This window comes from Toxorhynchites rutilus, chromosome 2, assembly GCF_029784135.1.
Source record: "Toxorhynchites rutilus septentrionalis strain SRP chromosome 2, ASM2978413v1, whole genome shotgun sequence".
Lineage (NCBI taxonomy): Eukaryota > Metazoa > Arthropoda > Insecta > Diptera > Culicidae > Toxorhynchites > Toxorhynchites rutilus.
The window spans coordinates 20,209,821-20,346,715 of NC_073745.1; the positions used below are offsets into that span (position 1 = coordinate 20,209,821).

General features: G+C 40.1%; 5 protein-coding genes across 5 annotated transcripts in view; 3 read left to right on the forward strand and 2 right to left on the reverse strand.

Annotated features, from left to right (window-relative positions):
- Nucleotides 1-7,076: 7,076 nt before the first annotated feature.
- On the reverse strand, nt 7,077-9,002 carry LOC129767327 (eukaryotic translation initiation factor 3 subunit M). The gene is made up of 4 exons (XM_055768064.1): nt 8,844-9,002; nt 8,442-8,722; nt 7,903-8,384; nt 7,077-7,837 (listed from the first exon to the last, which is right to left on the reverse strand). Exons 1-4 carry the CDS (start codon nt 8,886-8,888, stop codon nt 7,488-7,490), a joined length of 1,158 nt encoding a protein of 385 aa, XP_055624039.1. The 5' UTR covers nt 8,889-9,002; the 3' UTR covers nt 7,077-7,487.
- Nucleotides 9,003-18,552: 9,550 nt separating this feature from the next.
- On the forward strand, nt 18,553-21,176 carry LOC129765485 (cysteine--tRNA ligase, cytoplasmic). The gene is made up of 3 exons (XM_055765852.1): nt 18,553-19,521; nt 19,580-20,515; nt 20,573-21,176. The coding sequence occupies exons 1-3, from the start codon at nt 18,745-18,747 to the stop codon at nt 21,068-21,070; spliced, it is 2,211 nt and encodes a 736-aa protein (XP_055621827.1). The 5' UTR covers nt 18,553-18,744; the 3' UTR covers nt 21,071-21,176.
- A 24,178-nt stretch (nt 21,177-45,354) lies between these two features.
- LOC129767294 (uncharacterized) lies at nt 45,355-111,524 on the forward strand. Its single transcript, XM_055768009.1, has 5 exons — nt 45,355-46,172; nt 93,753-93,941; nt 94,013-94,937; nt 95,012-95,157; nt 109,197-111,524. Exons 1-5 carry the CDS (start codon nt 45,984-45,986, stop codon nt 109,317-109,319), a joined length of 1,572 nt encoding a protein of 523 aa, XP_055623984.1. The 5' UTR covers nt 45,355-45,983; the 3' UTR covers nt 109,320-111,524.
- Nucleotides 111,525-118,635: 7,111 nt separating this feature from the next.
- LOC129768028 (60S ribosomal protein L18a) lies at nt 118,636-119,798 on the reverse strand. The gene is made up of 3 exons (XM_055769389.1): nt 119,663-119,798; nt 118,929-119,285; nt 118,636-118,867 (listed from the first exon to the last, which is right to left on the reverse strand). Exons 1-3 carry the CDS (start codon nt 119,678-119,680, stop codon nt 118,709-118,711), a joined length of 534 nt encoding a protein of 177 aa, XP_055625364.1. The 5' UTR covers nt 119,681-119,798; the 3' UTR covers nt 118,636-118,708.
- A 14,635-nt stretch (nt 119,799-134,433) lies between these two features.
- LOC129767721 (uncharacterized) overlaps nt 134,434-136,895 on the forward strand; it is a 10,536-nt gene continuing 8,074 nt past the window's right edge. Inside the window, exons 1-2 of the mRNA XM_055768878.1 lie at nt 134,434-134,969; nt 135,111-136,895. The exon at nt 135,111-136,895 is cut by the window's right edge and continues 461 nt beyond it. Coding sequence (XP_055624853.1) covers nt 134,624-134,969; nt 135,111-136,895 — 2,131 coding nt within the window. The 5' untranslated portion in view covers nt 134,434-134,623. The remainder of the gene's footprint in view (nt 134,970-135,110) is intronic.

Below are 136,895 nucleotides of genomic sequence, written 5' to 3' on the forward strand. Positions count from 1 at the left end.
AGATGGTATCATCCGTTCATGATTCGGAGGAGCTGGTATGGGCCAATGTTGGCGGAGTATTGATCGAAATGCAGATCGATTCAGGAGTGCAATCAAATATAATAGATGATAAAACTTGGGAAATAATGGTCCGTAATGGAGTACAGACAATTGGTGGAAATCTGCAGTCAGATCGTAAATTTAAAGCATACGCTCAAAAGGATTGTTTGATAGTAACCAATATGTTCGACGCGGAAATTTCCATCAATGATGGCCCGAAACAGTTGAAAACTGTAGCACGCTTCTATGTCGTAAAGGATGGTCCTCAACCTCTTCTGGTGAAGAACACGGCGATGTTTTTGGGGGTTTTGATTGTAGGGCTCCCAAGTAAGCAAGAATCTGTGCAGCAAGTAGATATTTCCAGTAGACCATTTCCCAGCATTCATGGTGTGAAAATACACATTCCGATCGACAAGTCAGTGGAACCTGTAGCGCAAAGATTTCGTCGATTGCCTATTTCAACATTACAACGGGTAGATGAAAAGTTAAAAGAATTACTGACCAAAGACATCATTGAACGTGTATCGGAACCCAGTCAATGGGTTTCGCCGATGGTAGTTGTTGTGAAAGATAATGGGGATATACGGCTGTGCATCGACATGCGAAAAGTAAACAGAGCGATTTTGCATGAAACTCATCCTCTTCCAACTGTTGAAGACGTCCGTTGGAAATTGAATGGTACGCGTTTCTTTTCGAGATTGGACATCAAGGATGCTTTTTACCAGCTTGAGTTAAACGATGAGAGTAAACCCTTGACTACATTTATTACTCACAAAGGTCTATTTAGATACAAAAGACTCGTTTTTGGAATATCGTGTGCTCCGGAGATGTTCCAAAAAGTAATGGAGCAAATCTTATCTGATTGTTCAAATGTTATCAATTTCATCGATGACATAATCGTAGCAGGAAAGACAGAAAAAGATCACGATGAATCGCTTCAGTTGGTTTTAAATAAGCTGCGGTCCTTCGGTGTTCTTTTGAATAAGTCTAAATGCGTTTTTAAACTGACTGAAATTGATTTTCTTGGTCATCATTTCGATGGAAAAGGCATGACTCCGTCACAAGATAAGTTAAAGCTATTAAAAGCTTCAGGACTCCAGTAAATTCGGAGGAGGTGCGTAGCTTCTTGGGTTTGATCAATTATGTTGGAGCATTTATTCCGGACCTGGCCACAAGTTCCTTTCGGCTACGGGAGCTCACAAAGAACAAAGCTGGTTTCAAATGGGGTAACGAAGAACAGGCAGCGTTTGACCACCTTACACAAGCTATAGGAAAAGTAGATAGCTTATCTTATTTCGACCCTAAACTGAAAACGAGAGTAGTTGCAGATGCTTCTCCGGTCGGGTTAGGGGCAGTTCTCTTACAGTTTTACGAAGGAGAGCCGAGAGTGATATCTTACGCTAGTAAAAGCCTTACTGAAACTGAACGTCGATATGCACAAACAGAGAAGGAGGCTCTGGCTCTGGTGTGGGCGGTCGAAAGGTTTCAAATTTATCTAATTGGGGTCCGATTTGAATTGGAGACTGACCATAAGCCTTTAGAAGCAATATTCTCCCCCAATTCATCGCCTTGCCTCCGTATTGAACGTTGGATTCTTAGACTACAGTCATTCAATTATAAGGCAAATCGAACATCGCGGATCCATTGTCTCGCCTTTCGCAGCCATCAGAAGTGGAACCATTTGATCCAGATTCAGAGGTGTACATTCGTAATGTTTTAGAATTAGCTGCCGTCGACTTGAACGAACTTGAAGCTGTATCTTCTAGTGACCCAGAGTTAACTCAGTTGCGGGAGTGTTTAGACCGTGGGCTGTGGAACCACACATCTGAAGGAATAAAACCATATTTTGCTTTTCGGAACGAGCTAGGCAAAGTTGGAGATCTGGTAGTCAGAGGATCACGGCTAGTAATTCCACGAGATCTAAGACAACGTATGTTACAACTAGGACATGAGGGTCATCCAGGTCGTACGAAGATGCAGCAGCGACTGAGATATACATGTTGGTGGCCAGGAATGGACGAGGCTATCGCTCGCACAGTGGACTCGTGCACAGGTTGTCAACTAGTGAGCCTGCCTGATCGCCCAGAACCTATGGGAAGGAGGAAATTACCTGTTACGCCGTGGACGGATGTCGCTATAGACTTTTTAGGTCCGTTACCATCGGGGGATTACTTGTTAGTAATTGTAGACTACTTTAGCCGTTACAAAGAAATAGAAGTTCTTCGTAAGATAACGGCAAGTGAGACATCTGAACGTTTAGAGCGGATTTTTGTTAGATTGGGATATCCACAAACCATCACACTGGACAACGGTCGTCAGTTCATAAGCACCGAGTTTGAAACATACTGTAAGCGCCGAGGCATACATCTTAATAAGACCACACCATACTGGCCACAAGAAAACGGCTTAGTCGAGCGCCAGAATCGGTCACTAGTCAAAAGACTCAAGATCAGTCAGGCTTTGAAACGTGATTGGAGACAGGATATGCTTACGTACTTATTAATGTACTACTCAACACCTCATAGTACTACGGGAAAAACTCCAAGCGAGCTCATGTTTGGGCGAAATATTCGGACGAAAATAACTTCTCTACAAGATGTCTGCACAACTGTACCATCTACCGACTACCGAGATCGTGATCACATTGCGAAGGAAAAAGGGAAAGAAAAAGAAAATGAACGGCGTAAGGCGAAACTTTCAAGCCTTGAAGTTGGGGACAAAGTATACATGAAAAATGTTCTGCATGGAAACAAGTTGACTCCGACATTCAATTCTACTGTTATGACAGTAGAGGCAAAACAGGGAACACGAGTAACGGTTCGAAAACAAGAAACTGGAAGGCTTTACGATAGGAATTCCTGCCATCTGAAAAAAATAATTCATCCAGAAGCAGGCGCTTCAGAGAGAAGTATATCGTTCGAATGTATTATTTCATTATCAAAAATATTTCAATGTTGCTATTTTCAGGCTCTAATCTAACTACTGCGGATCCTACAGTGACAGATACCCCAATGGAATCCACAATGGAATCAGAAACTCCATCAGAGGATAATTCACAACAGCAAGATGGGATAGCTGATGTTATACAGCAGCCGTTATCTACAGATGGTTTCACTACTAGTGGAAGATCCAAACGTACCATAAAAATGCCGAGCCGCTTCAATGAGTGTTTCATGAATTATTAAATATTATAAAAAAAGGGGAGATGTGGTAATCAGTCTATTCTGTATCTGTGAACTATAAATGTAAAGAGTAAATGTGAGAACAGAGAAACATCAGATATACGGGTTATGAAGTAGAGTACACACGTGTTTTATTTCGATCCTAAACCATCACAGCAACCATCTCCATTCGTTCGCGTTCGTTGACGACAATATTTCGCCGACTCGACAAGCAACGAATTAGCGATAACGGCGGTGCTCGGACCCAATCCAAGCTCGCACGGTCCTTGAATCGGACCAGAATACTCGTCGCCGTACAGGGACCGAATGCCCATCGACAACGAAATTTGTAAGACGAACGCCTAGCAGCCATCAACTCAAGCCGAGGAATCGTAGCATGTTGAATAGGTGCAACCTTCGTTTTTGCAGCCACTATTGTGCACTGAATGGTGCCGTTCGGGGCCTTGACGCGGAAATACACAACGGCAGAATAGGCATCCTCACTGGCATCAACGAATGTGTGGACTTCTAGGGTTTCATACATGCTGGAACTTGCGTCTTCAAAATAGCAGCGTCGAATGCGGATCTCCCGCACTTGGCTGAATAACGAGATCCATTTTGTCCAACGGCTGTAGATATGATCGTTGACACGCTCGTCCCACTGTATCCTTTGGCGCCATACTTCCTGCATCAAAATCTTGCCGTGGACCAGAAAAGATACCAAGAGCCCGAGCGGATCAAATATCATGATGCACTTGAGGATCTGTCGTTTTGTTGGTCTCACTCCCGAATCGATGATTGAAGCGATGTCCTTTCGAAATTATGTAGAATATATTAAATCATCTTCCGCAGACTTCCAGAGCATTCCCAACACGCGCTCAGTGTTTCCGTTTCCAGTCAAGTTCAGCTCTTTAACTCCGTCCGTTAATGAGAGCATCGAACAATCGCAGATGTGATAGTTGACGTGTTCTGTTTTAAGAGTGTTATCAATGCTGCCATACACGCACCACCCTAATCGTGTTTTGGTTGCCACCGGTCCACGGTTCCCTTCTCTCGTCTCCTGTGGAACAGCGAGTCCTATATCACGAAGTCCTAACGGCAGACGTGGTGTAGCGTTCTCATAACTTTGGACGGAGATGCCCCCTAAATAGTGAAATTTTCGTTGCAGTTCCCCAAAACGCAGAGTCTGAGTGGGAAGGTTGAAACTTTCAACAGTTCTAACGTTCGTAAGCTGATAGTGTTTCTGCTGATTTATCCCCGACACATCCAGAGAAATTAGCTGCGACTCAGATTCCAGTCGAGACATGTTTGCCGTCCATTTTAGGCACAATGGTGCACTCGGCCCTTCGATATCCAACTGTTCTGCAAGACTGTGTTCAATCAGAGTCGCCGAAGAACCCTCGTCAAGAAAAGCGAACACTTTGATGGACTAAGATGCCCCGTGCAGGATAACAGGAATAATTCGGAACAATATCGATTGCCCACAGTGGTGGTGGGTGTGATTTTCGGGAGACTGATTCATACTCGTTGTTACAGATGAGGAAATGGTAGAACGAGTTGTGTGGAGTAGCGAATGGTGGCGGAGCTCACAACCATTGACACCGCAACGATTGTTGTTCCTACATGTTCTACAACTTTGCTGACGGAATCCACCACAGTCGTCATGAACTCACTGAAAATTTGCAGTGTTGCCACTGGGTGATTTTGCAGATGTTGAGCCCACTGCAATTTTACACCAGCCGGGAGTTTCTTCACCAGCTCTTGCAAGAGGATCGGGTTGGAAAGGTGTGATTGCTGTCCGGCTACGATGAGATGCTGAGTTAGGTTCCTTACCGCCATTCCGAACTCAATCAATGTCTCTAACTTCTCCGGCTTCGGAGATGGAGTTTCACGCACGGTTTTGATTAGCTTGCCAATTATTATCTCAGGACGACCGTAGAGGGTTTGTAGTGTTCGCATTACGTCCGGAACCGATTCTGGTGACAACAGATAATATCTCACCGATTTAAGTGCGGCTCCTTTCAAACACCGCTGAAGTCGAGAAAGATTTTCGGCGTTGTTGAAGCCACAAGCAGATGTTGTGTTTTTGAAGCTGCTCATGAACATCGGCCACTCTTCGGAGTTGCCGGAAAATTCTGGCAAGTCCCTAGGCATTACTTGTCGGGCGACAAGCTGTTCTGACGACGGACCCAGTGGTCTAATCACGGAAGAATTACCAGCAGGAACTTGATACTGTAGGGGGCAGGCGGTGGTGGCGCAAATTGATCTCGCTGCTGCTGTTGATGTGGAGGAACACTCGGTAATGAGGGCGCGAATTGGTCTCGCTGCTGCTCGTTGTTGAGTTGACTTTTCGGCTCTTCGCCCGCAGGATTATTTTCCACTTGTTGTTTGGGCCAGAACTGTTTAGGCTGCTGCCCTCTCTTCCGTTCACCTAAGTTTTTCGGAGGTACTTTAGGAACAGCTCCTTTCGCTACGTCTACAGGACGAGAGGAAATAGGTGTAAACTGATGTTGTAACTGGAGCTGACAAAACTGTAGCTGTTCTTGTAATTCCAGAATTGCTGCAAAGTTGGCTGCTGAATCTCCTGGCAATCTTTCAGCTTTTGTTGCAGCAAACAAAAGGCATCGTTTTTAGTTTCGACTGGTGGAACTCTATTCGCACCTTGGATCCCTCCCTCATTCATGCTATCAACCTTCGGAACTGAACTGTTTTGCTGTACGTTTAGTGGTACCGCTAATGAATCGCGTGGTACATCTGAAGATAGTTGTCCTGCTGCTTGGTCCTTCACCCAGTCAGTAACTTGCTTCCGAGACTCAATTTCATCGACCCGACTTCGAACACTTTTATTCTCGACCTCTTCGAACAGTGAATTCTCCATCAATTGGTACTTCGCATCGACGTATTTCCTCTCCAGCTCTAATTGTTTCCTATCAAGCTCTCGTTTTTCCTCCAGGCGCTCCATGCCCAGATCCAAGCGAGCTTTCCGGGACGCTGACGAGGCGTTGGAAACTGTTTTTGCTGGTGGTGGGATACATTTGAGGCAGTACCACTTCTGTTGCTGCACGGAATCATCCACTCCGACACACGAGTAGTGCCACCAACTCTCACATTTGTCGCAGCCGACAAGGTTATTGGCGGAGTCAGGCCTCTGGCAAGCAGGGCAACTGTAGGTGATGCTATTATCCGTGGTTAGGATGCTCTCACCTTGAACATTCATTGTGAATTTCTTAAAGTTTTGTTCGGGAACGGATGGAATAACGCACGATTCTCGTTAGCGTAGTGCTTTAAACTACAAAACATATTTATTTTAGGAATTTACGTAATCTAAAGATATATATAAAAAAAAGAAATCCTTAAAAATTCAATGCTTTTTGTTTCCTTGTTCCAGAACAAATTAGTTTTAGGTTAAGCAATGGCGAATGTGATTGTGTATGAACACTAGAAAATATAATATTTTTTACGTTAAATTTAGAAATATAATCATTATTTCTATATGATGTACTGCTCACCTCGTATTTTTAATATAAACAAATCAATCAGTGAAAATTTCCAATTAATAGAACCTATCTTCCTCTAGTTTAAGTAATCGTTTTTCTATTGTTTAATTCAACAATTGTGACAGTTCTAAGAACCTGGCACTTCGGTTCTGTTTGGTTGGTATTGGATGTGTAATCGGAAGCGTTGCCAGTAGCAACAGCATCAGCTAGTGGGTGAAAATGGTTCTCTCAACAACGAGCGATAGGAACGAGGTGGAGAGGCACGCAACTTACAAGATGAATCGATTAGGTGAAAGACGACTTGCAACGTGTGACTAACGAGCAACGGTCATGGACCGAAGAGATATTTTCATTCGTTTTATGGATAAAAAGCAAATACTCTTTGTTAGTTTCGTTCATTTTTTAAAATTGTATATATTGTTCAGGGATGTTATATTCAATACAATCTTAGCGGCTAGTTTTAGGATTCTTACGATGTAGATTTATGCGATGAACGAAACTTTACACCCCAGTAGGAACCCTCTTTCTTCCCAGGCTTATTCAGCCTGGGAGAACGGCACCCACCGATCTCCACAACACAAATTCACTTCTAGTTCTTTTGCTTTTTGTTTAGTTAGTTCTATTTGTCACTCGCGCACCTGAAACTCCCGTCTTCTTAACTCACGTGGGAGGAATCGTAATGGTTTGTCTCTTGTTAAATTTACCTTTACTCAGTAATAATAGTCTTTTTCGTCTCGGTTAGTACACTTGTATATGCTATATTTCACTTTCAACGCGATGTAAAGCCACCTTACTGCTTATGGGCCAATTCGACTTGCGCTTCGGCAACGGATTTCATATTTTCCTGAACAGTGGTTAAATTATTTTTCCACGAGTGCAACAAATCACGCAACTGCTGCCACTGAGGTCGGCCAAAGGTTCGGTGCATCGTACTCGAGATATGCACCGTGCGGGCCTTCTGATCCATCCTAGCGCGAACCAGTTTCGTCTTGAGGACTTCAATGATAAAGGGCTCCACTTCGTTCTCCTCAATCTGCAGCTCATCCTGCAGCTGTTGGAAAGTCATCTCCGGGTTACTTTCGGCCAGCTGCATGAACGACAACAGACGCATCTTTTTGATGTTCTGTTCGTGGTTGAGACCTGCGAGTGGACAATAAATTTAATATCTAAACAGTGAAGTGAACATTACAACCGATTGTTATTACCCTGAGACGTGACAAATTCTTTATGATTCTGGTAAAATTGCAGATAGCTGGGAAGCTTCTCGGACACGAACACTGAGAGCAGGTCATGAATTAACTCTCCCTCGAGGAATCGAACAGGCTTCAATGATAGCAAAGGATCCAGCAAGAAAGTATTTGGATCGGCCAATGCTGTTACGATACATTTCATGGCATCCTCCCGAGCGTAGGAAGCATTCTCTGCGGTGTACGTTCCCAGCAGCTCAATCATCACTTTTGATGCCAATTCACTGTTACTATCCTTGAGGACATCATGCAAAAGTCGATACAATTTCTGCATTTGCTCATTCGAAGGAGGACACTGAGCGAATTGAGTTTTCAGCTGGTCCACACCGGAAAATACTTCTTTCACCTGATCCGCCTGTTTGGCCACCTGTACCAGGTGGTAGTAGACGTGGTATCGCAAAGGGGAAGTCGATTCCAGGTTGCTGAACAAGCGCCAAAGCCTAAAATATGAAACGTAGCAATTCACCGTAAAATCATCCAACTAATGATCGACTTACGATTGCAGGCACACTCGGGCCAAGGTTTGCTCCGGAGCTTTGGTCATTTTCTCGCAGAAAGCCAGAATAAGATTTTCGCCACGTTCCAGCGGGATGGACACAATGATAGACACGACACTGTTCAGGACGGCATCGATTTCCTCCACCGTATGCTGGGAATCCTTGAAGCACACATCGCACACCCCGATGATCTTGTGCAGATCATCTTCGATGCCTTTGGAGGACTTTTCCTCACTTATCTCCGCACCAAGTTTTTTGAAAAACTTTCGCAGTTCTTGTGCCTAGAAGTAATAATAAGAACATTAAGAAATAACCTCAAAAGTTGATACAAATCGTAAACAAAATTATTCCGGTGAGCGGTGTTGCATATATATAATACGTTGCGAGAATTTATCCACCAACCTGATCCTCAATCTCGGCATCGATAAAAATGGCTGGACCTTGCATTTTGCAGCAGGTTTCTCGGAATATTCGCTAGCACTATGAACCGAAACACGTCGCGAAAATTGAAAGCAACTAGCTGGAAAAGACCGAATTTGACGTTTCACCAAGGCAGCTGCTTGCTGTCCGAGCGACAGATTGTATCACCAATACATATAAGTGATGTACCAAACGAGATGATAAAGTAGATTGCGAGGGATAGCCCGTATGGAAGTGCACAACAAAAGTTTATGAACATGTTTGCAATACACAGAAATATTTTTTATCGCATGAGTAGTATGATTAGGGAAACTTTGAGTATCCTTCAGGTTGGTTTAGAGTCCCCGTGAACGTGAACATGAACAGGTGGAGGAATAGTATGATCATTTCGCAGTGAAATACACAACTAAAAAAATCGTATAGAACAGGTTCCAAGTCTAAATAATTTTTCAAGAACTTCTTTCAAATAGTTCGGAATGTTCTTATGTTCGATGTTGTATTTGCTTCAGTTGGCAGTGTGTTGTATAAACGACAGCCTTTATAAAAAAAAAGAGTTTTGGGTACAGGACCTCCGGAAGTTCATCATTCTTAGGTCACTTGTATTGTATTGGTGAATATCTCTTCCAAAAGTTCCCCCGGACCGATGGATAGAGTTTTGCAAGGCATTTATAAATTTGGGAATTTCACACTCAAATTCTGCGATGTTGTCGTCAATTCATGGATTAGGATCTTCCCGAAAGAAATCCACATAGTTATGAGTATAGCGGCAAAGCAATCTGCGCTACGCGTTGGTGATGGACCTGGTCCTCTTGCTAGACAATCGGCTCAATTGCTGGAAAGGCGTTTGGACGTCTTAGCAGGTTCCTTTTTCGGTTGAACTGTAGCAACATATTTCTATTAAAATAGTCCTGTAAAAGTAAATGAAATCTTTGCAACACTATTAGCTTTTATTAATTCAACTATTGCAATTACTCCACAGAAACGGGAACCCTTGTTCGAAATAAGTTTGTCGTCTTCATGAAAACCGACCCAGTGCATTTGTAAGAACGTATCAGAGGGGAAACGGTGGAAACTTACGCGAGTATTTTTACTCGCATTCGGACCTCTCCCAGACTCTCTGATCTGACTATTGGCACAGAAAAGCGAAAAAGCTTTACGCCGCTTTTAAAACCGGATCAACCCATATACTCATTATCTACCTTAGGACAAATACATCTAGAGCAGGGCTCTGAATAGTCATAGTCAACTGAGGATAGTCAGCTGACTATCTGACTGACTATATCCGTATTCAGTTAGTAATAACTTTTGGCTTCTTCACGCAGTTTCTTCGCCAAAATGGCTAAACAGTCAGTCGGGTGCTTAGTCGCTATCTCCCTCTACCGACTCGACTATATCATTTCATTCTTCCCAGTCCAATTGTCCTCATTGCATTTTGAAGTGACTTCCCCCAAAACGAATTCGTTATTCTCTTTCTCCCTCCCATGTACGTGTGCATGCATCGATGTTTGAGTTCACGTGGTTTGGCATACGCTACAGGTGAGCTACATTCTTTTGTATTTGTATCGTACACGAAAATTACTCACACGTATAAAACAGCGTGCAGTGTGTGTGTGTGTGTGTGTGTGTGTGTGTGTGCGCTATTTGGCACGCTGTTTACTAATACTAACGCGAGGACCTTTAAAGCATACTTGATAAATGTCTAAGTTCGTTGGTTTGAGTTCACGATGGGTAGACAATAAACCTTCCATTGATGGGGTAACTTCTTTTTTGCATCAGAAATCATGTTTTCGTTTCTCTGTATATGGACGCAAAAAAAAAGATTGCGTACGCGGGTATGAATCAGTGTCAAGGGGAAATGGAAGTGTGGATTGAAGTCAGTTGAATGAAGAGGCAGATTTGTATTCTTTACTCGAGTCAGTTAAAATAACCACTGACTGGACTAGTTCACCAGTCATCCTCGCTAGTCAACGCTAGTCAATTCATTCAAGTCACTTTTTGTGTAGGGTTTTCCCCTGGATACGGAGCTGAACCTATCTTATAATTAATATTAATATCCCTGAGTGTGGCCCTGTAGTGTGGACAGGAAGGACAGTCAGTTAGAGTGGGTGTGACGAAGTGATCGACACAGGAAAGAGTTCCGTGAAATAAATCTATATATATACGTGTAAAACTACTTGAACATAATTGTTTTATTGCTACAAATCTGGCGAAAAGGGGGGTTGTAGGGTTTTCCCCTGGATACGGAGCTGAACCTATCTTATAATTAATATTAATATCCCTGAGTGTGGCCCTGTACTGTGGACAGGAAGGACAGTCAGTTAGAGTGGGTGTGACGAAGTGATCGACACAGGAAAGAGTTTCGTGAAATAAATCTATATATATACGTGTAAAACTACTTGAACATAATTGTTTTATTGCTACATTTTGTTGTGGGTGACTGCCGAAGCAGTTCTAGTCGAAGCGAAGCACTGAGAGTAGAATCGGTCTTCATTTTCCACCTTCGATGATTTCTGGCCCTGATCTAGAGTATGTTTTGCCCTAGAACATTTCATACTGCTGACCACTACAAAATGGGTCAGATACTACAATATTGTGCGAAAACGATCGTGGTCAAAGCAAGGTTAGGAAGGTTTTACTGTGTATTTGGTTAGACTTGAAAGACATAATTTATTATGTGTTGCTTCCGTTGCTTCCCATGTTCCAAAATCAGCAACTAAGAAAAACGCAATCAAAGTTTTCTCGCATATTTGTCTGCCAAAAGCTGTAAGCATTTCAATTTAGCAATACACCGAGTTTTTTTTACACCGAGTAGCTCACACTATACTATTTGTGAATACCAGATTGCCACCAGGAAAAAGGGACCACTCCACGAGTTGTGTTTCCGCACGACCTACCTGGTGAATAGTTGGAAACCGAAAGCGCGTAATGCGATGGCGACTACTACGATGAGCCAGTGGAATGGGTGCTCACAATGAGTGCCTGATTGCAGAGGTGATACTCAACGTTCAGCACAATACCCACTGCTTTGAGTAGTTCAACCCGTTCCACACACTATTGTTTAATGAAATGTGGTGAGATCCCCTCACTGAATCAATCAAGCTTGATTACGGGTTTAAAAATTCATGGTGGGACTGTTATGCCTAGAATATCAATATCAAAGGAATGATCTGCAACACCTTCGCAGAATGTAATTCTCATTGTTATTAGGCATTCGCTAACAAGGTGTACACGTGTTCTGTTAAAGCTTTCTTATTTGTTTGAGAATTAGTTCGTTCTTCCAAACCAGAAATGAGTGCATTAGCCCTGCTGAAAGTGTGACATGAAATTCTTGCACTTGAACCGATTTATTCGATATGGATCTACAAAAATTATATTGTGGGACAGCTATGAACAGAATATCAACATGGGTCAATAGAGCTTGATGTTGTTTTGACGTAGGACTACGTCTTTCATTTCTATACCGGGGTGTAAAACCAAAGTTTCGAGAACGAAAGCGTTACGCCGGAGACCGAGATTTTGAGCGTTAATAGCTCTTAAACAACTGAACGAAATGGTATGATAAACACTTCATTTGAAAGATAAAATGTCTACGCGTCATATACTTGTTACTTTTTCATCCAAAAACTTGTTTCAATAGTCTTAAAATTGCTTTCAAAACAGGCTATTGAAATCACCAATCGGTATATAAGCGAGCGCCGCTCGTAAACCCACTCAGTTATGATTGAACAGCGATTGGAGCATGTTGTCGCTGTTGTTGTGAAGCTTATTTCGTTTATCATGAAAGCGCTGATGAACGGTGTCACCAAGAGCCTGTTTGTGCACCTAAGGCCAAAAGGGAATCCATCAGGAGGAGAGTGATGCCACGGTTCCGCTTGAAACATCGGAGCAGCCGCCACACACACACACACATACACGCGCGGAATTCTCGTTGCTGAAAAATAATCTGCCAGTTCCCCTGGGAATTGAAAAATACATTCATGCGAAATAGTTTATTTTAATGTTTTCTATCCATATAACACTGCAACCAAATACATTTGGTTTTGTTATTTTTCAATCAATCGCAATTAACAGGAAAGCTTCTGAATATTTTTTTCCCCATCAGTGGAAATTTTCGTATCCAATATTGGATGCATAACATGAAAAACGGAAAATGTTTCACATCGCGAAAATCAAGTCATTTTCGAGCGATTATTTGCTTTCTACTCATATAATGCTTCGACCAAATACATTTCGTTTTGGATTTTTTCAATCAAGTGCGATCAACGTAAGACCACGTCTTTCGGCAATTTATTAGAGGTGCAATGAATCTTTAGGAATTCCCGCTCTACGCGCACTGGCAAACAATGTTTACTCAACAATTTCTCAAACTAGAAATGGGTGTTGTGAGAAAGGATTAGCGAACGCGAAAACGACAAACGGGAGAAAGATACGTTTGGAGGTGAAGGAAATTGGCAGAAAACTTCTTCATTCTATCATTCAAATAATGTGATTCATACCACATCGTTTTGCCAGAAAGAGATTATTAATGCTCAAAGGAGGAATCGAGTCCTCCGAGGAAATTACCCAGCGCAAATTAGAGTCGACTATCGATTGCGGCATTCGTACACAAATAATTTTATAATGCAGTTTCACCAAAGTGATTTCTTCGGATATATTCACTACATCATGTCATGTATTTCATATTCTTCATTAAGAAATCCATATCCATGGCACCTATCGGTAACGAATTATTATCGAAACCACGATTTTCGCTAAATGCTCCTTTCAGTTCGGCCTGTAAAAAACTTTTCTAAACTCTAATCCATCAAATTTGGAGCCCTGAAAAGGGCCGTTGATTATATGCTAAGCTAATATAGCACGCTCTCCTCGGATACGATGGGCCAGCTGGATGTCCTTGGGCATGATGTGACGCGTTTTGCATGGATAGCACACAAATTGGTATCTTCGAATAAGCCTCCTGCAGCGTCATAACCGCGGAACTTTGGAAGCGCAAGTCGGTTTTGAAGTCCTGAGCAATTCCACGAACCAAATGCTGCAAAGGTAGCTTGCGGATCAGCAATTCGGTCGATATCTGATAGCGACGAATTTCATGCGAAGTTCCCGGTCGATAGCGATGTGGCTTCTCCACCTATCCTGCTACTGGTGCGCTTATCCGAGCTGACTTCGTGTGCCTTACCACCGAATGACTAACGAGCTGTCTGCGAAAGACTAACGAGCTCGAGTCCTCACGGTGCGAGAGTAGAGTAAGAAATGAACGAAAGCAAAGGAAGCGTCATTTTATAAACCATAAAAGTATAGAATCTAAATCCCACCCTTATTATATTCGTGAGTATACAGTAAGCTTATACAATAAAGAGGGTGGGGTTTACATTCGATTCTTTTATGTTTTATAAAATGACACTTCCCTTGCTTTCGTTCATTTCTTACTATACTCTCGCACCGTGAGGACTCGAGCTCGTTAGTCTTTCGGTGGTAAGGCACATGAAAGCAGCTCGGATAAGCGCACCAGCAGCAGGATAGTTGAAGAAGCCACATCGCTATCGACCGGGAACTTTGCGTGAAATTCGTCGCTATCAGAAGTCGACCGAATTGCTGATCCGCAGCTACCTTTGCAGCATTTGGATCGTGGAATTGCTCAGGACTTCAAAACCGACTTGCGCTTCCAAAGTTCCGCGGTTATGACGCTGCAGGAGTCCTATTCGAAGATACCAATTTGTGTGCTATCCATGCAAAACGCGTCACATCATGCCCAAGGACATCCAGCTGGCCCATCGTATCCGAGGAGAGCGTGCTATATTAGCTTAGCATATAATCAACAGCCCTTTTCAGGGCTCCAAATTTGATGGATTAGAGTTCAGAAAAGTTTTTTTACAGGCCGAACTGAAAGGAGCATTTAGCGAAAATCGTGGTGTCGATGATAATTCGATACCGATAGGTGCCATGGATATGGATTTCATAATGAAAAATATGAAATATATGACATGATGTAGTGAATATATCCCCATATCGAAGAAATCACTTTGATGAAACTGTTTACCGTTTGTCTTTTTTAATTGTTGGGAAAGGGCATTATTTCTGCTGACTAAATTCCAAGAAAAAATCCATTCCTTCTTTAAGCGTGATTCATTCTGCTTCGGATCAACGGAACAGTATGATAATCATTTCATACAAAAGATAAAATGTCCAAGAGTTATATGATTGCTATTTATTGAGTCGAAAAATTGTTTCAATAGCTTAATGATAGCTTCGAAAACATGTTATTGAAATCATTCGTATCCGTATGTAGCGCGCCCACTTGGAAACCCATTAATCTTATTGGAATGTGAGATGGGGAAGCTCATACTCACGTCTATGCATTATGCTATACACTACGACCGAACTATCGGTCGACAAGTCAGTCTGCAGTCGGCGGGGGCTCTTAATTTCGTTTTTGCAGGCCGAACCGAAAAAATTTCAGTCGAGTTAACTCTTTTTTACAGTAATGCTTTTGAATCCGGACACTTTGCATTACATTCAATATCATACCACAGCCATAACATTTTTTTCATGTTGAATTTATGCGATTAATAGTTGCTAATTACTGATAGTTTCTTGATAGTTACTAATCAATCGCATTAATTTCAACATGCAGAAAATGTTGTGGCTGCGGTATGGTATTAAATGTAACGCAAAGTGTCCGGATTCAAATACATTACTGTATACTTACTTCGATGTTATTCGTTTCTCTCTCAGGGTAAGCAACGAAGGGTGGGGTTTAGATTCTATACTTTTATGGTTTATAAAATGACGCTTCCTTTGCTTTCGTTCATTTCTTACTCTACTCTCGCACCGTGACGACTCGTTTGTTTGGGACCAAGCAGATAGCTAGTTAGTCTTTCAGTGGTAAGGCACACGAAAGCAGCTCGGATAAGCGCACCAGCCGCAGGATAGGTGAAGAAGCCACATCGCCACAGTCTTCAGAATCCTTGCTCAGTGTATATTGCTGAATTGGCAGCAATTCATTGGGCGCTGGACAGCGTCGCCTCACGACCTGTTGAACACTATTACATTGTAACGGATAGTCTTAGCTCTGTCGAAGCTATCCGTTCAGTGAGGCCGGAAAAGCACTCGCCGTACTTCCTTGAGAGAATACGAAAAATTTTGAGTGCTTTATCCAGACGCTGTTATGTCATTACCTTTGTGTGGGTCCCTTCTCATTGCTCAATTCCGGGTAATGACTCATTAGCAAAAGTAGGTGCGATTGAAGGCGATATTTATCAGCGTCAAATCGCCTTCAATGAATTTTACTCTTTAGTCCGTAAAAATACCATCGCTAACTGGCAACGCAAATGGAACGAAGATGAATTGGGCCGGTGGCTTCACTCGATTATCCCTAAGGTTAGCCTCAAACCATGGTTCAAAAGTCTGGACTTGAGTCGGGACTTTATTCGCACCTTCTCCCGACTCATGTCCAATCACTGTTCGTTAGACGCGCTACTCTTTCGTTTCAATCTGGCCGGCAGCAATATCTGCGTTTGTGGCCGAGGTTACCACGACATCGAACACGTTGTTTGGTCGTGTGAGGTGTATCTTGTTGCCAGATCGAATTTAGAGAACTCCCTTCGGGCTAGAGGAAGGCAGCCCAATGTGCCGGTGAGAGATGTGTTGGCTCGGTTAGACCTTGATTACATGTCCCAAATATATGTTTTCCTTAAATCTATCGATGTTCGTGTGTGATTATCCTTATATCCTTATACCCTCCATTTCTTCCTTTGTGAGTAATTGGTCCGCTTGCTATAAACAGAAGAATGAAATGTAAATTCACAACTGATGTACGAATAGATTTAAGAATTGAGTGTGTGTGATTATCAACATTGTAATACTTTCCTTATACCCCATCCTTTTCCTGAGAAAATGTCACCCTTTTAATCTCGAGTCCACCACGAGTAATCGGTTTCCCACATTACTAACCATAGATTTAAGAAAATTGTTCATATATATAGTTTTAAAAATATATTTAAGATTTCGGCTCCTTTAAACTTATGTAACTGAGCCTGTAAAAATAAACGAATTTATAAAAAAAAAAAAAAAGAGTTTATTTTAATGTTTTCAAATTATATGGCGAACAAAGCGACCAAATACATTTGATTTCGTAATTTTTCAATCAAGTGTAATCAGCTGGAAAGCTTCTGAAGATTATTCTTTCCCATCAGTAGGATATTTTCGTATCCAATATTGGATGCATAACATGAAAAACGGAAAATATTTCGTATCGCGAACATCATATAATTTTCAATCGATTATTGCTCAGTCGCCGAAATTTTCATACTCAGAGAGTTCATTCTCCTCTAGTTTGCCTTCCAAATTGCCATCGTAAACCACACCTTCTCTCGATTCAATCACGCACGAAAAGCATACTGAAATGATATTCAACATCGTTACTGAACGAGCTGAACGGCGAGGGATCGAGGGATTCATTACCTGGCCTGACCTGACCTGAAATGCAATCAGTTTGTTTTAACTGTGAGGGAGCGCAGAAAAGCCGATGCTGATACTCTCGTGACCAAGAGAGTATCAGCATCGAAATACGGTTCCTCGGGAAGACATAGAAGCAGCCGCCACACCCACACACATACACGCGCGCAACTCTTTTCATTTGCTGGTTATCGAGAGGAAACCTGGAAAGAAATGATCGTTGCTGAAAAATAATCTGCCAGTTCCCCTTGGAATTGAAAATTACATTCAAGCGAGTTTATTTTAATGTTTTCTATCCATATAATACTGCGATCACATACATTTGGTTTTGTGATTTGTCAATCAAGTGCAGTTAGCAGGAAAGCTTCTGAAGATTATTCTTCAGAACAAGGTTTTTTGTATCCAATATTGGATGCATAAAACCTTGAGTCTCCAACGTAACACTCTCGTTTTTTAAGTCACCCAAATATTTATTTATTCATTCATTCAGGATGGATTTAGATTCAACTTCAAACAAATGATCTCTAAATCAACGATAGTCCTACGTCACCCTTGCGGTTATACCATAGATATAACCCACTTCCTGTTTTTTTTAAACTGGAAAACAAACTATATGTTTTTTGTGTTTATCCGTAAGATTATGCATGAAAACGTTTTATGAAGAAAAGTGAAAATGGTCAAAAAGTAACATGGGACAACTATGGGTAGATCGGCAGTACTATCAACAACTGGTTCGTTGAAGCTAGCGATTGACCAGAGACGGCCCAGAATTGGCCAATAGATGAGGTGTTGTGTTTCATCAGGACAATGCAAAGCCACACACGTCTGTAGTGACTCCAAAAATTCCAGAAGCTTAGTTAGGAAATCCGGACCTGACACCAAGCGATTACCACCTTTTTCTCGCATTGTGAACCTTCCTGAGTGATAAAAAATTGGGATCAAAAGAATATTGTGAACATAGATGATGTACTAGTTTTTCGCCAATAAGAACCAAGACTTCTGTGAGAGAGGCATTGAGAAATTGCATTCTAAATAGCAACACATTATACAACAGAACGATGTACAATTGACCCAAATCGGACAAATATCTTGAATAAAGTTTTGAATTTCCCTTAGGAAATAGTAGATTTCTTTTTCCCCTACCTTATATGTTTTTCTTGAATATGTTGTGTGCTCTATATTACCGACGTCTCGCCGGTTTTTAGATTATGCTAGGCACTGTATTGTCATAATTTGTTGCCACAAATCTTTTCCATTCTGACTAATCGCATGCCGCTTTGACTCGTGGCTCGTGATGGAATAAACACCTCAATTTCCAACATTATTTCATGAACAAAAACAAGTTACTCCTAAACTTAGTTTAGCGCATGAATTGAATCAGATTTGTACTAATTTAAGTGAAATTGCATTTACTATCGTGTCATCAGCTATGTCAATGAAACGCGCCCAACCGACGTGGCAAACTCCGGTTCCTTCGGGAGAAGAACCAAAACTCCGACTGTACAACAGTCTCACCCGGCAGAAGGAAATCTTCGTTCCACGAGATGGACGGAACGTAAAATGGTACAGTTGCGGCCCAACGGTATACGATGCCTCCCATATGGGCCATGCCCGGTCATACATTAGTTTCGATATCCTGCGACGAGTGCTGTCCGATTATTTTGGATACAATATTTTGTACGTGATGAACATTACCGATATCGACGATAAAATCATCAAACGAGCGAGACAGAACTATTTATACGAACGCTACGTGGAACGTACAACTTCTCTGGAACAGATGCTGGACGATAGCAAAGAAGTTATGAGTGCCTTCCGGGGAAACCTCACGCGAACGGACGATCCAGACAAGAAGACTATGATGGAGCGGATGCTCGAGAAGCTGACCTACGCTGTGGATAAATTGACGATTGCGGTCAAAAGTGGCCAACCGGAAAAGGTGCAGAAAGCCCAGCAGCAGTTTCTTGTGGATTCCAAGGATCCACTGGCGGATTTGTTGGACAAGAAAGAAGGTGCGACGGTGAATGAAAATTCCATCTTCGAAACACTGCCCCGCTATTGGGAGGATGAATTCCACAACGATATGAATGCGCTGAATGTGCTACCGCCGGATGTTCTGACCAGGGTGAGCGAGTATGTGCCCCAGATTGTGGAGTATATTCAAAAGATTATTGACAATAGTTTGGCGTATGAGGCAAATGGATCGGTAAAGTTGCATGATCGCATTTTTTGAGAATATGAATAAATTACTTATACTATTTTAGGTATATTTCGATGTAGCCGGATTTGATAAACGTGAGAAGCACTATTACGCAAAGCTTGTTCCCGAAGCATATGGTGACGCAAAATCACTGCAGGAAGGTGAGGGGGATTTGAGTACGGGAGAAGATCGTCTCTCGGAGAAACGATCCCCGAATGATTTCGCCTTGTGGAAGAGTAGCAAAGCGGGTGAACCGTGGTGGGATAGTCCCTGGGGTAAGGGTCGCCCCGGGTGGCACATAGAATGTTCCGCGATGGCTTCCGATATCTGTGGAGATTATTTGGACATCCACACGGGTGGGGTGGATCTGAAGTTCCCCCATCATGATAACGAGTTGGCTCAGAGCGAAGCGCACGACGATAGTTCCGAATGGGTAAAGTACTTTTTACACACGGGTCATCTGACGATTGCCGGATGCAAGATGTCCAAGTCGTTGAAGAACTTTGTGACAATCCAACAAGCGCTACAGAAACACACCTCGACTCAGCTGAGGCTAGCCTTCCTCCTGCACTCATGGAAAGACACATTGGATTACTCGGAAAATACCATGGAAATGGCTGTGCAGTATGAACGATTTTTGAATGAATTCTTCCTGAACGTCAAGGATTTGACGCGCCATGTGGTCAGCGGAAAACCACGGGATCAGTTCAACAGCTGGAGCATCGTTGAGAACGATTTACAAAGGAAAATGAATGCTACAAAAGAATCTGTTAATGAAGCACTTTGCGATAACGTTGATACCCGAACGGCACTGGATGCCATTAGAGATTTGGTTTCCCACAGCAATGTATACATCAGGGATCACAAAAATGAATTAAACGCGTTGCTACTCAGAAGAATCGCTAGCTACATAACGGAACTTCTCCATATTTTCGGCGCCATCAATGGTCCACGAGGAGGGATTGGCTTCCCCATCGGAGGGAGTGCGGCAAATGCAGATGTAGGTCCCATCAACAACTGATTTCGCTTTGATTATAACGATACATTTTCTTCACAGCTCGAGGAAACCGTTATGCCGTATTTATCCGCGCTGTCTGAATTCCGCACCGAGATTCGGGAACAAGCTCGCACGATTAAAAGCTTGGAAATTCTCACCCTCTGCGATCAACTTCGGGATGATATTCTCCCGAACTTGGGCGTCCGGCTGGAGGACCGTGAAGGTAACCCATCCGCATTGAAGCTGGTCGACCGCGAAGTGCTGCTGAAGGAACGCGAGGCCAAGCGTGCGGAAGAGGGTCGCAAGGCGGCGGAGAAGGAACGCAAGAAGGCGGAAGCAGCTGCCGCTCAAGCAGCCAAGGATGCCCAGCGGAAAATCAACCCCGTTGACATGTTCCGCAGTGAAGCGGATAAATATTCAGCCTTCGATGAGCGTGGTTTGCCGACGCACGATGCTGAGGGGAAAGAAATCAGCAAGGGACAGCAGAAGAAGCTGCAGAAACTCCAGCAGCAACAGGAAAAACGCTACCTGGATTATGTGGAATCGTTGAAAGCCTGAGATATTTAAAGTTATTACAGTGCATTGATTAAAGCTTTTATGTGAAAGTCATAATAAATTTGACTTATTATTGAGGCAATTCAAATTATTATTTAAACCACAGGTCTTTGTTCGAAAGTTGTATGCTGATCGGTTCCGAAAGCGTTTGAACTTAAAATAGAATAGCTTAAAATAGAATAGAAGGCGGTGTTTTGATTGCAGTTTAGGCCAGACTTCAGTGCCATTCAGTTGAGCTAACTAATTGCGAGGATTTATTCATTTTGGCATGACGTCTTTACAACACACATATTCACAATGTTTCTCCAATTAACTTGGTTCATGGCTATCTCTTTCCAATTCCGCGAGCACCCCGTGGTCACCATGACCTGTTCCACTCGCTGCACTCATCGTCGTCTCGTACCAGCCGGATTCCCGATGAACACCATTTCTGCAGGATAGTTGTCCGACATTCACGCAACATGTCCTCCCTAGCGTATCCTTCCAGCTTTGAACACTTTCTGGACACTGAGTTCACCGGTGAGTTGCATGAGCTCTTATGAGTGTTTCGTACAGAAAACATTCACACGATTATTAAGTCTGTTTGACCTCAAGTGTTTGTGGAGATCATAGTAGATACGACTCCCATTGATAATGCATCTCCGGATCTCGCGGCTAGTATCATTTGAGACTGTACTATTGAGCCAAGGTAAACAAATTGGTCCGCTAACGCATTTAAACGCATTGATTCTTAGTCCAACTTTCTAAGCTTCGCGGTTAAATCTGCTGTAATGTTCAACTTCCGTCTCAAATGTTCTGCCGACAATGTCTACGTCATCAGCGAAACTAATGAATTGACTAGATCTATTGATAATCTCACCACGCAAGTTAAAAGCGGCTTGTCTCATAACATCCTCTAGCGCAATGTTGAACAGCAGGCAAGAGAGACCCCCTGCGGGATTTGAATGAATCAGAGGATCCACCCAATATTCGCACATAGCACATAGCATATTCTACCCATCGTAGCCTTAATCAGTCTTGTATGCTTCCCGGGGAAAACGTTTTAGTTCGCGATTCTCCATAGCTCTTTTCGTTTTATTGAATCATATGCAGCTTTGAAGTCGATGAATAGATGGTGCGTTGGACCCAGGGCTTGGAAATATTGAGCTTGTTAAGTAATATTGAAAATATATTTTTATCAGTATAACACGTTTATTTTGCTTGTCGATGCTGCTGTCATTCACTCGACGTCAAACAAATTTACAACTGTGTTCATACCTGAGACGAGACATGACAATAGGGGGCCGATTCCGGACCACTTTTTCTGTCAAACTCGGACCACTTGCAACTCGACTCCTGATTGGTTGATGAGGAAAACAGTTGACAAAGATAAATATACTAAAATGGGATTTCCAACTTTTTCACAGTGTTGCCAAATATATTCAAAATTGACTAATAGTTGCATTCATATTTCAATTTAGCGAAAATGTCTATTATGGATTCTTTGTATATTTTCGTTTCTGTTGCGTCCTGTGTTCAGTTCCCGAAGAGAGGGAAACATTGTATAGTACTGTTAGTTTTTGAACGATGTCAGAGTTAAATTATAAGGCCTTATTTCCGTATACACTTCACGGTGAAAACGAAATGAAGTGTATCCGCGATGACAACTATACAATGTTGACACCTGGAAACAAAATTAGTTTTTAACAAGGCTTACTAATCTCACCACATCAGATTAGCCGGCCCGAAGGCAGTTTTAAATTTGTCAAAATCTGAATGAAAATTTTTACTTGGCGTTGTTTATTTACTTGAAGCACGTCTTTCTTACCATAACTTAACCCATTTTCTATACACTTTCCGATATTCTCATTAAAATTTATTATAATATAAAATTATCTTCAGATACCATTTTTGTAAGAGATTATTTTACCATATGAAGAAAACAAAGTTTTCCATTCACATTGAACATTAATTCGATACGAAGAAGTTAATTTTCATTCAATTCATGTATTTCAACATATCATACTCCTGTTATCAAATCTACGTTTTCTATTTCTTTTTGCTTTCTCTGCATTTAAATTTGTTTTGGATACCAAAATAACAGGAAAATACTAACTGTTTAAAATATGACACCCGATTTTATAATTAAGATGAAAAATTGTACAGCTCAAATAAAACATGATACAAAGAACACATGTTTCTCTTATGGGAAAATAATCTTCCGAAATTTTATAACATTTGGCAACCTTCACATCTCGCGTGGCTCGGCTCCCTGTTATCTAGCACTTGGTTGACGAAAATGCAGAAAGAAGAGTAAGAAGCCAGTTGTCACGTCTTGTCTTAGGTTCATACATATTCATTCTGTGCTATCTGAGCTTTTCTTAAAGTTCGAGACAAGAGAATTCATTCGCATTTATTCATTGCCATTGAATTGTCAGGAATGTTGTTACTAGAGATGGGCAAACCGTTCACGAACGGTACGAAAGAACTAGTTCGCCGAAAAGAGTGAACGAACGGTCGTTCTTTTTCAAAGAACGGTAGTTCTCCCCACGAACTGATTGCGAGCGAACGGTTCGTGAACGAACTGTTCGAGAACGAAGTGTTTGCGGGCAAATTGTTTTCGAACGAAAGAGTGCAGCTGAACTGATTTGCACTGGACGGAATGGATAAATAGAACGAGAATGCTTGTATGAAAAATAAAACGATATTGTTATTTACGAGCAAAATGCATGTAATCCAAGGTTTATTTTGTTGATGTATACTCAATTTTGGGTTAAAAATTAAATTAGATTTTCGTAGTTTTAAAGGCGATGCTGTATATTTTCAATTTCATGTATTTTCTTCAATTCCGCGAAACATTCATATACTTCCTGATTATCAGAAAAAAAATCTAGGGGAAGCTGGGGCGATTCAAGAATTAGGTAAACATAAAATCTCATAGTGAGGGCAAGTTGAGAAGAAAGTTTTTTCGTTGCTTTCAATCCATTGTTTGCCCTATTGCGTGTACGTGTTATCGTAATTGTTTATTAATTGATTGTTAGTAGAAATAGTTGCTGAATTTTTCCTCTGAATAAAATATGATCTTACATGGAATCTGTGTGCATCTTTTGTTAGTAGAAATAGTTGCTGAATTTTTCCTCTGAATGAAATATGATCTTACATGGAATCTGTGTGTTGTCCATACAGAAAATATGAAAAATTGCACATATTTTGTTCGCATTAAATTATTACTTATACTTTTGTCGTTCGATAAACATATTTTCACATACAGTTTGCGACTTTTAAAGAAGAAGCACCCTATCTTTCCCCACTAAATTTCAAAAATATAAATCCCATACGTACACTATCCAATCCAACGATATATATGAATAGCTGTCTATAGACGTTGGGTTCCAGCTAATATTTTATGTTGTTCTGAATACCGCTGAACGAAAGAGCGAAAGAACTGTTCAAAAAAACTGATTCACTTAGATGAACGGTTTGTGACTGAACCGTTCATCAAAGTGAACTGTTTTGCCCATCTCTAGTTGTTACTGTTTATCTTCAACATCCCGATCAAGACGGGTCTATGGTACTAGGTGAGGCCGTTTCGTCACTAAGTTGGTTAGGGGAGCGGTATATGAAAACAGCACGGAAGAAAGTAGAAGGGGAATTATTTGCTTGTAGCGTGAAAGAGACAGACTGATCACGAGCGAGCTTCGGCAATAGCGTATTGTGTTTTGTTTACAAACAAAACACAGTAGACTTCCAAGATGGCTGAAGAGTTGTTTTAGCAAGTTGGCCCACCTTAGTATATACTTCTAGGCGCCTTGATCCCGATAAGTGTGTGATTTTCTCATTGAGTCAGTTGCTCCGAAAGCGCAACGCAAATCGGTGGCGCAAGCAAAAATGCCAACAAAAGAGCAAGATCTGCACGCACACACACACACACAAGGATTCCATAGGATTGGATGGCGAGGAAGCATTCTGTAAAATCGATCTGAGTAGCGAATGTAAACTTCGTCAGCCAAAGCTGCCATTTTGGATCGCTAATACTATAGCACAATTTGACCCGTTTGTAAAAGAAAGCTCGAAATATTCCTATTGCTCTCGGGTCTTGGACACCACCATTTTATGTTCGTGTGTTCGGAATTTGAGTCAAAAATTATTTGTTCGAAATTTGAGTCAAGATGGTATATTTTACATCGCAATTGGAGTCTTTTGAAGCATTTCTGACAAGTGGAATTGGAATTGCATATTCACTATGTAAAATGAAAGCATTTTAACTGAAACAGAGACCTTGCATGCTTCCACAATTTAATTTCTTGTCACTATTATGAGCATTCTGTACTTCGTTATCTCCCTGAACGAATTTCTCCGTTTCGTCAGTGTCCGAGAACGATACTGATAGTGTATGAACAGGTATATTAATATCAATGAATGAGAAAACTACGGATATTTCCTTTTGCTCACATTCCGTGAACGCAGAGCAGGACGAAAGAGAGAATGAACGAAACTGAATGAATCAACTGTGAGTGGCTTGCCGTGATTGTGAGGTTTGGCGTTGGTTCATTTTCGGTATCCCGAATTCAATGGTATAATGATCGAATGTGGTCGAAAATTCAGCTGAAAAGATTGATGTGAAGCAGATATTTCCAAGCACTGGTTGGAACTCACGACATTTCTGAAGGATCTGCCGCAACGTGAAGATTTAGTCAGTAGTATGAAGTCGACCTGACAACCTTCTACGAATCTGTTCGTAAGTGGCGATAGACGACAAAAGATGATTTGGGAAAATATTCAGGACGATTATTGTACGAAAGTTTTCACAGTTTAGTTTGTCGTCTTTCTTGAAGATGAAGTGCAAATAACCACATATTTCCACTCCATCTGACAATCTGTCGATGCAGAACATTAACCTTTTTTTCGGATCCATCTTCATAAGTTCCGCTCCGATTCCATCTTTCCCAGTTAATTTGTTGTTCTTAAGCTGTTTGATGGCATTTCTAATCTTCATTATGTACCGCACCAACGTAATCGCTCCCATCGTTATCTTGGTCCTCTGCCTGTACGCCATTTAAGTATTCATAGAAGTGACACTTCACGTTCGTTCATCAGGATACTCCAAACCTTATCCCAACACATTTCTGTTCGTGGCACGAAGCCTTTTAGGGATGCATTGAGTTTCCGGTCTCATCAGTTCTAGTTCTTCACACTCCTTATCTTGTTGGCGGCGCTTTTTTCCCGGAAGAGTTGGGTTTGCTGTCTCCGCTTTTGTCTATATCGTCCCACGTTCTGACGGATAGCTTGGCGCAGCATTAGCTCTCGCGCAGCGTTTTTCTCGTGTAACACTTGCTGACACTCATCACCACACTTGTCCTATTATATCATGGACAGACATACAGCTGTACTAGCTTTGTACGTGTACAGCGTTGTACGGGTACCATCGTAGCATGACAGACATATATTGGTTGTACATTGTATCGCATGTCAAACTGACAATCAGAAATCTTACCAATTTTCACCACATAATTCAATGAAAAAGGTTTTTATTTAGCGTCTAGAAATCAAACACAACAAACAAGTTTCCAATCTGATTTATTAACTCAAGAGAAAGTCAATGAAAAGAATGTTTACCAAGTGTTTTGATTCGGCTTGTTCATGCTACCCACCACTAACCGTCTATGGCGCTGCGCACAGTACACAACTGTAGCCATGTACAACGGCGAAACAGGTCGGTACAGATACAGCGATTGTACCGAGTTACTTGCAAGATACTAGCGCTGTACATGGTGACAGACATACAATTTTCGAAGTACAACGCAAGTACAGTTGTATATCTGTCATAAGTACAGGGTTTTCCATTTCGGGCTTCCGAAAGTATACAGCCCTGCGCTGACAACCGTTTGACATAGCTGTCAACCAAAGCGTCATATCGTTAGTTGAATGTCTGCCATTTTACAATATGAATCGTTTTAGCATCGCACAACGTGTTAATTTTGTTAAATTATACTATAAAAATGATGACGGCGCCAGTGGTTGTCTGGTTAGCGTAACAGCCTCACAATCCGATCGGCCTGGGTTCAATCCCAGCTGGCGTCGTTGGGATTTTCTGAGGCGAAAAATCTCTGGTTACGTCTTCCTTCGGAGCGGAAGTAAAAGAAGTTGGCCCGGCTCATGAGTTGTTGAGTCTGATAGGTAGGAACAGGTGGAGTCGCCTCCCTGATGTCGGTGATTGGCACTAAAGTGGCGGAAATAGGCCGACGAAAAATAAGCGAAGATAAAAAAAAAATATAAAAATGATGAAAAACCGGCAAATGTTTTTCGAGCATTACGGACGGATTTTGGTCGTCATGGACGGCCTACAGAGCACACAATCGCTAATGTTGTGCATAGATTCGAACAAATTGGATCCGTAGCGGATATTGTGAAACCTGTGCATCATCGTAATGTGCGTTCGGCCGAAAATATTGCTGCTGTTGCTGCCAGTGTGGAGGATGACCCGAATGTTTCGATTCCACGGCGTGCTCAGCAATTGGGCTTGTCAAACACATCATTGTGGCGAATTTTGCATTTGGACTTGCACCTACATCCATATAAAGTCCAACTGGTACAAAAATTAGAGCGTGGTGACCATGGAATGCGTCGGGCATACGTCGATTGGGTGAACGAACAACAGCAGCAAAATGCTGAATTTTCGCATTAAATTTTTCATCAGCGATGAGGCACATTACGAGCTCGGTGGCTTTGTGAACACCCAAAATTTCCGTACATGGGGCTCAGAAAATCCACACGTGATTGTTGAGAGGCCATTGCATCCGCCAAAAGTCACTGTTTGGTGCGCATTATGGTCTGGTGGTGTCATCGGGCCGTATTTCTTTGAAAATGAGGACAGCAAGACGGTAACTGTGAATGGTGAGCGCTATGGCCGCATGTTAACCGATTTTTTTTGCCACAAATTGAAGATATGGATACGGATGACATGTGGTTTCAGCAGGACGGCGCCACGTGCCACACAACACGACCGAACATGGCCATATTGCGAACGAAATTTGAGGGACGCATAATTTCGCGTTTTGGTGATGACAATTGGCCGTCCAGATGATGCGATTTCAACCCGCTAGACTTTTTTTGTGGGGTTATGCGAAAGACCGTGTCTATGCCAACTCTCCGCAAACTCTTGAACATTTGAAAGACAACATTCGTGAAGTTATGACCGAGACACCGCCCCATATGTGCCGAATAGTCATCGAAAATTACCTGTTCCGGATCAAGGAGTGCGAGGAAGCCCTACGTGGACATTTGAATGATGTTGTATTTCACACATAATGGCATAAACCAAACTTTAATTTGAAATAAAAGTTTCATCGAAATTCGAATTCTAAGTGTGTTTTATTTCAATTTACTTTCGGAATTTAAAGTTGGAAAACCCTGCTAGTATTAACCATCACTAGGTAGTGGTCCGAATTGATGTTAGCGCGTCGATAGGTTCTAACGTCAGTTATGTCCGATGCCGACCGTCTATCAGAACATGGTCGATCTGAGATTCTGTTTGATTTGATGACCTCCAGGTATACTGGTGGAGGAATTTGTTTTGGAAGAAGGTACTGCGTACGGCCATGATCTTAGAGGTGGCAAAATCGATGAGTCTTAGGCCGTTTTCATTTGTTAATTGGTGGGTACGCTGTACATACCAATTATAGGTTTGAACTCCTCCTCTCTACTGATCTGAACATTGAAATCTGCGATGATGATCTTGATGTCATGTTTTGGGCAGCGTTCGTATTCGCGTTCCAGCTGCGCGTAGAATTAGTCCTTGTCATCATGGAGACTTGCAAGGTGAGGGCTGTGCACATCGATTCGCTTAGAGGAGCTGTTTCTAGCAATGCCTATTACTCATCCCATCACACCCTGGATAGTTTCCCTGAACCAATGGAGCAGCAAGTACTATCCTGACTAAAGCCAATGTTCGGTTTCACACGGCTTCAACAGGGAACCTCTCCATCAATTCTGCAACCTACAATATCCACAACTCCGTCGAGCATTTCTTGTGCGTCTGACCATAGTGCGAGGACCTGAGAAACATGTACAGGATCAGCGGGAGTGTACGAGACAATTGTTCCTCCACCTTTCAAGAAATTCTAGACGCCTTCTCACGTCGCAGATTCCTCCCCACTGGCTTGGTTCCATTACCTAAGGCCATCCTTACTATCCAACCAACAACAAGAAATCGAGCAAACCCGGAGGAAAAACAAACGGGAAAAGTATTTCATGTTTTGAAATAATTTTTAATCTGTGTAAAATTAAGTGTAAAGTATTTTGTAAAAACCTTTTGTAATTTTATCTTGCGGCATTATTGAGTTTGTAGAGAGGCGAATCAGTCCAGGAGACTGAAGTCTCTAAAAAAAAGTAGAAGGGTCTGAGCCTAGAGACACGGATGGAAAATTGCCGTAGGACTTTGACGAGATTTTGTAAATGTTCAGAAATCCGTAAATTTAATTCATTCAATACTCCAAATGATGGCTCTAGGAAAACTATTTGTTATATAAACTGAACAGAACTTCAAACAGATTGTAAGAGCTGTAGTGGTAGAAAAAATCCAGAATTATTAATTATTAATACTGTCTATTTTCAAAAGTAAAACGTTGAAAAAAAACAGATACATCTTTCAACATTACCACGAAACACTTGATATTCTCTAGTTCTCTGGTATCGATGTTCTAAAATATACATGAAATCCTTTATTAAAAACCAGAATATGACCAGTTCGATCGCCTTTAGTTTATTTAATTTAGCTGAATATGAGAGGAAGCCATCACCTCACAGTGCATTCTTGAACTTAATTTTACAATAGCCAACTTATCTCGGTGTCTCGTTTTCGTTTTATTCATCCATTTCGTCCAACTGGTTTCCACATGTATTCAGTTTAGCTGCCCGTCATTTGTTCCCAAACAGTTTGCTCGTAATCAGTTCATTCGGAATCAGTTCGTATGGCTAAATGCCGTTTTTTTAAAGAACGACCGTTCTTTCAATCTTTTCGCCGAATTAGTTCGCTTGTCTTTACCATGGAGGCTAACGCCGGAGTTCTACGCAAACATGTTGTTTGTCGCTCTTCCCCCACAGCCCAAGCAGCGAGTAAAATATAAAAAACACATATTTTATTCGTTAAACTGTTAACTTGTATTATCATCTTCAATGTTTTGTTAATGGAGAATAAATTACCGATCTAGGAAGGAAGGAAGGTCTTGAATTATAGAGACTTTAAACTTTTGCAGTTCATTCGTCTCTAGCCTTGAGAAAGGTCCTTTGAAAACTCTACTCTATTCTACTCCAGCGCTACCACCTCCGCCCTCTTGCCTTGAGAAAGGCACTCGATCCCTCGCCGTCCAGCCCGTCCAGCAACGATGTTGTCCAGTTGGTGTCCACACAAAGAATGACCGATCTAGTGGTCTATGATCTCTATATATATACAAATGTTCTGTTCGTTTGTGTACGCGTCAAAAACTCAAAAAGTACGGAACCGATTGAGCTCAAAGTTGGATACAATTTACAACCCACTTCAAGGAGTGTTGTTACGGCATAAAAAATTGGAAAATTGGAAGAAACATGATTTTATATATGACCAGAATACGTTTCTGAAATTGATCTTCTAATGAAAATCGACTTTTCAGTAATGAATATGTATTCTATGTGATGGAAACATCTTTTTTTCCATGTGTTTGACAAAATCATGAACTGTAATTGTGTTTCGAAGTGATTTAAAATTTTTCGATTTCCCTCATCTATCTCTATATATATAAAAAAATTCTGTTCGTTTGTGTGCACGTTACAAACTCGAAAGTGCGGAACCGATTGAGCTCAAACTATGATACAATATACAAAACAACCAAGCACATATAGGATTGTTGTTACAACTTTAAAAAATGAAGAATTCAACTCAATCATGCAATCACAATGTGCCACAGCAAAGCGTGGCAGGGTACAGCTAGTATAACATAAATAGCAATTTGCGTAATATGCATTTGAAATCTTGTAATTTTTCGTCTATAGAAAAAAATAAAGATGTCTATGCTTGCAGCAGCATCGTCGCGTCAAATGCCAATGAATGATTTTTTAATGTTATTCATAGTGTCGCCACCTACAACAGTTTTAAATTACAATTTAAAATTTTCGAATTAGCATGTCAGAAATCAGTTCTAATTTTTGAAAAATACAATGAAATTTTTTGATTACTTTTTAAATGCTTAAACTCGTAGTCCCAGCTCTTATTCAACAATAATAATATATAGACTGTTTTTCTCAGCTAGGAGCGAATGATTTTTACGCAGAAATTTGGTACTGAGAAATATGTTGGCATAAAAATGTAACCAAAATCAAAACAAAAGCCCAAGGAATCATCCGTCTCCGTCAATTATTCTTCTCTACAAATCCTACCGGTCGTTTTCGTTGAACTGCCGCGACGGGTCATTATTTTGACGTTGTATGTGAATGTTTCCATAAGAATTGCATGAAAGAATAATTTACGTAACGTGACGAGTACGTTACATTAATGTGTGGATCGCACTTAATTCGCCTCCCTAAAGCCGGGTTCAGACGGTGCGAGTAAGCATACGAGTCGGTCTAGTCAGTTACTGCAGTGCAGCTACTCACACCGTGTGAACACATCATGCCAGTTATTGTCATGTGTGATCCGGCGTGCGAGCTACTTCAAAGTTTTTTGAATTTACTCGCACTTGCATGCTTCACAACGTCAAAAACAGAATTTAGCGTTCGAATCAGTGATGCCAAATGTAATGAAATGTCTCTATTTTTAAGATATTTGAAAATATGTGAAGATATTTATAGACTTGAAAATTATTGGAAAAACAAATAAAACCCTCATAGTTTCTAAACGAAATAATTGTTATTTCGTTTTGCACGCTGGCGGGGCACGCTTTCTTTTTGAGATAGTTTTCTTGAGAATCTCTAATATAGAATCATTATCAGATCACAACTTACAAAAAAAAGTATTGTTCTAAGAAACAGAATACATATTCGATTTAAAAAAGTACATTTTCATTCATTATTAAAATTTTTGAAGCGTATTTATTGCACCTGCAAATCGACTATCATTTTCATTTCACAAAATAAATAAAATTAAAAAAAAAAATCTTTTAGACTACCATTTATAACATCACATCCTTTCGGAATTATCTGAGCTATGGATGTTTTCGAGATTCTAAAAAATATCGACAACAATCCCAACGATATTCCAAAACAAAGGCACATCAATGTCATTTCTAATTTAACTCTTGCAGGTACAGCATCCCTCATGACTGTATCTTGGCGTTGTATTCGTGGAGCAATTAAATCCAACAGTTTTTTCACTTGTTCAGGTGTTATTATCAACACTGCTCTGTAATCTCGGGGATCCTCATCGTAGAGTTCCTTCAATATTGTATTTGTTGCTCCTTTTCTTTGCATCTAATTCCTGGCCCGAATCCTTTTCTCTTTCTGCTTTTTCGGATAGTACCTTCAGTTCAAAGAAATTCAGCACAAAGTATGTATTTTTAAACACGATCAGCGTTTGTTTTGCTATAAAATTGTGTGATGATACATTCAACTGAAAACCTAAGATGAAAACTGCCAATAAAGAAGTCGATTTTGGACCAATCATTTGACAAATTCGGACCTGATTGCTGTTTCTGACTATTTGATGGACATTTGAAAAGTCGCCTGGCATCCCTGGTAAACCCGTGCCGTAGTATCTAGTTTCTCGCCAGCAGCTCACACTGTGTGAACGGACAAGGCGAGTCAACCAATTGTCAAGCGAGTCCACCGGGTCAGTAGCTGCTCATTGTCAAGTCAGCTACTAGCAACGTATAAATGGGCCTTAAGTCGGGTTCAGACGGTGCGAGTAAACATACGAGTCAGTCTAGTCAGTTACTGCAGTGCAGCTACTCACACCGTGTGAACACATCATGTCAGTTAGTGTCATGTGTGATCCGGCATGCGAGCTACTTCAAAGTTTTTTCAATTTACTCGCACTCGCATCCCTCAAAACGTTAAAAACAGAATTTAGCGTTCGAATAAGGGATGCCAGATGTAAAGAAATGTCTCTATATATGCGAAGATATTTATAGACTTCAAAAATATTGGAAAAACAAAGAAAACCCTCAGAGTTTCTAAACGAAATCGTTGTTATTTTGTTTTGCACGCTGGCGGGGCACGCTTTAGATAGTTTTCTTGGGAATCTCTAATATAGAATCAAGCACAGTTTTCATTCAAAATTCACTCACAACTTGAACAAAAAAGACGGGTGGGTAATGTCGGGGACATAACCGGAGTGACGTAGGACTATACAAAGGGGACAGCTTTTGTTAAATATATATTCTAAATATATTGTTTTATTTTCTTCTCCTACGTGAATACCTACCTATCTACCTGAAAAATGGATTAGTTTACTGCTTACTCTTTATGAATATGTTGATGGTTCTGAAAAGAACCTTTGGTGTTGTGTTTTTGTTATCACTCGATATTCCCATCTTGTTCGGTTAAACCTTTCTGTTTAGCTATTGCGTTTGCCACTCGCCACAGCTTTCACAGTTGGAAAATTTCTTCCCATCCAGCTTGTGACATGTTGTTCAGTAAATTACATTTAATGCGCGTGCCGGAGAAACACTTTGCCACTCACTGAAACTAATTGTTGCCTTGATGAGCGCCGAACCGAAGCTGCTCTGTTCTTGATGCGGGTTTTCTGATTGTCGTGAGCAGCTTTGCAAGCCAACTCGAGCACTCCGACGGCCGAAACTCTATAATCGCTGTTAGGTATACTGGTGCTCCGGCACCAATCCGTTCGGCCTAGTTACCCTTGCGGAGCAATCAGTGAATGCGACCAACAGGGAACTGGAGACCTGCACGGTTCGAGTGAGACTTTGCCTTTCCCTTAACTTGTCCTCCTTTGTTACGTCCACGATGCCGATGCCGTACAACCACACGGGTTTACGGTTTGAAAGAAAATAAGATATTTTTTTGGGGTCCGCGTGTTTTATACTCTAGCGGTACACACTCACAGGATAGAGACAAATCGGCAGACTCAGCCAGAGGGGCGAGTCCAACGAGACGCACGAATCAGCGTTAAAAGGGAGCGATGGCAAAAAAATACATTCAATTTAAAGATGTAGAACCCTAGGTTGATCACTTGAAATGTAGTATTATATTATAATGTAAACCAAATTAAGAAATAAAAAGAATTTAAGTGAAAAAAAAAATCATTCATTACGATTTGTTCGCTCGTTGGATTCACATGAAGGCTAAAAAGGGTCCTTTTCAGGATCACAAAATTATCTTCAATCTAAAGAGTTTATTGTTTTGTTATCACTCGATATCCCCATCTTGTTCGGCTAAACCTTTCTGTTTAGCGATTGCATTTGCCCTCGCCACAGCTTTCACAGTTGCAAAATTTCTTCCCATCCAGCTTGTGACATATTTTACAGTAAATTACATTCAATGGCACGTCGCATTACCACCACTCAGTATCGGATTGGAGGTAATTTTAACCTGTAATTGAACATTTGCGATGACAGCGGTACAGTGTCGACTTTCAATGTGGGGTCATAATTTGGACCCCAAACTCTATGTTTACAAAAATGTCCAACTAAATATGTCACATTACAGATCCGTCCAATTAGCTAAATGTCGAGATAAGTGTAAATTACTGTACTTTCAATCTAGAAGCAATTTAAGAATTGATGAAAATCAATAAGCTCAGAACAACTGCCAAATTCACATACTCATCATATCCTGACAAACAAATTATGAAAAAATCAATTTGTGTTTTATTATTATTTTGGATAATGTTTTAGAAAGCATTGAACTGTATTTCCTAAACTCTTTTTTGGAAGGTTTAATGGCCCTGAAAAGCGCCTTGTTTTATGGAATGTATCCAATTTAGAAAACTTAGTACTCGTGGTTTTGAAAAACAGGAAGTGGGTTATATCTATGGTATAACCGCAATGGTGACGTAGGACTATCGTTGATTTAGAGATCATTTGTTTGAAGTTGAATCTGAATTCATTCTGAATGAATGAATATTTGGGGGATTTCGAAAACGAGAGCGTTACGTTGGAGGCACATGGTTTTATGCATCCAATATTGGATACGAAAATATCCTACTGATGGGGATGAATAATCTTCAGAAGCTTTCCTGCTAATTGTGTCTTATATTTGCTTTATACTTTTATTCAAAAAGGGTCATATATGATTCAATTTCTTTGAGTTGTTCCATTTAGGAAGACTCATTTTTATTCATAAATTCTCAGAATTTTATCTTTTCGGACTAATGGTAAGAACAAATTTGCGAAAAAATATATATATTATTTTATTGATTATTTTTCATTTGCCTTCTATTCCTTTTTGCTTCGGCCAATCTTTGTCGTCTTCTCTCTTTCTGGCCGGGAAGTTTTAGCCACGTAATCGGATCACATCCGGGTAATTCATCTATTCTGTCTAGTAATTCTTCATACGATTCGAGTTTAGTATTTTCTCCAAATACTACTATATCAGGTGCGAAAGCTCCTTCGCCCTTTCCTTTGCTTACATCGGCTAATAATTTCAGAAAATCTTCAAAATCGTCTTTAATCATTTTTATAAGATTTTTGAAGTAGAGGTAAAAAAAAATAATATATAATTTTCGTTATATTATTTTCTTATGATATTATTTCTTTGCTGTAATTTTTGTATATTAAGTTATTCTATTAGCGGCCATTCATATATAGTCTAAAGCTTTAGGCAATTGATGCCATAGTTTGTGCCGACTGTGCAGCTTTCAGTGCTTCTTTACGTACACACTGCTTATAATTCTTGTATAGTTTAATGAAAGCAAATATTAATAAAATCGCAAGTATAATCCATAATAATAACTCTTGCGTTTCGTGGAATAAAGTGTGTTGTTCCACGTGGTTTAGGATATTTACTTGTGGGTCTCCTGTATTTTGAATAGTTTTCTTGTCAAACAGGCCCATTTCTACTTTCTCGAAGCATATTCAATTAATTACATGCATTGTTTTTCATTATGCATTATACATTATAGTCATTGGTAAATGTATCGAAATTTATTGTTTCTATACCGAATATATTATTATCAAAACTCATTATTTGGAAATAATTTTTATAAATACTTTGTAACCGAGGGTATGTAATTCGAACACTTCATAAAGAAACATATAATCATTCTAGCCTATGCGTTCAGTTCGATAAGTGCTGTACGTTTTATTTTGATATACATCAGTTTCAATTGCTTACTTCATATCGTCGGTTTCATTCCAGATTTAGCTCCTTCTGCTCTCTGTTGGTCCCGCCTGTCAGTTCCTTATTGCTGACAATGGTCTCGCCTTCCGATGTTCCTGCTTCTGTTCATTTATCTTCGCGTTACACTTTCCGCTGCTGCTCTTGCTGTTTCTCCTTATTAAGGTTAACTTTTCATTTTATTCACATGGGAAAATAAGTTGTCTCTGTTGATTTTCTCCCAGCACTTTTGGTTTGATCTTCATTGAAATTATTTTCGTAAGGAGTTTTTTTTTTTTTATTTTGTTTCCCTCCTATTCAGTGTCAGTATTTATATTACACCGCTTTTCTGGCACTTTTCCGATCACATTGTTTGTAACACTTTTTGAATTTCTCCCAGCACTATTTGTTTAGATTTCGCTATTGTTCCAATGTTTGCTGTTCGAATTATCACTCGCCTGTTGGCACGACACTTAATATTCACTATTTAAGCTTGTCCAGTTGTCCATAATAAATATATATTTCATATATATTTTTTTTTTTCAGTCTGCGCTAAAGTTGATTACACAAACTTCGGGGATTTTTCTCCCTTTCCTTAACTTTTCTTCTCATACTTTTATTTTGGCTTTTCCATTGAGCTGTGGCGGTAATTGCACTCAAGTTTACCACTCGCCATGTAATTATATAGTTTATATTGTAATGCCAATAATATTGTTCACATCACCAATATTGTTCATCACACGCGGCCTTGTACTTATTTTCAATATTCTTCACATAAATCACTTCCGAAGATTGCAGGTTTAATTTCACGGTCGCCATGTCTTATATTTTCTTTATACTTTTATTCAAAAAGGGTTTTATTCATTTCTCGTCACTCCACGCGTGCATCCGCGTCGAGTGTCATACAAGAACTGTCTTAATGCTAGTTACATGTGTCTTAAGCTAACTTAGCCAACAGTTTGTGGAGAGTTTCATTGGGAGGAGCCAAGTCGATTTCAAAGGGGAATAGCCAATCAATCGAATGCAGTGTTCGATGTGAATGGGGTCAAGAAATAAAATTGCTTACTGCGCTCATAAGCGCGCATATCGATTTCATGGGAAATCGTAAAGTGTCACGACGACTTTGTGTACGGTCGCGTATTTAATCAGAATAGAACTGGGTTTGTTTTGGTTTCTGGTTTATTGCCTTTAGCTGCGCGCGACATGATGTAAGGGTGCATTCATATCGCCCGCGCATGTTGGCATGGACGAATGTGGGAGAAAAACAATTAACGAAATAATGCAGTTGCGCTTGAGGAATGTTTCGTGGGAATCGTAAATTGAAGTGACCACGCATGAGTCATTTATTTTGAAACAATCAACTGCTTATGAGGAGAAGGATAATTTGTATATTGGGAGTTTTAAGATGGACTTTGGAACGGGGTTTGAAATCATACTACAATTGCACTTGATTGAAAAATCGCAGAATTAAATGTATTTGGTCGCAGTATTATATGGATAGAAAACTGGCTGATTATTTTGCAGCAACGACATCTTTCCGGATTCTCCTCGATTCTTCTCGAAATCCACCAGTGGTTAATGCTAACTCGATAACCACCTGTTAATAGCATTTGATTGAAAATATTTGGTCGCTGTGTTATATGGTTAGAGAACATTAAATTAAACTCTTTCGCATGAATGTATTTTTCAATTCCCAGGAAACTGGCAGATTATTTTTCTGCAACGATTAGATCTTTCCGAAATTTTCTCGATGCTGAATGGCATCCAAACGAAAAAAATTCCGCGCGTGTATGTGTGTGTGTGTGGCGGCTGCTTCGATGTCTTCCCGGGGAACCGTTTTTCGATGCTGGTACTCTCTTGGTCACCTTCTCTTCTCCTTCTGATGGCTCGGCTTTTATGTCCTCCCTCACAGTTACAAACAAACAGCTCGTTCAATTACGATGTTGCCTTGTCGATGTCCTCACGAAAATTGAATGCGTTTCACCACCAGAATATCGCTTAAGTATGCTTTTTGTGCGTGATTCAATCGAGAGAAGGTGTTTACGATGGCAATTTGGAAGGCAAACTAGAGGGGAATGAACGCTCTGAGTATGAAACATTCGGCGACTGAGCAATAATCGATTGAAAATTATATAATTTTCGCGATGCGAAACATTTTCCGTTGCGCGTACGATATTGGATACGAAAATTTCCTACTGATGGGGAAGAATAATTTTCAGAAGCTTTCCTGTTAATTGCGATTGATTGAAAAATCACAAAACCAAATGTATTTGGTTGTAATGTTGTATGGATAGAAAACATTAGAATAAACTCTTTCGCATCAATGTATTTTTCAATTCCCAGAGGAACTGGCAGAGTATGTTTCAGCAACGATTGAATCTTTCCGGAATTTTCTCGATGCTGAATGGCATCCAAACGAAGAGTTCCACGCGTGTATGTGTGTGTGACGGCTGCTCCGATCTCTTCCCGGGGAACCGTTTGTGGCATCACTTTCCTCCTGATGGATTCCCTACTGGCCTATGGTGCACAAACAGGCTCTTGGTGACACCGTTTATCCGCGCTTTCATGATAAACGAAGAGCTTCACCACAACAGCGATAACATGCTCCAATCGCTGTTCAATTATAACTGAGTGGATTTCCGAGCGCCGCTCGCTTATATACCAATTGGTGATTTCAATAGCCTGTTTTAAAAGCAATTCTAAGACTATTGAAACAAGTTTTTGGATCAGAAAGTAACAAGTATATAACGCGTAGACATTTTATCTTTCGAATGAAGTGTTTATCATACCATTTCTTTCAGTTGTTTAGGAGCTCTTAACCCTCAAAATCTCGGTCTCCGGCGTAACGCTTTCGTTTTCGAAACTTTGATTTTACACCCCGGTATAGAAATGAAAGACGTAGTCCTACGTCAAAAAACCATTTCGAACGCCCTCGATGCCGCCTTGTTCTGGATTTGCCACCAAAGCAGTTTGTATAAAGAACAAACTTTTTTCTTCTGCTACCTGATGCCGTTTTGCGATTGCGTTTGCCACTCGCCACTCGCTGCAACTGCCTGTTGTTGTCTTGATGTGTTCTGTTCTGAATGCGGGTTTTCTTATCGTCGCGAGCAGCTTTACCAGCCAACTCGATCACTTCGGCGGCCGAAACTATATAACGCCGGCTAGGTGGACTGGTGCACTGGTACTAACGCGCTCGGCCTAGCTACCCTTGCGGGGAACTCCAGATCAACACGGTTCGAGCGGGATTTTGCCTTTCCCTTCACTTTTCCTCCTTTACCATGTTCAGACATGGCTGCTTGGGTTGGTTTGTTGATGTGTTGTGATGCGAACCGATGTGGTGTACGGTTTGAATGAGAATGATCGTTACGGCAGCGGAGCGGGGATTTTTAAGCTGACTGGCTGGCTCGAGAATTACGCATGTGTGAGACTGCGACCAATGTTTCGTTCATTTTTTTTTCTTTTTCCTTTCCAATCGTGCTTCATTGTATTTCGCTGCTGCTCTGGTTGCCCGTTTCGATCGGTACGATTTGAGAAGCACAAAATGGACCAATCAAAAATGGGCACATAATGCATTTTGACAATGCTTGATATTTCACAATTATTCAATTATTTATCTCAAGAAAAATGAAATTTATTCGTTATGATAAATGCGTGGATATATTTCCTATCAATTGATGCAAAAACCTTTGCGATCTATTGAGAAATGCTCGAGTTATAAGCGTTCCAAATCTTGCATTTTTTCCTACTTGTTCAGTGCCTAGATTTCCATTTCACCCCCTATATCTTCCGGTTAGACGTAGTCCTACGTCAAAAAAGTATTGTTCTAAGAAACAGAATTCATATTCGATTTAAAAAAGTATATTTTCATTCATTATTTTAATTTTTGACGCGTATTTATTCCTCGTGCCAATCTACTATCATTTTCATTTCACAAATTGGTACACGAAGCTGCTGGCAAGGCGAAATGAATAAAATTGAAAAAAATCTTTTAGACTGCCATTTATAGCATCACATACTTCTGGAATTATCTTAGCTATGGATACTTTCGAGATTCTAAAAAATATTGACAACAATCTGAACGATATTCCAGAAGAAAGGTACATCAATGTCGTTTTTTAATTTCACTCTTGCAGGTATAGCATCCCTCATGAGTGTTGGCATTGTATTGTTAGACCAATGATATCCAACAGTGGTTCCACTTAAGCCGGGTTCAGACGGTGCGAGTAAACATACGAGTCGGTCTAGTCAGTTACTGCAGTGCAGCTACTCACACCGTGTGAACACATCATGCCAGCTAGTGTCATGTGTGATTCGGTGTGCGAGCTACTTCAAAGTTTTTTGAATTTACTCGCACTCGCATCCCTCAAAACGTCAAAAACAGATTTTAGCGCTCGAATCAGGGATGCCAAATCTTGACATTGTCTTTACATTTCTCTATTTTTAAGATATTTGAAAATATGCGAAGATATTTATAGACTTGAAAATTATTGGAAGAACAAATTAAACCCTCATAGTTTCTAAACGGAATCGTTATTATTTAGTTTTGCACGCTGACGGGGCACGTTTTTTAAAAATAGTTTTCTTGGGGATCTAAATATAAAATCATTATCGGGCACGATTTTAATTCAAAATTCACTCAAAACTTGCAAAAAAGTATTGTTCTAAGAAACAGAATACATATTCGATTTAGAAAAAGTAGATTTTCATTCATTATTTTAGTTTTTGAGGCGTATTAATTGCTCCTGCAAATCTACTAACATTTTTATTTCACAAATTGGTACACGAAGCTGCTGTCAAGGCGAAATAAATCAAATTTTGAAAAATCTTTTAGACTGCCATTTGGAGCACCACATACTTTCGGAATTATTTTAGCTATGGATGCTTTCGAGATTTTAAAAAATTTCGACAATAATCTGAACGATATTCCAGAAGAAAGGCACATCATTTCTAGTTTCACTCTTGTAGGTTTAGCATCCTTCATGAGTGTATCTTGGCGTTATATTTGTGGAGCAATTAAATCCAACAGTTTTCTCACTTTTTCAGGTGTTATTCTCAACACTGCTCTGTACTCTCGGAGATCATCATTGTAGAGTTACTTCAATATTGTATTTGTTGCTTCTTTTCTTTGCATCCAATTTCTGGCCCGAATCCTTTTTTCTTTCTGCTTTTTTCGGATAGTACCTTCAGTATAAAATAAATTCAGCACAAAGTATTTTTAAACACGGCCAGCGTGTGTTTCGCTATAAAATTGTGTAATGATAAATTCAACTGAAAACCTAAGATGAAAACTGCCAATAAAGAAGCCGATTTCGGATCAATCATCTGACAAATTCGGACCTGATTGCTGTTTCTGACTATTTGATGGACATTTGAAAAATCGCCTGGCATCTCTGGTAAACCCGTGTCGTGGTATCTGGTTTCTTGTCAGCAGCTCACATTGTGTGAACGGACAAGGCGAGTCAACCATTTGTCAAGCGAGTTCACCGGGTCAGTAGCTGCTCATTGTGAAGTCAGCTACTAGCAACGTATAAATGGGCCTTTATTCAGGTGTTTTACTCAACACTGCTCTGTACTCTAGAGCAGGGATTTTCAAATGATGCTCCGCGGGAAATTTGTGCTCCGCGAAGTTATAGCAAATGCTCCCACTTGAAAACCCTCCTTGAGAAAAACATTCTTCAGTTTAATTTCACTGGGCATATAGTGATTTATCTTGTTTACTCCGGGTGAGATGTCGTGTAACTCAGATGCGTAACCGAAATAGTTGTTTTCTGTTGGGTATTGGCAATGCAAATAAGATTTGTTTTATTGATTAAAAAATGCAGGTGCTCCGTCAAATGATTTTGCTATAAAAAGTGCTCTGCCATAAACAAATTTCTGAAAACCACTGCTCTAGAGGATCACCATCGTAGCCAATATCACCAATATTGTAATTGTTGCTCCTTTTCCTTGCATCCAATTCCAGGCCCAAATCCTTTTGCCTTTCTGCATTTTCGGATAGTACCTTCAGTTGGAAGAAATTCAACACAAAGTATTTTTATACACGGTCAGCGTGTATTTTGTGATAGAATTGTGTAATGATAAATAGAATTTGATGGATATTTGAAAAAACATCTGGCATCCCTAGTAAGCCAATGCTGCAATATCTAGCTTCTCGTCAACTGCTCACACTGTGTGAACGGCCAAGGCGAGTCAGTCAATTGTCAAGCGAGTTCACCGGCCCAGTAGCTGCTCACTGTCAAGTCAGCTACTAGCAACGTATAAATGGGCCTTAATAGCGAATTCGTTTCTGCTTGGTCCCTATCAAGATGCTGGAACGATAGGTGTTTCGTTCTTGACACATTTCGGACAAGACGTGAGACGAGTGGCGAGACGAAGCTTTCAAAATTATTTACTTTTTGTTTGGTTGTGTGGTTATGGTTTCATATCAACTCGCTGAGGAAAATAACTGAAGGAAAAAATAAGCAAATATATATTCGTTAAAAATAATGCACTCTCTTAATCTAATTTATATCTCAAGTATCATTGTCATCCTCCTTTTGCTCTAGCCTTTATGCAAAACCAATGTAACATCCCTTTCCGGATCTTCTGGAACTGTTATTTTCCTTCCCGGTATATGCCCAACATTCTCCTCCACCCTGAGCGAAATCAATCAGCGTAATTGTTTGTCACCATCGCCGTAAGCTGATAGTACTCTTTTCCCTGCCGATGGGGGCCAAACAAAGGTACATCTTGCTTGGAAAGAAAGGCATTGATTGCGCGGCTAGAAGCGGAAAGATATACTAAAAACATCCTTCTGTACTGTTATGATTCGACCGCTTATTGTAGATATCTGAAAAAATAGAAGCAATTATGGGAAAATGTTATAATAGACATCCAGAAAAATACCTAGCTACAGTAAAGCGCGAGTAGCTATTTTGCCAAAGAATGCATTTTTTTTATATTTAAATCGTTTATTTTTACAGGCTCAGTTCTTCTTCTTCCTCAATGGCACTAACGTTCCTAGAGGAACTTCACCGTCTCAACGTAGTATTACTTGCGTCATTTTTATTAGTACTTAGTTGAGATTGCTATGCCAAATAATACGCCTTGAATGCATTCTGAGTGGCAAGCTCTAGAATACGCGTGATCACAGTGCAAGTCGGAGGAAATTACTTTGACGAAAAATTCCCCCGACCAGAACGGGAATCGAACCCGAACACCCGGCATGTTAGTTATGACGCTAACCACTCGGCCAAGGGAGCACTAGCTCAGTTACATAGGTTTAAAGGAGCCGAACTCCTGCAAAGAGAATGCATTTGTCACCAAAAGATACGATTTGTTTTGTAAAGAACACCTTGGTCCCTATAACTACTAGTACCAAAGAAGTATGTTTATAGGATCATTGACCACTAGTATGGTATATTTTCCTTGGCACTTTGAATTTAAATACTACCACTTTAGTACGGGAGCTTAGACCACCCCAATTTCGCCTTTTACTCCTGCGGACGCTGATTTTTTCTTCCCAGTCTCCTATTTTTATGCTTCAACCGTAAATGGTTTAGCATATTCGGTAAATTTCGACAAAACACCATGACGGTTAAACAAATTTTGCGCTGTATTTTTTGAAAAAAATTGTTCCCTTTTGCATTAATTGCGATTACTGTGATATTTATTCGATGGATTCATATTTTGGTTTTTCATTATTCGATACCACCCAGCAAACATTAAATCGCACAACAAGCGTATATATATCATCATATGCCCTAAAATTTGGTTGGCATATAATGCGCCTAACTGGCATATGCATGCAAAAGTGGAGGCCATATACATACATGGCAAATGCTTACCGAATTTGTTTGGATGAATATGCAACTTTGACCGGCTATAATAGCGACTTGTGCCATACTCATATACGATTTATTACAGACATAGAAAAAAAAACAAATGGCGCAAAATATTTTCGTGAAATGTTTATTATAGCCTCACGAATCGCCATTTTTATATATGAGTATTTATGTTTGTAGAAATAATAATTGTTTGATTGATTTGTGTTGGGAGTGGAACTGAATGTTTAAAATGGCACAGATTGATGTTTGGTGAAAACTGCTCCGATATGGGTTCGAACTCCGGTCGTCTGGATTATCATCCACCAGCTATCTCGCGCGGCTATCTGAAATTTAATTCAACAGCGGTTAAAACTTTCGAGTGCATCAGCATTTCATTGACATTTCAATATGATGTAATATGTCCTTTATTAGGATCTAATATGATTTACTGTTTCATGATTTTCTTCAGCATGCAACACGATTTACTACAGTACTGAATCGATTTAAATTATACGCTTATACGACACACAAACTGCATCAGCGTAATATACGCATATGATGCGGATTAAATATATTTTACGACAATGTACATCATAAAATTGATGTTTATTATACCGATATGCGACTTAATTTGATAATGGTATATAAAATCGAGTTTTTACATTTTATGCGATTTCAAATATACACGATACATACTTTGATTGATATTATATGCGATTATGATGTATTCGGATTTCTTGTAAGACTTGGCACGTGCAAAATTATACGATTTAATGTTTGCTGGGCAGATTATTTGAATAAAATTGCAGATATTCGATGATTTGAGTTAAGTGCGCTATACATACAGCGTCACCGTCACCGTCCCGTCAACTATTCTCTTGGACTTATTTTGCCGACGTCAAATTTGCCGGTGACTGTGTATGTGAATGCTACCATACGATTTCCATGGGAGAATATTTGACATTTCATTCCTTTACGTCTACTTCACGGTGACGGGACGTTGTATGTGTAGCGCAGTTTAATTGAATGATTAACCGACGTCTCTGAATGAATGTCGCCACCAGATGTCGTTGTTGTAAATTTGTCATCGTGAAAAGGAGGGACATTTGGAAACGAACCAACAAAAAAAAACAATTCCAGTCGGCACTGAATAGAGGTCTGATGCAATCAAAAAGAAAACAACACAAAAGTCTGTCTTCACTGATGCGGTGGGTGCGATATAGATTTTTTTTTGACAAAATAGACTATAGAAAAGTAGTATAAAACTGTAAAGTCTATAAACCGATGTAGTTTCGATTGGAACATATGATTCCAATAAGAATTTTTAGTTGCACAAAATATCCAACTACTTACTCACCGTGCACTACACACACTGACTAGACTGCTACTTGCGGCGAGTTTGGATTAGTGCCGATCACAGCAGCAGCAGCAGGGCAAAGAGAAACAAAAGTCACCAGAGCTTCAGTGAACAGCGAGCTGGTTTACTGTCGGCAGGCTGTTCTGCGTTAGTTAAAACGGTTCGAAGTGGTGTGGTTCCATATTTGTTCAGACAGCCGAATAGATGATTAGCTTGGCGGAGAATATTGGATTGTACTTTTTCTTTTACTGAAAAAAATACATTATACTGTACCGGGCTTTTGTGCAGCAGTGCTATTGAATGAAGAAGCGAGAGTTTGCTGTTGGTGGAAAGTAGTGGTGCGGCATCGAATTTGATATACAGAGATTGGAATTGGAATAGAAGCAGAACAGGTAGAGAATAGAGGGAATAGTCCTGAAATCAAGCAGCGATATAGATGTGCTATTGATAATACTATCATCGAGAATAAATAAGTGCCCATCGCGAAGAAACGGAGTCGTTGAAAGCACGGGAGTAATATTTGTCAGTGAAAATGTCGATCAGGTGCAAATGTCTGAATATTGTGGTAACGCTGGTGGGATCGGACAACGAATCCCATCCGCACTTTGATCTGGATGCTTACCTCAGCCGCCAGAAGCGGCCGCAGCAGGAATCGGCTACTACGGCCTCAGTAACAAGAGCGACGACACCCAGTGACGACCATTTTCTATTTTTCAAAGAGGTGAGTGCACGGAACTTTTTTATTTTTCTACTCCTTTCTGTGTGTTAGGTTGTTTTTTTTTGCTTCCTCCGCTGTGGTCGCCGCCGAGAGAGCTTTTATTTTGATTTTCTGCGAGCGTCGCAATATGTCGCCGCTAATGATGATGTCCAATCTGCTTATGAAGTTCTGCTAAAATCTGATCTGTGTGAGAGTAGTCTCCGAATGTAGCGGGGACGGCAAATGGTAATCATACATGTACAGAAACAATTGTCTCGGACAGCCATTATTGGCAGTCTATCTATCCGAATCTAATTAGTTATACTAAAAAAATGTGGTGCAAAAAAAGTTGAATTGAACAGAAAACAATCATCGCAAGTTAAACCGATCTGAGTGCGAAGTTAGAATCGGAATACTGCCAATGACGATACGAACCGGACGGAGAAGAAGCAGACGAATTAGAGATGGCCAAAACGGTTCATTTCAGTAAGCGGCTCAGAGTCGTGCGCTCAATGAAAAGAGCCGGCTCATTTGAGCGGCTCGACGGCTCTTTTAAAGAACTGCTTTATTCGGATATGTAAAGAATGGAAGACGTAAAAAATAAGGTGTAAAACAATAATCAGTGCAGAGAAAAGTAAAAATATTACTTTACTAAAGGTTTTCTCTGAAATATTTCCATCACAATGATATTCTTTTTTTTTTTTGACGTAGGACTACGTCTTTCATTTCTATACCGGGGTGTAAAATCAAAGTTTCGAAAACGAAAGCGTTACGCCGGAGACCGAGATTTTGAGCGTTGATAGCTCCTAAGCAACTGGACGAAATGGTATGATAAACACTTCATTCGAAAGATAAAATGTCTACGCGTTCTATACTTGTTACATTTTGAACCAAAAACTTGTTTCAATAGTCTTAAAATTGCTTTCAAAACAGGCTATTGAAATCACCAATCGGTATATAAGCGAGCGCCGCTCGGAAATCCACTCAGTTCTAATTAAACAGCGATTGGAGCATGTTGTCGCTGTTGTGGTGAAGGTCTTCGTTTATCATGAAAGCGCGGATGTACGGTGTCACCAAGAGCCTGTTTGTGCACCTTAGGCCAGACATGAATCCACCAGGAGGAGAGTGATGCCACAAACGGTTACCCGGGAAGATCTCGAAGCAGCCGCTACACACACACACATACACGCGCGTAATTCTTTCCGTTTGGATGCCATTCAGCATCGAGAAAGATCCGGAAAATAATCTGCCAGTTCCTCTGGGAATTTAAAAATACATTCATGTGAAAGAGTTTATTTGAATGTTTTCTATCCATGTAACACTGACCAAATATGTTTCAATCAAGTGCTATTAACAGATGGTTTTCGAGTTAGCATTAACCACTTGTGGGCTTCCAGTATCCAGGAAAATGTGCAAATATCTAATCGTTACTGAAAATAATCTAAAATTACATTCATGTGAAAGAGTTTATTTGAATGTTTTCTATCCATGTACCACTGTGACCAAAGACATTTGGTTTTGTGATTTTTCAATCAATCGCAATTAACAGGATAGCTTCTGAAGATTATTCTTCCCCATCAGTAGGATATTTTCGTATCCAATATTGGATGCATAAAACCTTGTACCTCCAACGTAACGCTCTCGTTTTCGAAGTCCCCCAAATATTCATTTATTCATTCATTCAGAATGGATTCAGATTCAACTTCAAACAAAGGATCACTGAATCAAGATAGTCCTACGTCACCATTGCGGTTATACCATAGATATAACCCACTTTCTGTTTTTTTATTTATAAACATTATCTTTCCAATGTTATATAATGGAAGTCTACTACATCTTTCACTGCAAACTTGTCTTGCTTTCGGAAAAACTCGCTCATATGGTACTGAAGTCGCCGGAATACATAATATTTTCAAAAAAAAAGATAGAGCCGCGGAGAGATAAACTTCCTTTCATTCCACCAAAACGAAGGGTCGCTTAGTCTCAGCAAATGTGGTTCCGCTAAATGTTTATCTACAATAGATGTTGCAACAGCTTTTGGATCATGTGAGGATCGAAGATTGCTAATCAATGCATTAAACTCCTCCCATACAGATGACAGCGCTTCATCACAAACGATTTGTGGTAGTTTCGTAGGTGTGTGTGTCCTATGATGTCATTTTTAGCTTCCTTATCAACGACTGGTGTGCATAGTTATACTTTCTGCTATCCCCAAAACCTTGCTGCTTGAAGCGAGGATCTAGCAGTATTTGTTAGGCTACTAATTCGTCTGACTCAAGATTTGTAGATCGCTTTACCAGCTCCGGAATCAATTTATACAGAGCTTTTTTATAATCACTAGAACTGATTTCACTTGATCCATATAATGTTGATCATGTCGAATTATCAGTCGGGAGAATATAGCAGTTTCCGTTTTATATCCCAAACGTTTTTAAAATATTTCGAATGGAATATTTTCAAGATTAACTGTATTATATTAGTCAAATCATTTCATTCGATACCCATATGTGGGTTAGATTTATCATAAATAACTGTGATTTACTAGTCAACCCCGATCATCTGATACCCATATGATGGGGTTTTCAGAAGAAATGCAGTCTGCCATTTCGTAACGGTCGCCATTTTGGATTTACATTTTTCATGAATAACTGTGTTCTACTAGTCAAGTCCTTTCATTAGATACCCATATTGAGGGGATTTTGAAAATAATACATATTTCACCATTTTGGGGTGGCGGCCATTTTGGATTTACATTTTTCATAAATAACTGTGTTCTACTAGTCAAGCTCTTTCATTTGATATCCATATTGATGGGGTTTTGACGAAATTAGTTGTCTGTCGTTTCGTAACGGCCACCATCTTGGATTTTCATTTTACATAAATAACTGTGTTCTACTAGTCAAGTCCTTTTATTAGATACCCATATTGAGGGGGTTTTGGAAAAAAATATCATATTTCGCCATTTTGGGGTGGCGGCTATTTTGGATTTACATTTTTCAAAAATAACTGTGATCTACTAGGCAAACCCTTTCATTTGATACCCATATTGATGGGGTTTTGACGAAATTAGTAGTCTGTCATTTTATAACGGCCGCCATCTTGGATTTCCATTTTATATAAATATCTGTGTCCTACTAGTCAAGTCCTTTCATTAGATACCCATATTGAGTGGGTTTTGAAAAAAATTGTAATGGGTTGTATCTAGGACACGACCGCAGTTTTCGACGTAGAACTGCGGAATTATATTATTCAATTCACTTGTTTAACACTTCGGATATTATTTTAGAATGCATCGAAATTTTTGTAATAACTTTTTAGCTATTTAAGTTTTTATTACTTCAGTAGTCGAAAGCTATCAGCACTTCTCGTTTATTTGGTTCAACTCGCATCACACTTTCTCCTTCCTACTCAGATATCGATCACAAACTATGAACCCTTTTGATCCTATATTCCGCACTAGCACAACAAATTCTCGTATGCTGCTCTTCTTTGTCGTAGCACACCTCGATACAGGGGGCTTCCGCTCCTTGTATCGTGCTGTGTGTGTATGTGTGTGAAATCAGTATTAGGCATGAATGATATCCGCTCGTTATGTTATGTTATGCTCCCGCTTGACGTTCTGCGGCAACCGTGTTGCTTCGATGATCACCAAACGAGAGGTGGTGTGATTTCAAATCGCGGATGACTTATTTAAACCAAATATGTTGAAAACGGGCAGAAACGAATGTATCAGTTGCTCGTTATTGACAGCTCTGTTCGGGAATGCACACAAATCTGCAGAACAAATGTATGGGCAAATAAGAATGCTTCCAGTTTTCATTAATATAACTGTTTAGGTATTAGTGGATTGTACTGTATAGTATATCAAACTAATCTTAAAGAATTTCCGATTCCATTGGTGTGCAAAGTATCAGTATTTGTTCGCTGTGAAAATAGTTATTAACGTTAACTTTATTTCACAAAAACGTGACCTGTTTTCTGATTTGGCACCCTTCCTGAAAGACGTAGTTCTACGTCAAAAAATACATATTTCGCCATTTTGGGATGGCGGCCATTTTGAATTTACATTTTTCATAAATAACTGTGATCTACTAGGCAAGCCCTTTTATTTGATACCCATATTGATAGGGTTTTGGCGGAATTAACTGTCTGCCATTTCGTAACGTCCGCCATCTTGGATTCCCATTTTACATAAATAACTGTGTCCTACTAGTCTAGTCCTTTCATTAGATATTCATATTGATAGGGTTTCGAGAAAATATGTAATACGCCAAAATTTACAAACATACAAACAGATAAATGAAACCGCTTGAAAAGCAGCATGGGTAAAGTGACCAGATGGTCAAAGACCTAACGCGGGACACCAGCCAAAAAAACGTTCTGTGAACAAAAGCTAAAGAAGTACACAAAAATCGAAAAATAGTTGAAAACATAGGTGTCATTTGTCATTTATTCGTTAAATTCTTAACTTGAGATATAATTACATTACAACATATTCCGTTGGAGCTTTCAGATCAAACATATTTTTCTGCTCCGTGTACTTTACGTAGAAGTGAAATATTGTTAGAGACGTTTTTACTAAATTCTTCGCACGTGTCCTGGAAATTAAACCTGACTTGTAATATTGCTTTCAACGTATCGACAGTTAGTTGTGATTTTTCGGTGGTCCAAATCTTGTTTACGCTCGAAAAAACTCGTTCAGTCACAGCATTTGTACCTGGCAAGCACAATGCGAATTCTACAATTTTCTTCAGATTACCGAATGGAATATGATTATTTTCGAAGTGTTTGAAGATTTCTACCCATCTTTCATCGATTTTAATATTATTGTCATTCCAATTTGAAATGTTCTCATCTGTCGCGTATTTCTTCGTGTACGATACTTCATCAAACAACTCTGTCTCTTCTTTGTCAGCAATTACCAGATCTTCTGGCTTATTTAAAACACGGATATATTCAAAGCTCTCTTGAACAGACTGCCAATTGATAGCATTTTTGAGGTTCACCCATTTCAGACAATCAACATGATCAAATTGTGAAACTCGTACTTCAAAATAGTCAATACATTTCTGATAAAAGTTAATTACATTGGACTTGAATGATTTTGATTTTGACCCAAGAACTTTCAGTTGATTTCGTACATTTAGTGGCAGAAACTGATGGCTTAATCTTTCACGGAGCTTAAACATGAGATCGTTAATTTCAGATACAACTTCTATGATTGTAACATTGTCACTCTCGATATTCTTCGATTAAACTGAACTATTTATTTGTCTCTTCTCAATTCACGCACCATGTTGAAAGTGAAAGACGTAAACAAACGGATAAAACTGTTTGAAAAAAGCGTAGCATAAAACTAATATATATCAGTAGCAAGGTAAGGAAGGAAAGACATTGCAGGAGTGTTAGTTACACCTCATCGCTACATTTTGTAACGTATAGAAATGCTACAGGCACAAACATGGTAACGTATCCTATGTAATGTTGAGATATAATGAAATCACGGGACATTTTCGATTTTTTTGACAAACGCGGGACTTTTCGTGGGACGTAATCTAACGCGGGACATTTTGCTAAAACGCGGGACGTCTGGTCACTTTAAGCATGGGAAACATATATTTCTTCCGCACTGCCACGGTTCGTCAGAACAAGCGTACGATTCACGGTTCTTTATCAATAAGCCAGCTCTTAAAAGAAACACGGTTCTTTTATGAACCGCAGTTCTTTTTTGAACCGTGGTTCATTCAAGAGCCGTACATATAAGAGTCGTTCATTTGAGAGCCGCGGCTCATTTTTAAAGAACCGTGGATCGTACGCTCTTTTTGACGTACCGGCTCAAATGAGCGGCTCGTGAGCGCTCGCCCATCTCTAAGACGAATACATAAAACATCACGAACCGTGCTGCCATGCGCACTGTTATTTAAGTTGTCAAAAATCAGGAAAAACACCTTAAACTTTTTGTGGTCTAAAGAATTAGATATGTTTGCATATTATCTATTTATTATTCTCATTGGTTGTTATCTGTTTATGAACTTGTGACGCCGAAATCTTATCAATTCATCATGAAATGACTGAGCAATATAAGCATTTGAAATTGGACATTTGTGACGATGCGATCGATTTTTCAATTTTTACCCCCAATATGTTCCCGAAATACGAAATCCTACGCCAAATGCTGATCTTACATTGAAGAACTTGTCATTAAGGTATATAGTAAAATGTATTCTTTGTCATAACCTACCATGTCCCACTGTCGGTTCATGTGAGCCTTGGCAAAACATAGACGTCTTTCGATGTGAGATGGTGTAATATTTGGAGCTTTAACCTTTTAGCCTTTTTATTTAAGGACTTTTTACCCAAACTTGACGAATTGTCCCCCGAATAACATTTAAATTCTAAGATTTTGTTTTCTTTGACTTTCAACAATTTTGGCTTCGTCATTTTAATTTTTGTTGGAAGGATGTCGGGAGTGAGAATTGAATTAATGGCCCTTAGCGCGAGATGCATTGATGTTGCCACTACACCAGAGCGCCTCCTTAAATTCAAAGATTGTTTTATTTGCATAAGCGATTTTGAGGTATTCGAAGCTGTTCTATCTCCCGCTTATCGTGGTCAGAGAGCTTGGATTTACGTGAAGCGCTCTTCTTACCGTATCCTCGAAGATTTGTCAAATAATTGAGCACTACTTGATGGAATCGTCCAATCAGACGAGCATTTTCTCTGATACCAACATTTTCTTTGTGAAATACATCGATTTGTTCTTTTTCTCTCTCTCTCCGTGAGTAATCTTCCCTTCGGCATTTTCCAGATTTATTGATCAAAACAACTAGAACATCGGAAATGTAACTGGTCTTATATCGGGGTTTTTACTAAGAGCGCTACAAAAGTTTTTTTTAATGAAACAAAAACGGTTTGGATATCAATGAAATTGTTTATTTATGTGAAGTACCTTTGATGCCATTATGTATGGAACTCGATTTCTTTGCTTGGTCACCACGGGCACGCTTGCAGAAGTCCAGAGGCTGAACCCAATTTTCGACGGTTTTGAAGCATAAATCGGCCGATACTGCTGCAATTTCACGGTCGACATTCGTACGAAGCTCATCAATTTCGCTGTGTAGCTTGTGGCGCCGTCCTCTTGAAACCACATATTGTCCAAGTCCATATCATCCAATTCGGGCCAAAAATATTCGGTTATCATTGAGCGGTAGCGATTCCCATTCACAGTAACGTACCGGTGTTGATCATCACAGAAGAAGTACGGCCCAATGATGCCGCCGGACCATAAACCGCACCAAATCGTATTTTTTCGGGATACAATTGTGACTCATGGAGTACGTGTGGTATTTTTATTTTGCTTATTGACGAAGCCATTCAGGCAGAAATGAGCCTCATCGCTGAAGATGATTTTTCGATGAAAATCTGGATCATTTTCTAGTTGTTGCTCAGCCCAATTCACGAACATATGACGCTTCTGGTGGTCAAGCGGCTTCAGTTCTTGCGTCAACTTGATCTTGTAAGTATGTAGGCCACGATCTTTTCGCAAAATTCGCCACAACGACGTCACAGAGATGCCCAACGCTTGGGAACGACGTGTGAGAGACTGATTTGGGTCTTCCTCAATTGATGCGCTAGTGGCAATATTCTCGACACTACGGGCACTTCTTTGTCTCACTGGCACGGGAACATTTTGTACTGTGCCTATGGATTCAATTCTTTCCACTAGACGCTCAATTGTTGATCTGGCAGGACGATTATGACGACCATGAATTGGACGTAGCGCTCTAAAAGTTGAGGCCATTGATAGATTTGTATTGAATTTAGAAATGGTGAATTTAATGAATGTTACGATATTTAGTTTAAAGGAAATGTGAAGGAATTATATGCATGTTTATGTATGTGTTTTTTCATAATGGAGTAAAGTGAACGACAAAACACTCATTTGTCAATTTAGCTTCGTTAGGTCCATAATGCGATTTCATATTTCGGAATAGAATTTCCATTGCTAAGAAGAAATGGAAAGTCTCATCATTCACTATGCAGATGGCAGAGTTGTTAGCTCTAGCTCGTAAATATGAAAAAAAGAGATGGTTGATATCATCCAGGTTGTGTTTTGCTGACTACCAATTGTTACACTGCTGACATGTTCTTTCCCGCTGACTTATTTCGATGATGTAAAGAGCTACGAATATTGTTCTGTTCTGTCGAGGAAAGTTTTCGCTTCATCGACGGTGAACTCATAGTCGAATTCAATATGCATGTCATCCACATTATCACTAAAATTAGATAAAGCTGAAATTCGATATGATGTCGATGCTGCTTCACTGTCCATCAATTTCTGGGCTGAACATTCTTCTCGCCGCTTTGATAGCAAGTCCATCAATCTAACAAGATGTTCTTGTGCATCGACTGCATGCGAAGCATTCGGTACTGAGGTCATGTATTGCGAAAGAGTCACGATTTTCAAGTTGTTTCTGAATTACAATGGAGTTGAGCGTTGTTGTTTTGCACGAATCAATAAGGAATGATTCTCCAGACAATCTTGGACGAGTTGTTATGGATATCATTATTATGTTATAGATATGGGTATTTGAAAGACTTATTTTATCCTTTATCCTTTTTGAGACTGCTTTACTGAAAATATGCAAAATCATTAAATTCTCACCAACCAAATGTTACGATTCATAAAAACAGAAATTAAAAAAATCCGAAATTTTCTAATATTTGGCAACTCTGGCATCTTTATGTCATGGCTTCGTTTTTGTACGACGAAGAAGAGTAAGAAGCCAGTTGTCTCATCTTGTCTTAGGTCGGAATGATGTACAAAAAATAATATTTCTTAATCTTTGGCCGCACTGGTCAGGTTCGATTGGTCAAATCAGCGTGTGTACAGAATAGAGATGGGCAAATCAGCTCGTCATGGTGAGCGGCTCAGAGCCGTTCAGCTCATACAAGAGAGCTGCTCATTTGGAACAGCTCTTCAGCTCAGTTGAATTTTGCGATTGTCCACACAATTGCATAACTACCATGGGACATTTTATAGTGTGCATTTTCATAATGGACGGAAAGCAAAAAAATAAACGAATTTAATATATAATTGTACACAAACTAAAACTAATATGAATTCTAATAATATGATATAAAACAAAAATTGAATGCTGAAATCCAACATAGAAGATGCTTAGGATATGCTGAACTTAAACAACAGAAAAACCAGCAGTAGCCAAATAAAATGCCTTCAGAAATATTGGTCTTTTGATAAAACTACCGAGATATTTTTTACATCCAAGTATATAAAAATAAATCCACTAATAGGCGCAACGAGAAATAATTCTTCACGATGACAAAGGTAACAAAAAGACCAGCATCAATCATTAGCATTTATGCCGGGTTGTTTCTGAATTGTTTTGATTCAGCACGCGGAAATAAATTTATGTGTTTCAACAGTCATGTTTAAATAACAATATAATATAGTAATTTCATTTACAAGCATATTATAATGTTTATTATTTTGTTTGGTAACGAACGATTAAATATCTTCAAAACAAAAACTTTTTTCCTATCTGGCATCTCTGCTAAAGCTAAAGAACGAAGAGGGACACCCGAAAACAAACTGACGTCATATCATAAAACGCGGGAGACGAAAAATTCTTTCGCGTCTCAAAATTCACACTCTCTGCAGCTTTTGCGCTCCACAGCTATGCAGCTCAGCAGCTCATCCGCTCAGCTGCTCATCAACTCAACAGCTCAGCAGCTCATCAGCTCAACAGCTCCGTAATGAGCTGATGAGCTGCGTTGTTTTGATTGCGAACCGATCCGAATCCGCTCACTATAATGAAGCGATTCGAATGAACAGCTCATGAGCGGATGGCACATCTCTAGTACAGCAGTGTAGGACAAGCGTACCAAGCGTCCGCCGAATGAATTTTATTTACGAAACTCGTGCTGCTTATAAATAAAACTCACAGCACACATACAGCGAGTTTCAGTCGTGAAAGAGCAACAAAAAAAAAGTATTATAAACATATACGCAAACAAAACTCTTCACCATGGCACATTATTATTGTTTGACGGATGCATCCGAAAAAGAGAGTTGGGAATCGGACAACGAAGATATAGACGGACTAGAGATGGGCAAAACGGTTCATTTCAGTAAGCGGCTCAGAGTCGTGCGCTCAATGAAAAGAGCCGGCTCATTTGAGCGGCTCGACGGCTCTTTTCAAGAACTGCTTTATTCGGATATGTAAAGAATGGAAGACGTAAAAAATAAGGTGTAAAACAATAATCAGTGCAGAGAAAAGTAAAAATATTACTTTACTGAAGGTTTTCTTTAATATATTTTCATCACAATGATCTTCTTTATTTTTTTATTTATAAACATTATCTTTTCAATGTTATGTGATGAAAGTCAACTACATCTTTCACTGCAAACTTGTCTTGCTTTCGGAAAAACTCGCGTACATAGTACTGAGGTCGCCGAAATACATAATATTTTCAAAAAAAAAGATAGAGCCGCGGAGAGATAGATTTCCTTCATTCCACCAAAACGAAGGGTGGTCTCAGCAAATGTGGTTCCGCTGAATGTGTATCTACAATAGATGTTGCAGCAGCTTTTGGATCATGTGAGGATCGAAGATTGCCAACCAATGCATCAAACTCCTCCCATACAGATGACAGCGCTTCATCACCAACGATTTGTTTCGTAAGTGTGTATTCTATGGATGTCATTTTTGAAATATTTCGAATGGAATGTTTTCATGATTAACTATATTATATTAGTCAAACCATTTCATTCGATATCCATACGCGGGTTGGATTTATCATAAATAACTGTGAGTTTTTCCAGTCAAGCCCGTTCATCTTATACCCTATCATATGGCCTTGACGAAATTAGTTGTCTGTCATTTTGTAACGTCCGTCATCTTGGATTTCCATTTTACATAAATAACTGTGTCCTACTAGTCAAGTCCTTTCATTAGATACCCATATTTATGGGGCTTCGAGAAAATATATAATCCGCCAAAATCTACAAACATACAAACAGTTAAATGAAACCGCTTAAGTAGCATGGGAAACATATATTTCTTCCGCACTGCCGCAAGCAACGGTTCGTCAGAACGAGCGTACGATTCACGGTTCTTTATCAATAAACCGGCTCTTAAAAGAAACACGGTTCTTTTATGAACCGCAATTCTTTTTGGAACCATGGTTCTCAAATGAACGGCTCTTAAATGAACCGCGGTTCAAAAAGAGCCACGGCGCATAAAATAACCGTGGGTCTTTTTTGAACCGTGGTTCATTCAAGAGCCGTTCATTTGAGAGCCGCGGCTCATTTTTAGAGAACCGTGGATCGTACACTCTTTCTGACGTACCGGCTCAAATGAGCGGCTTGTGAGCGCTCGCCCATCTCTAAGACAGACACATATTGTTACTAGCGAGTTCTTGGAAAATTCTGCATGTTCTTCGGAACTCGTCATAGCATCAATTTAGAAAGTTATTGAACTCTATTGTGATTTGTTTATGTTAGCTTTTACAAATGGAACCATTTGCTAGTTCTAGTCGGTTGCGGGATTACTTGAGCTCAATTATATTGTTTGTTCGGTATCCTGTTCATGGAATCTCAAGTTGTTGAAACTAGGAATAAGGATTGAATTTTTCAAAAAATATTTTACTGTGTTTCAGTGACATAACGAAACTTTCTGCTGCAATCATGAGTGGCTGGTTTATTTTCGTCTCCAAATTTGTGAGTTCATTAACATCGTTTCAACTCATCGAAACTGGTCTTAGAGAATTTATAAAGAGTACCTCTACATCTTACAGTACCAGCTCACTACCATACTTCAACCCTTCAGAGTACCTTAACGTTTTTTGTTCTTATTGAAGATTTCTAAATCATCTATCGACAATGAACGTTTTTCTTGTGCTTCATGTGTTGCTCTAGGCTGCTTAAGTGTCGACCTCATCGAAATTATGTCTTCAGCACTTTAGACATCGACTTTTCGAACACCCACGAGATAGATAGATGATACTCATCTCGTGTCGCCGTCTCTGTTTAGTAGGTCAACCCGCGTGGGCTACTCGCGTTATATGTTTACTTCCTATTTTTCCGTGTCTTCCACTCAGCATGTGCTTAGTAATAAATATAGAATACAATCCAAACCGGTCAAGAATCTCAAGCAGGGAGGAAAGGTACGAAACAACAAACCAGATTCGAAATTATCAGTGTTTGATTGTCAGATAAAAACACGAGCAATACCGCAAGCGTCACTAATTTGATGCGTCACGCGTGTTATTGATGGCTGTGTTTCTGAATCGATTCGAACGGGAGGAACTCTTGCAGAAAGTAATAAACATCATAAATATCTAACAAATAGTTGCCGCTTCTTCGTCTGCCGATTTCCGCCGGCGGCTCTTGGTCCGGAATAGTACTGAGGACGCGTGTAATTCACCCATTTTTTTGTTCTTCCATAAGCCTCCCAAAAAAGCCGACGTCAATTATTATTGCGGTGTGTTGTTGTTTGTTTATGTTCGGGGCGAGGGCTTGCACCATTCGCGTGTGCTCACTTTTATTTTTATGATCTCGAGCAGCAACAACAACAGATCCAGATTAAGGTGTTTCAGTCATTTTGCTCTTTCTTCGATTGCACTTCGTTTGCTAAGTCGTCAACGGGTAACGGTCATTCGCTCTCGAACCTTGGTAGCGCTGGTGGTGGTGGCGGAGTTCACGTTCACTAATTAGTGAATAAACCTTTTTCAGCCAATTTGTTATTCAACCAGGTAACTATTATCTGCATTATTAATGCTTTTTTTTTCTCCGGGAAGCGTTGGAATCCGGGGCTCGAAAACAAAACTATTAACCTTGATTCATTCGGTTATTGCGATATTTGATATTATGTGACTGACTTCTCCAGAAGTCAATTGTTCAGAAACTGCTGGAGTGTTTCGTTGGTAGGCTATACAGAACGTAGATTCTATAGATTCAGTAATGAACCGCACCTAATGAATCAGTACCAAGATGCATTCATGGAATCCAGATGATACGACATCAACTTTCGCTCTAACTTCAATGCATATTTAAGTACTTTACACGTTCAATTTTTCAATCAAAACACTTGTACAGAAAAAAAAATCGGCTTTCACTATTAACCTTTATTTTTGAATGAATAACAAGAATGCAAAAAAAAAAAGTCCGGTGGTCCAACTGGATAATGGAAGAGCAGAAAGAATAACTCTTACGCCTAAATGGCTACTGTGTGAATGTACCATATGTAATGGTATAGAAGGAATACTGGCGAATGGCAACTGTGTAATGTGCTAATTATAGATATGATAACCACGTGACATGTACACGATTCAAATTCGGCTCTGTTACAACTAAAATGCTAATGAGCCTTAAATAAATAAATGGGATAAAAAAAAAAGAATGCAAAAACATAAAATTGCTCCATAAAAGAATAGAGGATATTGATTATGTAATTTTTAATAATTTCTTTTAGTATAACACGCCTCAAATGTAACGTACAGTTTTTCCGATGTGCTGCTAGAAAGGTTGAAAAAACTAGTGTCCAGCGCTGAACAGTACTTTCAGAGACATGTTTTCATATTTTTTTTTTCAAATAAGGCATTCATTTTCATAAAGAGCGACAAAAACATATTCAAGATTCCGAAATGATGAATCAAGCGTTTCCGTATCGGTAAGAGGTTCGTTTTTCTTTAGCCCTAAAATGTAAATATAAATGTAACCAATCGAAGTGTCAGCTGTTTTTCGTATGGGTTACATTTGTTTAGTCTAATCAGTTGTTTTCTCTAGCAGCAGCGGGACCGTTAGCAACCGCACGCGCAAGACATATATTGAGTATATGAGCTGCTTATCCTATCGTAATTATCGAATGACCGATCGAGTGTTCTCGTATCGATTGCATTTGCTTATCAAACATAGATTATAAACACAGTACAGCAATATGAAGTCAACAAACGATATGAATGCTCATTTATCATCCAAACTTTTATTTCTTTTTTTTTTTTCGCCATCAAAATATGCACCTTCTTTTTCCGACGAACAATACAGTCAGGGAAATATTTTTTTTTAATAAAAAGTAAGTACAGGTCGGACTCGATTATCCGGAGTATTGATTTTTTTTCACTCCGGATAATCGACTCAAAACAATTTTTTTTCTTTATTTGTTTTTTTGCATGTACTTTTCGTTTTTTTTTTAAACAAAAGAGGAATTTGATTTTTATCGAGGAATTTGATTGAATTTATCAAGATTCTCTCAGGAGGTGATAGACGATCATATTTAAAATCTTCCTACGCATATGTTCGAATTTCAACAATGACAGAGCTACAGAACTTTTTTTTTGTTTCGGACTCTGTTGCTTCACACTGGCTCTACATTAAAAACTACGCTACGGAAGACGATTCTGATGCTTTCATTTGAAAGATGAGAAAATTTAGTACAGGATATAGTAGTGGAACAACTAAATTAGTGAATTTTAATAACATTTTTGAAGTGAAACACTTAAAAGTTAATAATTTTTAATGTCTTATTATTAATTTTATCCTAAAAATTTATATCAAACTAGATTGTTTCTATCAATCAAAATGAAGTTGTTTAACCACTCCACAATTTGTTATTTGACGCACAATTTCTATTTTTCTTAATTTGGCTGCAACATATAACAAATATAAACAATTCCTGGTGAAAATCCAAGCAAAATCTTCAAAAATCACGTTTTTTATCCCACTGTATATGTAATAGCCACTTAAACTTAACATTAACGTTGAAAGGTTACATTTCTTCATGAAATAAATCATATTTGAAATATTAAAAAAAATTCCAAACTGAATATAATCGAGTCGAAAATTGTATATAATCGAATCACATATAATCGAGTCCGACCTGTACTGTATTCTATTAGTCAAATCATTTCATTTGATACCAATATTGAGGGAATTGCAAAAAATACATAGTCGACCATTTTGTGGCGGTGACCTTTTCGAATTTATGTTGTTCATAGTGTAGTGTATTCTCCAAATCAAGCCATCAAGCCATTTTTTTTCGGCGGACAAATTGAATTGTTCAAGATCATGGAATACGCAGTTTTATAATGACAGTAGAATAAAATGTATGTTCCAGATTTCAGATCAATCATTCAACAGGAACGGGGTCAATTTTCTATTAATGTGGGACAACCCAACAAACATTCAAAAAGTAATTAGTTGTTTGGGGACTGCGGCCGTCTTGAAATTGGATGTTTTATTATCTGCTATGTTCAACTAGTCGAGAACTTTATTCTGATACATTTATGGGCATTTTTCATAAATAACTGTGTTCTACTAGTCAAGCCCTTTCATTTGATACCCATATTGATGGGGTTTTGAGAAAATATGAAATCCGCCATTTTGCAATGGCCGCCATCTTGGATTTGCATTTTTCATAAAAAACTGTATTCTACTAGTCAAGTCCTTCATTTGATACCCATATTGATAAAGTTCTGAGAAAATATGCAATACGCCATTTTGTAGTGTCCGCCATCTTGGATTTGTATTTTTCATAAATAACTGTGTTCTACTAGTCAAGCCTTTTAATTTGATGGGGTTGTGAAAAAAATATATATGGCGGCATCTTGCGGTGGCGGCCATTTTGGATTTGCATTTTTCATAAATAACTGTGTTCTACTAGTCAAGTCTTTTCATTTGATACCCATATTGATGGGGTTCTGAGAAAATATGAAATCCGCCATTTTGTAGTGGCCGCCATTCTTGGATTTGAATTTTTCATAAATAACTGTATTCTACTAGTCAATTGCTTCATTTGATACCCATATTGATGAAGTTCTGAGAAAATATGCAATCCGCCATCTTGGATTTGCATTTCTCATAAATAACTGTGTTCTACTAGTCAAGCCCTTTCGTTTGATATACATATTGATGGGGTTCTGAGAAAATGTGTAATCCGCCACTTTGTAGTGGAAGCCGTCTTTGATTTGCATTTTTCATAAATAACTACTAGTCAAGCCCTTTCGTTTGATACCCATATTGATGGGGTTCTGAGCAAATATGTAATCCGCCGTTTTGTGGTGACCGCCATCTTGGATTTGCATTTTTCATAAATAACTGCATTGTACTAGTCAAGCCCTTTCATTTGATACCCACATTAGCTATTCAATATGGGATTATACAAATTATTCAAAATTTCCGAAAATCAAAAATAAAACGGGGGTCTTCGTAGCCACTTGGTTACGTGTTCGCTTACTAAGCGATCGATCGAGAGTTCAAACTCAGGGCCCTCAATTGACCATCTTTGTGTTCTTATAGAATAACTACGTCCACGCAACCATCATCAGCGATGGAAATCGATCCACGGTGAAACAAAGATCGATTCATCCATACAACTGCTCTGCTCTGCAAGAAACATCGGGCTGCTGTTCTATAAATAACCCAATAATGATCAATATCAACTGTCTCCGCTGTCCGGTCTGCTGAACAATGGAAGAACAGATAGAATACCCTTACGCCTAAATGGCTACTACAGTGTAATTTACCATAATGTAATGGAACAGAAAACCTAACGCCTAAATGGCTACTACTACTACTGTGTAATTTACAATTTATAGAAACATAAACATATGTACATGTACACGATAAAAACCCGGCTCTGTTACAGATGAAATGCTAATGAGCCTGATAAATAAATAAATGGGATAAAAAAATAAAATAAAACACTCCGGATAATCGAATCCCGGATAATCGAGTCTCCGGATAATCGAGTCCGACCTGTATTACTAATCCATACGATTCACGTATCTTCAATTATTATGGAATTCCATTGAACATCCAAGTAGTTTTTCAATATTTCTTGGCAAAATTACACCTATGCAGCACCTTTCGCAGAACGGCAACAGAAAATTCGAAACGTATCGGCTGGATGGTGGTTCACATCACCACATTCTCGATAACGATCCGATAAAGTGATTCGAGTCCAGGCAGCTGAGCAAATCCTGGAGTTTACTAGTCCTAGTGTAAAAAATATAATCCCATAATATTTGTAACAAAAACATATGTTGCTCAACCCGAAAATTATTGTTTCGCATTCCTGAACCCCCAGCAATACGAAAATAGATCCATTGTAAAGTTGTAATTCCGACTTTCAATGTCACTACCCTATATTCACACGGCTCGAAAGGTGCGATTAGTGTATTTCAAACCAACTAAAAACAAACAAATAAACAAACATTGGAATGTGTTGTTCCCTTTGCCCCAGATCATCGACCCAAAGGGAGGGAACATCTGCATAATCAAACTAGCTTTCGTTTCACGCGCGGTTCCGCGTCTCGGGCGGAGAAATCCTCTCGCGTTTATTGGCGGAAATCTAAAAATGTGCATTTTATTGTTGTGATTAGCGCCAGACAAAATAGTTTGCGGGTTCCAACGTCGGTTTTTTTTTCGTTTCGCTCATTTGATGGAGCAAGCAAAGCAGCACATGCATGCCGCAGTATAGGTTTATATTTAGCTCGGGTAGAGCATCTCTTCTACCGCTTAAGTGCGAGTGATAAAGATTAGTTTTTTATTGAAGGAATAGCGTCACCGCGCTGATACGCACGGCATCGTATTATGACACGGAACGCAAGTAGGGAGGACTGACAGGTCAACACCCATCATCATCCTTTTTGTGCGTAGTCCAAACGGTCGATTTTAGAGAGCGGCTGTTGAAACGGGTTGATAAGAGGTTCGAAAGTAGAACGTATGCAACAACAACACATCGATGAGCTAATATAAACAAATGGCAGCAATACATGCAAAGGAGGACCATTGCTCGGTTGTTTATCTCGAACTAGAGTTGTCATTTGAGTGCGCACCTCTCGTGAAGATTGCGCTAATATGCAAAAACGTGTGTCAATATTGGAATGCTTGCGTTATATTTCTCAAGCGCTTCTCGCTGCGATAATACTACCAATGAAGCCAACCTCTCCCATATTACGAAGGCTGTCAAGATTCTTGGCTTATCATCAGCATTCTGCACGTTCACTAAGAAACCGGCGTCTCAATTCAATAACATTGGTGGCCTTCTGTGTGCTCATTGCGGATTCCAACAGAAAACGACACTCGACGAGATTCAATTGGTAGCGTCAAAACGGACTATCAGTTTCAAAGATTCCTAAACATAGCTGAATCTCCCCGAGCGCGCACGTCATCATCCGAAGGCATGTCCATATCGGTAGGGTCTGTTTTGAATATCAAATGTGTGTAGTGTGGCTCGTGTCCTAATCCAATAGCGGATTCTTTGCACGATACCCGTGCCAGAATTGTGTACACGTGGCAGCGATACGACACGCGCACTCACTCTGCTGTGTTCATTGGCCTTCACGACTTTGTTCGATGTTATGAGATTCTTGTTTTCGTGGGCACTCCCTGCTCGTCGCCGGCTTGGTGGGCTTAGGCTGCTGAGGAGAGCGATTCAATCACGCCAACAAACGTGGGAAATGTCACTCATGATAAAACACTTGCTCAAACCCCACAGCGAATTGAATGAGATGTATGCTTTTTTCATGTTATCTGACATTCGAAGATTCGACCTCTTGAGGTAATATTTTTGTTCAATTATTTTCAAATTAGTTTGGAGTATCAAAAAAACGGTCGATACTTCTGTTAGCAGGTATAATTCTCTTACCGCGAAGTCGTTCCTCAAAATGTTTATTCCCTGCATAACGGGTGGCATCTTAAATTTTGGAATTTATTTCTCAAGATGTCAAAAAGACAAACATACTTGAAGAAAATCTGATTTATTGAGATTAAAGACACATTGTCCATCGTTATAAAAAGTGAACATTTGAAAACGTGTCCCTAGACGTGTTATGTATGGATGAAATAAAGAAAAAAAAACTTTCCAATGTAATATAAGATAATTACCAATACCGAACACAATTATCAATTGTTCTTATCAATAAAAACATGTTATTTTGATATAGAGAAAACATATTTGAAATGGAAAAGGTAGTTTTGTTTTATATTTTTTACTTTCTGAGTGTTTATTCAACCCAATGCGAATTTTAATTGGACTAACAACAACTAATACTATATGTAGAGCATATGGGAAATCACTTTTTCGAATATTTCTTCACTTTTCTTATTTTTTCACAACTTAAACCGAACGACCCGTTCTCGAGCTGGAACACAGCTTGGTTTTTATTTATGAAATTTGAAATAAATAGTTTCATATATCAAGTCATTTTTAACACAACTGCTACCATATACAATTTTACAATTACACTTGTGCTAAATTTTGTGCAATACACTCATAAATACACGATCGGTCATTGATATGAAATTTTACGAAGCAACCAACATTAATGTTCCAAATTTAAATTTTGTTGCTAGAATTAATCGTATCACTCACCCTACTTGCAATATAAAAATGCCCCCGACTTGCATATACAGTGCGGACTCGATTATATACAGTCTCTGATTTATTTTCACTATATATAATCGAATCCTATATATAATCGAGTCAAAAACAAATTTTTTTTTCGTTTTTTATTCAAATATTTTTCGTTTATTGAAAATGAAAAATAAATTTAATTTTTTATTCACCCCCTTAAAGTCAGGTAACGCCTTTCTCACTAGAAAAAAATAGTTTCATATATTTGATGGAAAAAATCCTACGCATATGTTCGAATTTCAACAATGACAAGGTTATAGAACTTTTTTTTTGTTTCGGACTCTGTTGCCTCAAACTGCCTCTACACTAAAAGCGTAACCCAATTCTGTTCATTTGAAAGATGAGAAAATTCAGTATGTACAGAATATAGTAGTGGAACATCTGGTAATTAGTGATAATTTCAAAGTTAGTAATTTTTAATGTGTGATTATTGATTTTATCCCAAAAATTCATATTGAACTTGATTGTTTCTCCAATTCCAATTCCAATCCAATTAAATTTCTAAAATCACTCTACAATTTGTTCTTTGATACCCAACTTCTATCTTTCTTATTCCGCCGCAATATCGATATAAACAATTCCTGGTGGAAATTCAAGCAAAATCTTCAAAAATCACTAGTTTTATCTCTCAGTACATATAATACTACTTAAATTCCACCTTAACGTTCAAAGGTTACATTTTTTCTTGAAACAAGTCATATTTGAAATGTAAAAACAGGAAGTGGGTTATATCTATGGTATAACCGCAAGGGTGACGTAGGACTATCGTTGATTTAGAGATCATTTGTTTGAAGTTGAATCTAAATCCATCCTGAATGAATGAATAAATAAATATTTGGGTGACTTCAAAAACGAGAGTGTTACTTTGAAGACTCAAGGTTTTATGCATCCAATATTGGATACAAAAAACCTTGTTCTGAAGAATAATCTTCAGAAGCTTTCCTGTTAACTGCAATTGATTGACAAATCACAAAACCAAATGTATGTGGTCGCAGTATTATATGGATAGAAAACATTAAAATAAACTCGCTTGAATGTAATTTTCAATTCCAAGGGGAACTGGCAGATTATTTTTCAGCAACGATCATTTCTTTCCAGGTTTCCTCTCGATAACCAGCAAACGAAAAGAGTTGCGCGCGTGTATGTGTGTGTGTGTGGCGGCTGCTTCTATGTCTTCCCGAGGAACCGTATTTCGATGCTGATACTCTCTTGGTCACCTTCTCTTCTCCTTCTGATCGATCGGCTTTTCTGCGCTCCCTCACAGTTAAAACAAACTGATTGCATTTCAGGTCAGGTCAAGCCAGGTAATGAATACCTCGATCCCTCGCCGTTCAGCTCGTTCAGTAACGATGTTGTCTTGTCGATGCCCTCAGGCGTCGTGCACAAATTACGTAACGCAAAAATCCGGATTTTGAACCTCCCCCCCCCCTTTCGTAACGCAATTTCCTATCTCTAATAAACAGAAAGTAACGCAACATCTAACCCCTCCCCCCTTATCGCGTTACGTAATTTGTGCACGACGCCTCACGAAAAATGAATGGGATTCACCACCAGAATATCATTTCAGTATGCTTTTCGTGCGTGATTGAATCGAGAGAAGGTGTGGTTTACGATGGCAATTTGGAAGGCAAACTAGAGGAGAATGAACTCTCTGAGTATGAAAATTTCGGCGACTGAGCAATAATCGATTGAAAATTATATAATTTTGGCGATACGAAACATTTTCCGTTTTTCATGTTATGCATCCATTATTGGATACGAAAATATCCTACTGATGGGAAAGAATAATCTTCAGAAGCTTTCCAGCTAATTACACTTGATTGAAAAATTACGAAATCAAATGTATTTGGTCGCTGTGTTCGCCATATAATTAGAAAACATTAAAATAAACTCTTTCGCATGGATGTATTCTTCAATTCCCAGGGAACTGGCAGATTATTTTTCAGCAACGATTAGATCTTTCCGGAATTTTCTCGATGCTGTATGGCATCCAAACGAAAATTCTCGTTTCAGTTTGGCCTGCAAAAAACTTTTCTGAACTCTAATCCATCAAATTTGGAGCCCTGAAAAGGGCCGTTGATTATATGCTAAGCTAATATAGCACCCTCTCCTTGGATTCGACGGGCCAGCTGAATGTCCTTGGGCATGATGTGACGCGTTTCACGTGGATAGCACACAAATTTGTATCTTCGAATAAGCCTCCTGCAGCGTCATAACCGCGGAACTTTGGAAGCGCAAGTCGGTTTTGAAGTCCTGAGCAATTCCACGATCCAAAAGCTGCAAAGGTAGCTTGCGGATCAGCAATTCGGTCGACTTCCGATAGCGATGAATTTCATGCAAAGTTCCCGGTCGATAGCGATGTGGCTTCTTCACGCTTCCTGCGGCTGGTGCGCTTATCCGAGCTGCTTTCGTGGTGCCTTACCACCGAAGGACTAACGAGCTGTCTGCTTAGTCCCGATGAAACGAGTCCTCACGGTGCGAGAGTAGAGTAAGAAATGAACGAAAGCAAGGGAAGTGTCATTTTATAAAACATAAAAGAATCGAATGTAAACCCCACCCTCTTTATTATATAAGCTTACTGTATACTCACGAATATAATAAGGGTGGGATTTAGATTCTATACTTTTATGGTTTATAAAATGACGCTTCCTTTGCTTTCGTTCATTTCTTACTCTACTCTCGCACCGTGAGGACTCGAGCTCGTTAGTCTTTCGCAGACAGCTCGTTAGTCATTCGGTGGTAAGGCACACGAAGTCAGCTCGGATAAGCGCACCAGTAGCAGGATTGGTGGAGAAGCCACATCGTTATCGACCGGGAACTTTGCGTGAAATTCATCGCTATCAGAAGTCGACCGAATTGCTGATCCGCAGCTACCTTTGCAGCATTTGGATCGTGGAATTGCTCAGGACTTCAAAACCGACTTGCGCTTCCAAAGTTCCGCGGCTATGACGCTGCAGGAGGCTTATTCGAAGATTCCAATTTGTGCGCTATCCATGCAAAACGCGTCACATCATGCCCAAGGACATCCAGCTGGCCCATCGTATCCGAGGAGAGCGTGCTATATTAGCTTGGCATATAATCAACGGCCCTTTTCAGGGGCTCCAAATTTGATGGATTAGAGTACAGAAAAGTTTTTTACAGGCCGAACTGAAAGGAGCATTTAGCGAAAATCGTGGTTTCGATAATAATTCGTTACCGACAGGTGCCATGGATATGGATTTCTTAATGAAGAATATGAAATACATGACATGATGTAGTGAATATATCCGAAGAAATCACTTTGGTGAAACTTCATTATAAAATTATTTGTGTACGAATGCCGCAATCGATAGTCGACTCTAATTTGCGCTGGGTAATTTCCTCGGAGGACTCGATTCCTCCTTTGAACATTAATAATCTCTTTCTGGCAAAACGATGTGGTATGAATCACATTATTTGAATGATAGAATGAAGAAGTTTTCTGCCAATTTCCTTCAACCTCCAAACGTATCTTTCTCCCGTTTGTCGTTTTCGCGTTCGCTAATCCTTTCTCACAACACCCATTTCTAGTTTGAGAAATTGTTGAGTAAACATTGTTTGCCAGTGCGCGTAGAGCGGGAATTCCTAAAGATTCATTGCACCTCTAATAAATTGCCGAAAGACGTGGTCTTACGTTGATCGCACTTGATTGAAAAAATCCAAAACGAAATGTATTTGGTCGCAGCATTATATGAGTAGAAAGCAAATAATCGCTCGAAAATGACTTGATTTTCGCGATGTGAAACATTTTCCGTTTTTCATGTTATGCATCCAATATTGGATACGAAAATTTCCACTGATGGGGAAACAAATATTCAGAAGCTTTCCTGTTAATTGCGATTGATTGAAAAATAACAAAACCAAATGTATTTGGTCACAGTGTTATATGGATAGAAAACATTAAAATAAACTATTTCGCATGAATGTATTTTTCAATTCCCAGGGGAACTGGCAGATTATTTTTCAGCAACGATGATAGCAACGAGAATTCCGCGCGTGTATGTGTGTGTGTGTGTGTGGCGGCTGCTCCGATGTTTCAAGCGGAACCGTGGCATCACTCTCCTCCTGATGGATTCCCTTTTGGCCTTAGGTGCACAAACAGGCTCTTGGTGACACCGTTCATCAGCGCTTTCATGATAAACGAAATTAGCTTCACAACAACAGCGACAACATGCTCCAATCGCTGTTCAATCATAACGAGTGGGTTTACGAGCGGCGCTCGCTTATATACCGATTGGTGATTTCAATAGCCTGTTTTGAAAGCAATTTTAAGACTATTGAAACAAGTTTTTGGATCAAAAAGTAACAAGTATATGACGCGTAGACATTTTATCTTTCAAATGAAGTGTTTATCAAACCATTTCGTTCAGTTGTTTAAGAGCTATTAACGCTCAAAATCTCGGTCTCCAGCGTAACGCTTTCGTTCTCGAAACTTTGGTTTTACACCCCGGTATAGAAATGAAAGACGTAGTCCTACGTCAAAAAAATGTTTGTTCAAACTGTATATAATCGAGTCCAAAATTGTGTATGATCGAGTCCGACCTGTAGTTGCAATGCCGATTTCCCTGTTAGTGAACACATTTCGGTGGGAACAAAAGCCCCTACTTTCATGTATTTGCAATGTCGATTTCCCCCAGACAGCTTGGTTTTGATGTCTCTGTTAGGGAATACATTTCGGTGGGAACAAAAGTTCTCCCTACTCAGAGGCGACGCGTGACCAACTGTGCTACCTGTTCAATTTCATTTGCAACATTCAAACAACAGTATTGCGATGACAGATTTTAATATTTTTATTTCTCAACATTTATCTATACAGTAAAACCAGTTTTTGTGCGGTTTTTTATGCAATTTTTTTTGTGCGGTTTTTGTGGTGCGACTTTTTTTTGTGCGGTATTTGAAAAAAATGAAGTTATCGATCATTTTTTTCTATCTTTGATATGTATTATATCGCTTTTCATAGGAACTGTGTCAGCTAATTACCATTCCCATGTTTTGTTTTGTTTGTTTTAAGGTGTCAGTAGGAGCTTATTGACAGGAGCAAAAAGTTGATTTTATGATCTGCGCAAGTGAGTAGGCCGAAATAGAAAATCGAATGTTGATCACGCATGGAATCATTAGGATTTGGGTTATTTTCTCAATGAAACTTTTTTTTATGCAGTCCCTATCCACCACATAACAAAAAGTTTTTTTCAAATTGTTTAGCGAACACGATTTTTTGTGCGGTCCCTATCACCCGCACAAAAAGAGGTTTGCCTGTATAACAAAAGAATCCTACGGTAAACTATGAGTGCAAACTTATCAATGATTTCCTCATAAAATAAAGGCATCTACATTATCTTAGGAAATCTTTTTCCGCAGTCATCATCATAATTCCGAATAACCGTTTCTGGTCAGATCTCCACCGCAAATAATTCTTGATCCGTCGAACAACAAAAAAAAGTTCTTTCAACGGATGCCGTTGTATTAGGCAATGTCAGTATCATTCTGGTTTCTGGTTTCGGAGAAGGTTTGATGCAGGTTTTGTCCAACGATAATCGGAATAATGACTATAATTTAAAAAGAATCGTCAGCTTATTACAAAGCATTTTCATATTCCCAGTAGGGAGGCGATCTGGCGTAGTGGTAACATCCATGCCTCTCACGCTAAAGGTCACGAGTTCAATTCTCACTCCCGACATTCTTCCAAAAATGGAAGTAAAAAGTGACGAACCAGCCAAATGAGTTGAAAATCACTTTAATACAGATAAAAAAATATATATATTCCCAGTAGGTTATGCGACATCGAAATCGGCAAAATTCTCGTGATTCAACAAAGCGACAAAATTGTATTCATCTAGTCCTTAAACCGTTTCGTCATTTCGTCAATAATTCTGTCTATAATCGATTCATATAAACGACGACAATTGATGACGTTACTATCATTCATAGTTTCGCCACATCAATACATCAATTGCATTTTTGAGCGTACTATCGAAATTATGATCTGCTTTGAACTCCTCTATAGAAGCAAGGCACGTTACGCACAAATTCTACTACGTCTAATTCTTTTTTTACTAAATTTGATAAAGAACATCCGTATGTGCAAAAATATTCGCAAAAGGTTTTAGCAAGAATACGTGTGCGCGACAGTGAATATATCCAATGAATAGCCGTTGTTTCACCATTGTTTGCACACCAGATTTATCACCGGATATTACAGTAGCGCCATCATAGCTCTGGGCCACAATTTTGTCAGCATTAAGACCAAAGTACGCAGCTATTTCATTCACATGACCGACCAATGCAGCGGAGGTTTTGAAACGTAAGCAGACTAACGTGTACTATATGTACCGGGTTCAAGTTGTCGAATGAACAAAATCGATAAGAACGCTCGAATTAAAACCACACCTCAACGAAAGAATCTCTCAAATTTTAATGACGTCAGAAACAGAAAGAGAAACAGAAAGGGAAACGATGACAACCACGAACAAACACTGAAGAGTGGTGGTGTGTATTTTCCATCGTTTTCATCGGTTCGTTCAGCAGAAATATTGAACCTAAAACGTCATTTTTACGCAAGGCGGTGCATTAGTAGTAGTGATCGTTTCATACGTAGTCTACGTTTGGATGACGGCGGGTTCAGATGAATGGTTTGAACCCGGTAGTGATTACTGCTTATTTCGTAGCGTAAGGCTGTGTTGCGCGCGGATTGGGGTGAAGTCAAATGTAACTATCAGATTATATTCTTCACGGTGGGTTTGAATTCCACCAAAATCGAAAATAAAATAAGGATATTCGGGATAATATGGAAATCACAAAAAAAAATACCTTCGGTAATTCCTCATCCATGTTACAAATGTGGAATAATATACATTTTATTCTGAGATTGTCTACCTGTCCTATGAACAGTTTGAACAGGCGGACGAGACGCCCCTGACCCTACTTTCATGTATTTTCAATGTCGATTTCCCCCAGACAGCTTGGTTTTAATGTCTCTGTTAGTTCCCCCTACTTTCATGTACTTACAAATGTCGGTTTCCCGCAGGCAGCTTGGTTTTAATGTCTTTGTTAGGGAACCGTCGTCGATTTCGACCAATCAAAAGTGGATATTTCTGTTAAGATAGGGGTTGAGATTTTTCAATTGTTCAATAGTTAGTTTCATGAAATACATTATTTTATTCAATATAAAAAATTGTTATGGAGTGCCGAAATCGAGTGACGCAAAAATTTAATTAATCCATCATAAAATTACTGAGCAATAAGCGTTCGAAATTGGACAATTTCCACGATGTGCTCGATTTTAGATTTTCAATTTGTACCCCAATATGTTCCCGAAAGACGTAATCCTACGTCAAAAGAATGTGGATAAGGACGAGACAAAGAACACCGAACTTACGTTGTATGAGAACATATTTAATCACTGGAGAGGTCGTTTTAACTACTTAGAAGAAGATCAATATTATCTGATTGCAATCTTTTTAGACCCGAGGTTCAGGTCAGACTATTTAGGTGTTCTCGAAACGTAAACAGACAGACACAAAAAACATTAAAATCAAAATCATCATATTCACTGGTTGCCTGGATCTGTCGTTTTGATTTTTGTTTGGAATAAATAGGTTTTCGATGCAACCTAGCCCGAAAATCTATGCATTTGAGCTTAGCGAAGATGATTTTTTTCAACACTGAGTAGAACTATCCATGGAATAGTATCGATCGTTTCCGGGAATGTACACCTTCGAATGGGGAAAGTAACTTTCGTCGTTCAAAACAAAACATTTTCCGGAATAACTTTTCATCAACCAGCGGCATTGGGTTTTCAGCGTCGAAATCTGTTTCTCGGTGTATTCCAGGGCTCTCGTCTTCCTTCGGCACTTCATTCCGACTCTTTTCAATCGTTTGCAGATGAACTGGGGAAACCAGTTGAACTTTTTTGCGGCAGCTCGTTGATTCAGCGAATTCTTGTTGTTGAAAGCACATATATGTAAGAGAACGAAGGTTTTTAGCGTCCATAATTTTGGTTGGTCTTCAATTACCTTATTTGTCAGTAGTTTTTGAGGATCTTGCGATATGGTAAATAGTCGAACCGCAACATTTTCGCTTTCAAAATGTTGTACGGTATACTTTTGGCCGAGATTTCTGTGCAGTTCATAGAACTGTAAAACACGCTCACGAGATGCTTCAATTTCTTCTTGTCTGCTTTTTGTTTTGTATATGCTTTCCTAGAAGCACGGGCGGAAAATTGACGTAGGACAGTTGCTTTTAAATTCAGTTTTTGTAACTGTTCAGAAATCTGTAAAATGAGTTAACTCATTCAATGCTCTAAATAGTGGTCCTAGAAAAACCATTTGTTGTTTGAATTGAACTGAACATCAAACATGTTCTAAGAGTTGTAATGGTAGAAAAATCGCGAGCCATGAATTATTAATACTTTCTATTTTTAATAGTAAACTGTGGGAAAAGACAAACATTCCAACATTAACACGAAAGACTCGTCATTCTCTGGTTTTCTCATCTCAATTATGTTTAATAATAGTTCAAACAGAGAAAAATCCCGTAACGACATTTTTCAATTTTCCACATTCCGGTAATGGTTATCACGGTAAGAAACAAAAAAAAACTTTTTTTTTCGAATTGCTTTCCCACTAGACGATTTTTGTTTACCAAATTTTTCTCCCGGTTTTTTCCTTATAAACAGAAAGCATACAAATATGAACATTAATTGAAAAAATGCTTTCATTTGAAAATTTACAGCTTTTCCTATGTTTGTATTCTACATTGAGCATGCAGTAACAAAATAAGCATTTTTGGATTTGGCTTATGAATGATAATATCGTTGGAGAATTCTAAAAACTATTCAAGTGTTCTCGTTCTATTCTTTCGTTCCGTCCAGCGCAATCTGCTTTCCCCATGGATTTATTTTAGCTGCACTTCATTCATTCCCAAATAGGAAATTTCAAAAAACATCTACTTTTTTCGATAAATTTACTTGTTTTGCTCACTGTTTGTGTTATAATAAAAAAAAACTGAATAAATGAACTGAAGAACATATATCGATTTTACGTAATATGCATTCGAAATCCTTCAATATTTCGTTACATTTTTCGTATGGTGACATCCCTATAGAGAAATCAAAGATGTAGTTCAACGTCAGAAAACAGAAAGCAGAAAAAAGAGAAAGAGAGCTAACACATACACCCTCCCATTTCTCTCTGAGCTCGTTTGTTGTTGAGCATAGGGACCCCGAAACAACTCCAAAATTTTAGTTACCATCCGTTATTTACATACCCTGTATGTATGCAACCCATCGTCGCTATTGAAAATATGACAAATAATAAAGGCTAAAATTCGAAAAACAGTTGATTGAAGATCTACACCGTAATATTATGCTGATCGGGGCTCGGCCTAGTCATAGTCAACTGAGGATAGCCAGCTGACTATGGGAAAATTCCCCTCCGTATTCAGTTGGAAATGACTTTTGGCTTCTTCACGCAGTTTCTCCGCCAAAACGATTAAACAGTCAGTCGGGCGTTCAGTCGCTTTTCCCCTCTACGACTCGACTATCTCATTTCATTCTTCCCCGTCAAATTATCTTCATTGTATTTTGAAGGGACTTCCCCCAAAACGAATTCTTTCCTCTCTCTCTCATGTACCACGTACGCATGTATTGATGTTTGAGTTCAACGTGGTTTGACATACGCTACAGGTGAGCTAGATTTTTTTTGTATCGTACACGAACATTATTCACACTTATAAAATAGCGTGCAGTGTGTGTGCACTATTTGGCACGCTATTCACTAATACTAACGCGAGGATCTTTATAGCATATCTGATAACTGTCTAGGTTCGTTGGTTTGAGTTCACGATGAGTAGACAATAAACCGTCCATTAATGGTGTAACTACTTTTTTGCATCAGAAATCATGTTTTCGTTCCTCTCTCTTTATATGGACGTAAAAATAAGATTGCGTTCGTGGGTAACGCGGGTAATTTCGTTCCTAAGGGGGTAGAAATGTGGATTGGAGTCAGTTGAATAAAGAGGCAGATTTGTATTCATTAGTCACGTCAGTTAGAATAACCACTGACTGACTAGTTCATCGATCATCCTCGCTCTCAACGCTAGTTAATTCATTTTCTAGTCAATTCATTTTTTGTTGACGGCGGCTGCCGAAGTAGTCCTAGTCGAAGCGAAGCTACTAATAGTAGAGTCGGTCTTCATTTTTCACGTTCGAAGATTTCGGGACCTGATGCTGATAGTTACTGGTCACTCTCTGCATCATTTTCTGTCACATCTTTTTTATATTATTACAGACAATTGATTTTTGGCTATAATTGTATGTGGATCCCGCTAGTTATGGAAACGCTGGCAGATTGTGGTGTTGGTGGCAAGCTACTGTACTTTATCAAGAACTTCGCCACAAATCGGACCTCCGTGGTTCGACTAGGAAACATCAGCTTCTGTAGTTTCCATAAGGAGACTGGTGTAGCTCAGGACTCCTTTTTATGGTTGTCAAGAACAGCTAAGTCTCAGGTCCTGCCCAGGAGAGTTTTCGTTTTTGTCTACGAAATTCTCCTGGGATAGTAGGAGACACACACAAAATCCCACGCATCACAATTCTATCGACCAGTGAGCAGCTGAAAGAGGATTTAAACTCTCGGCGCAGAAGAGCGGCCATATGGCGATTTGCGGCCAGGGTTCTGACTACTTCTTTGTTTTTGAAAAGGCTTTGAACTTTGCAGTTCATTCACCTCTAATCCTAGGGTATTGTTGGGGTATTATTCGAATACATTCTTAGCTTCGAAGGCCACTTGGAGGAACTTAAGAAGATCTGCGCCACCCGGTTAAACTTGTTTAAAACAATCTCTAAACCCTAAAAGGGTCATAGACTTTGTGTGACGACTTTCCCTTCGATACGTACGAAGTACGTAACACGGTCGACCGGTTTGCTGGAATTAAAAACACGGGATAATTCTTTACACGAGAGGCGATATGAAATTGTAAATCACCAACTCCTATCGCAAATTTTGTCTCACAGAGAGAAGTCAATTTCTGCGGAACGTAAAGATTTTATCACCAGGATGGACAATGTCAAGGCAATGAAGGAGCAACGGTTACTGTCCAAACTGAGGATTGGACACTTTTCGGTTTCATACCAGGGCTCCGCTACCGCGTAAATTCCAAATCCGCGTAAAAATAAACTGGGTAATTTTCAAAATCCGTGTAAAAATCTAACAAACAGTGAATTAGTAGTTTAAAATGCAACCCATACTCTAACAATTGATTACCTCAATTTTTTTGCATGCTACAATCATGCTATCTGTATCTTCTTTTATTTCTCAGCTACTAATCAGTGATACAATACAAACTTATTTCGTGAAATGTCTCATCAATTAGCATATTGAATTTTTACGCGGTTAATGCGTGTAAAACTGCGTAAAATAAAACCGCGTATAAAAAAACCGCGTAAAAAGCGACTTCAGTGTACACAATTCTGCGTTATTCGCCAAATATGTGTTTTCTGTACGACCAATTCATTCCATCGATAGCACTATCATATATGCTTGAAGACACGCGATTAATCATACCCACGCTGTTTGTAAAGGTCCAGGATCACGCTTCGTTCTACATAGAAACCGAAAAGGTCGACGGAGGAAGATTCCTATAAACGGTTGAATAACTGTATTGTTTATGAAACATTATTTTTACAGGCACACATTTTTTTCACCCGCTCAAATTCTTCACCAGATTCTTATCTCTCGATACTAAACAACCGTCGGGCGAGACTTCCCAAACACCTCAACACATTTTGTGGAGGATCGTTTATTTTTTTTCGCGCATCACACAACCCGTTGGTGTTGCACTCGGCACATAGTCTGCCGATGCGCGGCCCCCTACATCATCCAATGCCAGGTTGAGGGCGATAACAGATGTATGTTCTCACCTCCCCCAAAAAGCAGGGGGCCTACACAACAACAACAAAATACAGAAATAATTGAAACAACCAAATCAAGCGCGTTCTTTTGTCGTGAGAGCGTTTGTGTTGTGTGTGGCGTGATAGTTGTTTTGGTTGTTCAATTTGGTTTGATGGTGTGTTCAGAGACGTAGAGTTCAAGGTTGCATAAGCTCACTTTTGGTTGTTTAATATGTTCGACTTGATGATTGTTGTTGTTGCTGTTGTTGAACCGCTCGAATTCGCGTCACTCGCATTGACCAATCAGCCGGAACGAGAAGAGATATGAGCGCTATAAATATGTCACCGTGCGAGGATCAGCGCGGTAGCGGCTGCGTTTTATGGGGTATATTAATGAAGGTGATTTTTTTCCTCGTTTTGTGAGAATGGAACCAGTTTATATTACCCATGTTGAATTGTTTTCTAATAATATGTCTTTTATTTTCCCTGTTCCCTGCCTTATATGCCAATGCTTTTGGAGTTGTCCAAAATATGAAATCATAACGCTACCATATCACACCTTCCTTAAATAGCTATCAAAGAACAAACAAACAATTGCCCTACGTTGTGGCGAAAAGTAGATGTATCTCATTCACAACATATCATGATTCCCACATCCAATCCGTCCGTTCGAGGAACGTCGATTACAGTTCGATGCATATAGCCCATCAAACAAAAATGTATATGTAAAAAAAGCGGAACGTTTGAACAAAAGGTAAAAGGGACTCTCAAACGCTTGAAATACAATTGTAGTGTCTTTCCGAAAACTAACCAGCCGGTTCTCTCATCGTTATAGAACAATTCCGCCCCAAATCTGCCGGTCGTTGACCCGACCCTCCGATTTTTTGACGTGGGACTACGTCCAACCGGAGTATATGGGGCTGAAATAAAAATCTGAACACACAACATGTAGGATAAAATGAAAGATTCCGAATGCTTATAACTCGAACATTTCTTAATAGATCGGGAAGATATTGCATCAATTGATAGGAAATATTTCTACGCGTCTATCACAATTAATAAAATGTTATTTTTCATGAGATAAATAATCGAATAACTGTAAAACGTCAAGCCCTTACTGCCAAGTCTTGATTGGCCCGTTTTGCGTTTTCCCCAACACAGACGTCAAAATCAATGTACCTGTGGGAATTCGCTTTGCAAATATACATGCGAGTAGCGGGTAATTTTGTTACCACCGAGCTGTGTTTCCCTAACAAAATCAATGTGCCTAGGGGAATTCACTTTGCAAATACATGCAAGAAGAGGATGTTTTTGTTCACACCAAAATGTGTTTCCCTAACACAGACATCAAAATCAATGTACCTGTGGGAATCCGCTTTGCGAATACATGCAAGTCGGAGGTATTTTTGTTCCCGCCGAAATGTATATCTATATAATACATATGCTTACTGAGACAAAGGTAGTCCCACGTAAACCTTGCGGTAATATCATAGATATAACCCACCCATTTTTTTTTTTTTGAAACTAGGTACTGATGATGGATCCTACCTAAAATCACAATTTTTACTTTCATGTGATCAATTTAACCCTCCTGTACTCGCGTGCAATATCATAACTCGTATACTTGCACACGGTGTCACAGAACGTAAGTTTAACTTCTCTGTAATATTGCTATTGTGTATTTTTTTAAGGCTTTATTGGTATTTATTTCAAGAAGAGAGTATAATTGAATGAAAAAACTCCCGAAAATATGATTTCTTCGACTTCATTCAATTTTAATAGTCATCAAATTCAGTCTCCTCAAAACAGAGTAATTTTTGATACTCCAATACAAATAACGAATTCGACTTTTTTCCTGTTATTAATAAAAATGAGCAACTGAATATACTGTATTGTATAAAGTATTAAGAGCTATAAAATAGCATAAAAACATATTAATTGATTGTGGTTTCATTGGTGTATGAATCAGAACATACCATAACTGCATGCTCGAGACAAACATATTTCCTGGATAATTACAGATGATAATGGTTTAGGAGTATAAAGTTTGAATATTTTTAATATTCTTTGTCTCTGTATTCTTGGTAAACTAAGAATTAATGCCTTTTATGGGGCACAAAAAGATGATATAGAAGGATTTCTAGGAACTTCCTGCTACTTGTCTTCTTGTCGATATTGTTCAGCCCATATATTAGGCTGTCAAAAAAGTCCTGCGGTATTTTTTTTGAATTTTCATTTGTTCATAAAATTAGTTACAATCATCTGTTTTGAGTCAAATATGCGCCGTTTTGTTCGATGACTTGTTCCCAACGAGATGCCAACTTCATAATACCCCTGTTATAGAAGTTCGCTTCCTTATTGGCAAAAAACTCGGATAGCTAGTTTTCAAAGGCCTCTTTTGTGGCTAACTTCTGACTACCTAGCTCGTTCGCCATGGACAAAAACAGGTGGTAGTCACTTGGTGCAAGGTCCGGACTATACGGCGGATGCAAAAGAACCTCCCATCCGAGCTCCCGGAGCTTCTGGCGCGTCACCAAAGAAGTGTGTGGCCTGGCGTTGTCCTGATGGAAGACAATGCGGCCTCTGTTTATCAAAGATGGCCTCTTCTTCATGAGTGCTACCTTCAAGCGGTCCAGTTGTTGGCAGTACAGGTCCGAATTGAGCGTTTGTCCATAGGGAAGCAGCTCATAATAGATTATTCCTTGACAATCCCACCAAACACACAGCAGAACCTTCCTGGCCGTTAATGAGGGCTTGGCCACCGTCTGAGCCGCTTCAGCGGGCTTCGACCACGACCGTTTGCGCTTCACGTTGTCGTAAGTGACCCACTTTTCATCGCCAGTCACCATCCGCTTCAGAAACGGGTCGATTTTGTTGCGATTCAGCAGAGATTCACATGCGTCGATACGGTCAAAGATGTTTTTTTTTGCGTCAACGTGTGTGGCACCCATACATCGAGCTTCTTTGTGAATCCAAGCTTCTTCAAATGGTTAATAACGGTTTGATGACTTATCCCCAGCTCTTGGCCGATGCTACGGCTGCAACTATGCCGGTCTTTCTCGGCTAATTCAGCGATTTTGTCGCAATTTTCGACGACAGGCCTTCCGAAGCGTGGCGCATCTTCGACGACCTCTACACCAGAACGAAAACGTTGAAACCATCGTTGTGCGGTGGAAATGGAAACTGTATCGGGTCCTTAAACTGCACAAATTTTATTGGCAGCTTGAGATGCATTTTTGCCTTTGTCATAGTAGTACTGTAAAATATGTCAGATTTTCTCTTTATTTCGCTCCATATTTGCGACACTATAACTCACGAACGACTTATCCAAACAAGACACTGTCAAGAACTATATTATAGCGCGCAAAAATACCTTTCCAACAAGCTATAGTATGACTCGATACAATGAATACAACTAGAACTACGTGCTTACAACGACACCTCGCGGAAATACCGCAGGACTTTTTTGACAGCCTAATATTATAAAACATCCGAAACTGTAATTGTAAAATATAACCATAAGCCACCAATTATTTTGTAGTTTCCAGTTTTCAATTCTTTCACAAGTGTGTATAATATGTGTGACCATTGTATTTAGCGAATAACTATGCGAAAGTCAAACAATTGTATTTTGCTTTTGCAAGTATAAATCTATGGACGAATAATATATGAATCCGTTCGATCCGGTGACAGAAAGAACTAAAATCAACTAAAAAGTTAATCCCCGACTATTACCGGGAAGAGACTCTTTAGGTCGAGCAGCGTTTCATTTCAAACCTTATGTGGACCGACAGAACAGTCAGTAAGCTGGAACACGCAGTGAGAAAACACGAGTCTTACCAACTCGAGTCCCACTAACTTAGGCTCAAAGGCTTCTAAGCTAGTTGTTCTGATCACTGTCTCCGAGCGAGGCCTTGTGGTTCCTTTCGAACCCGAATGACGGATGATACAAAGCGAAAAAGACTAATTAAGGACTGTTTGCCGTGGTAGTGTATGAAACAGAATGTAGTTAGAATCGTAATTCATTTAGATAGTTTTTTGTTTGTGGGTGTATGTGTGAAGGGTTTTATGGGTGACAACACTGTACTTGCAGTTTTGTGGGTCGTCTTCGTGCTCGGCGCGGGTAGATCTGCCAATTCAGTTTGGAATACTGAAGGTGTCTTTGTTGGCCAATAACCTAGTTGATTGTCCCTCGTCAGGGCCTCCTTCTGTGTGACCTTGTGAAACGTCCCCGGGCGAGACTGTAGGAATGAGCCAACGCATAAAGGCCCGTTGGTCGGACCTGACCAACAGGTATCATTAGTACATGTGAAGTCACTATTTTATTTATTGACCTTTGAACTAGATTTTAATCAATTACCTTTTTTTAACGTGTTTATTTTATATGGATGTCCGCTGTTCCTTCGTTTAATTTTAAATCTATTATTGTAACCGTATGTTAAGGTATGATTATTGCTTTAACCAGATTTTACCATACTGACCGGTGTATTTTTAGTATAATGTTCTTAATGTTTTATTTTAAACCACAAACCCTTAATTTATTTATTTAACTTAATATATTTGAACCTTCAACAAATCAACACTTAATGAATCATTTACACATGCAACAATTATCTAGACAAATTTACTTTCACGACGCGCACTACTATTCTCGGGGACAGTCGAAGACAGAAAGAGCTGGCACAGTTTAAACCGAGAACAAATAACATGTCGTGGGACCGAACAAACAATTGTCCTATCAAGTTGTTAAGTGGTGTGCGATGACCAACTTCTGGACACATACCTATAAAGTTCACACAACTTGTTTCCTGTTTAACGGCCCCTTCCCCCCCGTATGCAAATCATATGTCAAATGACAGATGAATTGCAAACAGTAAAGATTTGGGTGAATTGGTTTGTGGCGAAGCTGCAAAGGTAGTGTGTTACCGAAGGTTACACAAATAAGAATAGTCCGATAATGATCTTATGCATTATATTCAATAAATATTCCACGCCACTAACCTTAATTCATGCATTTCATTGAACAATATTAGAAAATATTAAAAAAGTAACTTGTTCAAAAAAGTTACTCCTATACTCGCATCGGTGTCACAGATCGAGAGTGGTAAAAAAGTGACTCACGTCCGTTTCGTACAATCACGATCGACGAATGACGAAGCTAGAGAGAATCGCAAAGTCGTAGTGTAACTAGCCGATCTGGCAAACTTTGTCCCGCCCAAATTTTTTTTTTCGTTATCACATCCACGATTTTTTTACTAAGCGCACGTTCATAGGTCCAATCGCAGAACCGTTCATTGATTGATTTCCTAATCTACCCTTTTAAATTTCCTTTTACTATAAAATTCCTAGTACTTCTACCGAAACTCGTCATTATAATATCAGATTATTTTCAGACACAATTCTCGTTCAAGATTTTTCAACCACTTGCAAATAACATGTTTCTCCGTTACATTGAATAAATGTTTGATACAGAAAATATGATAGAATAACGACAGCCCGAAATCGGGCAACTCCTTTTTCGAGTTTTGCTTTTATCAACACATTCGGTACAGTAGAATAAGTTGAAATGTAAATACACAATAGATATACGAATAGATTTAAGAATTGAGTGTGTGAGATAATCATTATTGTAACAATTTCCTTATATCCCATCCTTTTTCTGAAAAAAATATGTCACCCTTCTAAACTCGAGTAGACCGCGAGTAATCGGTTTTCTACCTTACTTACCTTAGATTTAATATGTTCATGTATAGTAATAAAAATATAATTAAGAATTCGGCTTCTTTAAACTTATTGAACTGAGCCTGTAAAAATAAACGAATATAATAAAAAAAAATTAAAAAAACACATTCGGTGTTGCCGAGACCCCTCGTCGCGGCGAAAAGATGGTGAACCAACCTGAACCATCGCGAGCGAGTCGGGCGAAACGGGTCTAGAAACTTCCGTATCCATAGTTACGCCATTTTGTTATTTTCACTCCTCAACATTGTACTAGTTATTCGGTTCACGTTCGGAAGTGTTCATTTGCATTATAATACATACTGTACGCTTCAAATTTGCCACGCAGTAAGTGGACAATTTAATTGAATTCAGGTATTTAAGAAGCATTATTTAATAGTAATTTTATATCCTAACATGAACTCTTGCTGTAGTAGTTTTTCTGGAATTAACCCTTCTGGTTGAAAAGTGACGGAGAAAATCTGAAAACGGAAGAAAATACCGATAATGTAAGAGATTAATTATACTTACCTTTATAATGTTCACTAAATACCTAAAAATAAATTATAGCTTGTAGCTGCTTAGTAACGCAACTGAAGGACGGTGTTTGTTCTGACTTCGAGAACATTCTACAAGTTTATCGTCCTGAGTTGGATGATATCTTGCCCGTCCGTTGCCTGCCAGGAAGAGGAATAAATCAACCTACAGTTGAAGACGTAAACCGAGCCACACCGGATTTAAACGATAGCACCGAGGCGACAGAGGTCGCAGGAGATAAAGTCTGGGCCCAGTTTATCCATTACTTGAGCCGGTCGAGAGCTGCCAGTCATTACAGTAGTTATTAAGTTAATTATTAGTGTGTTGATTGACCCATTAGGGTAATCATTTTGATTCTATTATGCCGAACAAATCCGGGAAGAATAATACCCCCGCGAGCAATGCAAGAAATTGCTACAAATGTAGTCGAGCCGATAGTGAAGATGATATGGTGTGTTGCGATTTGTGCGAGCGATGGGAACACTTCCAGTGCGCGGGTGTAAGCGAGTCGATTGCAGAACCAGATAGGAGTTTCAAGTGTAATGATTGCATGGAGAATTGTGATGGTGCATCGAAGTCTGATGCATCATTCAACGAACCGTCCGTTAGCAAGAGCAGCCAAAGGTCTCATAAACTGCAGCTCAGTCTACAACTTCTTCGAGGAACAACGAAATCTGAGGAAAAAGCGGATTGAAGAGGAAGAAGAGTACCTGTGGCAAAGATACCAGTTGTTGATGCAGGCTGAAGATGGAAAGGATTCGTCGAGCAGGAAAAGCGAAGTTAGCGTGAAAAGTAAGCGTGAACAGATGGAGAAATGGCTCACCAAGAATGCTCAAGTGGAGGGAAAAGGACAATCGAAGCATTCGATGGCGGGAGTGAAGGCTACCCAGTCGGTCTCAGTCGTCAGTCAGGCGAATCCGGGGATTCTGGTGCCATCATCGATCACGGTTTCTTCAAGCGAAGGAACGTTCAGTCAACCCGTGTTGAATCAAGAAGTACTAACAAATTCTGCGATTCCTGTGGCAGTTGTAACAACAGTTGGTGAAAGATTAGTCACGTCAGTTGGCACAGCCCCGATGATCTCTTCGTCAGTAGTCTCGAGTATGCCAATCGTGTCAACGATTTCGAATTTGCCATTGACAGTAAATCTAAATCCTTCTATTTATCCGGGCACTGCACCGGTTTACTCGTATCCCGGAACGAACACGATAAAATCCAGTGCACCTAGGATGATTCCGGCAATCCCATACGAATCGAGTAGTATCTATAGAAATCCACAACAGCATTTAGCTCAAACCAGTGTTAGTCCGTCGGCGTGTTTGCAGAATTCAGCAACATCCAATCAATTACCGACTGTCACTAGCGGCACTCTATTCGGGTATTCAACATCAATCGCTGCTGAAACACCAGTTGCGTTTCCAGCAACATCAGTAGCACCACCACTGATACCAGTCGGTGGGATTAGGATCAACTCTTCAACCCATTCGATCGGACCAACTAGTGCTCAGTTGGCAGCGCGGCAGGTCATGCCACGGGAATTACCAAAGTTCAACGGGGATCCCGAGGAGTGGCCAATTTTCTACAGCTCGTTCAAAAATACGACGGAGGTTTGCGGATATTCGGATGCTGAGAATCTGGCCCGGCTACAACGATGTTTGGGAGGATCAGCACTGGCATCAGTGAGAAGTCGTCTGCATCTACCCGCAGCAGTTCCGTACGTGATTGAAACGCTACATAAGCTCTATGGAAGACCGGAGATACTCATCAGTTCGCTTTTGAAGAAGGTTAGAAACGCTCCGCCTCCGAAATCAGACAATTTAAATACCATCATCGCTTATGGATTGATAATTCAAAATCTCGTTGATCATATCGTCTTGGCCGATCAACAAGCTCACTTGTCGAATCCGATGCTAATCCAGGAGTTGGTCGATAAGTTACCCACCTCGTTGAAGATGCAGTGGGGGACTTTCAAGCAAGGGTTCTCTCACGTCAACCTGGCGACGTTCAATAGTTTCATGTCGGGGCTAGTGAATTTGGCTTCTGAGTTGTGTATCGGTGTAGACTTAGATCAAATCAATCAAAGGCAGCTTAGGGTGAAGAAACCTAAGCAGAAGGAGAAGCTGTTCACTCACGCTAATGAATCGTCAACTATTTCAAACAAACGAAGTGCAACTGCAGTCGAAGAATCTTCGTCGAAAGCGTGTTCCTATTGCGACGACGAGGGGCACCAGATACGCAACTGTTCTAGCTTCAAGTCGTTGGACATTGGAGGCCGTTGGAAGGCAATGCGACAGAAGAATTTGTGTCGATTGTGCTTGATACCCCATCGTAAATGGCCGTGTCGTTCTAAGAAAGAGTGTGGAGTGGATGGATGTCGCATTCGTCATCATATGCTGTTGCACAGTATCCGAAATGACGCGTCCGATGACTCCAAATCTAGGGAGACCGTTCACAATAATCATCACCACACGAAATCGTTTTCGCTGTTTCGGTACCTGCCTGTGACGCTGTACGGAAATGGGAAGCAAGTTGAAACCTTCGTGTTCCTGGACGATGGATCGTCATCAACGTTGCTCGAAGAGGGGATTGCATCACAATTAGGCATTGAAGGTGAACCAGACAACCTGTTCCTGAGTTGGACCGGAAAGATTAGCAGACACGAGAAGACTTCCAAGCGATTGAGTGTGAAGATATCTGGTTCTGGTAAAAAGGAATTGTTCCAGCTGAGCAACGTTCGAACCGTGCGTGAATTGGGACTTCCAATCCAGACGATAGATTACGCAGAGTTGGCAAAAGCGTACCCGCATCTTCAGGGTCTTCCCGTAGCCAGTTACGCAGATGCCAAGCCGGGCATAATTGTTGGTCTAGAACACGTTCAGCTGCTTACTAGTTTAAAAACTCGTCAAGGTGGTAACAGTGAACCGGTCGCAACTAAGACCCGCCTAGGCTGGTGCATATATGGGAGAAATTCCGGTAACGATGGATCCATCGTACAGTTACACGTTCATGCCTGCGAAGAAATGACCAATAACGATCTACACGATTCGATGAGAAAGTTTTTCGCGGTAGAGGTTGCCGCAGTAACAAAACAGCTTGAAGCGGAGGAAGATAAGCGAGCACGAAGCATTCTGGAAGCCACGACTGTACGAAAGGGAAGTCGTATGGAGACGGGTTTGCTTTTCCGAACAGATGTTGTGAACTTCCCGGACAGCTTTCCAATGGCGCTCAGCAGAATGAAAGGTTTAGAGAAACGGCTGGCTAAAGATCCTGAACTGCGTAGAAGAGTGAACGAGCAAATGGAGAACTACGAACAGAAGCAGTATATCTGTAAAGTATCCCCGGAAGATTTGAAAAAGATTAATCCACAGCAGGTGTGGTATCTCCCGTTAGGAGTGGTTATAAATACCAAGAAACTCAACAAAATACGAATGGTGTGGGATGCTGCAGCGAAGGCAGGTGGTGTCTCATTCAACGATATGCTACTCAAGGGCCCGGATCTACTCGTGTCTCTCGTAGAAGTTTTGCTACGTTTCAGGGAAGGCAAGATTGCGGTATGTTCCGACATCCGCGAAATGTTCCTGAGGATTCTTATTCGGGACGCAGACAAATGGTCGCAGTGTTTCCTATGGCGTACCAGCTCGGAGGATGACATCCAAGTCTACGTCATAAATGTCGCGATGTTCGGGGCAACCAGTTCGCCATGCACGGCACAATTTGTAAAGAACAAAAATGCTTATGATTACGTGAAATTGTTTCCCAGAGCAGTAGAGGCAATAGTTAAGAATCATTATGTTGATGATTTTCTCGATAGCGTCAACTCGGTCGAGGAAGCTGTTCAGCTTGTCCAGCAAGTACGGTTAATTCAGGCAGCAGCAGGATTCGAATTCGGGAAAATTCTTTCCAACTCGCAAGAGGTGCTCGACCTTCTAGGTGAAACTGAGTCATTGAGCAGCAAGTCCATGAACCTAGAGAAAGATTCTATGTACGAGCGTGTTTTAGGTGTGATGTGGGTCCCTACAGCAGATCACTTCACTTTCGATCAGACAGGGTTGGAAAGCGTCTCAAACAATGGTGGAGTGGTCCCAACAAAGCGACAAGTCCTACGAACCGTGATGAAGTTGTACGATCCACTGGGATTTGTGGCGCATTTCGTGGTGCAAGGCAAAATATTGATGCAGGAGATATGGCGCACAGGAACTAATTGGGATGAACCCATAGCGGAGCAGTTACATGATCTATGGGCCAGATGGATGGAACTCTATACGAAAACGAACGAAGTGAAAGTCCCTCGATGCTTTCTCGGAAACTACCTTCCGCAGGAGATTAACGAAATCGAAATCCACGTGTTCACAGATGCAAGCGTTGCCGCCTGCGCGTGTGTAGTCTATTTGAGGATATCGTACTATGGAGGAACCTGGTGTTCGTTAGTCGCAGCAAAAACGAAAGTGTCCCCACTTCGAACGCTGTCAATCCCTCGTCTGGAGCTTCAGGCTGCCATGGTGGGAGCACGTCTGCTGCAAAACGTTTGTTCAGCACTAACACTCAAACTTAAGAGACGCTTCCTATGGACCGATTCAGCAACAGTCTTGGCGTGGCTTCGATCGGATAGCCGTCGATATCACCAGTTCGTTTCATTCCGTGTGGGTGAAATTCTTTCATTAACCAACGTTGACGAATGGCATTACGTTCCCTCTAAGCTCAACGTGGCTGACGATGCCACCAAGTGGAATTCAGGACCATCGTTTGACCCAGAAAGTCGTTGGTTCAAAGGCCCACCGTTTCTATGGGGCCCGAAGAAGCAGTGGCCGAAGCAATCAACAGCAATTATTGAATCGGAAGTGAATGCGGCGTGTGAAGAACTTCGCATGGTGGCCGTACACCGAACGGCTGAAGAAGTAATCAAAGTTGAACGATTCTCGAATTGGAATCGGTTGATTCGAACAATGGCCTATGTTCACCGGGCAGTGAAAACCTTCAAGGGAATTCTGCGTGAGGAAAATTTGCAGCATGGATTAAGCCAGGAAGATTTCGCGAAAGCCGAGCAGGCACTATGGCGCCAGACTCAATCACAGGTTTATACAAAGGAAATTCACGATCTGAGTAACGGCAGCAGCGTTGACAGAAGCAGTTCATTGTATTCACTGGTTCCGTTCATGGATGAATTCGGAGTTATTCGAGTTGGAAGCCGGATCGGAAACGCACCAAACATTCCATATGCAACGAAATATCCGGTTGTGATGCCTAGGGATCATCATATTACCCTTCTTTTGGTACATTCCTTTCACCAACGGTTTCTACACGCTAATGGCGAAACAGTCTGCAACGAACTGCAGCAGCAATTCTACATACCCAAGCTTCGAGTGCTAGTACGGAAAGTTGGCCGAAACTGTCAGCATTGCAAAATAAAGAAGGCAGTCCCCAAGGCACCGTAAATGGGACCACTGCCCAGAGTGCGCCTAACACCCTTCATCCGACCGTTCACGTACGTCGGCGTAGATTACATGGGGCCGTTCGAAGTTAAAGTCGGGCGCAGTGTAGTGAAGAGGTGGATCTGTCTGTTCACCTGTCTTACGGTACGGGCTGTCCATCTCGAGCTAGCCCACAGTCTGTCGTCGACTGCCTGCGTGATGGCATTCAGGAGATTTGTGGCCAGAATAGGTGCACCATTGGAAGTATTTTCGGACAATGGTACGAATTTTGTGGGAGCCAATCGCCAGTTGTCTGAAGAGAAACAGAAAATCCAGGAAATCATCGAGGACTGCGCCGCCACTTTTACAAATGCGAATACCCAGTGGCACTTCAACGTTCCGGCAGCTCCGCACATGGGAGGACCATGGGAGCGTATGGTGAAGTCCGTGAAGACAGCAATGAAGGCGATATCGGATAGTCCACGACGTCCTAGTGATGAGGTATTGGAAACTATCATGTTGGAGGCTGAGGCTATTATCAACTCGCGACCTTTAACGTACGTTCCTTTGGAGGCACCCGAGGCAGAGGCACTCACGCCGAACCACTTCCTCCTGTACGGGTCGACCGGAATCAAACAACCAAGTACTGATCAGGTGAACGGAAACATGTTACAAGATAGCTGGAAACTTGCGCAACACATCAGGGACGAGTTTTGGCGTAGATGGGTACGCGAATATCTTCCGACTCTAACAAGACGCACGAAGTGGTTCGAAGCAACTAAGCCGCTGGAACCTGGAGATCTGGTGATAATTATCGATGAGCAGGCGAGAAGTCGTTGGGAACGAGGACGAATATTGAAGACCTTTCCGGATACATCTGGGCAAGTGAGGCGTGCTATTGTGCAAACTGCCAGGGGAGTGTTCGCAAGGCCGGCGGTGAAACTTGCAGTTTTGGACGTACGAGGAAATGAAGGGAGTCCGGAAAACGTCGCTCCGGATACAGAAGTGGTTCACGGGTCGGGGAATGTTGCCGAGACCCCTCGTCGCGGCGAAAAGATGGTGAACCAACCTGAACCATCGCGAGCGAGTCGGGCGAAACGGGTCTAGAAACTTCCGTATCCATAGTTACGCCATTTTGTTATTTTCATTCCTCAACATTGTACTAGTTATTCGGTTCACGTTCGGAAGTGTTCATTTGCATTATAATACATACTGTACGCTTCAAATTTGCCACGCAGTAAGTGGACAATTTAATTGAATTCAGGTATTTAAGAAGCATTATTTAATAGTAATTTTATATCCTAACATGAACTCTTGCTGTAGTAGTTTTTCTGGAATTAACCCTTCTGGTTGAAAAGTGACGGAGAAAATCTGAAAACGGAAGAAAATACCGATAATGTAAGAGATTTATTATACTTACCTTTATAATGTTCACTAAATACCTAAAAATAAATTATAGCTTGTAGCTGCTTAGTAACGCAACTGAAGAACGGTGTTTGTTCTGACTTCGAGAACATTCGGTGATCCATTTTTATATATGTAGATAGAAAAAGATATAGGAGTGCGTTTTATCACATTAAAAAAAATTTCAATTGTCATGTTTGGTTGAAATAAGTGTATTATTTTTACGGGAGGGGTGTCATACCATCATAGAAACAGTTTTCATATTCAAAAACCTCCACATGCCAAATTTGGTTCTGTTTACTTGATTAGTTCTTGAGTTATGCAGAAATGTATGCTTCATTTGTATGGCAGCCCCCCTCCCGTTCAGAGAGAGAGAGAGGAGGAGTGTCTATCTACCATAGAAACGTTTCGTGCCCCCTAGAACCTTCATATGCCAAATTTGGCCACATTTGCTTGATTAATTTTCGAGTTATGCAGAAATCTGTGTGTAATTTGTATGACAGTCCCCCTTAGAGAGGAAGGAGGGGTGTCGATTTACCATAGAAACGTTTCGTGCCCCCTAAAACCTCCATATGCCTCATTTGGTTTTACTTGCTTGATTAATTCTGGAGTAATGCAGAAGTTTGTGTTTCGTTTGTATGGCAGCTCCCGCTTAAAGAGAGGGATGGAGTGCCTAACCACCGTAGAAACATTTATTGCACTCTAAAACCTCCACATTCCAAATTTGGTTTCATTTGCTTGATAAATTCTCAAGTAATGCAGAAATTTGTGTTTCATTTGTATGGCAGCTATGATAAGCAGTATAGATTCCAGTACAGAGCATTGATAAGCAGTATAGATTCCAATTGTTGTTCTGTCCTGCGCAATTGTCGAGTCACAAAATTACGTTCGTAGAATCAAGATATGAGAAAAAGCTTTTAAAAACACTGGCAAGATGATTTGCTTTTCATTCAGTAATTGTTTAAAATTTATAAAAGCATCGTAGTCTAATGTGTTCAGGTAAAAAGCACAACATACATTCTGTGGTACTCCTTTTTCATCTTCACCAATAAGTCATTCACGATTTACCAGTCGTCCAGCTAAATGTTTGATTCATGATTCATTCTTGTTCTCGCGTCAACAATACACGTAACCCACTCAGTAAGCACATAAGCAGTAGACGGACTTTAAAGTAGGTCTTTCATTCTTCCTTAGAATCAACCACTTTCAAGCAAAACCACTGTGACAACAGCATGAAAAAGACTGCTGTCTGATAGTTGGAAAAATACATCCTAAATGATGATGACGATGTTTTGAATTATAGAGGCATTAAAATTCATCAGTTCGTTTGCCTCCAGCCTTGAAAAAGAGCAATTTGGAAAACTAAACTAAACACTCGACCTTGAGAAAGACAATTTCGGAAGCCTTGCTAATGTCTGCTCGATAGCTAGATGACTGATGTATTGTGAATACTGTAATTTGAGATCGCGAATGGTTTATTTATACTCAAGGAATAGAATATGACGGAGCTAAGATTGCAATATTTTCTCTATCCACATTGTCCGTAGAACTAATGCTGCATTTGCATTTCGAGTGAGCGATTTATGCTCGTCTGGCTAGCGGTGATATTTAACCCTTTGCGGTCGTATTCAATTTTTATATGGGTGTCGTACTGGTCGGAATAAACTTTCCTTGAAAGAGCATGTATATCATGTAAGATTATGGAAGCTAAATTAGATTTGTTTATTTCTTGTGAACTCTAGATATCTATTTTCTGAAAAATGTGTTTTGATGTATTTTTATATGAAAATGAAATATTTCCTTAATCTCTTTCGTGTATATCACACGAGAATCACCTACAAGTGATTCTACACTAATTTTCATGCAAATTGTCGTACTCTTCTCATAATCATATTGTAACTTATGTATGCATAAATTGTTGCAAATAAATATTGGTTTGTTACCGGAGACGGTGCCGCTTCGTTTCATCCATTTCACTACAGGTTTTGTGTTCGATATATCGTATCTACTCAGCATTGTGAATATCTCATTTTTCCACGCTAACAATCTTTTGTTTATACAGAGTCTATCATCTATTTAAGGGGAGACTCCGGTTTAAAAGATCTAAAAAATCGATTTTTTTATTTTTGCATTTTTGGGAAGCTTCTGCCCTCAGAAATGTTGCCATGAAAGGATTCTTCGATATTTGTTTTCGTTGGAAAGTTACAGCCAAAAGAATGAGGTCACCTCAAGGGATATAGTAACGCTTTACGATTTTTTAAACGCATTTTTTTCGAAACCGTATTTTTTCAGCTGGTGGTATCGATATCTCAGGATCTACTCGACCGATTTCGCTGAATTTTTTTTATCAGCATGTAAAATTGAATTACCTAAAACGTCATATAGCCGTTTTCGATATCTCATTTGTTCGATTTTTTTACGATTTTTTTACATCTTCCAATATACAAAGACAAACGACCGCAAAGAGTTAAAGGGTAAAAAGGCAAAGGGTACAATATTTGGAGAATTTGGTAAGTTTTGGTGGTTACGTCAACCATACATATTTGGGCAGAACACGGTCACACTATACGTCAAATTTTGATAAATTAGGGTTTACCAATAAAAATATACAAAAAAAAATATCGAAGGCGGGATGTTTCGAGATATAAAAGTATTTAATAATAAATTCAATTTTTGTGTAAAATTTTTAAATCAGTGCATTTAAAATGTTATTTATCCTGAATAGTTGATTTTCCAATTTTCCAACAACATTGTCAAACATTATGTTTCAATTAGACATCTGAATTTTACTGATTTTTTGGCTGATTTCGCATGGTATTGCTCTATATATTCCTTCTTTTGTTTCACACTGCAGGGAGTTTAATTTTTTGTATGGAATATGAGTGCACATGTACCAATGGACAAATCATAAGAAATTTCTCCTTTTGCACGGCACCCTCCCGGTTCAGCGTTCTGTTAAAACGTTCGCACCCGCTTGTTTACAATATCAAATCGACTATAGCGGGCCTACCGCTACTACCACTACCATCTGCCGAACGACGTAATTTTCATTGACCACGTAACGATGACCCCTCTGAGATGGCGCGCACACACAAATAACATTTTTGTGCACCCATTGATTGATTTTTCCAATTCACTCCAGGCGACGAACCGCAAATAATCAATTAACATGTCTTGTATCATCTCGTTGCAGGCCCTCGGTCCAGTCCAGTGCTCCGCCATCGAGATCCAGTTCGATGGCCTTTTACAGAAAGTGCGCGTCTTCGAGGAATGGGACCTGAGCCAGTGCCGGAACTGTGCGTGCTGCGTGTACGCTCGGAATGTAACGGACACAACCACTACCACCTCCACCACTACCTGTTTAGTCAATGCTACTCTGCTGGTAAGCATCAACGGTGCTCTTACAATGCTCACAATAATCGATTTAAAAAACGTTTTTTTGTCCGCTCCCAGACGAACCAGGACCAACTCAACGCCCGCATGGCCGACAAAGATTACTCCCCTGCATTCGGTATTCTGTTGGACCCATCCACTCTGACCTACAGTGATCTGGCCGAAAGGAATAAGATGCTCGGCAAGAGCGACAACCGGTTCGTGAATGTGGTACGTGCCTACATGGAACGAGAGACGGAAGCTTCGAACGAACGGATCCATCGTTTCACTGAGCAGGAGTTTGCGGGCCTCAAAGTGAAGCGGGAACGCGCCGAACAGGACTGTCATATTCTAACTAAACTAGCAAGAAACGTACCTGACCTACTAGCGAACAGTAGCGGCAAGAACAGCACCAAGAGTGCGGAGAACTCCGTCCGGCAGTCGACGGTAAAGGCGTCGTCGGTCCAAGCGTCGGACAGCATGAGTCCAATGGCGCCTCCTGGGACAAAACCCAGCCGAATGATCAATCTGAATGACTCTAGCGGCAGTCAGCTGGAGACACCACCTCCCACGCCCGAATATCTGCCAATGTCCACCGGTAATAGTCCACCGATGAGTGCCGCTTCGAGTGCTCATGGTCGACGGCAGACGACCACCCCATCGTCTTCCTCCTCAATGTCAGCCGCCGACCAATCCTCGTCCTCGTCGCCGGTTGCGAAAGCAGCAGTCGCTACCGGCGCGCGCATCACACCCAGAGCAAACCATAGCTACTCGAACGGTAGCAACAATAATAATAACGCTAGTTTTAACAATACCCGAGGTGCCATCAATAGACAACCGCCAACAACAACAGCACACCAACATTCCAGTACAAATGCGATCATGATGCAACGGATGGCCCAAAGCTCGTTCGAGTCGGAGTGCATGTTCGACATCGATGGTATGGAAAACGATAAATCGCCGCCATCGAACACGCCTTCGGATGAGGAGGAACTAGGATTCGATGGTATGGATAGACGACCCATTGGGGCTCTCGCTCATCTCGGGGTAATGATTTTGACGACTTATTTGCACTTTTAGAATCAATCAGCAATAACAATGACGACGGTATGTATATCCCACCGCGTCAGTATGGCCGCCAAATTAGCTCGATTGCGAAGAGTCTTCCGATCTCAATGCCCCAGGCAATGGCGCAGTTCCGGACGAACGAGGAGGATTTTGACGAGGTAAGTGTTTGGATTTTTTTTTCTTTTCGATTACCTTATATTTCCTTAGCGAGGAACTAATCTTGCTTTTCTGACCTTCAATGCGTGCCTCAATATAGGCAACTCAAATTCGGAGAAAAAATGATCCGATGCAAAAAAAACTATTTACAGGGTGTCGACTACCTTGAAAATCCTTGAAAATCAGGGAATATCAGGGAATTAAAATAATGTCAGGGAAAATCAGGGAATATCAGGGAATTTCGACATCAATCTGGAAAAAAAATAAATTCAGTCATTTAGAATTTTTATTATTGCAGTAATTAGAAAATTTTGATAACACCAAATGCTGAGAAGGTATAGCTAGGGCTTGATAAAATGAGCTTCATGATGATATTAGACTTTGCCACGAACTCTAAAGCTGAGAATTCTGAGCTCGATGAAACTTCGTAAGATATATTTTGTCGTTGGTTTCGACGAGTCTTTGTACAAGACTACAAAGAGGCTGCAGTTGCATCTAAATATCAGATTTTGGGAGGAAGAATAAATGGAGGTGGTAAATCGTTACATGACGTCTATGTTCTTGGAGCGTTCTCAAGCATCAGAGATTAACTTTTCAAGAAGGTCTGGGAATTATATATTTGAACAAACCTACCAACGTGAATTGGTCATGTTACGCGAGCTGCAACTGGACTTTTACAAAGGAGAAGAAAAACTCTTGAATTTGGATAGCTCCGGATTCATCAATAGATTGATGGATAAAAAAATCGCCGAAATTTACGACAGACAAATCTTGAAATTTCGTCTGGGATGCGGAGTTCTGCTTTCGCTTTTAATGCTTTCAAGGCATTGATATATCCTTGATCTCGACGGCATTGATTTCGATTTAAAAAAATAGCTGGAAAACGAGTCGAGAAACTTTTGACTGTTGACTCTAGTGCTTTTTTTTAATCTTTGAAGGATTTTGAACGTATCAGTGGAGCTGCAGCAGACTTAGTACTAAAACAATATTGATAGCAAAACTAGCAACAAGTTGTGCTCCCTTGGCCGAGTGGTTAGCGTCACAACTAACATGCCGGGTGTTCGGGTTCGATTCCCGTCTGGTCGGGGGAATTTTTCGTCAAAGAAATTTCCTCCGACTTGCACTGTGATCACGCGTATTCTAGAGCTTGCCACTCAGAATGCATTCAAGGCGTGTTACTTGGCATAGAAATCTCAACTAAGTACTAATAAAAATGACGCAAGTAATACTACGTTGAGACGGCGAAGTTCCTCTAGGAACGTTAGTGCCATTGAAGAAGAAGAAGAGAAGCAACAAGTTTGCTCACTATGATCCGGAAAATAACCGACTGGAGCATTTTTTGGAAATGATAGGATTACGGAACTTTTTAACCAATATGGTCTTCTGTCTCTCGTGTAGAAACTCCAACGTTGAGAGAGCTTTTCCATTTATACCGAATGTTTTTAAAAAAACATTTCTGCCGAAACGTTTATGCTATGCGACAAGTTTACGATGGTATGCTTCACTTTGGAAGGATAGAATCAATAAAAATGTTGAGCTAGTTAATTCAACGAGTTCAAAATTCTCATTCTCTTTATCTAGAAAACAAGGAAAATTGAAAGAAATAAGAAAATTTTGGGAAATGCACAGAAGCCCGAAAGATTAACGATTTTACGACACTACTCTGTCGTCTTTTACTTATTTAAAAATCACAAACATTTTTTCCATTGGAATATATCGACAGACGTTCTTATATTTCATTGTTTAAGCTAACTAAATATCTTAGGAACTATAGCTAAAGCATTAGTAAAGAATTTGATTACTAGTCTACATCTGGAATTTTTCTGAAAATTTACTGGAAAATCAGGGAATATCAGGGAAATTTTCTTCGAGTTTTGAGTCGACACCCTGATTTAACTAGCCGGGCCGGTAATGTTTCCAAAATAAGAAAAGCTCGGAGAAATTCGTGAGCAAAGATTGCTCATATTTTGGATTACTCTCTCTACATTCTTTGTTCGGTGCAGCTTTTCTATTCTGCTCAAACGTGATCGTTCTTTCCAAAGTTTTCCTGGAGAAGCCTCTATATGCAGCATGAACAGGGGAAATGAGTATGTACACTTGTCCATGTAAAGAGGTTGAGGTGAATAGACGTTAAATGAATGTTGAAACAATATGTATTTAAAATATCTGGCGAGGGGGATAGGACTTGGACTTGCCATTTGAGTGTCTTTCACGCAGTACTTGACTCAATCACGTCAATTGAGATCGATATTGTTCCCAAGTAATGATCCAATGAAATACACATCATGTCCTTTTTGTCGCTGGAGCAGTTGTTCACAGACGAAAAAAATACTTTATTTCTCTTGACTTTAAATCATTAGGAAGCTAAACTCCTTATCTCCAACGAATTCATTCGCTTGGAAATGGATTGGCGGATAACTTCTAATGTTGAAGCAAGCACTTCTTGTATTAGACACGGATTCTCATCGAGCAATGGCTCCAATTCAGCGAAAGAAAGAGAGAGAGAGATAGAGAGAGAGATAAAGAGAGAGATAAAGAGAGAGATAGAGATAAAGAGAGAGAAAGAGATAAAGATAGAGATAGAGAGAGAGAGAGAGATAAAGATAGAGATAGAGAGAGAGAGAGATAAAGATAGAGATAGAGAGAGAGAGAGATAAAGATAGAGATAGAGAGAGAGATAAAGATAGAGATAGAGAGAGAGAGATAAAGATAGAGATAGAGAGAGAGAGATAAAGATAGAGATAGAGAGAGAGAGATAAAGATAGAGATAGAGAGAGAGAGATAAAGATAGAGATAGAGAGAGAGAGATAAAGATAGAGATAGAGAGAGAGAGATAAAGAAAGAGATAGAGAGATATAAAAATTGAGATAGAGAGAGAGAGATAAAGATAGAGATAGAGAGAGAGAGAGATAGAGATAGAGAGAGAGAGAGAGATAGAGATAGAGAGAGAGAGATAGAGATAGAGAGAGAGAGAGATAAAGATAGAGAGAGAGAGATAAAGATAGAGAGGAGAGATAAAGATAGAGATAGAGAGATAAAGATAGAGAGAGAGATAAAGATAGAGAGAGAGAGAGAGATAAAGATAGAGAGAGAGAGAGATAAAGATAGAGATAGAGAGAGAGAGATAAAGATAGAGATAGAGAGAGAGAGCGAGAGAGAGAGAGAGCGAGAGAAAGAGAGCGAGAGAGAGAGAGCGAGAGAGAGAGAGAGAGAGAAAGAGAGAGAGAGAGAGAGAGAGAGAGAGAGAAAGAGAGAGAGAGAGAGAGAGAGAGAAAGAGAGAGAGAGAGAGAGAGAAAGAGAGAGAGAGAGAGAGAGAGAGAAAGAGAGAGAGAGAGAGAGAGAGAGAGAGAGAAAGAGAGAGAGAGAGAGAGAGAGCGAGCGAGAGAAAGAAAGCGAGAGAAAGAGAGCGAGAGAGAGAGAGAGAGCGAGAGAGAGAGAGAGAGCGAGAGAGAGAGAGAGATAGAGAGAGATATATATATATAGAGAGAGATATATATAGAGAGAGAGAGATATAGAGATATATATATATAGAGAGAGAGATAGAGATAGAGAGAGAGATATATATAGAGAGAGAGATAGAGATAGAGATAGAGATATATAGAGAAAGAAAGAAAGAGATGATTGTCCCACCTCATACCTCTACAAAGGTATGAGAAGGACGATTTATCTTTAAGATAATGTTCTGAAAACTCAGAAACTCAGTATACAAAATAAAACGGATTGGTTCTGTTGCACACATAAATTAACTACCATAAGAACATCAAGAAATGATCAAAAACTTTAAAAAAAATATCCCATGGCATGTTAAGCAAATTTCCAACCCGGGAAGATCCTTGACTGATCGGGTACCGAACCCGATTTCTTGAAGTTTCCACTCTGAGATCTGCCACAGTACAGAAAAACCTCGATATAACCATCTCCTAATACGATAACTTACGAGTATTCCGACGGGGCTATCCCGAGATTGAATCCGGTTTCCATTGCTGACCCCAAAGAAAAATTCTAGGAGGTTGTGTCCAAGATACGACCGCATTGTTGACGTAGAACTACACTGTTTTTTTTTTCTATAAGTCGCCATATATTGGTGGGTTGAATAATTAGGAATATAAACACTTCTCATCATTTTGCGCTATTCTCAAAAGAAACGCTTATGTTAATATTACTGGCCTCGAAAAAAGTTGCATTGCTTTCTCATGCTCGAGCGAAGCGCAGCTGTCATTCTTAGTAGAGGAGGTATTGCTACTGGCAAGCGAAACCTAATCATATACAAAATTCCAGAACGACATTTACTTTCTTGGTGACTTAAACAAGCGAAATAAACTCTTTTTGTTAATAACAACCTCGAAAACAGTAGCAATGTTTCATTATGATCAATATTAGCGCAAATGCAATCCTAGTTGAAGGCAGTTTTGCAATTGGCACGCGAACCCAAATAACTTATAACATTGCAGTGAGACATTCAAGATGCTTGGTATTCCCCAAATAATATTTTGGCGCTCAACCTTACCGCCTGCTTCGCCATAACGTCAGTTTAATGCATTGATGCATTCTCAAAGGCACCAACGAAGCCCTTATGATGACGGAAAACAAACAATGTCAACAGCTTGGAAAAAGACTGAATTATGCCACACAGCTTGTTCTCTGCTGTAATACCCATCGATGCGAATTCGCTGATGAGTTTGTCAAAAGCGACCACCTTCACCACCAGCGGGGGAGCTTGATTTTAGTAACTGCCTGGATACAGGGTTTACATTTTCGACCGACGCGCCGAAATCGCCTACTTCGCTGTTGTTCGATGCGGTGTCACACTCGCGAAGGCTCGGTTCAGTGCGAGCGCTTTTCACTGCACCAACATCGCGTGCATCATTAGATGACGTTTGCCTCGAATTTAATTGCCCCTGGCAATGCGTTCGTTTTTTGCAGGGCTCGAACCTGCCTTCCTCTTCTTCTTGCTCATCACACACTACGCGAAGCGTCCAATTTATGACGTGGAAACAAAAGCACACGATACAAATAACGCGAAAAACGAACAGAAAAACCAAACGACGATATCCAAGTGGATTACCACTGGTGGGGTCCAATCTTAGATCGAAGCGCAGTGGAAGCAAAGTGAACTGGATTGCTCAACAGTCCGATGCCGAATGAAAGTTTGCCTCAGCGAGATCCACTGTTTATACTCTAGGCAAGTGTTCCCCTTCATCGTTCTTCTTTTTCTTCGTTCACAGAGACTTTAAATCCTACGATTTCCCCTTCGCTGCTCGTCGATAAGTTGCTCGTTATTGACAGATCTGTTCGGGAAGCACACAAATGGACAGAACAAATGTATGGGAAAATGGAAACGCTTAAAGTTTTCATGAATTTTAACCATCTACAAAGCAGGTGAATCTAATGTATAGCATATTAAACAAATCCTACGGAATTTCCGATTCGTTTAGTATATAAATCGCCAAAATCCGTTCGCGACAAAAATTGTTATTAACGTTAGCTTTATTTCATAAAAACGTGACCTGTTTTCTGATTTGGCACCCTTAATGAAAGACGTAGTTCTACGTAAAAAAATATTGTACATCTGTTTTCACCAGAGTTCAAACTCTATGTCTACTGAAACGCGCGCGGCTCTAACGTTCCTAGACTTCTCATGTATATATCTTCTAAATCTAAAAACTATGACAGTCCTGAAAAGTTCATAAGGTTGACGTCCCGATGGCGCCTATTGCAAAATTCTACTTGACTATCCTAAAGCACAATTTTTCAACGGATACGTGTCAAAATATGACAGCAATCGGTCGACTGGTTATTGTGAAAAAAAATGCAAAAATCACAAATCAATGAAAACGATGGCAAAATAGCGTGAATTGGGCTTCGAATTGCTTCCGCATCCACCGTGTTCTCCAGAACTGGCCCCCAGCAACTATTTTCTGTTCGCAGACCTGAAGAGAACGCTCGCTGGCAAGAAATTTAAGACCGATGATGAAGTGATTACCGAAACTGAGGCCTATTTTGGAAAAACCGAAAAAGTACTATAAAATTGGTATCGAAGAATTGCAAGATCACTGTAATTGCTGTATCGCCCTCGAAGACAATTATGTTGAATAATAAAATTGAATTTTGCAAAAAAAAGCGAGAGAGAACGAGCGAGAGAGAGAGAGAGAGAGCGAGAGAGAGAGAGCGAGAGAGAGAGAGCGAGCAAGAGAGAGAGAGCGAGCAAGAGAGAGAGAGAGCGAGCAAGAGAGAGAGAGAGAGAGAGCGAGCAAGAGAGAGAGAGAGAGAGAGCGAGCAAGAGAGAGAGAGAGAGAGAGAAAGAGAGAGAGAGAGAGAGAGAGAGAGAGCGAGAGAGAGAGAGAAAGAGAGAGAGAGAGCGAGCAAGAGAGAGAGCAAGAGAGAGAGCAAGAGAGAGAGAGAGAGAGAGAGAGAGAGAGAGAGCGAGCAAGAGAGAGAGAGAGAGAGAGAGAGCGAGCAAGAGAGAGAGAGAGAGAGAGAGAGAGAGAGCGAGCAAGAGAGAGAGAGAGAGAGAGAGAGAGAGAGAAAGAGAGAGAGAGAGAGAGAGAGAGAGAGAGATAGAGAGAGAGAGAAAGCGAGAGAGAGAGAAAGAGTGAGAGAAAAGAAGAAGAGAGAGAGAAAGAAAAAAAATGAGTAACGAAAAGGCCCAGATTATAGAGCTGGTTCTATACAGTTTCGCAGCTACGTTCATTTGCAAATTGTGTGTATAGAGGATCCGCTGTGAACGGATAGCTCGTTGAGGAAGCATTTCCAATGTGCCAGGCAACCTCGGTGATGAGGAGGATCTGTTGGGTGCTGCGCCTGCTATTCACGTTGGTTTGTTCGTGTTTGTCGAAGAGTTAACCGCTGGTCTATTTGAAGCTAAATCAGCGAACGTCATAGTTGTTACAGTTGTTTAATTGGAGCGATGGAAGCACTGGAATCTGATTCCGTTTTTTGAAAGGTAGGAAATCATCTTCGATGAGTTGGGGGGGGGCACTTTTTGGTCCCATGACGAACCGGCTTGTACCGCTCCCACTTCACTAAGATGTGGAACAGAGTACGCAGATTCTCCACTAGCTTCAAGCCGATTGAGTTTTCCTCCAGATGAATCAAATAGAGCTGATCCCGGTATTTACGGGCGATTCTGGACGAACCATCTTAAAGCGGCACATAGGCGTTCAATATGTTGGTTTGAACAATATAATTGATCGTCTAGGGGCAATATTGAAGCTGCCCCGGTAAACGTTCTGCCATATAATTTATTTCTAGAGAATGGTCAAAATAACGAATATATTTCAAAAGAGTTTGTATGTTATCGTTCAGATCTGTAGAATTGATCTAAATGATGATTTTCACAGCGAAACATACTTATGCGTACCTGTTATTTTCGAATGTTCCGTTTTTGTTTGAAATATCCTTCTTATATAAATAAAGATATGCATAGAATATTTCGATTTTTTTTATTTATCTCAAATATTGTCCAAAGTACTCTATCATTTTAATTTGTGTGAAGACAAACTCAAAAAATATATTGACCGTGCTGATCTCATCAGCCGTTCTCCTCTGATGATATTTTACACGTACGTGGGAAAATCCTTCTTTTATATATAAAGATGAGTTCATTTAGTTGATCGGACTAATGAGGCGGAACGTGATACGGGAGACCCACATGAAAAATAGTACATCGTCTTTTATTGCAAATCAGCGAAATAGATGTATGGAAGATCGGTTTCCAACAACAGCTGTTCTATGATTGACCTCACGACTGTCCGCTCAGTACGCGGATCTGCATTCTTTATCGCTATATCGGCTGAATATTTCACACCATTTTCCGAATTAACCTTAGTGTGTTGTAATTCGAAGTGTGACAGTTCTCACGAGCAGACGTGTTGCTGATCGTGTTGACTTTTTGTTCATTATTTCGGGCTTATTGTTTCGGCAGTCGCTTCTCATTGTTTCGTTTTTGTGTGGCGAAGGGTTTTTTTTCTATTGGAATATACTATATTGAGAAAAGAGTTTTCTTTTGAAATGTTCAACGCGGTCCGGCACAATGACGGGTGCCGTGACTGATTCCGGTGGATTCAAACCGCCGGATTTTGTCAACGGAGTACCTAGTCGCTTGCCAAGTCATATGAGAACAAAAGAAAATGACGGTATTTGTCGATGGCTTCTTCTGCGTCGTTCTCCTTCTTCAAAGGAGCAATCTCTTCCTGATCCTTTTGTTCTGGCAGCCCAGGTTGAGAATCAACTCCAATTGGGCAGTATCTGCAATCGTATCTCGGTCAGCGCTGAAGACGAAGGGAAACGCTACGTTATACAAACCATGTCTCCCGTCATTGCGGAAGGATTAATTTCTCTTAATCAGCTTGATACCAATACAAGTATCGAAGTTATTATACATCCAGCGATGAATCGATCACAAGGAAAAATCTATTGTTCTGAAGTGAAATCAGTACCTAAGGAGAAACTGTTATCCGAACTAGCTTCGCAAGGTGTTATCGATGTTTTTCCTATTTCAACATTTAATCAAAAGACAAAAACCCGTGAATTTCGCGGTAATTTGGTCCTCATGTTTTCTTCTGCAATCCGCCCCGACTACGTAGATATTGGGTGGCTAAGAGTTGAATGCCTGGCTTACTATCCTTCCCCTCTAATATGTAGACGCTGTTGCAGCTACGGACATGGCCAAAAAATATGCCGAGAAAAGTTTTCTCTTACCCGCTCAGTTAAATGTACAAGGTGCGCAGGTGCTCATGAAAATACCCAGCAGGCATCTTGCACAAGGGAGTTTAAATGTGCACACTGCCCTGAGCCAATTGTGACGGAGAAAATTACGAAAGAATCGCCAAATGCGCACAGCTGCAACAGTCGACACTGTCCAAAATACCGTGAAGAGGAAGTTATAATCAAATATAAGGTTGACAATAATCTCACCTGGAAGCAAGCACGTGATGCTGTCAAGAGGAAGTCTCCCAATATTAACAACAACAACGTTCTCTGAAGAATGCAAATTCAGGAGAATGAGATCGATGAATTGAAAAGGTCGTTGAGGGATCTGCAGCAAAAACTCGATAGCACCTTTAAGGCAAAGGAAAAAGCTGAAAACGAAAGAGAACGTTTGCGGGAGTACATTCTAAAAGCGGAACGGCGGATAGTCTCTCAAAACCAGAGAATACAGCAGTCTCAAGAACAGCAAAAATCTCATCAAACGCAGAAACAACAGCAAGCACAAAAATCTCAGCCTCTCCCAAAAAAAAAGTGAAAAAGGAACAACAACTTCAGATGAGTCTAAACAGCACATCACTCTCGACCGGCAAGGGTAAACCAACCATCAATTCCCTCATTGAAGATCCCACATCACTACAAGGCACTGTCGTCGATCAACATAGTCATAACCCTGTTAATAGTGTCCGTAAACTGAGTCACAAGGTACAAAGCGCGGCCGTATTTTCCATATAATGCCGGAAACAATGCGGAAGCATAAGGAAGCTTATAAAATCATGCGCGATTTTTCACCAACCAACCCCAAGCATCGATATCTATGTATTTAAGCGACACTGAAGACGAAACCACAACCGGAAAATATTCCGGTGATAATTTCGAGTAAATTCGCCGATTTCGACGAAGATATCCGACACGGCAATGACAACGGACACGAGAATGGTACAACTAACGAAAACTCCCGAATGCTAAGTGCTCGTCGGTTTGAAGGTATCCAGAGAGACACCCCTTCTTTGGATACTAACATTTCAGCATCTATTCTCCCTCGTAGCCCCTTGCCAGCCGCGTCCGAACATGATCCGGGGAACCTCGACGTTCGTTCGGCGCTTGCTGGCATCGGGCAACTGGGAGCACCACAGGCAAGTTTCCAACACAATCAGAACCGATCAGTCCCAAGCGCTGCTCCACTTTCAGCTCCAGTAACAATGCTCCCACTATCGCCTTCATTCGATCCTGGTGAAGGAACAAGCTCCCGAAGATTTTCGGCTTCAAAATATCAGTCTACATCTACCACATTCGACGATCTAAACAAGCTGAAACGTACCTGGAAATCCCGTACGGGCCACATTTACCGGTCAAACCCACATATGGACAGCTGTTTTCGAAAAGCGAATAAAAATTTCGCACAGGACTTGTTACTCCAACCAAACACCGTAACGTTTCTACCTGTGGCCACAATCGATGTAACTTCTCTACCTCCAATCCTCCCTTTGCTGGCCGCGTTCGGGCACGATCCAGAGCCATCTGACGTTCGTCCGGCGTCTGCTGACATTGGGAAATTGGATGGAGTCCAGGCAAGTACCCCATATCTCTATCCAATAAACGCAGAAGTTGATCCACTTAACCTTCCAGAAGCTCACTCTCTGGATGATTCAGATATCAGCTCTATCTCCGAAGAACCGGCCACCATCGATGGTTTCCGTATTCTGCCACTACAATGGAACATTCGGAGCTTATGGAATAACGTAGATGAGCTTCTCATACTAGTAAGGAATCATCTACCTCTCGTACTCTGCCTCCAGGAATCCATGACCAATCATTTTGGATCCTGGCTCGAAAGCAGGTACGAGTTTTTCATCTACTCTTCTGGATCATCCCGAAATCGTCAGGGTTTGCTGTTCTTGGAGTCCTTCGCTGTGTTCCACATTCACAGATTCATTTGACCACCAATATCCCGGCTGTGGCTGTGGAGATTCGCTCTCCTATTAAAATGACAATCGTCTGCGTATACAACAACACACACAGTGCTCTGCGCACTTCGGAAGCACTGATGGACATTTCCGAACAGATTTCTGGACAAGCTGTGTTTGCCGGTGATTTCAACGGTAGACATTTATCCTGGGACAACCTTGGATCCAACAGCACCGGTAATAGAATTTTTGAATGGGCCAGCGAAAAAGGGTTGACACCACTAAACAATGGATCACACACCCGTATCAATACTGTCGGTAATGCCAACACTGCTATAGATGTCACTTTCGCGTCGCACTCGTTGGTCAGTAGACTCACCTGGAAAATCACCTTATACCCTGCGAACAGCGACCACCTTCCAATTTTCGTTGATCTGGATTCCAGCCAAAGTAACTGGACGAAGCAGATTTAATATGCGTTTGGCCAACTGGGAACTCTTTGAAAACAAAATGATGGATTTCACTCGCTATAACTGTTCTATGGATATTCCCGTCATCTCTCGCTTCATTATCTAATCAGCGTCGATCGCCATTCCAAGGACCATGCTTGGTCGTCCTAGAAGATATGCATATTGGTGGAATCCAGCATGCGCAGCGGCAATAAAACGACGTAGGAAACTGCTTAAAAAGCCATGAAGCTTCCCCCTGGTGATCTGAGAAGAATCATAGCTTTTCAAGATTTTCGTTTAGCCCGTTATGAAGCTCGTGAAATAATTCATAAGGCGAAAAAAAACTCCTGGGATGAATTTGCTTCGAGCTTCAATCCCTCTACCCCAAGTACCATAATGTGGCAACGTTTCAATCGCCTTACCGGAAGACAAGATAATCTACATAGTGTTCTTATTGAAGATCCGTCAGCGATTGCGTTAGAACTTGGAAAGCATTTTTCTCTAAATTCAAGTTCTCGCAGCTATCCGCTGGATTTTATGGAAGGAGCAAATTTCCCAGAAAAACATCCACGAGTTCGTTACTCCACGGGTATAACGCTAGCTGGCAGCGAGGAGAATACCCAGCAGAATGGCGTGAGTCAATTATAATCCCCATGTTAAAGAGTGGGAAATTGTCAAGTGATATCAACTCATATCGACCGTTCTCGCTGACCTCGTGTGTTGGTAAGGTATTTGAAAGAGAGTGATTCAACACTTCGAGAATACTCGCCACGCCAACTCGCCAACGAACAACATGCTTTTTGCCCAGGCAGGGAAACTACAACTTATTTCAACGAGCTTAAGGAATCTATCGAAGAGACTATTGAGAAAAACGAACATATTGAAATCGCTCTCCTTGATATAGAAAAAGCTTACGGCCGGGCATGGAGGCCGCATATCTTAGACCAGGTCTGTAAAGCCGGCTTAGGCCACAGAGGTTTTTGGTTTAATCGACAATATCTCGATACACGAACATTTAGAGTATCTGTCGGTGGAAAAACCTCTCCACCAATGATTCAAGAGAATGGAGTGCCACAAGGCGGGGTCTTTTCTCCCACTCTTCTCCCGTTGGCTGTTAATCCCGCTTTCGATATTCCGTTATCCCGTTGTGTCCTCCGTGGCTACGCAGATGATTTTAAAAGTTCGTGTTCAAGCAAGTATACGGCAGTTGCCCGTAAGCACCTGCAACGTAACATCGAGACGTTAGACAAGTGGGCGACATCGGTTGGCTTCACAATCAATCCATCTAAAAGCACGATAATCCATATCTGCAGCAAAAAACGTCATCATTTCAACCGAATACCGAAGCTTAAATAACGAAACTCCGTGATCCAGAAGGTTAGCTCGACAAGAGTTCTAGGTGCTTGGATAAATCGTCGAGGGACAACAAAAACGCATATCGCATAGACACGAAGCGACTTGCGACAACGGCTCAACTTTATCAAAGCGATCCAGTGGTGGGGACAAAGAGAACCCTTTTTGAATATATGGAATGCTAACATAACCTCGAAACTTCTCTACGAAATCGAACTACTCAACCCTACGGACTTTCACGGCCTACGACCAGTTTACAATAGCTTATTACGAGTGTCATCTGGTGCTATCAGATCATCTCCTATTCTTTCCCTCTACGCCGAATGTGGAGTTCGTGATTTCACCTCAGTGGCATGTCGCACTCTGGTTCGCCGTGCTTGTCGCACTCTCGAGCGTTCAAACGAAACTTCATCCAGAATGTTCGAAGAAGCAGAAAGACTTTTTTCAAAACTAACCTCCGAACAGTTTCCTTCTCCCGTCAAGATCCTTAGAGTTCTATCCAGACCATGGAATGTTCCCCCAGTGCGAGTAGATTGGACTATCAATCCTTACAAAACGGGTCAGGCAAAAGAAATCGCTCGCACGAGCTATTTGGAACTTACTGCTCGAAAATACAGTAACCACAAACTGATATTCACTGACGGTTCAGCAGCAGATGATCGAGTTGGATTTGGAGTCGCGGGTGTCGAACCTCCTGTTGCTCGCCAACTACCATCAGTCTGCTCTATTTTCTCAGCAGAGGCAGCTGCCTTATCATACGGAATTAGCAGAGCAGATGGACCTACGGCATTTTTTTCGGATTCAGCCAGTGCACTTCTCGCAATAGAAAGTGGGAAAAGCAAACACCCTTTCATTCAAGCAGCCGAAATTTACGCCATGAATAAGGTGGTCACACTTGTTTGGGTTCCCAGTCATGTCGGTATTCATGGAAACGAACTCGCAGACCGACTGGCTAACATTGGGCGATATAAAGAGATCTGGGACACCGGCATTCCTTCCGAAGACATTTTCAGACAGGTTGATTGTCAGCTAGAGCATCATCAGCAGATCATCTGGAACCAGGCAAATACAAAACTTCGGGAAGTAAAACACTCTGTCAAACGCTGGAAGGACCCACCCGACAGAGTGGGACAGCGAGTTCTTACTCGTTGTAGAATAGGACACACAAAGTTAACGCATCGGTACCTGTTCGATAAAACTGAACAGCCAGTTTGTATCACCTGCGGTGTGCAGCTCACTGTTAAACACATGCTCGCAGAATGTAGAGCCTACGAAGAACATCGACAACAATTTCGTCTGGCTCATTCTCTGCACGACATCCTATCCCACCGATAAACCGATAACGAAACAAAGCTTATAAAATTTTTGAAGACTACTGGGTTATTTAATCAGCTCTAGATGTTACAGCGAGGCAAAAGCCTTAAGTGCTACGCCTCTTAAAATCTAATAAAAAAAACCTTAGTGTGTTGTCCATCACATCGAACACATTTATATATTTTGTGGGCATGGGAGTACAAAAATTAATTAACAAAGATGAACGTTTTTCGGAACTCTTATTTCCTAACTATCGATAATTGTCACCTTTTTTATCCGCAATAATTTTTAATCTCTTTTTCTTCTTCCAGTTGACCGAAGACAACGTGGATATCGCCGCCAGTATTAAGGCACTCGCGAAGAGTGTCCATGGGGATACAGTTTTTGGCGATCTGCCACGGCCTCAGGTTCAACGATTCAGCACACAGATTTAAGTGCACTCTCCCCAAAAGAAAGAGAAAACAAAAGAGAGAAAAGAACGCGGTGGAGAAAAGGAAGCGGAAAACTTGTCGAGACAACAACGATCAATGGCTTTTATTTGACCACAAACAAGTTGTCGTTCCTTCCTGCCCGTTTCTACTGTTAGTTATAATAATGTTCATTTATTTTTATTATTTCTCTGAGGATGATACAGCCTCGAGCGGATGGCTGTTAAGATGGTTGAATTAGTTTTGTAGTTACATGCATATATTTTTCTTATATTCGTATAACCAATGCTGCAACCCGTTCACAATCACGTCAAGTTTCAGTTCTATATCATCGGTTGGTTGGAATGAGTTTCCGAAATTTCAGACAGCAGAGACATCATCATTATTAAATCAAGAGCAGATTGTGCCGAAGAGGACGACTTCCTATGGGAGCAGATTTTTGTTTTAACCCATTTTAGGCCAAGCGTTCGAAAAATCGAACAGCAACTTTGATAATTTTTCATGTCTTTGGACAGGAACCTTATGGTAATGTTTTTGCACCAAAAGATAGCTTAATTTATTAGCTACCACTTATATCGATTTCATACAATTTTGAGTAACTTTTTTGGATAATAAATTCGATTTAAAGCAAGTATGTTTGGAAGGTGTTTTCAATTTCCATTAAAAACCCCAATAAAATACAAAAATATGTGAATTTTTCTACAGTACTGCTCTGATAAAAGAACATACATTGTGATATAGAGCGAAAATCATTCGATTGAGCCGCATACAGGAAAATAACAGCCGGGGAAATTTAGTGTTCGAAAAATCGAACGTTGGCCATAACGAACATTTTTTTTTCTGCTGAATCAACACCAACACATCTAACATCCGCTGCGCATTTTGATTTGTTTACTTTAGAAGACGGAAGGTTTTTCATTTCTTTTTGCATTTTAAGTTGTGAATGTTTGCAAATATCGATTAATTTAGCAAATATTATCGAAAATCTGTATGATTTTTTGTCCGTAACAACATTAGGTGATGGCGGCCCGTAGAATTTCTTTTGTGGAGGAGCTGGAGTAAATGATCAATACGTGCAACGAGGATCCTAATGAGATTGTTTGGGTGAATATTCTTCCGCCGGACCGAATAATAACCTCCCAACCCTCTATGCCATTGTTTTTAGCAGTACTCTGGTACTTTGCAGGTTTTGGAAAATGTTCGATTTTTTCGGGAAATGGATAATTGGAGAGACTAGTTTTTAAGCATTGACATTTCTCCACAGTTAACAATAAAAATAACACAGCATATGCTTTCGTTTGAAAGAAAAAGCCTGTCAGTAATAAGTTAAAATTTCATGAAATAAGAAATGCCACATCTCACCTTAGGTGGATTAATTTGGATTTATACTTAGAGACCTCCATTCTCCCGTTCTTGTTCTTCCGGGAATCCAAAATTGATGCATTTATGAATAACGTATATTTGCTAATTGAAGTGACTTTTAGTTTGCAGTATGTTTGTACTTGCAAAAAAAATGCGGGTTTCGGCCAATGTTCGATTTTTCGAACAGTCATTTCCCGGAAAATGGAAGAAGGGAAAAACATAATTCTTGAACATTGGAGTTCCTTTAGCGATAATAATCGAAAATACAACAATGGCTTTCGTCAAAAAAATAATTTTTACAGCTTGGTCGTTAATGGGTTAAGTTAATGTTTTTTTTCGGATGAATCACGAGTATGATTTGAGCGAAATTATCAACCCAATCGAATGTTGAATTTTTTTTGTTGCGTTTTGTGTTCGCAGAAGAGAACACTACCGGCTTCTCAATCGGGCATTTTTCTTTTTGTCGCTCGCTAATATTAAGTTTTTTTTGTATCAAACTTTTTTTTCGCTGTTACGACAAATACGGATACTTAAGGAAAATAAAAGAGGAAGCATAGGTAAACTGGCAAGTTAATCTCTTGGGATTTTCTTGTCCTTTGAAAAACTTTGAAAGGCTGGTTAAGGAGTTGAGATGACGAAACAAAGATTTTGTGTAACTTTGTGGCTTTTTTGGCAAACGAAAACGCTGATTAACTCGTTAGAGATTATCTGATAGGCTGAAAATAAGTGCATAACAAGTAGGTATATGATTAAGATCAACGCTTGAAAACTAGGTTTGATAGCGAGAGAATACTTCAGATAGAATGTGTAATTATTGTCTTTTTAAAAGCTTTTCATATATATTTCAAACCATTGTTTTACTTGGAATAATGTCCATTTTTATGAACGAATAATCAAAACAGAATATAGATTTGTCTTAGATGCCTATATAAAATTAGGAAATTATCTTTCCCGCGATATGAATTGTGTTTACGAGGGACATGTCTAGATGCACAAAGCCCAGCTGGATCTGTTCGCTGAGAGCACCACGCAGTGTCTTTGATTCCGCCGTGAGCTGTTTCCGGCGAACATCAACAACATCAATTGGTCGTATTGGAATGTTCGTGATTTGACGGGAAATGATAATCATAGTTGAAAAAAAATTTCTCTCCTTGAACAATTTTATGATTTCTCGTTGTTTCATTATACACGGCAGGATGTTTTGATGACCGCGACCGGAACTGTCTGTAAGGGACAAACATTTATCGAAACGATACAAGTTGCATGTTACGTCGACACTTAGCTATTAATCTATTATTACATATGTTACTATATCAGAGCAACTGTGAATACTGCTGCGAAGAGGAAATGCGTCTTTTTTGATGCGCAACAAAACAATAAACGATTACTATTATCGGAAAGGTTTGTCACGAAATGCTTAGATTGATTGAGAAATATTCCCTCTCTGGCCTCAAGCTACCACAATCGATGAATCATAGTTCTACTTTTTAGCATATCTCAAATAGTAATTCTCTAAAGATAAGCTGCAAACAAACCAAACAACTAGAAAAATTATGACACTCCCAACGATTACTTTCACTCGCTCGATGCTATCGACTTTGCTCGGTATATATGGAGAAAATCCACGCCAAGTCAGCCGAAAAACAGCAAATTTTGACGCGACCCACATCGATTTTATTAAAACTTTGTACATATGATGCACTACGATGAACACCTGAACAGCGCGCAGACAGGAGACCTAGACGGCGTTGAGGAGGACTACACCGGTGCAATGAACAACGACGACGTACCACCCCCGACGATGGGTGAAGTTAAGGAGGCCATTAATCAGCTCAAGAACCACAAAGCAGCTGGTAAGGATGGCCTCGTAGCGGAGCTCTTCAAGGGAGGTCCGAGAAAACTGTGTATGCACCGGTTGATAGTCAGGATCTGGGACACAGAACAGCTACCGGAGGAGTGGAAGGACGGGGTAATCTGCCCCATCTATAAAAAAGACGGGTGGGTAATGTCGGGGACATAACCGGAGTGACGTAGGACTATACAAAGGGGACAGCTTTTGTTAAATATATATTCTAAATATATTGTTTTATTTTCTTCTCCTACGTGAATACCTACCTATCTACCTGAAAAATGGATTAGTTTACTGTTTACTCTTTATGAATATGTTGATGGTTCTGAAAAGAACCTTTGGTGTTATGTTTTTGTTATCACTCGATATTCCCATCTTGTTCGGTTAAACCTTTCTGTTTAGCTATTGCGTTTGCCACTCGCCACAGCTTTCACAGTTGGAAAATTTCTTCCCATCCAGCTTGTGACATGTTGTTCAGTAAATTACATTTAATGCGCGTGCCGGAGAAACACTTTGCCACTCACTGAAACTAATTGTTGCCTTGATGAGCGCCGAACCGAAGCTGCTCTGTTCTTGATGCGGGTTTTCTGATTGTCGTGAGCAGCTTTGCAAGCCAACTCGAGCACTCCGACGGCCGAAACTCTATAATCGCTGTTAGGTATACTGGTGCTCCGGCACCAATCCGTTCGGCCTAGTTACCCTTGCGGAGCAATCAGTGAATGCGACCAACAGGGAACTGGAGACCTGCACGGTTGGAGTGAGACTTTGCCTTTCCCTTAACTTGTCCTCCTTTGTTACGTCCACGATGCCGATGCCGTACAACCACACGGGTTTACGGTTTGAAAGAAAATAAGATATTTTTTTGGGGTCCGCGTGTTTTATACTCTAGCGGTACACACTCACAGGATAGAGACAAATCGGCAGACTCAGCCAGAGGGGCGAGTCCAACGAGACGAACGAATCAGCGTTAAAAGGGAGCGATGGCAAAAAAATACATTCAATTTAAAGATGTAGAACCCTAGGTTGATCACTTGAAATGTAGTATTATATTATAATGTAAACCAAATTAAGAAATAAAAAGAATTTAAGTGAAAAAAAAAATACATTCATTACGATTTGTTCGCTCGTTGGATTCACATGCAGGCTAAAAAGGGTCCTTTTCAGGATCACAAAATTATCTTCAATCTAAAGAGTTTATTGTTTTGTTATCACTCGATATCCCCATCTTGTTCGGCTAAACCTTTCTGTTTAGCGATTGCATTTGCCCTCGCCACAGCTTTCACAGTTGCAAAATTTCTTCCCATCCAGCTTGTGACATATTTTACAGTAAATTACATTCAATGGCACGTCGCATTACCACCACTCAGTATCGGATTGGAGGTAATTTTAACCTGTAATTGAACATTTGCGATGACAGCGGTACAGTGTCGACTTTCAATGTGGGGTCATAATTTGGACCCCGAACTCTATGTTTACAAAAATGTCCAACTAAATATGTCACATTACAGGTCCGTCCAATTAGCTAAATGTCGAGATAAGTGTAAATTACTGTACTTTCAATCTAGAAGCAATTTAAGAATTGATGAAAATCAATAAGCTCAGAACAACTGCCAAATTCACATACTCATCATATCCTGACAAACAAATTATGAAAAAATCAATTTGTGTTTTATTATTATTTTGGATAATGTTTTAGAAAGCATTGAACTGTATTTCCTAAACTCTTTTTTGGAAGGTTTAATGGCCCTGAAAAGCGCCTTGTTTTATGGAATGGTTCCAATTTAGAAAACTTAGTACTCGTGGTTTTGAAAAAAACCATTTCGAACGCCCTCGATGCCGCCTTGTTCTGGATTTGCCACCAAAGCAGTTTGTATAAAGAACAAACTTTTTTCTTCTGCTACCTGATGCCGTTTTGCGATTGCGTTTGCCACTCGCCACTCGCCACTCGCTGCAACTGCCTGTTGTCTTGATGTCCACCGAACCGAATGTGTTCTGTTCCGAATGCGGGTTTTCTTATCGTCGCGAGCAGCTTTGCCAGCTAACTCGATCACTTCGGCGGCCGAAACTATATAACGCCGGCTAGGTGGACTGGTGCACTGGTACTAACGCGCTCGGCCTAGCTACCCTTGCGGGGAACTCCAGATCAACACGGTTCGAGCGGGATTTTGCCTTTCCCTTCACTTTTCCTCCTTTACCATGTCCAGACATGGCTGCTTGGGTTGGTTTGTTGATGTGTTGTGATGCGAACCGATGTGGTGTACGGTTTGAATGAGAATGATCGTTACGGCAGCGGAGCGGGGATTTTTAAGCTGACTGGCTGGCTCGAGAATTACGCATGTGTGAGACTGCGACCAATGTTTCGTTCATTTTTTTCTTTTTCCTTTCCAATCGTGCTTCATTCTATTTCACTGCTGCTCTGGTTGCCCGTTTTGGTCGGAACGATTTGAGGAGCACAAAATGGACCAATCAAAAATGGGCACATAGTGCATTTTGACAATGCTTGATATTTCACAATTATTCAATTATTTATCTCAAGAAAAATGAAATGTTATTCGTTATGATAGATGCGTGGATATATTTCCTATCAATTGATGCAAAAACCTTTGCGATCTATTAAGAAATGCTCGAGTTATAAGCGTTCCAAATCTTGCATTTTTTCCTACTTGTTCAGTGCCTAGATTTCCATTTCACCCCCTATATCTTCCGGTTAGACGTAGTCCTACGTCAAAATTATAGGAGGTTGTGTCCAAGATACGATCGCATTGTTGACGTAGAACTACGCTGTTATTTTATATAAGTCGCTTGTTTATACCTTCGGATATTATTCTATAATGCTGTGAAATTTTAGAAACAACTGCTTAGTAGAATAATCTCTGAAATGATTTTTTCATTGTAGAATCAGTTGACGATAATTGATTGATGATTCATTCTTGTCCTCGCAAAACAATCGTATGTCGCAATTTATTTCATGTCAATGCATTGAAAATTTACCTCGAAGGCTATTCCGGTGGCCTTTTTCGAAATTGACATAGACTCGGCTACAATCGATTATATACATGTTGCACCAGCACCATTATTCCATATCTCATAACTACATCAATATATCTTCGGCACCGCATGTAAACAACAACAATGACAACAATGGAATCGCACTTCTAGATATCGTTCGTACAAACTAAGCGTAAACCAAGCGCCAAACAAGCGTTCACCATAGCATGCATACAGAGCCATACATTGCGCTATTCTCAAAAGAAACGTCATTATGCGCTATTCTCAAAAGAAACGCTTCTGTTAATATTACTGGCCTCGAAAAGAGTTGCATTACTTTCTCATGCTCGAGAGAAGCGCAGCTGTCACCCTTAGTGGAGGAAGTTTTGCTACTGGCAAGCAAAACCTAATCACATACAAAATTCCAGAACATTTACTTTCTTGATGACTAAACAAGAGAAATAAACTCTTTTTGTTAATAACAACCTCGAAAACAGTAGCAATGCTTCATTATGATCAATATTAGCGCAAATGCAATCCTAGGTGAAGGCAGTTTTGCGACTGGCACGCGAACCCAAATAACTTATAACATTCCAGTAAGATATTCAAGATGCTTGGTATTCCCAAATAATTTTTTGGTGCACAACCTTAACGTCTGCTTCGCCATAACGTCAGTTTAATGCATTGATGCATTCTCAAAGACACCAACGAAGCCCTTATGAAGACGGAAAATAAACAATGTTAACTGCTTGGAAAAAGACTGAATTATGCCACAGAGCTTATACTCTGCTGTAACACCCATCGTTTTTCGCAGGGCTCGAGCCTTCCTCTTCTTCTTGCTCATCGCACACTACGCGAAACGTCCAATTTATGATGCGGAAAGAAGAACACACGATACGTATAACTTGAAAAACGAACAGAAAAATCAAACGACGATTTCCAAGTTGGATTACCACTGGTGGGGTCCAATCTTAAGACGCGTCCACATCACGCCGAGCAGCCTTGGCCGCTCGGTAAAGCCGACTAAATGTGGACGTACCGCCCGGGCTTGCCGACGTGCCGAAAACCGACTCGAAACAAACCGAACCCAACCCGAAACAAGTGGGTCCGGTTCGAGAAAGTCGAACCAAAACAAAACGAAGTAAATTAGCGTTGATGACATTGTGCTTCGTAGGTTCGTGACGGCTTCGTGCATCCGATAGGGCTTCGGCTTCGTGCACCCAATGGGGCATCCACATTACATAAAGAACCGAATGTACCGCCTGGTACAGGCCGATCAGCATAATGTAGACGCGCCTTTAGATCGAAGCGCAGCGAAAGCAAAGTGAACTGGATTACCCAACAGTCCGATGCCGAATGAAAGTTTGCCTCAGCGAGATCCACTGTTTATACTCTTGGCAAGTATTCCCCTTCATTCTTCTTCTTTTCGTTTGTTCACGGAGACTTTAAATCCTACGATTTCCTCTCCGTTGGTCGTCGATAAGTTGCTCGTTATTGTAGCTCTGTTCGGGAAAGCACTCAAATGGACAGAACAAATGTATGAGAAAATAGAAACACCTAAAGTTTTCATTAATTTTAACCATTTACTAACCAGGGGATTCTAATGTATGGCATATTAAACAAATCTTACGGAATTTCCGATTCGTTTAGTATGTAAATCGCCAAAATCCGTTCGCGGCACAAATAGTTATTAACGTTAACTTTATTTCATAAAAACGTGACCTGTTTTCTGATTTGACACCCTTAATGAAAGACGTAGTTCTACGTCAAAAAAATTAGGTATTTATACATACACATATTTCATGTAACATAAATTTGTTTCATATTAATTTATTGATTATTGTTGGTTTTTATGTATGTATGTTGTATGTATTGTATGTTTTATGTTAATGTTATGGATGTATTTTTGTTTTAAAAGAATTTAATTTTTGATTCAAATGAAATAAAAATGGGTATGGGTGTAATATTTTTATGGGACCCCCTCTTCATTCCAGAGAAGGGTGGGGTGTCATACCATCATAGAAACATTTCTCATACCCAAAAACCCTCACATCCCAAATTGTGCTTGATTAGTTCTCGTGTATTGCAGATGTTTGTGATTCGTGTGTATGGCAGCCCCCCTTAGAGAGGGGGGAGGGGTCTCAAACTATCACGAACGTGATAGTTCAGGCCCCAAAAACCCCTACATACCAATTTTCATGTCGATCGGTTCAGTAGTTTCCGAGTCCATAAGAATCAGACAGACAGACAGACAGAAATCCATTTATATATATATATATATATATATATATATATATATATATATATATATATATATATATATATATATTTATTATTTTTTGTAGAAATATGTGGACTTGTTATGTATGCTTTTTTGATTCAAAAGAAATAAAATAATGCATGTTGAATGATAAATCATGTTACATATTAACTAAATTTGGAACCGATCCGATTGAACTTGGATGAATTTGTATTAGAATAATTGATTGCGCCTTTTCGCTTTGCGGCCAAATTTTGTGGAACGAATCTAGGCCGTAAAGCGAGGCATGGTGTATCTACCTATATTTTACTGCCGAATGATTTTACAGACACTCGCTGGCTCAAGCAAAAGTTTCCGATTTGATTCTATCACCATCTAACATCATTCCGAGAGGCAAATGAGGGAATGCAAAATTCTCCGAGAAAAGATGAGCGGAATCGAGACAGTACTTTTCCGTTAAACTCGAGAATGAACTTTGCGAAGAGGATAGGTAAATGTTTGCTGTCTCAACTAAAGTGCATAAACGGAGAATAGAAGGGTGAGTTTTATCTGTGGATGAGTGTTATTGAACGAATTTCGAAGCGATTTTGCCCATACCTGGACATCGGTAATCGAAGATGATCACCGATTAGCTTTGTTGCTCGAGCCTAAGCACTTTTTACTTGTGAAGAGTCCGTTATAAATCCTTTATAATTATCCTTCATAAATCGAATTCATACCACACGAACAAATTTACTATCGAGCACATGTACATATCACTTCAATTGTCTTAGAGGCGAATGTACTGAAAAGTTTAAAACCTCCTCAATTCATAATCACTTCAATCGATTGATTTTTGGGAAGTCGAAATAACAACGCGCACATAATCCTTCAGAGCATCTTTCGGATTTTATTACTCCCCAAAACATTGGAATTAATAATAAACCACCAAACTTTTTACATATAGTAAGTATCCGGTCGGCGCAGCGAGAACAGCTTCCTGTAGCGCTTGTGGTGATACCGCTGTACCAGCGGGAAGCGAATCTTCGAATCGTGGAACTGCTTGATGTGGGCACGACGGGTCTTGGAAGCTTCCACAACCTCAACCTTGATAATCTGTACATAAATAGAAAACACATTAGAAATCATTTCGATACATTGAAACTAACAAACGTACCTGAATCGAGTGAGCACGAGCACGATGGCGAGAGGCCATGTCGCTGTAGCATTGCGTCACAGCGCCGCCAACAGTCAGGTCACGGTACTCGCGGTACATGTTGTGGGTACCGGAACGGGAATCGTAGCGCAGCCAGATACCGAAATTCTTAACTCGTAGTGGGGTCTTCTCCAAGATACGCTTCACCGAAACGATTTCACCGGTGGCTTTCTTGAACTTACGAAGCTGCCGCAAGAAGTACCAGAAACGTGATTTCGCTACAATCTGGTCGGAGGCGAAAATGTTCATTTTGAACAGCGGAGGGTTGGGGTCCTTCTCCGAGGGCAATTTGCGCCCGATGACCTGATATTCCTTCAGCTGTGGAAAACATTACGATACAATCAATACAAGGTTATACACAGTTTGACGTTTCGGTGCAAATCAACGGTTTTCATGGTTTCGAAGCAAAGGAACGCGAATTTTGTTTTTCTAACTTTGTTCTATGAGCTTTCCATCCATTCTCGGTTTGAACATATATTCTAACATGTAAAACTGTTTACAACATTATTATCTAGTTATCAACCACGGTACAATATATGAAAACACGGCACTGTTGTCTGAATTTTTATCCTGATTTGGAACTAATATTAATCGCATATCGAATCAATTCATTCGGCTGCATTGCCATCGAAAAAAATTTTGCACTTTAAAACACCGAAAACCTAACAAAATATTGGAAAATTTGGGATTTTTACCACTCCTTTAGCTTTCATTTTGACTGCGCTTCACGAAAGAGGAAACGGAAAAGAACTTTGACGGTGGCTCGATGAGACCAAAATGACATTTCGTAAGCTGTATAGAGCTGAAGCGGCGCTTTGCGGCGATTGTGGATGTCAGTCTGAAAGAAAGAATGAAATAGAAAGATGGGAATTATTTTCTCGATACATAGCGTGTTTGCATCTAATTTGTATGCATGTATGTGGTAGAGATGGGCGAATCAGCTCATCATGGTGAGCGGCTCAGAGCCGTTCAGCTCATACAAGAGAGCTGCTCATTTGGAACTGCTCTTCAGCTCAGTCGAATTTTGCGGTTGTCCACACAATTGCATAACTACCATGGGACATTTTATAGTGTGCATTTTCATAATGGACGGAAAGCAAAAAAAAATAAACGAATTTAATATATAATTGTACACAAACTAAGACTAATATGAATTCTAATAATATGATATAAAACAAAAATTGAATGCTGGAATCCAACATAGAAGATGCTTAGGATATGCTGAACTTAAACAACATAAAAACCAACAGTAGCCAAATAAAATGCCTTCAGAAATATTGGCCGACACAACGTCTTTTGATAAAACTACCGAGATATTTTCTGCATCCAAGTATATAAAAATAAATCCACTTATAGGCGCAACGAGAAATAATTCTTCGCGATGACAAAGGTAACAAAAAGACCATTATCAATCATTAGCATTTATGCCGGGTTGTTTCTGAATTGTTTTGATTCAGCACGCGGAAATAAGTTTATGTGTTTCAACAGTCATGTTTAAATAACAATATAATATAGTAATTTCATTTACAAGCATATAATAATGTTTATTATTTTGTTTGGTAACGAACGATGGAATATCTTCAAAACAAAAACCTTTTTCCTATCTGGCATCTCTGCTAAAGCTAAAGAACGAAGAGGGACACACGAAAACAAACTGACGTCATATCATAAAACGCGGGAGACGAAAAATTCTTTCGCGTCTCAAAATTCACACTCTCTGCAGCTTTTGCGCTCCACAGCTATGCAGCTCAGCAGCTTAACAGCTCAGCAGCTCATCCGCTCAGCTGCTCATCAGCTCAGCTTCTCATCAGCTCAACAGCTCAGCAGCTCATCAGCTCAACTGCTCAACAGCTCATCAGCTCAACAGCTCATCAGCTCAACAGCTCAGCAGCTCATCAGCTCAACAGCTCCGTAATGAGCTGATGAGCTGCGTTGTTTTGATTGCGAACCGATCCGAATCCGCTCACTATAATGAAGCGATTCGAATGAACAGCTCATGAGCGGATGGCACATCTCTAGTATGTGGCGACTGGCCCGTGTCAAAACAAAAAAAAAGTTTTAAGTAGGTAGAATATAATTTTCAAACCCGACTCGTACTCGTTTTTAATCGATTCGATCGATTCAGCAGTTGCTGGCACTACGTAAAAAGACTCTGAGAGCGCCGGTTGGGCATCCATACATTTTTTTTTCTCTTCTTGATCTTTCTCATCGAAATCTATATGCTGAAACTGATGCACATAAATTGTGAGCGATCGATTTATTTTCATTGTTAGTAAAGGATAATTAATTCCGTCAGGTTGAAGATAACATCATAAGCTTAGTATTGTAATATAAAAAATGGTCGACATTGTTTTCTTAGATGCGGGCTGTTCATGATACAAAAACCACTCCGTTTCTATCTCTTCAGAACTTCCAAGCTTTTGCAAAATTGGAAAACGAATTGGAAGGTGCACGGCTCGTATCTTTGAAGAAGGGTTACTAACAGCAAAGCTCTTTATTGCCCTCTATTGAAATGTGGTAATTTGCGAAATACTCTTCTATGGGTTGGACCGGAAAGCTCGTGCCGCCATTGATGTCAATCAAATCGAGGAATCCATTAAGAATAATATTCGGTACACGACATAGTTGATTAATTAAAGGGGTATTCTAGTGTAGAGGCACGAGTTTCGGACGTTTTTTCATGCTCCGAAAAAAACAAAACAAAGAATAATTTTACTATCCATTACATCATAATTTTTTTATCTATCTTTTAGCAAAAAAACAAAAATTGGAAGGAAAAAATATTCATAATTGGTATAGTTACAAGCTGATGAAGTGAGGGGCTTGAAAAAAAAGTTGTCCCATGGCGTACACAATGTCCCATGGCGTGACACTATGTCGAACATGTACCGTGAGTTCAATCGCTACAGTTGTTTCTTCGACTTCGGATTGTCTCGCGCATTACTTAAAAAACGATACACCTCTGCAATTATAGCCACTGCTATTAGCGATTAATTTTTTTTCACGTTTATATAGAGGGTTTTCCCACTTTAAATTCCGAAAGTGAATTGAAATAAAACACACTTAGAATTCGAATTTCGATGAAACTTTTATTTCAAATTAAAGTTTCCTTGATCCGGAACAGGTAATTTTCGATGACTTTTCGGCACATATGGGGCGGTATCTCGGTCATAACTTCACGAATGTTGTCTTTCAAAAGTTCAAGAGTTTGCGGAGAGTTCGCATAGACACGGTCTTTCGCATAACCCCACAAAAAAAAAAGTCTAGCGGGTTCAAATCGCATGATCTGGACGGCCAATTTGCATCACCAAAACGCGAAATTATGCGTCCCTCAAATTTCGTTCGCAATATGGCCATGTTCGGTCGTGTTGTGAGGCACGTGGCGCCGTCCTGATGAAACCACATGTCATCCGTATCCATATCTTCAATTTGTGGCAATAAAAAATCGGTTAACATGCGGCCATAGCGCTCACCATTCACAGTTACCGTCTCGCCGTCCTCATTTTCAAAGAAATACGGCCCGATGACTCCACCAGACAATGGCCTCTCAACAATCACGTGTGGATTTTCTGAGCCCCATATATGGAAATTTTGGGTGTTCACATAGCCACCGAGCTCGAAATGTGCCTCATCGCTGAAGAAAATTTGATGCAAAAATTCAGCATTTTGCTGCTGTTGTTCGTTCACCCAATCGACGTATGCCCGACGCATTCCATGGTCACCACGCTCTAATTTTTGTACCAGTTGGGCTTTATATGGATGTAGGTGCAAGTCTAAATGAAAAATTCGCCACAATGATGTGTTTGACAAGCCCAATTGCTGAGCACGCCGTGGAATCGAAACATTCGGGTCATCCTCCACATTGGCAGCAACAGCAGCAATATTTTCGGTCGAACGCACATTACGGTGATGCACAGGTTTCACAATATGCGCTACGGATCCAGTTTGTTCGAATTTACGCATTACATTAGCGATTGTGTGCTCTGTAGGCCGTCCATGACGACCAAAATCCGTCCGTAATGCTCGAAATACATTTGCCGGTTTTTCATCATTTTCGCAAAATTAACACGTTGTGCGATGCTAAAACGATCCATACTGTAAAATGGCAGACATTCAACTAACGATATGATGCTTTGGTTGACAGCTATGTCAAACGGTTGTCAGCGTAGGGCTGTATACTTTCGGAAGCCCGAAATGGAAAACCCTGTATATATTAGTAAAATTTATGTTTAATTCAGTAAGTGGTCGTCATTAGGGCATAATTGTACCCGTTGATAAGAATAAATTATAATGTGTGTTTTCACTTCCTTTTTCCTATTTACTTTGGAGGCTCGCTGAAACTATCTTTCTCTGTCTACGAGATTGCGTCTGACCACGCCTAGAATAAAGGCCCATTTATACGTTGCTAGTAGCTGACTTGACAGTGAGCAGCTACTAGGCCGGTGAACTCGCTTGACAATTGACTGACTCGCCTTGGCCGTTCACACAGTGTGAGCAGTTGACGAGAAGCTAGATATTGCAGCATTGGCTTACTAGGGATGCCAGATGTTTTTTCAAATATCCATCAAATTCTATTTATCATTACACAATTCTATCGCGAAATACACGCTGACCGTGTATAAAAATACTTTGTGTTGAATTTCTTCCAACTGAAGGTACTATCCGAAAATGCAGAAAGGCAAAAGGATTTGGGCCTGGAATTGGATGCAAGGAAAAGGAGCAACAATTACAATATTGGTGATATTGGCTACGATGGTGATCCTCTAGAGCAGGGGTTTTCAGAAATTTGTTTATGGCAGAGCACTTTTTATAGCAAAATCATTTGACGGAGCACCTGCATTTTTTAATCAATAAAACAAATCTTATTTGCATTGCCAATACCCAACAGAAAACAACTATTTCGGTTACGCATCTGAGTTACACGACATCTCACCCGGAGTAAACAAGATAAATCACTATATGCCCAGTGAAATTAAACTGAAGAATGTTTTTCTCAAGGAGGGTTTTCAAGTGGGAGCATTTGCTATAACTTCGCGGAGCACAAATTTCCCGCGGAGCATCATTTGAAAATCCCTGCTCTAGAGTACAGAGCAGTGTTGAGTAAAACACCTGAATAAGTGGAACCACTGTTGGATATCATTGGTCTAACAATACAATGCCAACACTCATGAGGGATGCTATACCTGCAAGAGTGAAATTAAAAAACGACATTGATGTACCTTTCTTCTGGAATATCGTTCAGATTGTTGTCAATATTTTTTAGAATCTCGAAAGTATCCATAGCTAAGATAATTCCAGAAGTATGTGATGCTATAAATGGCAGTCTAAAAGATTTTTTTCAATTTTATTCATTTCGCCTTGCCAGCAGCTTCGTGTACCAATTTGTGAAATGAAAATGATAGTAGATTGGCACGAGGAATAAATACGCGTCAAAAATTAAAATAATGAATGAAAATATACTTTTTTAAATCGAATATGAATTCTGTTTCTTAGAACAATACTTTTTTGACGTAGGACTACGTCTAACCGGAAGATATAGGGGGTGAAATGGAAATCTAGGCACTGAACAAGTAGGAAAAAATGCAAGATTTGGAACGCTTATAACTCGAGCATTTCTCAATAGATCGCAAAGGTTTTTGCATCAATTGATAGGAAATATATTCACGCATCTATCATAACGAATAAATTTCATTTTTCTTGAGATAAATAATTGAATAATTGTGAAATATCAAGCGTTGTCAAAATGCATTATGTGCCCATTTTTGATTGGTCCATTTTGTGCTTCTCAAATCGTACCGATCGAAACGGGCAACCAGAGCAGCAGCGAAATACAATGAAGCACGATTGGAAAGGAAAAAGAAAAAAATGAACGAAACATTGGTCGCAGTCTCACACATGCGTAATTCTCGAGCCAGCCAGTCAGCTTAAAAATCCCCGCTCCGCTGCCGTAACGATCATTCTCATTCAAACCGTACACCACATCGGTTCGCATCACAACACATCAGCAAACCAACCCAAGCAGCCATGTCTGAACATGGTAAAGGAGGAAAAGTGAAGGGAAAGGCAAAATCCCGCTCGAACCGTGTTGATCTGGAGTTCCCCGCAAGGGTAGCTAGGTCGAGCGCGTTAGTACCAGTGCACCAGTCCACCTAGCCGGCGTTATATAGTTTCGGCCGCCGAAGTGATCGAGTTGGCTGGTAAAGCTGCTCGCGACGATAAGAAAACCCGCATTCAGAACAGAACACATCAAGACAACAACAGGCAGTTGCAGCGAGTGGCGAGTGGCAAACGCAATCGCAAAACGGCATCAGGTAGCAGAAGAAAAAAGTTTGTTCTTTATACAAACTGCTTTGGTGGCAAATCCAGAACAAGGCGGCATCGAGGGCGTTCGAAATGGTTTTTTTTCAAAACCACGAGTACTAAGTTTTCTAAATTGGAACCATTCCATAAAACAAGGCGCTTTTCAGGGCCATTAAACCTTCCAAAAAAGAGTTTAGGAAATACAGTTCAATGCTTTCTAAAACATTATCCAAAATAATAATAAAACACAAATTGATTTTTTCATAATTTGTTTGTCAGGATATGATGAGTATGTGAATTTGGCAGTTGTTCTGAGCTTATTGATTTTCATCAATTCTTAAATTGCTTCTAGATTGAAAGTACAGTAATTTACACTTATCTCGACATTTAGCTAATTGGACGGACCTGTAATGTGACATATTTAGTTGGACATTTTTGTAAACATAGAGTTCGGGGTCCAAATTATGACCCCACATTGAAAGTCGACACTGTACCGCTGTCATCGCAAATGTTCAATTACAGGTTAAAATTACCTCCAATCCGATACTGAGTGGTGGTAATGCGACGTGCCATTGAATGTAATTTACTGTAAAATATGTCACAAGCTGGATGGGAAGAAATTTTGCAACTGTGAAAGCTGTGGCGAGGGCAAATGCAATCGCTAAACAGAAAGGTTTAGCCGAACAAGATGGGGATATCGAGTGATAACAAAACAATAAACTCTTTAGATTGAAGATAATTTTGTGATCCTGAAAAGGACCCTTTTTAGCCTGCATGTGAATCCAACGAGCGAACAAATCGTAATGAATGTATTTTTTTTTTCACTTAAATTCTTTTTATTTCTTAATTTGGTTTACATTATAATATAATACTACATTTCAAGTGATCAACCTAGGGTTCTACATCTTTAAATTGAATGTATTTTTTTGCCATCGCTCCCTTTTAACGCTGATTCGTGCGTCTCGTTGGACTCGCCCCTCTGGCTGAGTCTGCCGATTTGTCTCTATCCTGTGAGTGTGTACCGCTAGAGTATAAAACACGCGGACCCCAAAAAAATATTTTATTTTCTTTCAAACCGTAAACCCGTGTGGTTGTACGGCATCGGCATCGTGGACGTAACAAAGGAGGACAAGTTAAGGGAAAGGCAAAGTCTCACTCGAACCATGCAGGTTTCCAGTTCCATGTTGGTCGCATTCACTGATTGCTCCGCAAGGGTAACTAGGCCGAACGGATTGGTGCCGGAGCACCAGTATACCTAACAGCGATTATAGAGTTTCGGCCGTCGGAGTGCTCGAGTTGGCTTGCAAAGCTGCTCACGACAATCAGAAAACCCGCATCAAGAACAGAGCAGCTTCGGTTCGGCGCTCATCAAGGCAATAATTAGTTTCAGTGAGTGGCAAAGTGTTTCTCCGGCACGCGCATTAAATGTAATTTACTGAACAACATGTCACAAGCTGGATGGGAAGAAATTTTCCAACTGTGAAAGCTGTGGCGAGTGGCAAACGCAATAGCTAAACAGAAAGGTTTAACCGAACAAGATGGGAATATCGAGTGATAACAAAAACACAACACCAAAGGTTCTTTTCAGAACCATCAACATATTCATAAAGAGTAAACAGTAAACTAATCCATTTTTCAGGTAGATAGGTAGGTATTCACGTAGAAGAAGAAAATAAAACAATATATTTAGAATATATATTTAACAAAAGCTGTCCCCTTTGTATAGTCCTACGTCACTCCGGTTATGTCCCCGACATTACCCACCCGTCTTTTTTGTTCAAGTTGTGAGTGAATTTTGAATGAAAACTGTGCTTGATTCTATATTAGAGATTCCCAAGAAAACTATCTAAAGCGTGCCCCGCCAGCGTGCAAAACAAAATAACAACGATTTCGTTTAGAAACTCTGAGGGTTTTTCTTTGTTTTTCCAATATTTTTGACATCCCTGGCATCCCTTATTCGAACGCTAAATTCTGTTTTTAAAGGCCCATTTATACGTTGCTAGTAGCTGACTTCACAACGAGCAGCTACTGACCCGGTGAACTCGCTTGACAAATGGTTGACTCGCCTTGTCCGTTCACACAATGTGAGCTGCTGACAAGAAACTAGATACTAAGTACGGGTTTACCAGAGATGCCAGACGATTTTTCAAATGTCCATCAAATAGTCAGAAACAGCAATCAGGTCCGAATTTGACAGATGATTGATCCGAAATCAACTTATTTATTGGCTGTTTTCGGCTTAGGTTTTCAGTTGAATTTATCATTACACAATTTTAAATTTTATCGCGAGACACACGCTGGCCGTGTTTACAAATACTTTGTGCTGAATTTCTTTGAACTGAGGGTACTATCCGAAAAAAGCAGAAAGAAAAAAGGATTCGGGCCAGGAATTGGATGCAAAGAAAAGGAGTAACAAATACAATACTGGAGTAACTCCACGATGATGATCCCCGAGAGTACAGAGCAGTGTTGGAAATAACACCTGAAAAAGTGAAAAAACTGTTGGATTTAATTGCTCCACAAATACAACGCCAATATACACTCATGAGTGAAACTAGAAATGATGTGCCTTTCTTCTGGAATATGGAATATATATCAGATTATTGTCGCTATTTTTTAGAACCTCGAAAGCATCCATAGCTTAATTAATTCCGAAAGTATGTGGTGCTACAAATGGCAGTCTAAAAGATTTTTCAAAATTTGATTTACTTCGCGTTGACAGCAGCTTCGTGTACCAATTTGTGAAATGAAAATGATAGTAGATTCGCCGGAGGAATAAATACGTCTCAAAAACTAAAATAATGAATGAAAATATACTTTTTTTCAAATCGAATATGTATTCTGTTTCTTAGAACAATACTTTTTTTTGCAAGTTGTGAGTGAATTTTGAATGAAAATTGTGCCCGATGATGATTTTATATTTAGATTCCCAATAAAACTGTCTCAATAAGAAAACGTGCCCCGCCAGTGTGCCAAACAAAATAACAACGATTCCGTTTAGAAACTATTAGGGTTTTATTTGTTTTTCCAATATTTTTCAAGTCTATAAATATCTTCGCATATTTTCAAATATCTTAAAAATAGAGACATTTGTTTACATTTGGCATCCCTGATTCGAACGCTAAATTCTGTTTTTTGACGTTTTGAGGGATGCGAGTGCGAGTAAATTCAAAAAACTTTGAAGTAGCTCGCACGCCGAATCACACATGACACTAACTGGCATGATGTGTTCACACGGTGTGAGTAGCTGCACTGCAGTAACTGACTAGATCGACTCGTATGCTTACTCGCACCGTCTGAACCCGGCTTAACGTTTTGAGGGATGCGAGTGCGAGTAAATTGAAAAAACTTTGAAGTAGCTCGCATGCCGGATCACACATGACACTAACTGACATGATGTGTTCACACGGTGTGAGTAGCTGCACTGCAGTAACTGACTAGACTGACTCGTATGTTTACTCGCACCGTCTGAACCCGACTTAAGGCCCATTTATACGTTGCTAGTAGCTGACTTGACAGTGAGCAGCTACTGGGCCGGTGAACTCGCTTGACAATTGGTTGACTCACCTTGTCCGTTCACACAGTGTGAGCTGCTGACGATAAACTAGATACTACAGCATTGGCATACCAGGGATGCCAGATGATTTTTCAACTGTCCATTAAATAGTCAGAAACAGCAATCAGGTCCGAATTTGACGGATGATTGTTCCAAAATCGACTTCTCTATTGGCAGTTTTCGTATCAGGTTTTTAGTTGCATTTATCATAATACAATTTTATCGCGAAATACACGCTGACCGTGTATAAAAATACTTTGTGCTGAATTTCTTCGAACTGAAGGTACTATCCGAAAAAGCAAAAAGGCAATAGGATTTGGGCCAGGAATTCGATGCAAGGAAAGGGAGCAACAAATACAATATTGAAGGAACTCATCGATGATGATCCTCTAGAGTACAGAGCAGTGTTGAGAAAACACCTGAATAAGTGGAAACACTGTTGGATTTAATTGGTCCAACAATACAACGCTATACCTGCATGAGTGAAATAAAAAAAAAAACGACATTGATGTACCTTTCTTTTGGAATATCGTTCAGATTGTTGTCAATATTTTTTAGAATCTCGAAAGCATCCATAGCTAAGATAATTCCGGAAGTATGTGATGCTATAAATGACAGTCTAAAAGATTTTTAAAATTTTTATTTATTTCGCCTTGCCAGCAGCTTCGTGTACCAATTTGTGAAATGAAAATGATAGTAGATTTGCAGGTGGAATATATACGCGTCAAAAATTAAAATAAAGAAAATGTACTTTTTTAAATCGAATATGTATTCTGTTTCTTAGAACAATACTTTTTTTGCAAGTTGTGAGAGAATTTTGAATGAAAATTGTGCCTGGTAATGATTCTATATTAGAGATTCTCAAGAAAACTATCTCAAAATGAAAACCAATAATTTTCAAGTCTATAAATATCTTCGCATATTTTCAAATATCTTAAAAATAGAGACATTTCTTTACGTTTGGCATCCCTGATTCGAGCGCTAAATTCTGTTTAAGGGATGCGAGTGCGAGTAAATTCAAAAAACTTTGAAGTAGCTCGCACGCCGGATTACACATGACACTAACTGGCATGATGTGTTCACATGGTGCGAGTAGCTGCACTGCAGTAACTGACCAGACCGACTCGTATGCTTACTCGCACCGTCTGAACCCGGCTTTAAGTATAGCCAGAATTCATGTACATAGAAAACAGTTACAGGGAAATTTCGATATAACGTACCCTCGTTATAACGTACCATCGCTATAACGTCACTCGATATAACGTACATTTTACCTCGATATAACGTACACATTTCCAAAGTGTAAAGGATTTTTTTTTTCAATTTTTTTTTCTGATAGAACAATGAATTATCTGCATTGCAATGCTAAAAAAAGTTTTGTATTTTCAATCAATCCCGAAGTACAGCTGGTTTTGTGATTCCGTATTCTAAATGAATTAAGCTTTAATCAACAGTACGAAGGGAAACATCATGAGAAAGGCTGGCTTCGTCTTCTGATAGAAGCTATTCATCAACTTGACTAAAACAGCAACAAAATAATGTATTATAGACTACGTTTGTGAGTACTTTATTATGCTTCGATATAACGTACAATTCGATACAACGTACAATTTTGAAAGTGAAATGTACGTTATATCGAAGTTTACCTGTAATACAATAAAAGTGAGCTCGGCTCGTTGGCCCGCAGACTACGTATAACCAGAATATATGGGGGGTAAAATGAAAACCTAAACACTGAACATGCAGGAAAAAATGAAAGATTCCGAATGCTTATAACTCGAACATCGATCGAAAAAATGTTTGCATCAATTGAAATATTTCTACGCGTCTATTGCAATTAATAAAATGTTATTTTTCATTAGATAAACAATTGAATAACTGCAAAATGTTAAGCGTTATCTAAACGCCCTAACTGCCTCGTTTCGATTGGTCCGATTTACGGTTTCCTCAACAGAGCCTTCAAAACTAAGTAGCCTTGGGGAAATCGACATTGCAAATACATGAAATTAAGGAGGTTTTCGTTCTCACCGAAATGTGTCCCCTAACACAGACTTCATAAACAAGCAGCGTTGGAGAAATCGGCATCGCAAACACATGAAAGTAGGGGGAGTTTTTGCCCCCACCGAAATATGTTTCCTAACAGAGATTTCAAAACCAAGGTGCCTGGAGGAAATCGGCATTGCAAATTCATGCAAGTTGTAGTGGTCAGCAGTTCAAATGTTTTAGGGCAAAACATACTCTATATGTATTTCCCTTAGGTAGATTATAGATATGGGCTAAGCTGATCTTCAAGCGGCGTAAAGCTTATTCGTTTCCCGCGTGAGAATTCAGATCAGAGAGTCTGGGAGAGATTTCCTTGAGAGCTTTCGAGTATGCTGCTGCTCGATCGCGAATGCTGGAAAGCGGTGTTTCGACACTAGAATGAAACAGCCAGCTTTAACTTGGATATCCGAGTGCGGCCGATAAAATTTCGGGAAAAGCAAATTACTTAGCCTGATTCCACTTTCCCTGAGCTGAGGATTTCCAGGCTCGTACATTCTACTGCTGATAGCTGAAAACGGTGGAAGTACGCGGTTTGTTCCTTTTCCGTTCATTGCTGCTAAGTAATAAGTGTACTAGTTATCGTTGTTCCACATATTAAATTTTATAATTTCAGTTAGGCAATCGTTTGTGGTGTTCTTAGAAAGTGTAGTTAGGTTGTGTGTCTGTGCCATCATTTCAAAGGTAATTCATTTCGAATTTAAACCAAGTGCGAACGCAGTGCTTATATCGCCTATTAGCCGAAGGCTACACTATTCCCCACAGGCGGCGCATTCGTATCATCGCAACGTCTCAACACAGCGACAAAGCGTTTCCGCCGCATCGAAAACGGAAAGACTGATTCAACGAATAAAGCTCGGTTCGACTTCAGCCACATCGAAGTCAAGCATCATCAGCAACTAACTTAAATCAAATCGGTGAGTCCGTTCTTTTTGTTCTGCTTCTGTGGAGGGTGGCGTCCGGAGAGGACGCCACGGAGATTTTTTTAATCGACCGCATAAAACCGAGTTCGATTGAGCTGTAAGAGGGAAGACAAAGACAAAGGGTAGCCATTGTTCCGGTGTCGTCATACCCGGACAATGAAGCACCCATAAAAGCTTTTTATAAGTGTACAAAGCACAAAGACCAGAGATCAAGTACGAAACACAACGCACAAAGCACAACGAAACAGTCATGACTGCGATATACGTATGAAGACACACACACACAGAAACAATAGAAAGAGAAGACGAGGAATGTTAGGCCTAAGAGAACATAGAGGATAATAAATGTCGATTATAATAAGAAATAAATGTTACAAGTTATATAATATGTTCTCGTTGAAATATATAGTTCAAAGTTAGCGTTATGAAATTTGGTGTTTGGAATTACGTTGATGTCGCGTGTTTGTAATTCCTTCCGTTGTCCCGACTTACGCGTAGCGAAGTTGAATTGGATGTTGAGTGGTTCCATTGCTTTACGCTCTCTGGCGGTGAATAGCGACCTGGCCTGTGATGAGATTCATCCAGGCACAGGTGGAATCTACTGATTTTTGGAGGTCGAATAAAGTTTGATAAGGCTTCAGCTGGTTGTGGAGTTCTAGTTAGGGTATCGTAGCCTGGCTGGAACGATCCGTACTTCCATTACGGAGGTAGCATTACTGGAACTCGCCCTTAAAGGGAGTCTCTACCGGGCAAACGATCTTGGCGGCAGTCTCCTTCGGGAGTGGCGCTTAAACTGCGCGCTTTTAAGGGATCGGCCAGCCCACGGCTACAAAGTCTGGAGTATTTTTGTTCTGACTGAAATGTGTTTCTTCATGCAAGTCGGGGGCATTTTTGTTGCAACTGAAATGTGTTTCCCCAACACAGACTTCAGAATCAAGGTGTCTGGGAAAATCGGCATTGCAAATACATGCAAGTCGGGATCATTGTTGTTTCGACTGAAATGTGTTTGCCTAACACAGACTTCAAGTCCAAGGTTTCTGGGGAAATCGGCTTTGCAAACAAATGCAAACTGCGAGTACTTTTGTACTCACTTGCCTATGTGTTTCCCTAACACGGTCTTCTAAACTTAGGAACCTGGAAAATCGTGCAGACACTAGAGGACCTTTCAGGTTTCAAGCAAATTCTTGGTTCGAGAAATACGTACACTTGAGAGATGCAAACTTCAGAGGGAAATGTAAAATGAAATAATCGTTTGATTATTCTTCCGTTCACATATTTTGTCCTAGGCATCATACCAAACGTAAAAGGACTGTTATTTAATTTACTTGTAACGAAGAACATAATCTATCACAATGCATGAATTGACCTTTCATGTTCAATCTCTTTACTCACAAAGCAATATTATATATTAATATTGTATTCATTTAAATTCGGAAATTGTTTCATTCAATCAATACAAACAAGTGATTGCTAACCTAAGATAGTCCCACGTCAAACATGCGGTTATAGCATAGATATAACCCACTCATTTTTTTTTTCAATTTTACTATTTTTAAAAATTCGGAAAACGTAGAAAAAATTGTTTAAAAAGAACTTATTTTCTTCACGCGGCTGCCAATTTGTCAAATAACATGTTTATGATTTGTCTGAGGTTCTTGCGATAGCGGCATTTTTACTGATTTCGAATCTTTCGATTTTGTTGTTTCACATAACCAGAACCAGCCCTTCTGTGATTGTGATATGTGGACGCCATTTGTGGACACAATTTTTTGAGCCCTCTCACTTCATCAGCTTGTGTTGTAATAATAAATTTATTTTTTTCGTTCAATATTTTTAAACAAATAATTGTGGGCAGTAAAAAAGTTCTTTGTTTTGTTAGCTCAAAAACATGTCCGCAATTCGTGCTTCTACACTAGAATACCCCTTAAGTGTTATGCATTGATTTTAATTTTCAGCCTTTTGATAAAAATCGAAAGAGATAAATGTTGTAGTATCTGTAATTTGTATGTTTAGTTGTTTTAATGAAAGAGAATATTTCTTTCATAATAATAAAGTTTTTATAATTCTAACGTTAAGAATCATAAAATCTTATCCTTTGACGAGAAGTAAAATTTAATTGTTATGAAGTTTCTTCTTCTTCTTCTTCAATGGCACTAACGTTCCTAGAGGAACTTCGCCGTCTCAGCGTAGTATTACATGCGTCATTTTTTATTAGTACTTAGTTGAGATTTCTATGCCAAATAACACGCCTTGAATGCATTCTGAATGGCAAGCTCTAGAATACGCGTGATCACAGTGCAAGTCGGAGGAAATTTCTTTGACGAAAAATTCCCCCGACCAGAACGGGAAGTTTCAGTTCCTACCAAAATGCTAGTTGGGCCCTTATAATTTTGAACGCTAGCATTACCGTTCGTTATTTTTTATTCAATTTAAACTTTTAATTTTAACTTTTAATAATAATATTTTTTCTGTGTACTGGATTATTGAAAGAAAAGTAACGCAACATGAACAAAATCTGTGACATCACAGATTTTGTTAGAAATCTTCCTACCTTAGATTTTCATCTCGCATCTGCACCACCTCTGTTTCGTGCTCATGGAGAGTAATGTTCTGCAACTAACCACCCTATTTTTTTTCTGTCATGGTGATCAATATCAAAGTCGTCATAATTCTGAATGGTGTTTTCGTGATGGACATTCTCGATAAGTGAAGAATTGTTTCACCTGTTTAAACTTGTGCATCTGTAATTTAGAGTGCTTCTTTTCCCCTTGCTTGCTGTTCTTGTTTCATTTCACTGACCGTCTATTCCGAATATGAAAACTTCCAAATCTAGCTAAATGAATCTAATTACCACCACCACGAAGAGTTCCCCTGGCGAGATGTTGGAGCAAGTTTCCTCAACGGAAGTGATCACGATAGAATCGTCTTCAAACACGGCTCCTGCAGACGGCAGTACGTTGGCTGAGTCATCGAGTGCCGTCGAGCATGAGGAGGGCGAGATTGATGACGATGACGATGAGGAAGAGATGGGCGTGGGTGGTAATGTTGTCCTTGAATATGAGGACATCAGTTCCGAGGAAGAATTTACCATACGGGAGCGTCTCGCTCAGCTAGAAGCGAGGAATGCAGAACTTGGCCTGCTTAGTGGCATTAATGGCAGAGCTAGTGCGGAAACGAGAAATGGTATAGCCTTCATTTGAATTCCGCGGAAGCGTTTGTTTTTTTTGCGATAATTATTATTCAATATGTACTGCATAATATGAATTTTGTGCAATCATTTAATACTGTGGAAGGGTCGAATTACTAACTATCTATTCCAACTAGCGTACGATAAACAAGCTGTGATAAATGCGAATGAGGAAAACTATGAATGCATCTCGGACGAGGAAGATATTGAGTTGTATGTTCATCGAAATGAGCCTATCCCTAAACCGAAACTGCTACCAGCACGGCGGAAGTTACGTTCGCTGCGCTCGAAAAGACCCACAGTTGGCACAGCTTACCAACGGCATGAAAGATCCACCAAAAAGCTCGAAAGACGCAAGCGTGAACAGTTAGAGCGCAAAGCGACTGTCCATAGGAGACACAAACGCCGGAAGCAACACAGTAGCAACATGGTTGTGAATATCGATACGTCTGATTCGGAAGTTGATTTCCCACTGGACAGGGCACGATTACAGGCAGCATGCGCAATTAGTGGTCGAAAGCGGAAGACTGACAAGGAGAATTGGGATGCGTTGAAGGAAAAGCTGAAGCTGTCGATGCAGAAACGAAAAAAGAGCAATGATATTGTGAAGGAATCGGGTGCGGAATTGGTGCTCGATGAGCCAATGGTTTTGGTGGACGATGAAGAAGAGGAAGAAGATGAGGAAGTTCTGCAACTGCGCTTACAAGCGTTGAAATCAAAAGTCGAAGTAAAAGAATCTGGTGTGATAGGTCTATTGGAAGAACCATTGGCGTCAGAGAAAACTGTCGATGAGCAAGAGTTAAGAATGATTGCACTGCAATCAGCTTTTACCAAGAAACACCAAATTAGATTGCAGAAGAAGCAAGAAGAAAGACCTTATTCTCCGAGCGACGAAATTCGTCTTTTGTCGCCTGTGAGAGATTTTCCGCCGACGATAGAGGAATTGGCGGAAATTGTGGAGGATGAAGACGATGTTCAAATAATAGAAACTCGACCGGAGACGGTAGAAATAAATGATAGTTCTTCAGACGAGGAGAATAGAATGCAAATTAGCGCATCGGTTAGCCCTCAATGTCCTGAGCCGTCCGATATTCAGCCTGTTGATATGGAGCTTGCATCAAGCGAGGCATCACTTAGCCCTGTGCATTCCACCAAAAAAAACCAACAATCGACTGAAGAAAAATCAGCCGAATTGGAGCCGCCTCCGCCTCCAATGATAAATGACTGGCATAGCGAACTTCCTGCTGAAGATGACGAAGAAGCTTTGAGGAACCAGCTTTTGTCCAAGTTCTCCGTTACTGCCCAAAAAGAGTCAATCCCTCCTGCTGAAACTCGGCCAATGACTCCAGATTCGATGGGAGAGGAAGAGGCAGATGCATTACGAGAATTAATTTTATCTAAAATGAAACTTAAGAAAGTTTCAAAGCCACAAGAACCCATCGTAGCAGAAACTCGTCAAACCATCGCCAATTTAGGTCCAATTGATAACGTAAACATTCCAGAAAAACAGAGTCACGACTGCTCTGCTTCTGCTGCTGATTCAAGCAGCATCAATCATGGTGGCGTTTCAACTGGAGCCCCTGTGATGTCTGCAGCCAATGCCGTTGCAAACAACGTGAGTCATTCTCGGCTGCTGTCAAATCCAAACCTTATAACGCTGATAGGAAAGCAGAAAGCTAATCGGAAGAAACGGAAAAAATCGCTATCAGCGAACGCAACCAAAAAAGTAGCCGCTACAGCTCCTCTTGCGATAGCTGTCCCACCGCCTTCAAGGTCTCTCGTTAAAGCTCCTGTTGCTGAAGTGCCTGTCCTGTCAATCGCTAAACCCCAAATGAAAATAACGAAACTCGTTAATAATCCAAACAAACTCATAAACCGCAGCAGACCGACCGCTCCGATCGCCCTGCGAGAACGATCCACAA

Bases quoted from the DNA above. Each gene is read 5' to 3' on its own strand.
- LOC129767327 (XM_055768064.1), bottom strand. From the start codon at position 8,888: ATGCAAGGTCCAGCCATTTTTATCGATGCCGAGATTGAGGATCAG. The intron at 8,385-8,441 runs GTAAGTCGATCA...TTCATATTTTAG, and splicing joins GCCCGAGTGTGCCTGCAATC to GCTTTGGCGCTTGTTCAGCA. The intron at 7,838-7,902 runs GTAATAACAATC...GTCCACTCGCAG, and splicing joins AGAATTTGTCACGTCTCAGG to GTCTCAACCACGAACAGAAC.
- LOC129768028 (XM_055769389.1), bottom strand. The intron at 118,868-118,928 runs GTACGTTTGTTA...ATTTATGTACAG, and splicing joins CTCGTGCTCACTCGATTCAG to ATTATCAAGGTTGAGGTTGT.
- LOC129765485 (XM_055765852.1), top strand. From the start codon at position 18,745: ATGTCAATGAAACGCGCCCAACCGACGTGGCAAACTCCGGTTCCTTCG. The intron at 19,522-19,579 runs GTAAAGTTGCAT...ATACTATTTTAG, and splicing joins CGTATGAGGCAAATGGATCG to GTATATTTCGATGTAGCCGG. The intron at 20,516-20,572 runs GTAGGTCCCATC...TTTTCTTCACAG, and splicing joins GGAGTGCGGCAAATGCAGAT to CTCGAGGAAACCGTTATGCC.
- LOC129767294 (XM_055768009.1), top strand. From the start codon at position 45,984: ATGTCGATCAGGTGCAAATGTCTGAATATTGTGGTAACGCTGGTGGGA. The intron at 93,942-94,012 runs GTAAGCATCAAC...GTCCGCTCCCAG, and splicing joins TAGTCAATGCTACTCTGCTG to ACGAACCAGGACCAACTCAA. The intron at 94,938-95,011 runs GTATGGATAGAC...TTGCACTTTTAG, and splicing joins GGAGGAACTAGGATTCGATG to AATCAATCAGCAATAACAAT.